Source organism: Podarcis vaucheri (genome assembly GCF_965113315.1).
Source record: "Podarcis vaucheri genome assembly, chromosome: 3".
In the NCBI taxonomy this organism is placed as follows: domain Eukaryota; kingdom Metazoa; phylum Chordata; class Lepidosauria; order Squamata; family Lacertidae; genus Podarcis; species Podarcis vaucheri.
In genome coordinates this window covers 57,565,982-57,710,160 of record NC_138761.1, presented here as the reverse complement: position 1 = coordinate 57,710,160, position 144,179 = coordinate 57,565,982, and the positions used below count along the sequence as shown (strand labels likewise).

The following is a 144,179-nucleotide window of genomic DNA, read 5'->3' as shown; positions in this document are numbered from 1 at the left end:
GCTGTCTGCTGGCTCTCAGCCAGCAGCACATGAGTTCAGTCTTCCTATGAGATGAACTCACACTGTTTCTTTATGTAAGTACCAAGTAAAATGAAATGTAAGTAAACGTTTTTCTACTTTACTCAGAAAGACTCTCGTGTCTTTATTCTTTTAAGAGGGATCAAAGGGGACACCAGGAAATAATCTTAACGAAGAGATTCAAATAAATCTGCAAACTAGCTTCCAGTTATATTGAGGGGAATCTGCTCTTCTACATCACTTACTAGCGTGGGTGAAGGAAGGATAATACTTGTCCAATATATCCTTTCCTACTATCCTTAACATTCCCACACTCTCTTTGCTGCTCAGACCTAGCAAGGAGACCTGTGCCCTGGCTCCCACCTCAAAGCAGATAACAGAGGCATTTGCTTGCAAGTAAACTTTTATTATAGCAGTCTAATTTCTGCAGACTCTGCAGCTAGGAAGGAGCAGAATCTAGTGTAGGTACCCTTCCAAGGCACAGGAATGTAAAGGTAAAGGGACCCCTGACCATTAGGTCCAGTCATGACCAACTCTGGGGTTGCGGCGCTCATCTCGCTTTATTGGCCAAGGGAGCCGGCGTACAGCTTCTGGGTCATGTGGCCAGCATGACTAAACCACTTCTGGTGAACCAGAGCAGCACACGGAAACACCGTTTACCTTCCCGCCGGAGCGGTACCTATTTATCTACTTGCACTTTGACGTGCTTTCGAACTGCTAGGTTAGCAGGAGCAGGGACTGAGCAACAGGAGTTCACCCCGCTGCGGGGATTCAAACTGCTAACCTTCTGATTGGCAAGCCCTAGACTCTGTGGTTTAACCCACAGCACCACCCGCGTCCCTGGGGCACAGGAATAGCAACAATAAATCTAGTCCAAGGTTCAAGAGCCCGAGAATAAGATTTCCAATACTCCATGGAAGCTGTGACATTGCTCTAACAAGATCCTCCACTTTCCTGTCCAGCTTTTCAGCTGAGGCAAAGAAGACTCAGCCACTGGTGGATATTCCCATCCTTGTGAGCTTTCCTGGCCTGGAGGTGGTGCTTCTCTGAGAATGATGATTCTCCTCCATTTTCCTGATGCAGAGCCTCTTCCTGGGGGAGATTGCTGGGTGTGTCTCCTCCTCAGAGCTCTTCTGCTCTGTCACAGCAGGTTGTGCCCCTGAACCTCTCTCATCTTCCACAGGCTAGGAAGAGGCAGCCACTGGGTCTCCTGCCTTGTCAGATCTAGGTACATCTGGGGTCAGGGTTGGGCTTCATCAGATGGACTTTGCTGCATATTCTTTTTCCTCCCCCTGTTCCAAGTCCTCATCCTCAGAAGCCTCCCACTCCTAACTGGAATTTGAGGCTTCATGGGGAACCATGACAGCCAGTCCTGCAATTCTTCTAGGATCCACAGAGCGTCAGATAGCCTGGTCTGGCATCTATGTTCAAAGAGGCTGCTGCCTTGGGTAATGTGGCTACCTCTCGCAATATCCTATTTAGACAAAGCTGGAGGGTGAGCCAAGTTAGTATGAAGCTCTCTTAGTATGAGCTAACTCCCTGAATGTTAGCCATTGAGTCACATTTTCAAGACCTGCCATAGGCCCAATTGCTGACAGCTAGGGCAGAGTCCTTCTGGGATGAAGACTAGTGTCTAGGTGGGATTGCTTTTTAATGAAGGCCAATTGTGGAGGATACTTCTGGCTCCCCTATGCTGCTTCTGGCTTCAGGAATATATTTGGGCTTTATGTGTGTCCTGACCCTTGAATGGTTGCTCTTGTACTGAAAAAGCCAAAGGGGGCAGTGAATGACTCTGCAGAGGCGTCCCTCTGTTCTCTTTAATGTCACCTTAAAGAATATGCCCAGTGCAAAACAGTGTGGAAGGAACAGTCATAAGTTAACAGAGGTCAAGTAATTATGCAAAGTAAGGTTACAACAACTAGAAAAGAAAGGAAAAGAAGACCTGCTCCAGTTCCTTCAGGGGTGCAAGGTTAACTCAAAGCTTGTTTAACTGAGACTTCATGGTTATATTGGTTGGCGAGAAGTGGAAGACTTTGGATAGGGGCTGCCTGCCTGCAGAGTTCCATGATGATCACTCCACCCTGGGAGAAATGGCTGGATTAAGGGGAGGAGGGTTGCTACCACTCTTTTCAGGACTCTGCAACAGTGGCAGCCTTTGCAACAGGGCAGCAGTGCCCTGTGCAATGCTAAAATGTGACACACACCACACCTCTTGTGCTCCACTCTACAGCATTGTGGTGGCACCAACAATACGGTGCTCAAGATGACCATACTGGTTGTGCTATCCTAAAACCACCTCTGCGACACCATTTCCATGATCCTTTCATGAAACAAGGGTCTCTCATCCCTGCACTTCTGTTGAAAAAGCAAGCCCTTTTGAACTGCTTCGTTTGGGGTCATCATGGCTTGGCTGCCTTGGCTACCCCCACTTGGGATGCTGCCTCCTGCCACTTGCTAAGCTTGACTGGGGTGGTAGGGCAGCACTCACTGTTTTCATTGCCATCACTGCCTTCCCAGCTTTTCACCACAGACTGTGGTCTGGTTCTCAAGTAAGTAGGAAGTCGAGCCCCTCACATGTGGGAAGCAAGTGCATGAAATCTCCCCTTGCAGTGAGATGCATGTCTCTTATCTGCACATCTGGCTCCAAGAAGGTAGAATGTCCTCCCTGCAGAAGTGAGGAGCTTCTGCCGGTTGCTCTGAAGATATACCTCATTACCTTTGAAAGCTGAAGAATTGGTTTTGGTGTCCTCCCCTGCAATGTGCTTTCTGCATTACTGATTTGGGTGTCATGGGTTGGGTTGTTTAACTGTTTTAATTTTTGTTTTTATATGCTGTAACCTCTTGGGACTTTTTGGTGAGCAGCAGCAAGTTAAAAACCACAAATAAGAATAGCAACAGCTCACATGTATCTCTACAGGGAGACGCATATTCCAGCTCCCATTGTAGAACAGGATGCATGGTCACGCTTAGAATGCTGGAAACTGCTCATTTCCTGGGGAGTCAAATAGGTTAATAACAGCAAGGAGCTGCTGGAGAAGTACCTTGCAGCCAGGCTTACAGAGCCCCAAACAGCCTTCCAGCCAGATATTTTCTCCTTAAGAAATGTGTTTGAGTGTGCTTCTAGCCACAAAACAGCCCTCAATGCAGCAGTTGCTTGGGTCACCAAATTTCCTGTTTTCTGCTTAAAAGGCCAAACCATTAGGGAGGCCTTATGGTTGTTTGCCTGACATTTGCAGTAATTGACAAGGTCTTTCCACATAAATTTCATAAAAGCCTTACTTAGAAATTATAATGGGCGGTGGCAGGGTGTGCGTGTGTGCAGCCATGAAGCAGCAACAAATCAGGAAGCAATTTGGAAGTGGGGGAAAGACCATTTGGGAACTATTCGCTGTTCAGTAGTGCTGCAGGCTTATATTTTGGATGTTTATCACCACCCCCATAGAAGCGTGAGGAGATTGTAATGGGAAATGGCTTACTCTTCAGGCGTTTCTTTAGGTCAGATGCTCAGGCACAGTGTGGCAAACATAAAGATTCTCATTTTCTCCAAAGCTGCATATAGGTTCACCAGAGCCTTTAGCGAAACAGGAAAGGTTAATCTTATGCAGATGGAGAGAATGGAAGAGGGAAGCCATCAAACCTTTTCAACACAATATAAATGGAAATGTGAATTTACCGTAGTTGCCACACACAGCACTAGGAAACCCACTAAACTTAAAACTGCTGTGTTGGCTTATTGGGATTGAACAGAACTGAGCTGATGGCCATTTCGCAGAACCAACTTTATTGGTCATCGACTCACTTTTTTTAACACACTATTAAGAAAACAAGCCAAAGGGATATCTAATACACCCTGTTTCTGATCAGATGCCTATAGGAAGCCCCAAAGCAGGAGATGACAGCCCTCTCTCAATGTTATTCTCCAGCAACTGGCATTTCAAAGGCATGCTGCCTCTGAACTGAGCAATCCTAAATAAAAGTCATTGGCATACATAATGCTTGTGAATTTGTCTAATCCCCATCTAAGCCGTTTAAGGGAGTGGTCATTATGACACTATGTGCTATTGCCACACTTCTGCCTTTCCTGAATCTTTAGTCTGCCCCACCAAATAGCTTATTGTTTAAAATAGTTTAAAGGGCCTAGGTACAAATCCTTATACAGTGGTACCTCAGGTTAAGTACTTAATTCGTTCCGGAGGTCCGTTCTTAACCCGAAACTGTTCTTAACCTGAAGCACCACTTTAGCTAATGGGGCCTCCCACTGCTGCCGTGCCACCAGAGCACAATTTCTGTTCTCATCCTGAAGCACTATTTTTGGGTTAGCAGAGTCTGTAACCTGAAGCGTATGTAACCCGAGGTACCACGGGATTGCTGTTTTAAATTTTAACATTGAATGAGCAGAAGAAGAGGGCTATGGACCTTGGGCCATTGCACTGAAAGTACAAAAGCAAATGTACATATTGCCCATGTTTACACTCTTCAATAGCTATCCTATGCAACATTTGAAGCCATCCATCTGCAGCAGTGGCAGGCAAACTCAGGTTCAGGGGCCCTATGTGCCCCTCCATGCCTCTCTGTCTAACCCTCCATAGACCACACCTCCTACACCAGGCCACACCTTCCTTGACTGCTTTTGCCTGGCTTATTTGGAAGGAGATATATATGGGTGTGTGCGTGTAAATCTATCACTTTTGCCTGGCACAAAGGTCAGATTCAAATCTACTGCTCTGTCCACTTTTGCACACGGCCCCACCCCCTACTAGTATGTGGCCCCCATAAGGTTCCCCAAGAGAGAATTTGGCCCTCAGGCTCAGAAATATTCACTGCTCTTAATCTGTGGAATATAAAGGAACTCTCTGTCTTCCAGCCCCCAAAGCTTCTAACAATGTGACTCCTCATGGTTCCTTCAGTTCAAAAATGTCATTTTGCAGTAAAATCAAATGTAACAACACCAGCTTCATATTTCGTACTATTTTCCTTGGTAAGCACCCCATATTGAGTAATAGGAATGCAGAGAAATAAAATAAGCCGTACATCTATTCAAGCAATCAATGTGTGTTCAGGGCAACAAATTGGAAAATACGAGCATTCGAATCTGTAAAGAACGGATAAGCCGGGTTTGGCAAACAGCAAAACCAGCTGAATAATGTGAAACTGTTGAACTGAGGGGTGGGAATGAGAGAGGGAAGGCAGAAGAAAACATGCTTTATGGCTGAGTTTATAAAATGTTCATATTTGTGATAAGTGGAATAAAAATGCAATGCATAAGAATTTGGGAATGCAGCAGAGTCTTATTCAGAGCAGATCCATCAACAAATTCAAGTCTGCCATGCAATTTAGTCAGATGCAGCCCGTATACATGTATATGGACACATTTTTCCAACAACAAAAGTGGTGGTGAGGAGAATATGTCTCCAAGGAAGTGAAAGTCTAAAACCTGGTCCTTCTAATTCCACATCTATGCTAAACCATTCAGTGACAGATATTGCCAGTGCTCTGCCAATTAATTTTTAGACCTGGTTTTTGTGAAATCAGTGTATACCCAGAAAACATCAAATCACTGAGACTTTTTCATTTTTGTGACAATGTGGTTATTGAATGACTCTGTCCTTCTATAGATGGATACGCCTTGTTAATAGTGGGAGAGAAACACAAAACAGCAGATTAGAGAGTGGTAATCCCTCAATATATTGCACACAATTTTGAAACACAAAGGGTGCAGAAAGCAAGTTTTTGTTGGGCAATGTAAGGCTGCATTTGGCTGCTGTGGCAGGGCAGCATCCAAGTATCCAAGTGAAACAGTATGCTCTCATTGAGTTATTTTGTTTAGGATATTTATAACCCACCCTACCTTAGATGGTCCCAGCAGGACAGGAATGTATGCATCATTAAACCAACAAGAGCAACAGCTTTCAAATCCAACACACATAAAAAATATTTTTAAAACAGTGGTTAAAACAGTTGACACCAGCACTTGTGGAAGAAGGACTTCTTAAAGCTGTCAAAATTGAGCAGCTCTCAACAATAAACCTTATAGCTGCAGGGCAGCAGAGCAAATTCTCCAGTGCAGAACCCAGACATGAACCAACGTAATATGAAATAACTAGAAAGATGGGAACATCAAAGATTGTTGGGTAGCACTTGGTTTCCCTGCCTTTCACAAATACTCTTAAGACTCCAATTTCCATCCTCAGGTTTTTGAAAGTTTGCATTAATCTACCTTCCGAGATAGGGTTAAGAACTGTCAAGGACTTGGCAAAATTGCAGTGCAATATGACTGCTTCATACAATTGCTGCAGTAGTGCTTTCAGAAAACACTTCATTTATGATGGATTCTCTGCTCAAAATCTCACCTCTGCCAGTAGATAGAAGCTTATCTTTTCTTTTTTAGGTGACATAGGCTTTGATATTTTCTTTGTTTCTAAATTTTAATGTGCTGTTCTTATCAAGCAAGCACATAACCACTGATTTGATTCCGCGTGTTCAGGCACTGCAACATGACACTCCAAGAACAAATATCCTGATCTAATTGTATTTGGCATATTATTTGTGGATGCCAGAACCTCATGGCTCTTCTCCCTGCTGACAGCATAACTACGGAGCTTGATTGTTCATTACCATAAAAAACAGATGGTGTTTTTGCCTCTGCTTGAAGCATCACAAGTAGCTTTCCTTTGTAGATGATTTGGAATTGACCCTCACAGTAAGTTGTTCCTACATGCAACAGAAGCCTCCTCTTTTAGAAGGGAGCACAAATCTCAAGAGAAGTTGCACTAACTAACAACTGAGGCAGCATGCACCTTATACAGTGGTACCTCTAGATGCGAATGGGATCCATTCTGGAGCCCTGTTCGCATCTAGAAGCAAACGTAACCCGTGTCCGCACGTCTGCTCATGCACGGATCACGTTTTGGTGCTTCTGCGCATGAGCGTGACATCATTTTGAGCGTCTGCACATGTGCAAGCGGTGAAACACGGAAGTAACACACTCCATTACTTCCGGGTTGCCGCAGAGTGCAACTCGAATGCGCTCATCCCGAAGCACATTCAGCCCGAGGTATGACTGTACATTTAATGCAGTGTGATACCACTTTAAACAGTACAGTCATACCTTAGATCCCAAACACCTTGCGAGTCAAATGTTTTGGCTCCTGAACACCTCAAACCCGGAAGTGAGCGTTCTGGTTTATGAACGTTCTTTAGAACCCGAACATCCGACACAGCTTCTCCAGCTTCTGATTGGCTGCAGGAGGTTCCTGCAGCCAATCGGAAGCCACACCTTGGTTTCCGAACGTTTTGGAAGTCGAACGAACTTCCAGAACGGATTCCGTTTGACTTCCGAGGTACGACTGTAATGCCTTTCCCGCAAGGAATCTGGAGAACTGCAGTTTGCTAAGGGCGTTATTGTTAGGAGACCCCAGAGTGGTTTGACAGTAAACCTCTCTTCCCAGGGAACTCTGGAAATTGTAGCTCTGTGAGGGGAGTATGGGTCTCCTGAACATCTCCCTGGCAGGTCCTCTCAGAGATCTGGACAGGTCTGGGCTACTTTTAGCTTTGGAAGACCCTGGACGGAATAAAAACTAAAATGACAACACTAAAAACAAAACAAGACACCAAAAATAGAGGGAGACATGATTTGAATGTGTGTGTGTGTGTGCCCTCACTCTAACAAATGCTTTTTTATCCATTTCTAGTTGACAGAGTGTGTCACATTTTGGTCTGCCGAGTGTAAAAACAATTGTGAAGCTTATGAAATGCTGGAAAATTAACAAGTGTCCAGCTCCATCCTCAACATTCCTGGATGCACCAGGTCTATCTGCTCCAACCCTGACCTTCTTGGAAAATCTGAAAAGAGACCGAGGGCTTACCTACACTTCCACTTGTGCTGTGCATTCTAGGCACATGTCTGTATGGAAAATGCAACCTGAAGACAAAAATGTATCCAGGTGTTACTGATCTAACACAGAGCCCTTCCTGCCTCTGTTCCTTCCCCCTCCCTCATTCTTGTTAAGTGTTTTGATGGTGTGAGAACAGTCTTAGATGTATTGAGAATGTCAGGAGGAGGTAAAGCCCCTCCACACAGCTGCCTCATCAGTTGTGGAGGATAATGCTGGGGAGCTTCTTTGATGTTAGACATTGTTTTGAGAAAGTGAGGCATTGGGAGGGGGTGGCTAATGGATGATCTGCACGTAGCCAGTCTTGGAAGCCACACAGGCTATCCATAAAATCAGACGGTTTGGGCAGTTTCTTTGAACCTTGTGCAGGGACTGATCAGCCACAGGGCTGCGCAAACTAAGGCTACCTGCAGGAGTCACTTCACCGCTGCTTGAGGGCTTCCAAGTGGCAGACTGAAGTGCTTGCATGGTATGTATACCTTGCTTGCTGCTGTAGAATGAAACCTTTGATCTTCTCACTCCCTTGTGTATTTTGTATCGCTTCTGAATCTCATTTTAAAAGAACCACCTTGGATTCGGCAAGACAATGTCCAAGCGGTTTTGTCTTTGCCCTGCCACTTTCCCCCTGGAAAACCCGCTGTTAAATGGGAAGAAATAGAAATCCCTGAAAAACCCAATTGCTATTTGCTCTAATTCAGCACCAAACCACAGGTTTCCCTAGGGGAAAGCGGTGAAGCAAACGGAAGCATGACTGCGCCCGTGTAAGTGCATTTGGCTGAATGCACTTAAAAGGTTCCTTGCAATTGAGAATCCCAAATAAGGCAGGTTTGCTGATTGCAGGGATGCCTTCATGTGCTTGCAAGCCCTCTTTAGGCCTTCCAGCTCAATGGGTGAAGGTTTGGGACTAGTTGCCATACCCAGGGGCACCCGGAGTGGTGTAGGGGCAGGGCTAGCTGCCTGTACAGCAAGCGTCCCTAGCCACCTGCCACCCGATCAGCGAGCTTCCCTAGCCGCCTGCCACCCGCATGGCGAGCATCGGGAGGGGTGCCTCTAGCTGCCCGTAGCAGCATGGTCCCTAGTGGCCTGCCACCCACGCAGTGAGTGTCCGGGGCACCGCTCACGCAGCAAGTGTGTGTGTGTGTGGCGTGGCAATGTCACCCGCCCTCATGGCTAACACCCGGTGCGCACCGCACCACCCACACTCGCCTTCCTCCGTTGGTGGCCATACCTGCTGCCTGCCTGCTGCCCTCCGTTTAAGTCTCCATGCATTCTGTAGAACACTTGAATATAGTCAGAGACCAGTCTGGGGTGTGCTATGGGCAGTAAGGGCAGATGAAGCTATATTGATCTTCCCACATCATCCTGCCTCACCACAACAAGAGCTAATTATGCCTAATTTTAAAATAAATAAATGACACCTACATTGTCATCATACATGCTGCAAGGAATCTGTATACAGTGGTACCTCTGGTTACGTTCTTAATTCATTCCGGAAGTCTGTTCTTAACCTGAAACTGTTCTTAACCTGAATCACCACTTTAGCTAATGGGGCCTCCTGCTGCTGCCGCGCTGCCGGAGCACGATTTCTGTTCTCACCCTGAAGCAAAGTTCTTAACCCGAGGTACTATTTCTGGGTTAGCAGAGTCTGTAACTTGAAGCATATGTAACCTGAAGCATATGTAACCCGAGGTACCACTGCATATTGTTGTATGTGAATTATTATGATTCTGTAAACCATTCTCCTCAGCAGAAGGAAATAATATCTAGGTCAGAGATCTCATTATTTCCTTCTGCTGAGATCCTGCGCCTGTTTTGTGTGGCAATTTTATGTTTTATTTTTGTATTTTAACTTGTGGCGCCATTTGCCAAAGGGCAAAATATAAATAATTTAAATAAATAAATAGATGCCTTTTGGGGAGTGTGAAGCAGTGGAAAAGCAAGAGTATGATGGATGAGAACAGGCATAGATTTCTCCCACTTAAAATAATAATAATAACCTGCCCTGACTCTAAGAAAATATTGATTGAAAACAAACTGGGGTTTTTAAAAAAACAGTGTATGGTGGACTGGCATTATATGCAGCAGAGTAATATTTCCAAGATGTCTAGTTTGATTTCCCATTACGTACTTATTAGGCAGGTTGCACTCCTGGGACAAGCAGGTTTATTTACAGGAGCACATTGTAAAGTTTACCAAAATCCCATGGTTCAAGTAAGACTGAACTGCAATGTTTATTTTATTTTATGGAATTAATAAGCAGCAATGGCGCAAGTTCAAGAACTGCAGCTGTTTTGGCTCAGCTTCTTCGTGGCAAGACTCCCAACAGCACCAGGACTAGCTGTTAATAATATGAGAAAGGCCAGAAGCTGGTCTGAGGGAGCACTCAGTAAAGTAGTGTCCTCTATTAATGGTCCTGGTGGGTTTACCTGGCTGCTTCAACAGTGCTGTAACAGTGGTGGGTGTCTGGATCTTGCCACACATTCAATTTCTCACTGCGCCCAAAAGAATTTCACACTGGCATAAAATTTTAGCCTCACACAAGGCACCATATTATGAAAGATTACCAAAGTCTGCCCCTGCCAAGAGCAACACTAGATCCTGTTCTAGATCTAGTTGCTTGGCACTACTTGGCCAGGCTAGGAAATAACAGGGGGCAGGGCTGGTATCAGCAGGGCTGACACTGGCCCTGTATAAGCTAAGAAGAAATCTCCTGTCATTTCCTTCCAACATAACTGGATCTCTGCTGTCATGAGTGCCTCTACAATACAGTGGTGGTAACTTTCCCCCAGTGTCAATTCCTATCATTATCTCCTCAGTGCCTAATACTATATCACACATTAAGTCTCATATGCACTATACATTTATGGTACTATACCACTTGAAACAGGCATGGCTTCCCCCAAAGAATCCTGGGAACTCTAGTTTATTCAGGGTTGTCCCATTCACCTCACAGAGCTACAGTTCCCAGAGTGCTTTAACTATCAATCCCTGCACAGTTCTGTGAGGGGGATAGAAGTCTCCTAGCAACTCTTCGGAATCTTAACAAATTAGTTTCCAAGATTCTTTGGGGAAGCCATAACTGTTTAAGGTGGCATAAACCTGTTTAAACGTATAATCCTGCTTAAACATATAGACCAGATGGGGCCTTAGCTTCACTTGACACCACAGCCTTCAATGCTAAATAAACGGATGATCAACAACAATCTCATTTAAGCTTCTAAAAAAAAAAAAAGGTAAAGGACCCCTGGCAGTTAAGTCCAGTCACAGATGACTCTGGGGTTGCGGCACTCATCTCGCTTTACAGGCTGAGGGAGCCGATGTTTGTCCGCAGACAGTTTTTCTGGGTCATGTGGCCAGCATGACTAAGCCGTTTCTGGCAAAACCAGAGCAGTGCACAGAAACACTGTTTACCTTCCCACCGGAGCGGTACCTATTTATCTACTTGCACTTTTTGACATGCTTTTGAATTGCTAGATTGGCAGGAGCTGGGGCCAAGCAACGGGAGCTCACCCCGTCGCGGGGATTCGAACTGCCGACCTTTTGATCAGCAAGCCCAAGGCTCAGTGGTTTAGACCACAGTGCCACCTGCGTCCATTCATTTAAGCTTCTACAATTATTCAAATATTTCATGAAAAAGCTGGTGCTCAGTGGTTTGGAGGCATGTGCTGCTAGATATCATTTACCCTTCCTACCTTTGATCTTTGTCTTCAGCATAGTGAAGCAATAGGGCTGAGACTAAATAACTTAGGTAGGAATCCATATTTTTTTTAATTACATAGGAAAGCCTCAGAGCATCATATTATGGTCTCAGTAACAAAATGCATTAACACATACTCCTCTCAGCCAATAGTTAATTAATTACTCAGTTTACTGACTGCTCCCAATCAGTACTGGTGCAAATTTACTGTTATATGCTTTGTGTTCTGTTTCCAGATTTGTCTCTCCTTTGTGAAATTGCTTCTTGCTCTTCTAGCTGGGAGCTACGTATGATATAGCTAGTGGGCATCAACAAACTCAAGCTCAAGCGCCTGGCAGCTCCTGGGAGAATGTAGGACCAGAGAAACCCTGTCTCTTGATCCTATTGGCTCCAAATCCTCATTTTTTCCCTACCCTGTGCATGCGTTAGAAACATGCAGACAGGGTCCCATGGAAGATGGGGCTTTGGTTCAAATAAAAATGTCACCTTACATATTAGCCCTGAAGAATTTAGTGCAAATTTTAGACATGAACACTAGGAAAACCATTTGCAGAACCTTAGCACAGCTAAAACCAAACATCAGTATACTTAGGGTGAGCATATAGATCACTTGATTTCTCATCATTTTGGACAGGGCTGGCCCTACTATTGGGCAGAGTGAAGCAACATCACAGGCAACAGATGCTGAGGGGCTGAAAGCAGACAAGACTATGTGAGGCAGGTAGCCTGGGCTGTGCTTTCTAAGCCACTCTGTCTCCCTCAGGTGTGGAGGACTCTGCCCCATCACCAATTCTGAAGTCATTTGTCTATCTGGTCACCTTTTGAACAAGGAATGTGAGAAGCTCAAACTTGTCCTGGTCTTTGACGAAACACAGCTGAGTATGTGAACTACTGAAAAGCATTACATTTTAGTTGCTCTGATGTCTGATCTCCAGTGGCTGATTCACACACATGGAAGGCATCAAGTGAGCAAAATTCAGCTGTGACGCAACCCTCAGCAGTACATCATTAAATTAGAAAAAGCAATCCAGTATGTCTTATGTTAGCATTGCATTGTCTCGTCTTCCCAAATAAGACAAAATGCCTTTGTCTTGAGAACCCATGACTATTAATCATTTTGGATTTGCAGGATCAAATATCTGGATCCAGCTTTATGCGGTTGCTTGCCATCTCCCCCTTTTTAAAACCTTGAGGAACAAAGCAGAGAGATGAAGACATTCAGGTCTGACCTTTAATGCTGTGAGCCTTGGCATATGGTTCATTTAAAGTAAGTGGTGGTATCTTAAAAGTCAGCCCTGGGTAGACCAGGCCATCTGCCAGTGGCTTTTAGGTGAATCAATTATCAAAAAGAGAAAAATGCGCAGCAGAGTGCTTTCCCTCCACTTGTAGTGCTCTGCTTTTATCTTCTATGTTTTCAGCTTATGGTTGAGTGGAAAGGAGGCATTTTCCACACTCAAGCAATGGCCTTGAGATCTAATTAACTTGCTGGCAATAATAACCAGCAGTCTGTTCTCCCCCTCCCCCCCCCACCCCGCTGCTGCCTGACAACATGACTCAGTTGCATCAATTTGCTCCCAACAATTTTCAAGGCCATGAATCTCAGTTGAAATCGACTGCAGCCAGTTTGATCTCTCCGCTGAGTTTGTTATGTTGAACAGATAGTGATTGGAAAAACAAGCATGCCGCCTTCATGGCTCACCTTGTGATGGAACACCTACTTCCACCTTGCCATAACATGGTGTGTGTGTTTCCGGGTTTTTCCCCCAGCTGGAACTCACTGGAACTCAGTTCCAGCACCTCGCAAATGGGCACCACTGCTATTCTAAGAGAACGAGGGAGGTGTTCATGGTGAGTTCTGGCACCTCTTTTTTATCAAAAAATAGCACTGTCGGTGTATCACAGTCATCTCCCATCTTTATAGAATAATGACCAGGGATAATGGGTTGGCATCCATCAACATCTGGAGAGCTACAGGCTCCCCATACCCCATTTTAAGAGCATGAAAGCATATGGCACAAGAGCTTTGGCAGAGGAATGTGAAAACAGCACACAGAAACAGAAAAGGTTATAAAGTGGAATAGCAGGTTGTCATGGACCAGCTTTCTGCCTGTGCAAGATAGCAATTCGCTAGATAAATTATGCCAGCAGGTAAGAGCTCATTACAGGCAGGTAGACTCTGCAGCATGGCATATGGCTTATCAATTTCATAGCACCCATCTCTTTAGCAGAACAAATGCTACTTTCACGGCTTCAGCATAATGGTCCATGAGAATGCACTCCACAAGAAATGAAGACATTTCAGTGAACTGCGGTTTATTGGTTCTCCCTCCCAAATTTAAATGAGGACCATGACATAACATGGGGATCCTTACCCTGGCATTCCTGGAAAGGGGGCAGGAAGGGCACAAGAGAAGTCAACTTAAATTAGGCATCTTGACCCTTGTCATGCACAATGGTTGTTTAGTCGTTTAGTCGTGTCCGACTCTTCGTGACCCCATGGACCAGAGCACGCCAGGCACTTCTGTCCTCCACTGCCTCCCGCAGTTTGATCAAACTCATGCTAGTAGCTTCAAGAACACCATCCAACCATCTCATTCTCTGTCGTCCCCTTCTCCTTGTGCCCTCCATCTTTCCCAACATCAGGGTCTTTTCCAGGGAGTCCTCTCTTCTCATGAGGTGGCCAAAGTATTGGAGCCTCAGCTTCACGATCTGTCCTTCCAGTGAGCACTCAGGGCTGATTTCCTTCAGAATGGAGAGGTTTGATCTTCTTGCAGTCCATGGGACTCTCAAGAGTCTCCTCCAGCACCATAATTCAAAAGCATCAATTCTTCGGCGATCAGCCTTCTTTATGGTCCAGCTCTCACTTCCATACATCACTACTGGGAAAACCATGGCTTTTACTATACGGAAAATATATATATGCACAATAGACTACCCAAATGGATTGCCAGCTGCTGCCACCTCCTGAATTTATTTTATTTTTATGCCATTTTATATCCTGCCTTTCTGGTGCCTATGCTGACAGCAATTAAAGCCAGCCATAAACTATTGTGCAATTACAAAAAGGCAATATAATAAAAAAAGGACAGTGCAGCCTAATAAAACAAAAACATCAGATAAAAAACTATCTAACCCATAAAATACAGTGGTACCTCAGGTTACAAACTTAATTCATTCCAGAGGTCCATTCTTAACCTGAAACCGTTCTGAACCTGAGGTGCGCTTTCGCTAATGGGGCCTTCTGCTGTGCCACCGGTGAGTGATTTTTCGTTCTCATCCTAGGGCAAAGTTCTCAACCTGACGTACTACTTCTGGTTTAGTAGAGTTTGTTAATCCAAAGTGTTTGTAATCTGAAGCGTTTGTAACCTGAGGTAGCACTGTAAATGTCTGGGTACAGAGAACATTTTCACCTCACAGCAAAACACCATAAGAGAGAGGGGCACCTTAGCATCCCATGGTGTAAAGGTAAAGGTAAAGGGACCCCTGACCATTCGGTCCAGTCGCGGACGGCTCTGGGGTTGTGGCACTCATCTCACATTATTGGCCGAGGGAGCCGGCGTACAGCTTTCGGGTCATGTGGCCAACATGACAAAGATGCTTCTGGCGAACCAGAGCAGCGCACGGAAACGCCATTTACCTTCCCGCCAGAGTGGTACCTATTTATCTACTTGCACTTCATGCTTTCAAACTGCTAAGTTGGCAGGAGCAGGGACTGAGCAACGGGAGCTCACCCTGTCACTGGGATTTGAACCACTGACCTTCTGATTGACAAGCCCTGGGCTCTGTGGTTTAGCACCACCCGCATCCCCATCCCATGGTGTAGAGTCCCACAAATTAGGGACAGCGTTCATCAGTCAAACCATAGATGGAACATACAGAAGGGTCCTTCAGATCTTAGGGCATAACTAGCATGGTATCCTGACCCTTGTTTTAATTGTGGAAATTTAAAGTTGAAATACCGTTTTTCCAAAAATCCCTACAAATGGGACAAGAAAGATAGACAAGCAAAGGCAACAGTAGGCTTACTATTGGAAGGTAGATAACTATTCCACATAAGAAACAAAGCCACATATCTGGGAAAGAGGCCTGAGTGGCTTTCTTCATTTCCCCTTTGCCTTCCTTGCTTGCTTCTGTCTGTAACATCTAATGGCTGATCCTCCTGAGTAAAGCAAGCTTGTTAAACCTTACAGTTGTGTGTGCCTTCCTTGGACTAAGATGGAGAACCTGCTTTGCAACACACCTTAGCTTTAAAGTAAATAGGACTATTCTCTTGGGTAATAGGTTCAAAGCAGAGACGTAGGGTGAAATAAATCAGGCTGCTCATACTGTTCTTGGATCACACCTGCTGTACTTTCGCCAAACAATTATTAATAAAACATACAGAACATACCACCAAGATAAACGAGAAAAGTTTGTTCTGACTTCTGAACTTGTTCTTGCTGCTAGATAGATAGGAGAAGTCTTCTGTGTGATCTACTTCTGGCAGCAATCGTTGAGTTTGGAATTGGCCCCTCTCGCTCTGGCCTCCTGGCAGATGAACAGCATGACCCATGCACAGGACTTGGAGAAGTATTTATGGATGGTTACTTGTGAAATTGTTATAGTGTGATCTGCTTCAGGGTGTTGGCAGGGGTGAAAGGAAGGTCAACCCTGATTGCCCACTCAAGTTGGCACAAAGGCAGGCAGGAACATGGGGTGGGGTGAGGGAGCTTGGGGTGAAACAAAAGGTCAAACTTGCACATTTTCTGTCAGTTAACCCGTAACTTCCCAACTTCCCATATCAAGAATCTTGACTATTACCAGATGAAGATTTAGGTCAGTGCTACCAGTTCACCACACTGGGCTATGGTTACCAGATGTCCCTGTTTCCCGGGGACAGTCCCCAGATTTACAAATCTGTCCCCAGACAAAATCTGTCCCCAGATTTCATTTAATGTCCCCGGATTTATATTTTAAGTGTTGTAGATTTATTAGTAGGGAATGAATGTTGTGTGATTGGTTCAATGGCACAAGACACATCATATGGGGACTTCTGGCGAGGCAAAAAGGCGAACGCCATGGCAGCAAGCAGCTCTTGAAGCCAGCCAGAGCCAACTGCACTACCAGGCTGCTGAGATTGCTGCTGCCGCTGCCACTGCCGAGGGGGAACCGGGGATGCCTGGCACATCAACTGGGGGAACTACTGACCCCTCCCCCCAACCCAAAGCAAGCTGGGAGCAAGAGTGCCTGGCCACCCAGCCAACTGCCCAGCGGTGCTCCGGGGCCAGGAAAACCCCAGAGCTGATGCAAAGAGAAAAAAGAGGGGAGCCCCGACCTTGCCGCGCTGCCACCCCATCTGCTGAGGAGGAGAGGGAGGAGAGCACCGGGACGTTAAGGACACATGGCCAAGCCCAGGCCTGACCTGAGCCTACTCCACGGCAGCTAGCACTCCAAGAGAGCAGGCCAGGGCCCAGAGGATGGCCGCACGACAGGGGAGACCACAGAAGAGAAGATATTACTTCTTAATATTTTTTAAAAAATAACCCCGATTCTTTGAAAAAAATATGGTAGCCTTACACTGGGCACCAAGCCTGGGGGCCGCCATATGGTGTCACAACTATGATATAGTGTATGTGCAGAGGAGAAGGCTGAAATCTGAAAGATCCAAGCCCGGCCCTGACAGTTAGGCACAAAAAAATTGACAAGGACCTTCAGACTATATATGCCATTCAATATGAGGCAGGGGGAGAGGGGAGAAGCAGCTCAAATTTGGCTAGGATTATGTAATGACATTGCCAGCTTTGAGTATCAATACATCAAAGCAACCCACTCTTAATTCATGTCTTGGGAAGGGCAACTTAGATTTCTCAGGTGAAGGAACTAGCATGAAAAGAGCAAACATTTGTTTTCTCTCTACACCCACAGCCAATGTTTCTGTTGTTCATGTAGTATTACTAGTTTTCTGCATCGTGCTGTGTTGAAATCTGTCTTCCAATTTCCTGAAAGTTTTCTTAATCTTAAATAGAGGCTTCTCTTTTGTATGTCATTCTCAGTGCAATGAATAATTTCTTTAGAAGTTCTGAAGGTGCAGAGCTTTGAGCTTACCTTGTCATTGCAAGGCAGCTGAGGGTGGTCTATGTGGTTTTTTCTAGCCACTGAACATTTATCTGGCACTCTGCAACCTCTTGGCTGGGCTGGCAGCTGGCCATGCTTCCTGGTGGGAAAGTGCCCCATGGGAAGTCAGGATGGGCTTTAAGTGAAGTGTGGGCACCCAGGAAGGCTGCAGAATACAGGTCAGTGGTGAGATGATTTGTAGAATGAAAGGAAGGGCACCCACAAATACCCCATGGCCACTTCAGAAGTAAGATAAATGCAACCCCATATCTCTTCTTTTTCCTGTCACCTTTAACATTTTTTCACCTGCAATTTCTTTTCTCATTAATTGTTGGAGAATGGTAGAAAAAAATGCAGCAACCATAGCCATAACACAACTAATCTCTGGCTAGTCATTTGTCACAAAGCTAGCATCTGGTCTACCAAACAACAACAGCAACAACCACCCTGACAGCATTAATCATAATTTACCCAGTTCGTCCATCCACCTCCATCTATGTGCTTTGCAAAGAATGTCTTCCTTTCTCACGTTTCATTGGATGACCCATATACTAGCGGCTTGGTTTCCCAAAGCCTTTCTGCCATTGTACACGTCTCTAAGATCTGACCATCTTAACCAATGGCAGTCAAGTACCCCTGGCTTACCCTACTCCTCTGTGACTGGAATGCAGTTCATCTAGTCATTGCCAAACTCTCCTAGTGCATTGCTATGTATCTATTTATAGATTTGTCATGGATACAGACACACACATACATACACAGCTACAACTATACACATCAACATAACAAATGCAGGTTTGCATTAATAACATGGCAGCTGAAGGCAGATTCACACACGACATTTCTGAATCTGAAAACTCTCCCCGCTCCACACACCCACCCTGTCAACATACCTCAGCATGCCACACTGCCACATTACTGTGTGGAGGTGATTTTACAAGAGCCTGGTTGCTTAATAAAAAATGGCAGTGTAGACTCCAATCAGCTTTACCAGGATACAAATATTCCATTTACTGTATTTTTTGCACCATAACACTCACTTTTTTCCTCCTAAAAAGTCAGGGGAAATGTCTGTGCGTGTTATGGAGGGAATGCCTACGGGTAGCATGCCTACGGATTTTCCTCCTCTAAAAACTACGTGCGTGTTTTGGTCTGGTGCGTGTTATAGAGCGAAAAATACGGTATTTACATCTACAGTATACAATTCTCAATTGCCAGTAATAGTTAGTGCTTGAGGATTGCTCCAGATGGACTATTTCTTGGTAATCCATCCTTAGAGTACTCAAAGTGAGGTGAGCATTTTAAATATAATCTGAGCTCCAGATGCATGTTGAGTATCTTCTTCCATAGAAGAGACATCTGAAAGAAATGATGATCCCTTTGTTGTCCTAAGGATTTGCTCACATAACATGATGGATTTTCACATGGAATCAAAAAGGAGGGGAGGATTCAGACGGAGGTATCTTATTTCAAGAATTCCCAAGAAAACAGCACAATCAGCTATGTGCTGACTGACACAATGCAGCTCATTATAATCAGTGTTATATCTAAATCAGTATAACTAATTATGAAAATTATCTCCATGGATTTTCCCCCTGATTAAACCCACACAGTGTTTCTCCTTCTCTGAACATGTTTTGCCACATGCCTTCACTTCAAATCTGCTGTGGTAATGTCACAGTCTGATTTTTTTAAATGCAAAACTGAACTCCCAAACAGGACTTCTGAGCATATGCACAGTGTGATTTTCCACCACCAGCAAGAATAATCACAGTCAGTAGTCATTCATTGTAAGAAGTCAGAAACTATGTGTGATATCCAGTGTTAATCAATCATAGAGTAGACCCACTGAAAGTAGACTTTATTTCAGTGGGTCTCGTTTGGGTATGAATTAGTTGGATATCACTCTACCTTTGACATCAAGATACTCTTGAGCCACTGTGATAACACATCCCAATTATACACATCCTGAAAGGGTGTCTGGGTTTTTGACCGGGGAGGGGGGGGCAGAATGATAGAAGAAAACACCAAAGAGAACATGATCGTTCTAATGCAATCAGGTCTCCTTTCAAGCTGCTGTCTTTGTTTTAATACCATTGAAGCTGTGAAACATGATGTTGTGCATGTTTATTCAAAAGTCTTCACACATTCAATGAGGCCTTTCCCCAAGTTAGGTGATGTCAGGTGTGAAGAATTCTTTCCCTCCCCTGATGGCACCAAGGAGCAGGGAGAAAACAAGAAAGTTCTTACTTATGATTTATTTCAGTATCACGGTGAAAGACAAATAATCCTGTCATTCCTCACTGATGGCGTTGCTCACACTGAGCTCCTCCCCCTTCACTCTTAGCAACAACACCTTCCTCTGCAGCTTCTGTCCATGGTCAACTGCCTCTGTGCCCTTTGTTCTTGCACACATAATGAACACCACATTTTGGGGGAAGGAGGGTCAGTTATGCTATCCAGTGACGTGTCAGCTAGCTGCTCTGCCTCCCCTCCTCCTCCTAACACCTCATAACTCTGCTGTTCACCTGTCTCTGAGCTATTATCTTCCTCAAAGCTCTGCTGTAATTTGAGACTGCCTCCCTTTTCTCTGAGAGTTACCGGAGAAAGGGGGGGTGACCTCCACCATTCCTCCTCCTCTTCAGTCCAGTCCCTGACAGGTGAATAGTTAATAATTTAGATCCTACTTTTCTATTACCTGGATAACTTTAAAAGAGGTTTAGACAAATTCAATAAAAGTACATTAATTCTGAGGCTGAATAAAAATTAAGGGTCAATATCTATCTATCTATCTATCATCTATCTATCTATCATCTATCTATGAGGTTTAGACAAATTCATGGAAGATAAGGCAAGCAATGGGTACTAGTCATGTCAGCTGTACTGGAATCTCTACAAGGCAACATGATTCAAAGTGCATAACCCTGAATCACTTAGTGGCACCTTAGTCATCCAGATATTTTGGAAAATGCTGCAGTCATTTTTGAAAGCAAAAGCAATGTATCTAAGCTTTCCATAACACCAGGGTGGGATAACAGAGAGAAGAGGAGAGCAAATACAGAGTGGGGCAAGGACACAGAGGACTAAGGCTGTTGTCTGCGTTGTAATCAGAGGGACTGGCCAGTGTTCTACAATACCAGTTGCAGGGAACAGCACTGTAAGGTTAAGTTTTATGTCTCTAAGGGGAGGTAAGATGTCAGAATGGGGAAAGGTGAAGAAGCACTCATGCACAACTGACTGATCTCACTTTTAAAGAGCAGGAATGATTACTCAGGAAGTGTAGGAGTCCTTCTCAAATTTATGCCCTCAGAGGGATGGCCTTGCATGCAAATTTCACCCAGTTCTGAAAAAGAAAAAAAAGTTAGAGATGGTTCCCTTCTGCAGGGGAAGAGTGGTGATCACATTTTAGAGTTGTTCAACACAAAAGTCCCTAGAATTATTTACTTGTAATTTGCACAAATCTGGAGGGGCTACCATGCTTGCAAATTTTATCCACTTCTGTCAAATTAAAAAAGTTATAAGCATTTTAAAACTTCCCAATAGTGAATGTGGATGGGGAAAACAAAGTGGATTTGAACAATCAAGTCCAACTGTGTTGTTTTTTGAAGCTCTGAGTTGAAACTGAATATTGTGGTTGGTGCACATTTCTACTAGATAGGCCTTTGGTCTGATCAGGCAAGGATGTTTTAATGTTCTTATATACAGTAATAATTTAAAGCAGATGCGGGGGATGCAGCAAGATAAAATAAGAATTCAAACAATGCAAAAAAAAAAGGAAATACTAAGAAAATAAGAATTTAAAACAGCACTCCCCAGATGAGTAAACATGGAATATCAGCCTTTGTCTTAGAAACTCATTCAGTGCACAGTGCTTATTAAACATACTGGTTTGTATTTCCATTTTTTAAAGCATCCCCCCCCCTTTTTTCCTTACCACTTGTAGGGTACAATAATCACTAAAGAGAGAATGAAGATTCTTCTTCCTGTTCTTGACCATTTTAAACAATGTAGTACCTGAGCACTCAGCACCACCTCTGGACAATAGCAGAAAATGCAAGAGAGAACCAAGCTGAAAACATGCTTTAAATGCAGAGCACATAGGAGAGATTAATCTACCAAACAGATTCATAAGCAACAGAACAAAGGCACCACATCCTTTGTAGAATATGACAGAACTGATAGGTGACAAGGAGAAGAGCAGGCTTCTATCTAATGTGAAAATCTAATCAACAACCCAAAGTGCTTTCTCTCACAGTTAGAATAATTGCATGTTACGCATTGCAAAGTGGGCTTCTTCTTTGTTTCCAACATCAAAAAAATATTAAGAATCAGATCAATGTTTTTGTCCTTTTGCAAGACATTAATTTTGGTCAGGACTTCTTCACACTACCAAGGCTCAGAAGTTGTGCTCTCTGAATGGTTACCCCTGATGACACCTACCTAGAATGGTTCAGAGGTTGCATTCACACACCATTTCTGCAATGTTTCCTAAACTTAATACCTGCATTATATTTGAGCTTTCACACAACATAAAAACCAATTCCAGAAAGCTAGTGGAAATTTAGTACTCATATCTGTGTTAATTGCTTCCAGCGCAAAACATCAATTTGCAGCCCCATTAACCCAGGAAATCACTGGAGTAAAGTGACAAAATGTGGAGTGGTATATACCAGCCTACAGTTCTTTCCTGCCATTTTCATGGGTGAATCATGGAGGAACAGAGAAGCGCACATGTCCGGCAAGGTGGCAACACTGTCCAATGGCATTTGTTGTGTCACACCATGTCTATTGGTGTGAATGCAATGTAGTGCAACATGCTGGTTTATCTGTCAAAAAGCCACAGTTCCATAACACAGTAGTTACTGCAGTGCGAAAGGAACGTTAGAAAATGTGACAGAAACCCTACTATCATAATCAAGATTTTGAAACCTGGAGATAAAACAATTCTGGGGGGAAAACCTACAGTAAAATTGATGCAGTGAGCTCACCTTCAGCCCTCACAAAGTTTACAAAAGAGATACAAAAGTGGTCTCTACTTAATCATAGGCCTGTTTTAAAGGGAAGGTGGAGGCCAAGTGTGAAAATCTGAGTGTTCTATTGTCCGTTATAGAAACAAATACACACGAATGGACGATGGAAGTAATTTGGGAGAAAACAGCCTATTGACTTTAACGACGCCAAAGCTAGTGCCTCCTTTGTGCCTTGTATGCAAAAACTTGCATGCCTCCAGCAAAAGTAATGGAACATTAATTGGCAATGCGTCAGCAAAAAACTAAAACTAAAAATACCGTGTCTTGGACATTATTTGAATCTGGTTACATCCCCTTGGGTAATTTGCAACTGTTTATTGTAAAAATTATAATGTAGTCACTAAGCATGCAGTTGGTATCTCATCTGGCAGATCCCATAAAGCTTCCTTATAAAGATGAACTTGAATTAAAAGCTCATAATGCTTCTACGCATCCAGATAAGTGACAAATAATGTAATCCTGCAGTCTGCTATGCCTGGTTAAGCCTACTGAGTTCATTGGGACTAAGTGAGTAACTGAGTCCAGGGCTGCAGCCAAATCCTTTATCAAAGGGGAAACTGACACAGCTTCTGTAAGCCAGTAAGGCCTTTTAAAGTAGAGTTTGCCAAATGCAATGAGAGGCAGTTCTGCAGTAGGCCACAGCCAGCATTGTCAATGACAGGGAATGATACTCTGTGTGGATGTTGTAGAACACTGACCCTGCTCTAACCCAGAAGAGACAGACTTCTTGAGCCAGTCTCTCCCAACCTGCTGCCCTCCAGATGCTGTTGGACTACAATTCCCATGTTTCCCTGACCATTGGCCAAGATGGAAGGAGGTGATGGGAGAGTCTAAAACATCTAAAGGACACCCAGCTGGTCTAAATGCACAGCTTGGTGTTGACCTCCACATGGAGTTATTTCTGGACCATGCTACTTCAGACTTAAACGGTGGAGAAGCCCCATGCCCTCTACAAACATCCCTGCATGGAGAAAACAAGAATATTAGAAATAGGATTTTTGAAAGCAGCTCTCAACCCTGCTTCCGTTTCATACAAAGGGGGTCCAAGAAGACCTAAAGCACACAGTAGAATTGTTCCTTAAAATGAGTGCACCTTTTTTGTACCAGAATGAAGCCGCTCCAAGTGTTCAGCAACAGAAAGCTAAAATGTCTTCGGTATTGCTAATGTATAACTCTTAAAAGTTATCTCCTTAAAAAGAGAATTTTAATGACCTCATTCGACCTCTTTCATTTCCCAAGCTGTTTAATTAAAGTGACTCGGGTGGTAAGCCCTCCAGGTACAGAAATGAAGATTTTGAAACAATGATTGCTGCAGCCTGTTTTGAACCCCTGCAAAAGAGAAGCCTTCGAATAGAAACAAACAAATAAATCACACAACAGTGTCACCGGGTATCCAGAGGAGGGAGGGCAGGAGAAAACTGCATTTATTCAATAAACATGTCACCCACAGCCTAAAAATAATTGTGTGGACCAGGCTCCAGGAAGCCTGCAGGTTGTGTCGCACTGGAGAGGAGATAAACCCTAAATAGAAAGACAGGGGTGACAGTCTAGGAGAGATTTTCTTTTCTTCAGAAAGGAAAATTAAGGGTGATAAGAAGCTTCCATTTTTTCCCTGCAAAGTGCTGCAAAAATGTGGAGAACTGAATTTAAGGCTGGAAAAATGAGAAACAGGGAGAAACGAAGTTGGCAGATCCTTTGATTCCTAGGTGGGTGAGAATTTACCAGACCAAAGTTCTTTCTTGGAGATCAATGGGTTTCCACAGCTCTGGAAAAAATGAAATGTTTTGTTTGCCCCTTACAGGCTGTCCATAGGAACAAGCATAGCGCATAGTCTTATACTAGTCAGGCAATTGGTCCACTACCTGGAGATGCTGGGCATTGACCCTGGGACCTTCTGCATGCAAAGCAGATGTTGTGTCATGAGTTACTGCCATTCCTCAAAGAGTTGTCCCTTCCTCCAGTAGCAACACCATGTATTAAGCAGCTCTCTTTTTGAGGCTCTGGGGTTCCTCCCTGGGCAAGAAGGTATCAAACTCCCTTCTCTTGCAGTATTCAACTTTTCCACTTTGACACTGAAGGGAGCCCTTTCCTTTCCCCCACCTCAATTTGCTATTCCAGTTTTGGCTCACAACAAAAAGTTGAATTCTAGCTGTCTGGCCACACTGAAAGAGAGACAGCATGTTCCCTCAAGTGCTGCAGATCTGTCCACTGGGTAGAGAGTTAAGTCAAGAAATAGTGGTATAATTTTAGTGAATCTGGTTAAGGTTTAATTTTGTTCCACAGGGGGAGATGTGTTATCCGTTTAGTGATGAATGTTGCTCAATGAAATTACAAAGTGGGGTAGAGGGAGAAAGACTGTGGCAGCTGCAACCATTCCAGAAGGTAGCCATTACTATTGCCAACCTCTATAAAGTGTGAATGCCTATCACCAGAGTTTCAAGGTAGAAGTCCATATTGGTTACCAGCGCAACATAATGAGGATGTGTCAGCTTGCGTTAAAAAGCACAGAAGAACTATTTGCTAGAGGTCTGCAGGGTTCTAAATCTCATAAGGAGCCTTCAGAAGTAGAGGAGTCTCCCTGCTTCAGACTTTTACACTCCAACTCTGGGGGAGAGAATGGCAATAATGGTGCAGTCAGGGGTATGGAGCTTAGCTTGTTAAACCACACTTGGGTATTGCTTCTACATGCAACATCATTTTGCGCTCTCTTGGCTCTCAGCTGGAAGAACATCACCTTCACCAAGCTTTGACAGGATCTCTTCCTTCAAACCTGAGAGAGAACCCCAGCTACCAAGAAATCATCTCCTGTCAATAGCTCCCATTACTGAATCATCAATCAATTACCCTTGGACTCTTAATGAGTCATCAGCCTGAAAGAAGAAACCAATTTAGGCACAATCCACTGTGAAATTTTCCTGCTCTTTGGAGTGAATGGGAATATCTTTTATATATATATGTGGTATATTGTGCCCTTTCACACCAATTAAAAATTGTGTCATTTTTTTGTCACTTTGATCTGGCTTATGTGGGAATATTGTGTTACTAAATGTGGGAACTGTCAAGAGTGAAAGTAATAAAGAAAGTTGGAAATTTTGTTATGTTCTTCTTAGTTTCTATATAGAGATTTCAGTCCACGCTTTACCCAGAAAAATAACACATGCAAGAAAATGTGACATATTATGACTTTCTTCCTCTGTTATGTAAGTCAGGCACAAACAGGACGAGGATCAGGCACTATTATGATTTGGTGGTGGTGCTGACTGAAAGTTTCCATCTGGGTCATGCACTCACATTATACAGGATTTGTGTTCCATATTGAAGAAAGTTGATGCAGGCAGGGGTGGCTAATCTAAAACCCTCCAAATGTTGCTCGACTATAGTTTGCATCATCTCTGATCCTTGGCCATGCTTGGTTGAGGCTCCTTGGAGGTGAAGGGCAGCAACATCTGGAGGACCAGAGGTTAACCACCCCAACATGCAAGTATGTCCTCTCATTCTACATTTCAGGGATAATGCCAAGGTGGCCACCTACACATCACTCAAGAAGAGCAAATGCATCCTCACAAGAGAGGACAAAACAGTGCACAGATCTGCATGCAATTTGCATGTGCTTATTTGCAGCTATAGATGCACATTCAGAAATTATTACAATAATTTAAACAGAAATCAAGACAACTGACCCTCCGGGGAAAGGCCCAAGGGTGCTGCTGGCGTACTTATGGTTCTGTCCAGTTGTTAACAGTTGATGGGTGACTTCAGGGCCCATGATCTCCCTTCTTATAGTTATTTATGTTTAATTTGGAACTGGACTGGACCAGGAGGGGTTGGTAAGGATCGGTGGCACCACACCCCTGACCTCCCAGCAGCGGAGTCACTACCATATACTAGAGGGTGTGAGGCAGCAGGCAGATTCAACAGCATGGGTGCTTTGGCAGAGGCAATCCAATACTCCTGGTGTTGTGCCCACACAGCACCAGCTTCCCTGCTGCCTCGCCTTCTCCCTCCCAGAAAGTTGCAGTGACTCCACTGCAGGAGGTCCTGTTTACAGTTCCTCACTTACTACTCCTGGACTTGACTGGACTGCCCTTCAAATAAAAGAAAATTTAAAACAGAGGACTGACTGCTGTCTGTAAAGGAGTCACGCCTTCCCTCAGGATATAAGAATAAACAAAAGAGAGGCAACATTAATTAAGGATGCTGTCTATTGTGACAAGTGTTTGCAGTGGACATAACAGAGGCAAGAATAAGTCTTATCTGTTGTCCAGCATATGGACACAAAGTTCTTTGTAATATATAACTAAAAGAAGGAGACGTGTTTGTTGCTGTCCGTGTTGGCATTCACAGCGAAATAGCATCTGTAAATGGCTAAGCACTTCTTTTTATTCATCTAGCTCCTCAACCAACTCAGCCTATGGAAACAGATTATTGGTTAGATTACCAGTAGTACTGTCAGGACTGGTGGTAGCATCCTGAGGGAATTAGAACCAAAAAATGGATCTTGGCTTGTGCGTGGAACTGGCTTTATCTATTAGGGAAAGAAAAGCACTAAAACTCATTTAGTAAATATGATTGGCTGTGTTTATCAGTAATTACGGACAGGTTGAAAAGGACTGGGAGTTCAGTGTGTACGCTGGGCCTCACCTTGAGTGCTTTATTTTCTGAGTTTCTTATAAAGGTCTGTGTGCTACTAAAAGATTCTATCTTCAGTCTTAAAGTCACTCAAACGTTTCTTATCCACTGAGAAAAACAACAATGGTTATGTCCTCTATGTGGCCTTGATAGAACATAGAAAGTATTCACATCTTGTTTTGAACTGCCTCTTCTTTCCCCCCTCAGTGTCACTTCCCATTCACTCTGCTGAAACCTCTGCCATTGCTAAAATTTACCACTTACCCCCCTCTCACTTCTCCTCCATCCCTGGTCAACTCAAACGTCTGCTGTTGTTAAAAACTGCCACTGTGGTGCAGCACTACAAATACTCCAGTGGGGACTGTGTAATGATAGCCGTCTTCCGATCTGAAAAGTAAATTAGGCTTTTATCCTATACACTCTTACCTTGAGAGTAATAACCATTCAGTTCAGAGGAGCTGGTGCTTACTTCTGAGTAGACATGTATAGGATTGTGCTGTTATCTAATTCCCAAGCCTTTTAATATTTCTATTCACATAATTTTTGCCCAGAAATTTCAAATCACTACAGAAAAACATTCCCTGCTCTCAGGTTTACAAACTAAAACTACATGACACAAATGGAAAGTGGTTTAGAAGGAATGAGGAAATAAGCAAACTTGAGTTCAGGTTCTTTGTTACAATTTCTAGTTATTATGCACCTACTTTACTAGTGACTTGAGATGGTATCTTGTTAGACGTCTTAGGCTTTTGTTCTGGCTCCCAAATTCTATATTCTGGCCACTAGGCTTCTCCTTGCACCACAGATCTATCTTCAAATATCTGCCCCACACTGCCGAGACTTTATAAAGTCTTTATTGTTGTTTCAGAACGTGCTTTTACTGAATTTAAATTAAACTATGGTATTTTATTTCTCCAATATATATGATACAATTTGGATTTGAACCCCCTGAAACATGTGGTGAGTCATAGAATAGTTTGAGCTGTTACCTTTGGTCAAGTTTTGATTGCTTCAAATAATTTTTATTTATTTATTTAAAACAAACTTTATGAATTAGTATTTATTTGATACACAAATTAAGCTAAGAATTGAATGGTAAAAGCAGTGGTTTAAAATATCTTGTCTGTTTTCCAGGAAATAGTAAAGATTTAAAGACAAGCACTGGATGACTGTTGTCTACACCTCTATAATCCAGTTGTATGTTTGAAAATAAAAAAGATATTTTTAAAAAATGCAAAATGTGTGCAGCACTCTCTGCTTCAAAGGAAGTAACCACAAATGTGCTCTCTATGGAGCACCCTACTGCTCAAGGAAGTGGTGAGGCATTAAATACCGTACAAATATGGTGTAACAGGTCCATTGGATAAAACATATCCAAGTAAATATGGATGCCCTTAAGAACAAGTGAAAGTCATAAAAGCATGGAATATCAATGCTGGTATTGATATAAATGATTGATGCAAAGTGCTGTAAGCAGGCTGCCATGCATCTTCACACCTAAAATTGCCCTATACTTTTGGTTGTCAATATCACTATTATTTCATTATTTGCTCATCTATTGATTACAATCCTCTGTGCAGCTGCACACTTTTGAAACCAAGTGTTTTTGGCTGATGGATACAGTGTACTGAACAAATACAAATACATAGTTACTATGATCTGTCAGAAGGCACGAGTCAATTATTTGCGATAATATTGAAACTGCTTGCTGTTCTCAATTTCTGTGCCAATATTATATCATTGCATACCAAGCTTGCAACAGAGTGCATATTATATCAACGATCACTTGCAAAGGTACACCTTTCCCCTTCTTCTTTTTAGCTACAGGATGCCTAAAGTATACAGTGTCGAGGCATTAGAGGAAAAAAATAGCCACTAGTGGTTTCAGTATCAACAGGATTAGTTCCATAAATCAGTGCAGCAGCTGGGGAAGGAGGGCTATCAGATTGAAAGGGTGTTTTTGTTCTGATCTAGAAAAATAGACTCCCAATATCTAAGCATTCTAAGATTAATTTAATTTTTAATATGCTCTTGAAACCTCTGCTAATGAATCATGATTGCTATGTGAGTGATTCAAATTATTATAAGTGATGATTCACTCCAGGTGTTCAAAAGTGACACAACCCCAGCTCCCAGCTCTCCTCATTATTATGCCATTTGATTTGGAAAGGAGGGTGTTAAGGAGCCTTGTGGCACATCTTTTAACAAACCATAACGTTTCTGAAAAACATGGAGACACCCAAATCACTTGCATCTTCCTTTTCTTTGGCAGCATCAGCTCATCATTCCATGTCAGCTTGGTACCAACAAGCTGTTGCTAGGATGTGGATGTTTCCATGGCAATAAGCAAACCACTTAGCAGAGCTAACAAACAGAACTCTCTTTTGCTCTCAGCTCCCTCCCGCACCTCACCACGCTTGCTCAAGGCATAGTATAGGTGTATTCACTATTATTAAGCCCGAACAAAGCTGAGAACACCGCATGGCTGATTGCATCTTTTCTTGTGTAGAACACATCTGCAAATTCCAGTGAAAGTTTTTGATTAGTGGGGGGGAGGGTTTAATTTACCCCTTTGGAGTAATGTGTGGCTGTCTGATATGGAGCCTGACTTCCAATGGATAACCCAAAGTTATCTCAAGAGTCAGAAGGGACACCCAGTTTCTCTTAAATGAATGTGGATTGCAGGATGACCCAGGTGCTCTCTTGTTCTTTCTAGATGACTTAAGGATGCCTGATAGCTTCCTGTAGCACACTCTGCAAGCATGAAGAGACTGTGTGTGATTGCCACCTGTTGGGTCTGAAACTGTAACTACAGTGTTGTGAGCTGTGATGGGCAAGTAATAGGACTTGATGGAGTGGTTGCCCGTATTGCTCCAAATACCTATCTCCAGCTTCAGAGGTTCTGTGCACACATTCAGATAATAATAATAATAATAATTTATTTATACCCCGCCCTTCCCAGTTCAAAAACCAGGCTCAACAACAAATTTAAAACACTTAATTATAAAAGCAGCATAAAATACAGTATAAAAACATGAATAACAATAAAATTCAAAAATCAATTAGATAATCCCCAGGGCTAGCTGGCTGAATTGGTCCTACTTGGGCCAGCAAGGAGGCCAGGGGAGAATTAGCTGTGGGGTCTCAGAGTGGGTGATCTTTATAAAAGGGGAGGGGGAGGGAAGGGAAGGGAAATAAAAGATCAATCTGAATTCAAATTAAACGCCAGTCGGAATAGCTCTGTCTTACAGGCTCCATGGAAGGAGGTTAAATCCTGAAGGGCCCTAGTGTCATGGGACAGAGCATTCCACCAGGTCGGAGCCATCACTGAAAAGGCCCTGGCCCTGGTGGAGGATAGTCTGACTTCATTAGGGCCCGGGACCTCTAAACTATGGTTATTCATTGACCTTAGGTCCTCTGCGGGGCATACCAGGAGAGGCGGTCCTGTAGCTACAAGGGCCCTAAGCCCTAAAATTCTGCTGTTTTAATGGAAAATACTACCACTTTCAACTTTTCCTACATTCTTCAAGATGTCTATGTTTTAGATGAGTCATCTGATGGCATGTCTTCAGTGTAAACAAGTAGCTTGGGAACCTTTGTTGCCATTCATTGCTACTCTGTTTCCGTAGAAGAGAGGTAGGTGCTATGTAGAACATAGGAAGAGGTGTTATTGTCAGTTTGCATTTCTTAGTATTGATCTGATGTGTAGAGATCTTTCCTGTTCTGCTTAGTTCAAGAGGGTTCTGGATGCTTGTCTGTAAGAAAGAAGGTTACTAATGTTTGGGTTATTCCTTCAGGGAAGCTGAGTACAGCTGGTTTAAACTGGTTCTGTTATCCTTTCTGTCAAGGTCCTTCTGACTATAATAGTCAGGCCAGGAGGAGCCTGGCTTTCACACATGCTCTTTCTATCTCTTTGTTCTGGTGTGGTCTTCTATATGCAGTGTTCAGGTTTAGTCTTACTGTAAGTTCTTGTTAGTTTAAGTTAAGTCTGCTGCAACTGGATTTCTTATGGACTGTGCCAATCCTGAATGTATTGGATTTGTGACCATTATGCTTATTTGCCTTCAGTAGCAGTAAAAAGCAGAGACATCACCTTGCCAACAAAGGTCCGTATAGTTAAAGCTATGGTTTTCCCAGTAGTGATGTATGGAAGTGAGAGCTGAACCATAAAGATGGCTGATCGTCAAAGAATTGATGCTTTTGAATTATGGTGCTGGAGTAGACTCTTGAGAGTCCCATGGACTGCAAGAAGATCAAACCTATCCATTCTGAAGGAAATCAACCCTGAGTGCTCACTGGAAGGACAGATCGCGAAGCTGAGGCTCCAGTACTTTGGCCACCTCATGAGAAGAGAAGACTCCCTGGAAAAAACACTGATGTTGGGGAAGATTGAGGGCACAAGGAGAAGGAGCTGACAGAGGTCAAGATGGTTGGACAGTGTTCTTGAAGCTACCAGCATGAGTTTGACCAAGCTGCGGGAGGCAGTGGAGGACAGGGGTGCCTCTGGTCCATGGGGTCACGAAGAGTTGGACACGACTAAATGACTAAACAAAAACAACAGCAGTAAAGCTCTGCTGGATGAAGTACAATTGCCTGTGGTCTATTTTTTAGGAACTCTGCTGCAATATGTTTAAGTTTTGCTTCACACACGACAATTATGCCAGGTCAGGCCATTTGTCCCTCTAGAGTAGTGTCCACTCTGACTGGCTGCAGATCTCAAGCAGAGCTCTTTCCCATCACTTGCTACCTCATCCATGCATCTCTAGAGACTTAAATCTGGGACCTTCTTGTCATGGACTGGCTAGAAGCAGAGGAGTGGTGAGAGGCACCAACTGGGGAACCCCCAAGGGAACCCCCAGGGGAAGATGGCTCAGAGCCAGGGGATTGGTGGTGGGACAAGGATGCGAGGTCAGGGGAGGGGAGAGGGAGCAGACTGAGAGGAGGAGGTGTCGGAAGCTGAAGCAGGAAGAGTCTGGGGCACAGAACAGTCCAGACTCAGAGGCTGGAGAGGAGAGGCGCCAAGAGACAGCAATGAGGCAGGCTATTTAAGAATGCATGAAGTCTCCCCCTCCTGCTGCAACCAGCTCCCCTCTGCCCCCCCCCCCCGTCTCCTAGAACATGCAGAACATTTCATAAATGAAAAGAGCAGAGGAGAGATTGGTTGCATGCAAAAGCAGTCTAAGACTGCTTGGAAAAAACCCTGAAGAGGAGGGGACATAGGCAGCTGTTGAAAGGGGGGGGGGACCTTCAGTCCTCACAACTGCCTCATTGAGGCAAGACCCACGGGGTAGAGTTGCTGTAATCACTGGGCCTGCATTGTTTTGAATAAAGATTTGATTTCATTGACACTGTGCTTTTTCTTGCTGACCTACACCTGACTCCGGCTCCTGCATGGAAAGCACTTGCTCTCCTGCCAGTGGTGGCTGATGCCCATTGGCACTGGTGGGGCAGAAGGCAGAGAGTCCAACGATAGGCAGATCCAGAGCAAATGACAGATGGAACCAACTAATTCTAGCTTGACCTTCCTCCTGCCTGCTGAGTTTTACCAGGCCAATACTGAGACTAAGGAGGAAGGACAGGCATGGCAACCCTGCCCTAGACTGGTTGTAAGTTTGACAGCGGAGGAAGCTAAGGAGCTGGTTCAGTGCGGACTGGGTTTAGTGGAGCAGTGCCCCAGCGGACCAGCTTCCACTACTGAACTATACTCCTGCCTCATAACTGTGTGTAACTTTTCCCAATAATAAATTGTCCATCTTAAATTGGTTGTTTTCCCTCATGAAAGGCTGAGTCGCAGAATGGAAAGAGCAAAAAGCCAACCAAGTTTCTTTTGTTGCACAAAGTATTTTTAAGAGTTAATGCTCTGAGTCTTCCACCGTAATTTCTGGCAAGTCTCTTAACAGCCAGGCAGAAATTCAACAGGAGCATGGATGGGTGCAGCAATGAAGAAATCTTCACCTGCAAAGTTTCTGCCTGACACACAGACAAAAGGGTGGCAATTATTTGGCCCCATCCAAATATTATAATGTAAATCATAGAATGCTTCCATATGTCGCAAGATGCTGCCTCACTTAGCTAATACAGTGGTACCTCGGGTTAAGTACTTAATTCGTTCCAGAGGTCCGTTCTTAACCTGAAACTGTTCTTAACCTGAAGCACTATTTTTGCTAATGGGGCCTCCTGCTGCTGCCGCACTGCCAGAGCAAGATTTCTGTTCTCATCCTGAAGCAAAGTTCTTAACCTGAAGCACTATTTCTGGGTCAGCAGAGTCTGTAACCTGAAGCGTATGTAACCTGAAGCGTATGTAACCTGAGGTACCACTGTAAACAGAAAATGCTATAGAGAGGGTTGCCAACTGACCAGAAGGAAAGAGGGTGAATTGTTCCTGTTCCTTTCGCAGCAACACAACCTGCCAAAAACAGCAGGTGAAACATTTTGTAGGATGGTTATAAGCCCGCTGTTCTTTGAAGAACAAGATTTGTTAAAGGCAGTGGAGTAGGAGGCAGTTTTTAAAAACCCAACAAATTGGCAATGGGAAATAGCTCATTAAACAAGTTACTACCTATTTAGATCTCTCATTGCTATTTTGGTGGAGGGGTAATTTGTCTCTGGTGCCAATCTTGCCAGTTTTTTCTGAACTAGCAGTAAAAAGAACTTGTACTGTCCTTTGGGCCTACGTGAATCATCTGCGGATGATGAACATCAGCATGATTAAGAGTACCAATTCTCCACAAACCCATTCACATGGAAACTATTTAGCGACAGACAGAGAGCATGGAGTGATCAAGTCCCAATGTGCATGAAATGCTTCAGTGGCTAAAGAAAAACAGGATGAGCAGAAATGCTAATATGTAGGTAGAGGGGAGAGGGAAATGGTTCATTTCACATTTAAAAGTAAACCTACGTAATTCACAGTTTCCAAAACTATACACAAACTGAAAGACAGCAATCCTTCAGAAACTTCACTTCTCCAAATTTTGCAATGCAGTTCCCTAGCCAAATGATGTATAGAAAAATGCATATATTAGTGAGTATAGCATACAAAAATGCATTGTATTAGGTCAAAATGTTTGTTAAAAATGTGTATATTACACAAAATTACATACAAACCTGTATATAATTGTTATTGTTTTTATTTTGATTATGTATTTTGTGGTTTTATATTTTGATTTTATTCTATTCTATGAACGGAGACCTCTGGGTATAGGGTGATCGAGATTTTATACGTGTGTGTGTGTGTGTGTGTGTGTGTTAAAATGCTAATTAGTTTTCAGGAGGACTTTTTTTTAAAACATCATCATCATAAACTGATGTGGGATTCTAGAGGATTGAATGGAGGCTTAAGAAACAGAGAAACAAAAAAATGACATCCAGCCATCCCTAGGAAAAGGGATTATGAATCCTTCATTGAATGGTAAGGAGAGGGTGGCGATTCCCTTTTGGGTCTACCACAATTGTTTCTTCTGAAAGACAAAACCTAGTTTTTTTGTGCCTTGCTTTCCTAAAACAAGACCATAAGAAAAGCCCTGCTAGTTCAGACCAGTGGGCCATCCCGTCTAGCATCCTGTTCTCACAGTGGCCCGCAAGATGCCTGTGGGAAACCTGCAAGCAGCATTTGAGCACAGGAGCCCTCTCCCCTCCTGTGGTTTTCAGCAACTGGAATGATGATGCAAGAAGGGCTGTGGGGTGGGTGTATTTCCCTGGGCTAATGATACACACAACATATTTTTAGGAGCTGTGTCTAAATATTTCCAGCATGCTGTGCACAATATGGTTGTTTGTGCCTTGCTTCAATATGTGATAACATTTGTTTAATGATTTCTCAGGCACCGACCCAAGCTTGACGGTATCTGCTGTTAAGTTCTAATGAAACCGGGGGAGGAAGTCGCTTACTAAAACTGGAGCAATATATTCAGCAGAAGCCCCTCCAACTTCCCCTTGAAACCCAACTGCAACATCTTGCCTTGGGAGGAAATAGCATTCATTGCAAGAGAATTTCGTTCCTTCTTCATATGCATGCTTATTGTTTCATCCTTAGGTTTTCCTCTTCGATATTTTTTCTTCTAGTCTTAGGATCACTTGCACTGCTAAGATTTTAAACTGCAAACCAGTTCTGTGTTAAGAGAAAGCATAATACGTATTGCCAATAATGAGGAAGAAATGCACTGGCTCTCTAAGAATGTAGGATAAGTTTATCATTCCTTTTTATTTAAGGAATGATTGACAGCTGCCCCACAAGTGATTCCAAAGTGGCGTACAATAGAAATATAAAGGAACAATAAATAGAGAGAAATAGGTATCTACATAACAATTTTGCAAAAGATCTGAAAAGCATTTAATTACACAAGTTCTGTATAGCATACAATATAAAATAGGCGAGTCATCTTTCGGGGCTGATGGGGTATGTAGTCCAACATCTTGGGAACCAAGATTGGAGAAGACTTCTATAGGGCAAAGTTTGGACAGTAACTGGCCTGTATTAATGCTGCCTTATTGCTTGCTCAGGCAAACACATTAATGGCCTGAAAGTATAGTGAGAGGCCATTCAGCAAGGTGGCAACCCCAAATATCCCTTCTGCTCCCCCAATGCGATCTCAGCTTTTAAGGTTTTTAGATGTCATGGCTATTTAAAGAGACGGAAGTATGGAATCTCAGAGGCAGCATAAAGAGTATTCTGAACTGCTTGCTATCTACTCAGATAGGTGTAGCTTATCTTAAGGGGCCACTCCAGAGCCCATTGAAGTTAATAAGATTCCCCCCCCCCCAATTGACTTCAGTGAGCTGAAATGTGGAATGCAAAATGAGTGAAGCGAGCAGTAAGCATCAACAAGGGAGAAGCACATTGGAATTCAATCATGGAAGCTGGAAGCTTTCTATTAAGAACTTGCCTTCACGACGAGTCAAACCCATTCTTCATGGTTTCAGCTGTCAGGGGGACAAATGTATTTAAGATGGATATGCAGAACAAAGGCCTGAAATAAGTTCTGAAAGCAATGTTGTCCATTGATGCTTGCTATGCTTGCCCAGAAAACCTCCTTGCCTTCCCTTCTTTGCTTACCAGCTGTAGATCAAAGTTAAGGTTACCAGATTTTTTTCCCTATGAATCCAGGGACACTTTTCAACTTCAATAGGAATGATAGGATTTTGTCAGGGGACTGATTTGTAAATCCAGGGACTGTCCCCGGGAAATGGGGACATCTGGTAACCTTAATCAAAGGGCCTCAGGATGAAGCACTGCTTGTCCCACTGGTCTAGCCCTTCTGGCCTAGCTGGGGGCTTAAGCCAACCTTCCCCAATCTGGTGCTCTTTTAGACTACAATTCTCATCAGCCCCAGCCAGCACAGTTGGTATGAAGGCTGCTTTAGGCTTCTTACAGGATAAGTGTGACATGTCTTTTCTGTGCTTTGTTCCTCCCTAGGACAAAGGGAGAGCACTTATTGATGCAACTGACTTCTCCTCCTTAGAGGTTAGCGTTGAAATTGACCATGAAACCATTTCCCTTTACAATTTCACTGATAAGGGAGAGGACCCATTGCCCCCATAGAGTTGTTTCCAGTCTGCACCTGGCTGGGAGTGATGGGAGTTGTAATCCAAAACAGCTGGAGAGCAGCAGATTAGAGAAGGGTGACTTATGTCATCTTGAATCCCAAGAGCCATCTTGGACCCCAACTTGGGAGAGAGATGGGGTAGGAAAACATTAAATGGATGGATGGATGGATGGATGAATATTCTTCGGATTGGGATGTTAACGTCTCCTTGGATCACAACTTTCACAGCAGATTATTGTCTCGTCCAGGTTTTTCTCCCAATTGTCCATATCCAAAGGCTTCTGCTAACCTAACGAGTATCCCTGTAGGTCAGCTACCCATCTGAATGCATCACGTGTTCTTTCAAAATTGCCTTTTCCCATAGTTAATTTTATACAGCATAGCAGCTTGACAATCACTAGCTCACCAGAGCGAAGTCCCAACTAAAAAAGAATGGCAACTTAAGCTGACAGAATATGCACAGATTTCAGACTTAACATGTAGAATAAGAGAACAAGAAGAACATACATTTAGAGAAGATTGGAAAACGTTTATTGAATATATGGGGCGAATTGTGTACACTTGAAAACGTTGGCAGCATTAAGATGAATTCAACAGTGTAAATAAGTTTTGATGAATGTAATAATGGAATACTGAATGGTTTAGGTTTTGTAAAATCTGCAGGGATTTATGATATGCAAAATGAACCATGGAAAGAGAAGAACGGAAGTCATTGATATTTTAAGGACGTATTAATGAGTACAGTATTCTAGATTGTAAAACAGAAAAATTAATAAAAATTAACAAAAAAAACCCACTCTCACCCAAACTGACTTGAAATGTAGTGGTGGCAATATGACATTGGTGCATTTTAAGCTGTTAATATGTACAAAGCTAAAGAGAGAAAGAGATGCCAATTTTAAAGGGTATTTTAAAAAGGCACATGGATACTATTATGATTTAAAAATAAAACAAAACTGTGAAGTTTCAAGGTTTGCTCTCTTTTGTGTCTCCTCCTGAAAAAGGGGAGGTGGAGTTCCTAAAATGATTTACAGATTCAGCAGCAGGCAGCAGCAATGAAGACAATTCCTGGTTTTACTTTTCTTTTTCTTAAAGCATTTTAATAGGGGGAACTTCAGGCCTTCTCTCCTCATTGCCCCTCCTTCCACACCCTCCTGCATCTGCTCTGGCACTGCAATTAGCACAGTGGGAGCCAAAAGTTCTTGTTCCATTGTTTCGCTTCCCCTTTAGGCTGTGACGAGATTGCAGGAAGCAAGAAAGATTCTGTCCTAGATATATGCGTGTGCAATTTAATAGTGGATATATTCAAGGAAAGGCCTTTATACTTTGCAAAGTATCTCTCTGTGCCTAGCCTTGTGAAATCTCCAGCAAATATTTCAGTTTCCTATTCAGAAGAATAGACAACAGCTTTCTATTGCAGTGGTCCAGATCCAGCTTGGGTACCCACAATTCTCAAATTCCCTGTCTCAGCGATGGAACTGCTGACACTGAACATTCAAATTTTCAAAGAGCCAGGCATATTTCTCCTCCTTCTTGCAGTAGACATACCTCTGGGAGCTAATAGTTAAGACCTGGAGACTAGCTGGAGACTGATATAAAGTGGCTGACGGAACGCAAATTGTTATAAATGTTTTGTGGCATGCACATGAATTTCCTGTTTGCAAAGTGTATGGTTGGAAAGGGCCTAATAGGATAGAATTCCAAAGGATATGATTCCCAGGTAAGTGTTACAGGCTTAAGAATTGGACTGAGCTAGTTTAGAACCTGCATAGGTGACAACTCCTGGGGCCCTGGGTGCCCAAGCACCCACAAAATTCCCCATGAAGGGGCTGGGCATCCACAAATTTTGGTGCCAGGGCCATGCATGCTGCATGGCATCCATGGCCCTGGACACCCATAGTCGCTGGGCCAAGTTGGCACTCCTGAGAATCTGGTTTCCAGTAGACATCCAAATTGTACTTGCAATATTATTGGTCATTTCTGTTTAAATCACTTGCAAATGAGAATGCTAACTTCATCTTCTCCACTCTGCAATTGATTATGAAACTAGTGGACACTTGAGCAATTACTTCTTTAGTAATTAAAGAAATATGTCACATACTCTACATTATGGATTCCTTTAATGCTTTTTTAATACATAGTTTGTAAATGCTGTGCATGTGGTATTAGCTTGAGAAAGGGGATCTAAGAAAAATAGCCCTGCAAAATGTAGAAAATAGACTGTAAGCCTGCTAGCATTTTTATATCATGTCTGTTTAAAAAATCCATCTCATCTAACTATCTGGATTTATGAATAAGATTCCCAGGAATTGTGAACTCATATATACCAAGTGTCATTTCACGACTGAAGAGGTGATAAAGTGCCACAGTAGAGTGAAACTAGGCACATCTCTGGGGAACTTTCATATTTCAAAATCATATGAATAGCATTTTTCTTTTTTATGCAAAGGTTTTTCCAGGAATCCTTATGTACTGTAGAAGCTAGTCATACTACTGGGAACAGTAAGGCACTACTTGACCTATTGATTTCAGTTGCCGTAACCCAGTCCGAAACAGTGTCCAAAACATTTTCCAATGCAATGAAGTTATTCAGAATGGTAATACACAACAAATGTTGTAACTCACAGAGCTGGTGAGTGGGTGTGGGTGGGTGTAACGCTGTGCACACACACACCCCAATCTGATTCAGGGTCTGATATGGTTATTTAAATTGACCCTGACCTGGGATGATCTGGATTGCAATGCCCCCCCATCAGAAATCCAATTGATTTGCATTGGGAATCCAAAATGGCCATAATTTTCTTGTTTTTCCATATAGGTACATAATATTTGAAGGCATGGTAGCCCCCATAAGGGTGGTTCCAGAACACCTCCATTGTTGTACATTTTGGTTCTCGAATGCTGAAAACCTGGAAGTAAATGTTTCCATTTCTGAATGTTTTTCAGAACCCAAATGTGTGACACAGCTTCCACTGAGTGCCTCGGTTTTTGAACATTTCAGGAGCCAAACGGGCTTCTGGTACGGATTTTGAGAACCAATGTAAAATTATACTGTATGAGTGCTGATTGTGCACTGACTGTATATAATATATTGGACAATATAAAATGTACTTACAAGGCTTACACATCCCAAAATACTGAAAACACTGAAAACAGAACACAGCTGTAAATAAAATGCGAAGCTAATCTAAAAACTAGGACCCAAATGGGGGCCAGGGGGTGGGAAGAAGGCCCTGCCTAAGTAATGAAGACTAAAACATAGACAACAAAGTTTTTGGCATGAGATTCTACCAAGAGGTCTCAGTGAGCAAAGTCCATCTCCCATCCCTTTGTCTGTTCTCCCCTTCACCCCATCCTGGCATTCTCCGTATCTGGTGCTGTAATTAATAATTGCAGAACTTGGGAGAGTGTCTGTCTGTATTTAAAGAGACTGATTTTTAGTTCCAGATTAGCACAAATCACTATAAATCCCAATCCCTCCCTGTAGCAATTTATAGCTGCCTCGACCTGATCCAACACCTAACTATTTGCCATGCCAGCTGAGGGAAATTTACATCTCCTCAGACCTCCACTTACTATGATGCTAGTATAGGAATTGTGAAAGTTCTGCAGGGAAACTCCTAGGCAGGAGAACCATCAATTAACATTGGATATTGGAACCTTCCAAGCTCTGAAGTAGCCTCACCCCCAAACCTTGCTGCCCTCCTTGTTAGGGCCTTTGATCCGGCACTCCTTTTCTTCTGTTGGAACAACCAGTGCTTGCCTCTGCTGGTATCTATGTGTAGGACTCTCTCCCCTCCCCACCCCATAAACCACCTGATTTCAAGAAACTGAATTGTGCTTGGTTATTGAAACAATATAAAATACCTACAGTTAGAAAGTGTTGCTGCTGAACAAATCAAGGGCTCTTGGAGAAATCTTCCCTATCCAGTGGCAATTTCCAACTGCCTAAGCCTAAGAGCTGCTTTCCCACATTTTGGACTTCCTTGGCCATCCTGGTCTGGGCTTCTGTATTGGAAGCTGCCAATCAATTGATTTTCACTTCTCCGTATATGCAGTGTCCTCTTGGACTCACTTTAAAAGTCCTCAAAACTTCCATTTCCACATTAAATGAATGCTCCGTTTTCTGATTACCTTGTTGTTGGGATGCTTTGGTTGCTTTCAACATTTGCTCCATCTGGGGTTACACATTTATCACATACAAAAAAAATCCCACCACTGACACCAGTCTGTCAGGAGCTCCTTACTTCCCTGAGCAATGAAATTCAAGGGGCTGGATGCATAAGCACTGGATACTTTTGTTGTTGTTGTTGTTGTATTTGCTTTATTTCCAAATAAACAGGTAGACCATAGTGGGGGCCAATGAATTCCCTCAACAGAAAGCATAGATGTGAATCCTGCATCATATTCTTCAAAGAAAGGCCCTTGGACTCCAAGGTGCTTCCCTTTCAGCTAACTCACAGCTCTGACAATCTCATTCCTCTGTCCTTCAATACAATAAAATTTGCTTTTAACTGTCTCTCAGCCCCTTCTCCAAATGGGTGTCTGATGGATGTCATATGCCAAAGGCTAGGGCTTTTAAGGTACCTTTACTGTTCACTTCAGCACCCTGAGCAAAACCTTCCTGATGAACCCATTTAGAGTAAGCCAAACTTATAACAGCCACAATCATATTGAGGAAAACACATCTGCTTTCTCAAACCAAAATGGTGACTGTGCATTTGATGCTGTGCCCTCCAGGCCTAATTAGACAACTTACCTGCAAAAATGTCGCACTGAAAGAGAACTAGATGCTGACATTTGAAAATGTATGAAAGACAAGAAGAACTAGTGTCTGTTGAACAACTGCCGTAACACTAATTCTGTACAATTTCTGTTTAATATTTTTGATTATGAATTGCATTAACAAATATTGGAAGGCAGTGGTAACTGTTTTCGCAGAATCACAGAAGCATAGAGTTGGAAGGGACCCCAAGGATCATTCGGTCCAACCCTCTGCAGTGCAGGAATCCCCACTAAAGCACCCGTGACAGGTGGCCATCCAACCTCTGCTTAAAAACCTCCAAGGAAGGAGAGTCCACCACCTTCGGAGGGAGTCTGCTTCACTGTCAAACAGCTCTTATTGTCAGAGAGTTCTTCCTGATATTTAGTTGGAATCCCTTTTCCTGTAACTTGAATCCATTGGTCTGGGTCCTAGGCCCCTCCTCCCCCCACACACACACCCTGGCCGTTCTCCTCTGTTGGAGGACAGAACTGTACCTACAACATGCCATGTCCAGGTCCCCCTAAACTGTCCCACTGCCAGTCCAGTTGATCTCTCCGTGTGGCAATGTTGTCTAGTCCTTCACCTCAGGCACGTAAATATATTGAATTGCCTCTGGCTTTTTTCTTATGAAAAAAATGATAGACCAGCTACCAATTGTTGATTTCCTTGATGACCTAGTCATTTATTACTGCCAGATCAGATTTGGGTTTTTTTGTTTTGCTTTGTTTTGCATTTTAAAGCAATGGCACTTGCTCACATTTTCAGTTTTATTCTCAGTGCAACATTTTAACCCACTATCACAGATTGCCCAAAGGTCACAAAATGGGTGTCTGGCTTTGGAATCTGCACATAAAAGGGTTATAAAAATAAACCATGGCATGTTTTGCATACCAAAATACGGCATTTTGTCACCCAAATGACACTACTTTGCAGCGGTGCCTGGTATTTAGGCAGCTATGCAGTCTTTTTATGAAAGCATGAAGTTACAAGGAGTCTGTGTCTGTCTTTCGCTCTGTAGTGAATCAATGCTACTTCACATGCCATTGATTCTGATGCAAGAGGTACGTTATATGCTGAAAATTACAATCCTGAATCCACTTACCTTGGAATAAGCATAACTGAACTCAATGAATTTACTTTTTGAGTAGACATACATGGGATTGCACTATAAATCTCTCCCAATAAAGCCAGTTAGTTGGCCATTATCATGCTGACCTTTGGGCAAAATCATGCCCAGTGTGAGAAAATAGAGGCATAGCATTAAGCACAGAGAATGAAAGAAATCAAATGATAGCAAGATAATCTTGACAGATCAGTACTGGTATTATGCTCTTAGCTAAGGCACATAAATTCAGTTGCCTTCAGAGACGAGCAGCAGATCCAAATGAGCTCAGAATTCCAGCTTAGCAAAACGTGCTTAGACTTCAGTTCCACAAATGCAGCAGGATGCATCTTGTTAGTTATAAAAGGTGAAAGGTAAAGGACCCCTGGATGGTTAAGTCCAGTCAAAGGTGACTATGGGGTTGTGGCGCTCATCTCACTTTCAGGGAGCAGACATTTGTCCACAGACAGCTTTCCAGATCATGTGGCCAGCATGACTAAACAACTTCTGGCACAAAGAGACACTGTGATGGAAACCAGAGTGCACAGAAACACTGTTTACATTCCCACTGCAGTGGTAGCTATTTATCTACTTGCACTGGTGTGCTTTTGAACTGCTAGTTATATTCCAGCATGGCTGTTGTTAGTGGGTGGCTCAGATGACCTGAGCCCAAGGTCTCCTGACCCTACGACTCCCCTTTAAAAAAAGTAGTCCCCCCTCAAAAAAAAAAAAAAACACCTTTGCTTACAGGGCAGTTGGGCACCCAGAGGCTTCTAGCTATCTGCTAATGGTATACAAATTTGTATCATGGACTTCTGCTTAGCAATGCTCCTGTATTCCAGGATGTGCTTTTCCAACTTTTCATTTTTTTCAAATCATAAATTCAATTCTCCACATTTCTGCAATGATTTGCAATTGTTATAAATGCTGATGGAAAATTGTCAGCATTTTAGTGCAGATTTCTCCTCATAAACATATTGCTGTATGCAGTTTTGACTGAGATTCACATTTCACAATCCGTGCTTCATAACATAATACATCTTTGTATGTTATTTTTTGTAATATACACATTTTTATTATAGATGCTAATTTTTGTAACTTGACTGGAGAACTGCATTGCCAAAATTTGGAGAACTGCAAATTCTCCAGTTCACATACCATTTCAAAATTGTGAATGTGTTATGTTCGCATTTCTATGTGAACTGAATTTTTTCCCCATCCCTAATTTCAGGCCACTCAAAGCCTAATGCTTGCTTTAAAAGCCAAAATAAGGCTAGATCCTATAGTATCCACTCATGGAAAAAGCCCTCCTAATGGCAGGAGAGGCTATTGTCACAGATCTAGTGTACCAGAGTCTGTTAGTGAATGCCCTGAGGCGTGGACAGAGGCAGGAGATTTCTGAGGTTGCCAAGGTGATGGGAGGAAGTAGGCAGAACTCCATGTGCTGACTGGAGGAGGCTGCACTGAGAGACTGGGGGCCATGACTGACTGCTGCTTTAGACCCAGGTTTCCTGAAGCTATGCGAGGAGAACGAGAGACTCTTGGATAAGATTACCAGATTTTTTTCAATGAATCCGGGGACACTTTTCAACTTCAGTGGATTTTGTATGGGGACTGATTTGTAAATCCAGGGACTGTCCCCAGGAAATGGGGACATCTGGTAACTTTACTCTTGGAGTATAATGTTCTGCACCCTCTACACTGAAGACTTTAGATGTAGATGTGTGTAAAATACATCACAAGCCTCCACTGTGCCTTAGCTTTCCCAATGGAAACACAACCCTGGGTGAGCGCCTGAAACCCCTTGGAATCTTGCTACCCACTGGCAGAGATTGAAGGTGGTGCACAACCTTCATAACACCATGTTAGCTGACTCGGTCTTCCCCTTTAGATGGGGCATCCTCCACAGCAGCAGGAGGGAGTGGTTGGCAAAAATGGCCTCACCCACTGAGTCCTTCCATTCACATTCATAGGAGGACACCTGCCATCCAACCCATGAAGTCAAAACCTCTTAAGGAGAATCAGAGTCCTCCTGGTTCAGGCATTTACTCAGCTGGCCAAGCCTTTTATGGGATGTAAAAAATGAATGCTAAGCCCTTGCTTCCAACAGCCTCCTGAAGTACTTTGTGATGTGGACTGTCCACATTTGATGGCCCAACTCACACTGTTGGTACCACTCAGAAGTGCAGAGATTGCCCAAACATGGTTCTCAAGGAATCAAGTTTCTATGATATGTTCCTTTGGAGAAAGGGGCATGCAGCCTTTCTTCAACCCCACAGAAGAACAGATGACTAGGAAAGTACCGTATTTTTCGCTCCATAGGACGCACTTTTCCCCTCCTAAAAAGTAAGGGAAAAAGTCTGTGCGTCTTATGGAGTGAATGTGTGTTCCCTGGAGCCAAATCGCTGTTGTCCTGTGCTCCTGGGCTGCTCTTTGGGGGTGGGGGGAGGAGCCACGCGGCTCTGCCAGCAGCCTCCGGTTTCCCCTGAAGCCCCGGCAATGTTTGCAAGCAGCGGGAAGTCTGTGCGCTCCCGGGCTGCTCTTTGGGGGTGGGGGGAGGAGCCACGCGGCTCTGCCAGCAGCCTCTGCTTTCCCCTGAAGCCCGGACAAGGTTTGCAAGCAGAGGGAAGATTGTGTGCTGCTGGGGTGCTTTTTGGGGGGTGGGGGTGGGGAGCTACACTGCTCTGCCTACAGACTTTGCTTTCCCCTGAAGTCCCAACAAGGTTTGCAAGGTTTGCAAGCAGACGGAAGGCTGTGTGCTGCTGGGCTGCTCTTTGGGGGTGGGGGGAGGAGCCACGTGGCTCTGCCAGCAGCCTCTGTTTTCCCCTGAAGTCCCGACAAGGTTTGCAAGGTTTGCAAGCAGAGGGAAGATTGTGTGCTGCTGGGGTGCTTTTTTTTGGGCGGCGGCGGCGGGGGGGGCTACACTGCTCTGCCTACAGACTTTGCTTTCCCCTGAAGTCCCGACAAGGTTTGCAAGCAGACGGAAGGCTGTGTGCTGCTGGGCTGCTCTTTGGGGGTGGGGGGAGGAGCCACACTGCTCTGCCTACAGCCTTTGCTTTCCCCTGAAGTCCCGACAAGGTTTGTAAGCAGAGGGAGGCTGTGTGTTCCTGGGGTGGAGGGTGGGGGTGGGGAGCAGCAAATTGCTGTCTCTCAGTGCCTCCTAATTCAACAGCAAAGGATTGCCTAACTGGATTCTGAGCTCCATTTGAAGTTTAAAAATAGTAAGTTTGGGGATTTCTTCAAGTAGCAGTTTTGCAGAAATAGTCATCAATACATGCAAAGCATCTCCACAAACCAGTAATAGTAATTTCAGCTAAAACTGAGCAGGTATCTGGCTCAGGAACAGTTTAAACTGCACAGCTATAACGAGACATCCTGTGTGTGTATGGACCATGTTCCTAGTAGCTAATCTTTACTGCTGAAAAGAGGCTCTGATATTCCACTCCAACTCTATAATTCATTATACAAATTCTTACAAGTACAGTCCACCTATACTAAACCAAAAACATTGTGTTCTCTTGGTATTGAATGGAAGCTATTTATCTGCCCTCTTTTCCTCCTCTGTTCTTTGCTCAGTCACTCCATTTTGAATCTTCCTTTCAAAACAACCATGCCTGTTTTGAGAAAACTTCAGAGATTTAGGAACTGGAGCACAATCATTTGATCTTTTTGCTGTTCCTCCATACTCCAAGCACTTCTCATTTGCACAGCCCTGGTTTCTCTCCCTGACTATTAATATTCTTGATTAATAACAGTAAAATGCTCAAATTTTAGTTTTTGTGACTGCTGCCAATACTGACTTCCCAGTGATAATGAAAACAGCTACATTATAATGGAATGTGTCCTTTTTCCATTCTCATCATTATATACCGTGGCTCGCTTTAAAGCAGCAAAGTGAACAGGAGCCACACACTTTGCTGTTTTAAATAGTTTAGTACAACATTTGAGTCAGATTTTTTTTCTTGTTTTCCTGCTCTAAAAACTTGGTGCGTCTTTTGGTCAGGAGCGTCCTATGGAGCGAAAAATACGGTATCTAAACCAGGTTTTACGTTTAGAAAGAAAGAAAGAAAGAAAGAAAGAGCAGCCACTGATTTACAACTGATACGCTTCCTAAAAATTAGATGATATTTTGTGTCTGAGATCAGTTTCTATTTTTTCCTTGGGGTGAAGATGCCAAGGTAGCAGTTTGCAGCCCTACATAGTTATCTCATGAAGTGGCAGTTTGTCTGTTGTTGTTGTTGTTCTCTCTCTCTCTCTCTCTCTCCTCCCTCCCAGAATAGCTTCCCAAAATTTTCACCCAAAGAAATCTGTCTTCACACTGAACATTGATATCTGTCTACATAACTTCAGTTTTCTCCCAAAACAAATTAGTCATCGCTTGGGCAGAAATGACATTTCAGGTTTCCCTGAGGGTGGCTGCAAAAGATTTGATTACAGGTAAATCTGTCACCAGCTCTGAGACCTAAAGTGCCTTAGGAAAAGACAAGATTCTGAACAAGGGCCTTCCCTTGCCTGCCTCCTGGTTTCCCTCATAGAAGTGTTGCCTTGTGATCCTAAGCACATTTACATGGAATTCAACTCCTTTCATAGAATCACAGAATTGTAGAGTTGGAAGGGACCACGAGGATCATCTAGTCTAGACAGGATCCCACATCCCTGAGATTAAGAGTCTCCAGAGTGATTCAGTCAGAGCATGAGACTCTTAATCTCAGGTTTGTGTTGAGGGGGGGCGGGGAAATCCTGCGTTGCAGAGAGTTGAACTGGATGGCCCTCATGGTCCCTTCCAACTCTGCGATTCTGTGAAAAAGGCTTCTATGCTCTACCAACTGAGCTATCCCTCCAGTAATGCTTGGGACAATGATGTTAATATTCAGTACTCATGCATTCTTCTGGACTCTGCCTGCTTAACTTTTTTTTAAGTACCCAAACTGGGATGCAGTCCAAAATCTTCTTGAAGTGAGCTATAGTTGCCTGCAAAAGTACAGCAACCTTTCTTTCTTCTACCTGTCTCCAGCACATACAATTTCTGCAGAGGAGCTCTGAAAAGAACACTTTCCTCTTGGGAGTATTCATTGTTGTGAAAGGAAAATCAGCTGAAAGCAAGTATTTCTGTCAAGGGTAAGTCCAATAAGAACTTTGTTCTTGCGCCCAAAAACCTTATGCGGGGGGTATCTGTCTCTGCTATTGGAAAGGCCATACCTTCTCTCAGTTCCCAATCCTTCCTTGTAGATACCATTGCAATCTTTTGCAAAGAGCTGCTGTTTTCTTTTGGCTTTGTTCTTTTGTTCTTGCAGCCTTTGTGATAGCAAATAATTGCATAAGGTCAGGCACAAGCCCTGCCACTCTCTGTGTTTCTTTTGCAGTCCATATGTTTTGCCTTGCAGTCAAGCAGAACAGTGAAATTAGCACGGCGAAAATGAAAATGATGGCCAAAGGTAGCACCTATGCTTTGACTAGAACAATCTGTGCAAGTTAAAATCAACACACCAGTTTTCTTTCTCTGCACAGTTCTTTTGTTGTTGCTGTTAATTTGGGGGAGCACATTCATACAGACCACTGACTCCTCACACCTGAACCATTATCTTTCTTTTTTCTAACACAGATACACACAGGAAGATTTTATTTCACCAGGCATAGCTCCACAAAATGTTTTTGAACTTCACTTTGCAATCCTAAGGACTAGAAACTTTGTGTGTGTTGAATTTTTAAAAAGTGAAATCCTGAGGATGCTGGATTCAATATATCATATGAATTTCTGCACTTGTGAGGTCCATTCGGAGATGTGCAATACAACAAATTCTGACAGAGCTCTTAGATGACCAGAACTTAGTTGCTAAGGTGCAGTAGAAGGGGAAGCACAAGATGGACCGAGCAAACAGGATGAACCAAAGAGACTACTGAAAAAATAGAGCAAGTTGCCACTTCTCCGCCTAGTCTGCCACACACAAAACCCAAACCTACATTTAACAAAGTCAAACCACAGCTGAAGTTAAGAAACTTGTGAATTACCCCATTGGGAGTGTCAGTTTTTAAAATTACTATATTTTATTTGACATTTTTGCATGACTGATCTGCACCTCGTGGAGTTTCATTTCCACAGTTTGCCAGATCAGCCCCAAATGGATAGCTCCATTAAATAATCAAGTCATAGTCCCAGGTCTTGCTGGAACATAATTGTAATTCTATGTTTAGAGAGGAGAAACGCAGGAGCTGCTTCAAAGAACACTTTCTACTACTCAGCATGTGTAATCAAACAAGGTAATATATACAGCTTAAAGCATGCTGTCAACTGTTTTTTGACCTCAGTCATATACACAGAGCATGCAGCCATGAAAATCCAAGGTAACAATAATGTAGTTTCCAAACAATGTGTACTACTGAAAGCATCCCTTCATTTGACCCATGTTTTCTTGATGACAACAGTCATCATTAGGGAACACAAGGAATGTTTACAACAAGTGCCTACAGCTTCTTTACTTATTAATTTGTTTATTAACTAATTGGATAAATTTGCAGGCACAGGAGAGCCCCTTCTGAGGGGATGAAGCTTGTTCAAATATGTGCTCTCAGTGGCTGCTAGCTACAGTCACTATATTATGCCTCTGCTGTCGGAACCAGTATGCCTTTGAGTACCAGATGATGGGAATCGCAAGTGAAGAGAGTGTAGTTGCACTCAGGTCCTGCTGATGGACTTCCCATAAGAGATTGGGCAGCAGCAGCTTTCTCCTCTGGATCCAAGGAGTGCCTCTTTAAGAGGGGCTTCACCACACCTCTTTCAATGTGGTGGGCATAACTCCCTCCCATTCTGAGGTATTGGCCACTCACTGGACTGACCAGCCCACCCTCTCCTACTAGATTTTACAGGCCATGAATTATGATGGGCAAGGGCAAGCATTCTGTCCAGGAACTCAGGCTACAACAAGGAAATGGATCCAACTGACAGTTCTTATTTGTTCTTTTCAAAGAAGTTGGTGCATTGGAGACCTTCACCTGCTTACTTTTCTTAATTGTTGTATTCCAAAAGCTGGAATAATTTGATCCTGCTGTTAGCACTTTACTACTAAAGCTCTGGCAGCTTTTAGCATAAAAAATAATAATCTAATGACAAACATTTTAAACAATAAAAAATGTGGTGAAGCAACAGAAAGGCAACAGCCTCCCAACCATTTCTACTCCAACATTGTGTGCACCTCTCCCCTTCTAAAAAAATATGCTTGATATAATTTACAGAAGGCCATGTGTTCCCCTCTCTCTGGTACTGGAAGCTCACACCTGACCAGATTTTTAATTTTCTTTTTAGTTGCAGTGAGCAGCAGTAGAACTGTGCCCGTTGCAGAAAGACTGTCCTGTAATTACTATGCAAGGGAGACTTCTGGCAAGGGTATAAATGCGGTTGAGTCACGCGATCATTGGTCTTCCGGATAAGAGCCCTCTTCGCTTTCCTTTATTTAAAACAAACAAAGCACCAATCTGCTGGCAACCATTGGCCACTGCAGCCTAATGCCATCTCATTGTTCTAGGGAAGCTGCGTGAACGGAAAGAACAAACTTTCCAAGTTCGTTACATAATCCAAGGTAGTCGCAGCCCGTGACTCGGACCGCAGATCGCTAAACCCCTTCCCCTCAACCTAGAAAGCACCGTGAACTCAGCCCTCCGGCCACTCCCTGTGCTGGAACCCAACTCTCACGAACAATTAACCCTTTTCCTGCGATTATTAAACCACCTTTGTCCTGGCGGCTGCTCTGGTTAGCTAAAGAAGGGAGAGACCGGCGGAGGTGCGGGTGAGGAGAGCGCCACAGCTCGCTCGCGAAGCGGGACCGCCTGATCTCAAGCGCTCCTGCCTCTGCGCAGGTTGGGTTAAAAAGAGTCCCTCCCCGCCTCCTCGTCCCATCAGCTGGAGGCTCCTCCTCCCCATGCTTAGCCATCCCCCTGGCACAGGTGAGCGCGCGTGTGCCAGAGCCAGCTGTGGGAGCGCACATGTGTGCGGTTGCGGGAGCGCGCGCACATCTGGAGGGAGGGAGCGCAAGCTTTTGGATTGCTTCCTTCGTCCCGGGCTCCTTGGGGACTCCTCTGCGCTCTCCGGCCCTTTTGCTCCGTGCGCTCCTGTCGAAGGAAGCGGCGGCAGCTCAGAGCAGAAGGCAGCGCTTCTTTCGTCTCCCGCTTCGCCACTGGCTGAGCTGGGAGGTGTAACCCACTGGTCCGTCTCCCTCCCTCCTTCTCTCTCCTGCGTCTGGGGCAGCTTTCGACGGCGGCAGGGGTCCCGCCCTCCTGCACTGCAAAGGGGAATTTGCCCGGAGGCTGTCCGGTCAGCACCAAGGACAGCGCCCGCAGCCCCTTGGAGCCTCGCTGTGGTCGGGCGGCCGCTGGCCGGGACCATGGGGGGCGAACCCTGGAACCAGAGCGAGCCCAACAGCACCCAGCTATCCTGTGGCGGCCCCAACAGCAGCCTGGAGGCAAACGGAGGCAGCCTGTGCTCTGCCCACGGCGTCAGCCCTTCCATGGTCACGGCCATCGTCATCATGGTTCTCTACTCCGTCGTGTGCGTGGTGGGACTCTTCGGCAACTTCTTGGTCATGTATGTCATCATCCGGTAAGAGGAAGCGGGTCTCGCGGGGAGGCGGTGGCGGGGTGCTTCCTGAGTTCCAGCGAAAGGGCCATTCGTGCAAATAGGCAAGGAGGGGGGGCTGGGGCAACTTTCGGGGCGATGGCTCTCCCCACCACCCCATCATGGAGACTGGAAAGGGAGGTGGTTCCCTGGTCATTTTCAGGGTGGTCCTTCAAGAAGGTGCAGCCAGGAGAAATGCAGTTCTTTTTCTTTGGTCAGGAAAGACCCGGAGAACATAAGTGTGCCCTTGAGAACCCTAAATCTGCCTTCCCCAACCCTGCTGGCTGAGGTTGATGGGAATTGTAGTCTCAGAGGGGGCACCAGGTTGGGGAAGGCAGACCTAAAGGTTTGGCTGGGAGGTGCTCTTTGGAAGACCTTCCAAAACCAGGGATTCTTTTTCATGTGGGACCCATTTTCTGCAGAAACCCCTTTGCACAGTTCACGAAAGAAGATATTTGTTGGACACATTTAAGGTGGACCAAACTGCAGTAAACCAATTGGTGCCCATGGTGCCATGGCACTTCTCATCCTCACCAATCCCTGGCTATGCTTACCACTGCCACCATGTTGATGCCTCTTCCCTCAGGAGTATTCATGGGACTTTGCTGGTCGTGGTGGGGAATCATGTTGAGAAGAGATGCAGTCATTGCCTCTTATTTTGATGCCTCAGGACTGATATGAATGGCAGTTCTGAAGACCCTGTGCTGGCAGCAAGAAGAAGTGTGTAACTGGAAAAAGAAAGTTGTAACAGGGAGCATGTCTGATTGTGCAAGTAAATCGGTTTGGAGTTGGAGTGGTGGTCAGGTGATAAGACTTTATTTTTAAAAAGAGAAGAAATTCTTCTTGAGTGAGAATATGAATTTTTACGGGTGAAAAGTTTAATATATGTATTAGATAGGAAAAAAACTTTAGGTCATAGCTCTTCCTATATCCATGGAGAGAGAAAAGAACAAAACAATAACCCCTTCACAAGTAGCTCAAAAGCAGTGCCTTCTATGGTCAGGTTTGCTGTCTTAGAAATACATGTCTGTACTCTTTTGCCTGCCTCCCAACTGATAAATCACTTATACAGAGATGAATACCAACAATCCTTTCAGAAAAAAATAATAGAATTTAATGGTCATATCCCCCCTACTGACCTTCATACCAAAATGTTCCCACTTTATTTCAGTTGTGAAAAGATCTGAAACCCACCCACCCCCATTTAAAGGTTTGCATTTTCTGGTCAAGTAAGCTCCTCTTCCAAAGAAATGTTGTGCAATATTCTTCCACAGAAATACTTCTGTCAGATGCAAGTTTACTGCAAAGAGATTTGTTGCCCATTGGGGGGGGGGCGACACAACACTCTTCTGTATGTGGAATGGGTTGTCTTGTTGCCTTTGTGAAATTAGATTTCTTTAATGAATGCCAGGTAGGACAGCAATCAAATTTGCTCCTAGCACCCGGCTAACATTTAGGAGAAACGAGATTACAATCAATATCTAAAAGAACACAGCACCATCTATTGAAACGATTGATAACAACAGGTGGAAACGGCTGCTTCTGAGACAACATTGGAAGGGGGGCGGAAACCAGTTTATTTATCTGAAAAATTCCACCTTGGATGGACAAAAGCCTAAAGAAGCAAAATCTTAATTTGCAAGTAATAAAGGTATTCAGACATATTTTAAGATTTAGTAGCACCTGTAACAAAATCTTGCAGTGTACCCCTCTCAAAAGTTCCCTTAACTTACTTCCCTGGGAAACTATATAAGCAATAAGCAGCTGAAGTCAGCCTCCTTTTTCCAGCTGACACTCAAAATTCATTGGCAACTGAATTTAATTTATTTTTGTTGGGGTGTGTGTCCCCCCAACCCTTGGGTCCGTGTGTTGACATTCTATTTCAACAAACCTCAGAGTTTTCCAAAGCTTACTTATACCACCCTCTTTTTCTCTCAATGGCCCAGTTTTGACTACATAACACCAGCATCACCCTTCGGGTTCTAGAGGGGCCTCTACACACTCCCCCACACTCTCCCCCACACTCAGGGAGCCCACCTCCTCACCACCATTATCACAGCTGCTCCTACTGCTGTCCCCATCCTCTTCATCATTGTGGTGACCCGCTTGCTTGCCAGGCAGAGAGCCCATGTGCAAGCAGACAGTGGCATCGACTGCTCCTCCCCACCACCACCATTGGTTGAACCAGAGAGGTGAGTGATCAAACAGGAAGAGGAATAGGTTCAGGGAAGCTCTTGTTAGGGAACTCTTTGCTGGGTCATCCTCAGCAGCTGTCCAGCCATGCTAACACTGGACACCAGCCCTGCATTCACCACCTATGTCTGCTCTTAGCGGGAAGGAGTGGTGCATGTTGTTACTTATACAGCGCTATGAACTCCTTGCAGGCTGACCTGTATTGCCTTTTTTATTATTATTATTTCATCCTTTGGTTAAGAACTGAGCTAACTCAGGTTGCACAAGTAGGGATTGTGACTGAGAAGCAACACCACCTTTGACAATGATTATCTACTGTTTATTTCAGCAACATCTGCTGTTTATTCCATCTGCCTGGGAGTAAACCCTACTTGACTCAGTTGGCTTCCTTCTTCGTAGACACATTTAGAATGTCATTGCTCTTTCGTTTATCTCCTGTTCTTCCTTTATGGGACTCAGGGCAGCATGTATGTGGCTCCCACTGAACCTCCAGGAGTTGAATCCACAGTCCCACACTGCTATAAGACTAATTATTCAAATGCATTTCCTTCCTTCTCTTACCAAAAGTAACAGGCATCCTTTTTGGGCCAAAAGGAAAGAGTAGATGAATTTTGGTGTGAGGAACTTGCATTTCAATCTATACCTGGCTATGAAATTCTCTAAGGCTCAAATTACATGTGATACTCATTCACATGTACCATTCCCCCCCCCCCATTTTTTGGTAAATCTAATTTTTTATTGTTTTTACAGAACATTTAAAAAGTAGCAGGCATAGTGTGACAATGCATAATCCAGACAATGTTCCTTTAAAAAAATATGAAATAAAGCAAAGTATCTGCTGGAAGAGACAATCTTGAGTGGGTGACTGTATAACTCCTACTTTTTAAGCATTTGTTCATTGATTCCCACCCCAGTAGCTTTCGCACCTGTGGGAACAAATATATTGGGACCTGCAGGTCTCCCATTCTGGAGAGAAAATCAACATGAGATTAGGGAAAGTGGCATAAGGAGAGGTAAGAGTGAAGCAGAATGGATTAGCTCCCTTCTGTTGGTGCTCTGATAAAAATACCAGTCTCCCACAACTGCTTTTTACTTTTTTAAAAAAGAAAATGTGGATCAAGTGGAGGAACATGTGTACTTTGAGTATGAATGACCATGGGGAACTCACTTTCTCTTGGTACTGTGAACAGTTCTATAGAATAATAATGGCATACTAGACGTAAAGACTGTCAATCAGAAGAAACACTTCTTACTGCCATTGACTGGATTTGAGTAAGCCTTGTGTCTGCATAAACGTGGATAGAGTTACAGTCCCCAAAGTGTTTTTCACTTCCTGAAATTTTGATTATGAGTCATGTTTTATTCCACTCCCTGCCGCCGCAATGCAAAGAATTAAGTCATTATTGCAACAGGTAGAAATTGGGTATCCCAATTTATGTCTGCAGCTATACAAAGACCACCCTGCCTGAAAATTGCAGAGAGTGAGGACCCTGCATAAAAGGAAGTATATGCAGAATGCTTCCATTCTGGTAGATTATTTTAGATCCATACAGGCAATTATTTTAGGTTAATACAATGACTGAAAGGATTTGTTTAATCCAAGACTGCTCAAAACATCTGAGAGAGAAGAGCATACAAGTCCAGTCAGCCTCCCTAAATCATGGGCTGGAATTTACTCAGGGCATTGTTAAATGGTGGTATTTACTGATGTGCTAATGGCCACATCAAAAAAACGAAGATCATGGCCACTGGGCCCATCACCTCCTGGCAAATAGATGGGGAAGAAATGGAGGCAGTGAGAGATTTTACTTTCTTGGGCTCCATGATCAGTGCAGATGGTGACAGCAGTCACGAAATTAAAAGACGCCTGCTCCTTGGGAGAAAGGCGATGGCAAGCCTAGACAACATCTTAAAAAGCAGAGACATCACCTTGCCAACAAAGGTCCGTATAGTAAAAGCCATGGTTTTCCCAGTAGTGATGTATGGAAGTGAGAGCTGGACCATAAAGAAGGCTGATCGCCGAAGAATTGATGCTTTTGAATTATGGTGCTGGAGGAGACTCTTGAGAGTCCCATGGACTGCAAGAAGATCAAACCTCTCCATTCTGAAGGAAATCAGCCCTGAGTGCTCACTGGAAGGACAGATCGTGAAGCTGAGGCTCCAATACTTTGGCCACCTCATGAGAAGAGAGGACTCCATGGAAAAGACCCTGATGTTGGGAAAGATGGAGGGCACAAGGAGAAGGGGACGACAGAGAATGAGATGGTTGGATGGTGTTCTTGAAGCTACTAGCATGAGTTTGATCAAACTGCGGGAGGCAGTGGAGGACAGAAGTGCCTGGCGTGCTCTGGTCCATGGGGTCACGAAGAGTCGGACACGACTAAACGACTAAACAACAACAATGGCCACCAATTGAGATACTTTAAAGGGGGATTAGACAAATTCATGAAGGACAAGGCTATACAGTCACAATGGCTAAACCACCTCCAGGTTTGTATTCAGCATACCACTCAGTGCTACTTACTGTGAAACAACAGTGGAGAAAGACTATTGATCTCATCTTCTACTCATGAGCTTCATATCTGATGGGCTACTGTGAACAGATACAATAAGCCTTTGGTTGGATCCTGAGAGACACTTCTTTTGTTCTTGATCAGGAGTGGGGAACCTTCTTCAGATAAAGGGCCACATTACCTTCTAGGCAACCTCCTGGGGGCCACTTGCCACTGGGTGGAGCCATGGATGGTAAATGTTTACCTTTGTACAGCAGGCTAATTTCTATACACACTTACACATCCTCTTTCATCCAAGCGCATGAGAGGCATTAGCAGAGTTCATGGCCTTATGGCAGCCAGGCAAAAAGCACTCTTGGAGATTGCAAAACAGGCCTGAGGAGTGGCCTGGACAGATGGGGGTGGCTGGGGACAGGGTGCCCTAGAGAGGGTCCTTACGGCCAGGTAAAGAGGCTTGGAGGGCCATATCCGGCCCCTAGGCAAACCTGAGTGAAGCCTGCTTGCTCCATTTCTGCTCCGCTAGCCATGCCCCCTTGGCTGCCACAGACTGGCCAGTTTGAATAGTGGGCCTGGTGGGAACCCATGAGCCTCTGCGGCGGCCGAGGAGACATGATAACAGCCAGGAAAATGTCACGGTGCAGTGGGGCAAAGTGGAGGTGCTGCGGTGGTCCGGTCAGGCACCTGAAACTCAGTAGGGGCGGTGCTTATCTAACTTACTGTGAGAGGGAGTTCCATAGATCAACACCCACAATGTTGATTTCCCCTTCAATGATCTTGACTTGGGGTATACAGGGTAAAGAGGTCATTAAGGTTTTCTGGGCCTAAGTTATTCAGGGCTTAGTACCTGGCCTGGTTGATCCACACACACCCTTCCAGGAGCGCAGGTGGCTTTCTTTGTATAAGCTTTGCAAAAGTATTTACATACTTTGATTATATGACCTGATAACAGAGTTTGAGGGCCAGCACTTCTTTTACCCTAACAGACGGAGGGATTGTTTGATCTTTCCATTTACCTTCTTGGCATTTAACTACTAGGTGAACTTGGGCCTGTTCCCTAGAGACGTTCTTTGTTTGAGACTGCACAGTTATTGTGATCTGTAAACAAAGACCTGAAAAAGAAACCAGAATGTCAGAGTCGTACGATATCAAGAGGCCTGGAAATAGTTCTGCCAGTAACATTCATCTGGATGCAATATGTTGCTTTTGCAAATCCATTAAAATGATCTCAAGCACAAAGCAAATGATTTGCATGCTCTCCTGTCATGTCTAGTGTTGGTGCCAAAAAATTGTCCTTCGGTTTCCCAGAAGCTTTCTTCCTCTGAAAAGGAGACTTCGGTTTTAATGCCCCATCTTCAAGGCACATTAGAAATGCTTTAGAATTTGGATGGGGTGCATTTTTGAGCTTACTTTAGCATTGTGAGGTGGCCAGGGGTTGCGGGTTTTTTCATTGTAATAAACATTTATCTAGGCTTTGGAGGGAAGCTGTCATTAATGCCAAGTGTACCCCCCTGCCCCATAAGCCTGTTTGCTGTATGGGAGGGTCAAGGAAGAGAGGCCATGAGCTAGATCTAAACAGAAGTAGAATCAAAGTGTTTGAACAGCTGCATTGGGGGCTACGCAGTCTGTTTCCAATGAGTATTTTTAGGATGGAGCTTTCAGTCAAAATGATAGCAGCCTTTTACACATATGAAGTGGACCAGGCAGTGCTGCGTACTGAGAATCACTGGAATGTTGCATTAGTTGCTATGGTTGTAATCAGTCATATTGTCTTCAGTAAAGTTTGCTAAAAGCACCATTTAAAACATGTATAGTTAAAAATAACATCTTTGAGCGATTTTCTTTCAGATGAAATGTTTGGTTTTCTTAGTCTGCTGCTAAGGTAGAAAATGAATTGTCAGTTTATTTAAAATATTTGTATAGCACTTTCACGCAGCTCTAAGAAAATGTAAGAAAGCATTTTTAAAACAATAATTTAACACAAAACACCCAAAGTAAAATACAAATCAAAACTCAATGATTGTGAGCTGAAATCTGGGCAACCTACCAACTGCTGCAGCAGCCCAAAAACCTCCCTGATTTTGCAGTCTCTCCAAGACGGCTGTGAGGGAAGAGTGGATTCTGACTTCATTGGGGAGGTAATTCTAAGCTATTGTGGCAAAGGCTCTAGTCTATGCAGGGATGTTTTAACTCATACAGTGAGGCTCTGTAGGGAAGGCTTGAAATGCAGTCCCTAATCAGTCAGTGCAGGGGCTCATTCAGGAAATTAAAGACTCTGGTTTGTCACTTCCAGCCCAGGCCAAGAAGTGCTTTCAAGGTAGCCAGTTTAGCTTGGTGCAGAATTGGCTAAATATGTTGTCACCACTTAATATTTTCAGGAGGCAAGCAAAAACCACTTGCAATGTGTCTCCAAGGACAATCCCATGTAAAGCACGTTTTGAAGCAGTCAATCTCACGGGTCGCCCACAATTCCATTTGCCATGCCTAGAAAGCATGGGTCTGAGTGGTTTTCCCCTTCCCCCACTCCTTCCCAAGGGAAAGCCCACTCTTCAGCCATAGATCAGAACAAAAGATCAGAACAGAGTGGCTGGGGAAACCCAGCCAGATGGGCGGGGTAGAAATAAATTATTATTATTATTATTATTATTATTATTATTATTATTATTATTATTGCAATCAGCTCTGATTGAGCACTTTTTTAACCTTATCCCATAGCGTCTAGGCCAGTGTTTCCCAAACTTGAGTCTCCAACTGGTTTTGGACTACAACTCCCATCATCCCTAGCTAGCAAGACCATTGGTCAGGGATGTTGGGAACTGTAGTCCAAAAACAGCTGGAGACCCGAGTTTGGGAAGCGCTATTCTAGGCACTAGTTTTGCAAAACTGGGACAGGTGCTCCTTGATGTCTTGTTATAACTGATACCCAAACCAAAAGGCACTCTTTGTCTCATATGATCAGCTGCCCAATGACCAAGGTCAGAGCTACAACAATGAGATGGAAAGAAGTGGAGTAGGGTAGCATTTCGCACACCTTTCATAGGTAAACATGCAGAGATTCCACAGCAGTAGAACCAGGGGTATCTATTATATTGCAACATTTTCAAATGCAAAAAAAAATGTGACAATGTTCAAAATTCAAGAATTTGGGGTTAAATGCCAAATACAGTGGTGCCCCGCAAGACGAATGTCTCGCAAGACGGAAAACCCGCTAGACAAAAGGGTTTTCCGTTTTTGAGCTGCTTCGCAAGACGATTTTCCCTATGGGCTTGCTTTGCAAGACGAAAACGTCTTGCAAGTGTTCCGATTTTTTTTTTCGCTTCCCCCCCTTTTTTCTAAGCCGCTAATAGCCTTTTAGCCACTAATCCGCTAAGCCTTTAAAAGCCGCTAATAGCCTTTTAGCCGCTAATCCGCTAAGCCTTTAATAGCCGCTAAGCCTTTAATAGCCGCTAAACCGCTAAGCCGCTAATAGGGTTGCTTCGCAAGACGAAAAAACCGCTAGACGAAGAGGCTCGCGGAACGGATTAATTTCGTCTTGCGAGGCACCACTGTAATGTCAAGTTCTGGAATCCTTGAGAAATTCCCTTCTAGTGTTAGAAGAGTGGCTGAGGAAACCCAGGCAGATGGGTGGGGTATAATAATAATAATAATAAAAATAATAATAATAATAATAATAATAATTACTACGATTACTACTACTCCCTCCCTCCCTTTTTAAAATGTAATGTTTAAGCCTTTTGAGCTTCACAGTGAGAAACCGAGGGGGCAATTCCATTCTATACTCACACCTGTGGGGCACCCCATTTAATTCCATGGGGTTTCCTTCTAAATAGCATGAAGAGAATTGTGCTGTCAGTCTCAGAAGTTGGAAGGAGTGAAGCAACACTTTTAGTAGCTAAGGATGAGCCTTCAATGCCTGTCTAGATCTTTGCCCCTCAAAATGGGTAGAAGCAGCAAAAAAGATGATACAATATAAGAAAATATAAACTAGCATGCATCATTTATACAGATCTTGTTGTAGATTGATTTTTTAGCATGGAATACAAACACAGACCTTACTGTAGCCAGTTAATCAAGACATCTCCTGCCTCATCCTGACTGTCTACATTGACTAGTGACATCTCTTAAAGCTTTCAGTTGCAGCAGGACTTCTCAATCCATCCTGGCTTCCAAACCCAACTAAGTGTAATTCTGCCCTTAATGGTTAAAAGCCTTAGCGCAGCCACTTGCTGGCGTTGCTTATGTACCTGAATGTTAACATTGCTTAAGAGAAATTTCATTTGGAAAAGATATTAGCAGCCATCTGGGGAAGGCAAATAAAAGAGAATTGGGAGCATCTTATGAGTTTATATTGGAAGGAAAATAATAGATCTTCTGCCAAGTATCTCGAGTTGTACTGCTAGGATTGCAATAAAGAAATACAAATAAAATGCTTGGTATCGCCTCTTTTTTCATTTAGCTTTGGCTCCTGTCATAAATATGTAATAAAAACCATGAAACAAAATTATGAGAAAGTGTCAAAGCGAAAATAACTTTAATCATAGAAAAACTCTGGAAGTGCGTATTACATATTCCATCTTAAATATGGCTCCTTATCTGTCCTATTCTCACTCGGTAACAATAAAGGAGCAATGTAAACACTGCCCTCGCAAACAGGAAATCATCTTTCTTAAATGGAGAAATATGCTATTCTTTATAGGTGTGGAAAAATGAGACAACTTCATCATAAAGATAGGACAAAATGCAACATGGCCTAACCTAAGAATATAAAATGTAATAGGGAGAAAATGAAGAAGGAGGTTAATAAAAATGTAAATGATACTATTTGAGTAGCTGGACAGCACATATTTCTTAACCAGATTTCCCAATAGCTGCATAGATGGTTGCTCAGAGCAGCAATTTATAATGGGTACCAGTACTGCAGCATCAGATAGAAGAGACCTTTCCAGAGAAACATTGGTATGCCTGCTTCTTTTCCTCAGGAATATCATTAGCACAGTTTATGAATTCAGGTTGGTTTATGAATTGTGTGGACATACAGTATAAGTCAAGAGTAACAGGGTCTGGCCTGTTTGGCTTAGCAAATAACTAGTCACTGGGATAGGATTGCAGCCTTTCAATATCAAGCAGGTAGCATAGTCAAGTGGGGCAACCTATAATTTAATTTTAGTGACTTAAAGAAATAAGCTTCAGGATATTCTGCTGCAGCAGGAGCACATATGCAAAAAGGCACCATAAATTTAGGGAGACAGAGAAAGGGGTTTCTTTCAAAAATGAGATTTAGATGGGATTGAGTCAGCATCAGAGCCCTAGCTTGAAAAAGAGCTGTCCTTATGCTCACACAACCCTACTATCTTCACGCTGATCTCAGGTTTGAGAAGGGGAATGTCCTCAGTGAGACACCCCGCCCCTCCATTAAGGCTATTGATAAAGGCTCTGGACAAGGGTTGTGCTAACCATGTTATGAGTTAGTGCATTTTCTTTAATACTCATTTTATTTTTCAGTCTCTTCACATATAAAAAGGCCTGTGTGGATGCTAAAGCTGTGAAAATCCATGTGACTATTGCCAGATGCAGGACAGTAAGCACATAAAGTGAATTTATGCAACCAGCCAGAGTACATCTCCGCTTAAGCCATGCCTTCCTGCTTTTGATCTCTCTTAGATATCTCAAAATGCAGGCATCAAATGCCTTTCTTGCAGACCCCTTTGCCCTTTGAGTTGGGTTCAATGACACTTTGTGGTAGACATTTATTTGTTGCTCTTTGGCAGCATACAGGGCACTTAAACCCAAGTACCTCAGTTGAATTCTGTTCAGTGGAACAGGCAGCCTTGTCCTATGGGACTGCTTTAGCTGTAGTGGCAGAAACAGGAGTTTATGTCATTGATACTTAAGAGCATCCCAACTACAATGAGTGAAGCAGAGCTTTGGAGCTGTGTCCATAGAAGAGATCTAAAATCACTTTGGTTCTCATTGGGTAAGATGCTGTGAAATAGACACCTTGCTCACCACCTCAATTAAGTGGCCCACAAGAAGAACAGGACAGAGCACAACTCCAATACAGGAGGGGCATTCTCACCCTGCCTAGAATAGCTTTCCAATGGCATTATGGAGAGTTCCGCTCTCCTCTCTGTAAGAACATTGTTTTATAAGTATTAATAAATAAGTATTTATATACAGTTATATACATTATTGTATGTATCTGTTTATGTGCTTATTCCTGTAGGAAACCCATAATGAATAGGTACAAAATATGTGCATAAAATTATTTATCTAATTATGTATATAATCTATGAGAAATGTTTATATTTCTACTACTAGAACAGGTGGGGGGAAATAGCAAGCTTCTCATCAAGATCAAGGAGAAAAATGGGAATTAGGGATAAAATATCTACAGATAAGCTTGATACTGAGTCCCCCACCCTCCGAAAATTCTTTCTGTCCCATATTGCTGGACCAAGGCACAAAAATACAATATTCTTAATCCCTAGTCCTCAAATCAGACACTAGTCTAGTTATAACTGTGTTTGATCTTGTTATAGCTTTTCATTCCTCTGCTTTGTTGACTTTCTTAGATATACCAAAATGAAGACTGCTACCAACATCTATATTTTCAACCTTGCCCTGGCAGATGCCTTGGCAACAAGTACGCTGCCATTCCAAAGTGTGAATTACCTCCTGGGAACATGGCCGTTTGGTACCGCCATTTGTAAGATTGTTATCTCCATAGATTACTACAACATGTTCACAAGCATTTTCACTCTCTGCACGATGAGTGTGGATCGCTACATAGCAGTTTGCCACCCAGTCAAGGCTCTGGATTTCCGCACCCCCAGAAATGCCAAAATTGTCAACGTCTGTAACTGGATTGTTTCTTCAGCCATCGGCATCCCAGTTATGGTGATGGCAACCACCAAAGAGAGCAATGGTGAGTAAGGATTTCACACACCATTTCCAGATGCTCAGTTATTTCAGCAGTGGCAGGAAGGCAGGGAATGAAGGAGAGAGAGAAACTCAGGCAGAAATCAAATTTCTAGGTTACCTTCCAGTGAAAGTCAGAAAATTTAGTAGCACGTGTAATTTACAATGAAAAAGGGACTTTTCTATACCTCACACTCAAATGGGGGACTCAAAAGGCATCCACCCCCAAATGGTGATACTTCCACTCTAGTGAAAAATCGGACATTTGGTTCACACATTGAGACACACTGATTATGGAAATGGGAAATGGATCTTAAAGGGAGGACATTTGCAAATTAATATCAAGAAAGAGAGGAATGATACCCTCCTAAACATTAAGGTACTTCCAGTACACCCAGAAGTAGGAAATTTGGTATGCACATACATAAAATATGAGTCACAGTGATTACTGGGAATGCATCAAAATAGGATATTTTAATACCTAATAAGAAATAATGTTTACCTAAAAACAGAGGCCGACACTCTGGCAAAGAACAAGCCAGTCCACAAGTACAATGCAAAATAGAGTTGTTGAAGGTTTGTTGGTTCTTCACACACTTCCATCAAACTGTGATTATGTGGGTAGAAAGAAGAATTTCTAGAAGCTGCAAAGAACATTATGGTTGCATAAAGGGAGCCTCATTTAGAAGTAGTGCATCTACATTTTATTTTTATTTTTTGGCTACATCTATCTCTTTTTATGTAACCCATAGAAACTAAGCAGTTTAGGATACAATCCTGCACCCACTTTCCTGGGAGTAATCCCCTTAAAAGACAGTGGGAATTACATCTACATAAGTAAAAAGAAGGTTTTGCTGTTAATCAATAAACTAATCAGCTAAGAATGGAATTATATCTTGTCTACTATAAAGTGAGCCGGACCATTCCAGTGGGACTTGCTCCCAAGTTAATGTATATAAGTTGCGGTTCATTTAGTGCTGGAGACCCAATTTAAGTGGTGGCACTGTGATTTAAAGGCACACTTTTATATTTAGATTATTTTAGAATTAGATAGCTACTTATAACAGGGAATGAAAAAGCAAGATATTTAACGTGATTTTTTTCTAATAGCAATGAACGACACTTTTTGTTATTAAATAGTAAATTATCTCCGACTTTCTTTTCCTCCTAACTGGAAAGAAGGAAGGAAGGAAGCAAGGAGACAGCTATGAGTTCCACTAAGCTATCTAACAGTCAAAGTGATGCTTTTTGCCCAAAACTATTGCTGGTCAGCTTAAGGAAGCCTAGTTATGTGAATCTTACCTCCTATTTTCTCTTTTTAGAGAAATGCTTTTATATGGAAAATAGGCTAATTTAAGCCAACAAGACTCTATTCAGGGATATTTTCCTTGCACAGAAGCACTTTATCAAGGTCCCTGATTATGCAGAGGGTTCTGCTCATTTTCAAGCAAACATGAATAAAACTTCTGCAGACAACTCCCAGTCAACACGAGAAGTTCAGGGATTGAACAGGCAGACATACATAGGGGCATTTGGAGTGGGACTTGTATGTGTGGCCCTGCCCTTATTGACCTTTTGAACACTGAATCTCTCCCCCCCCTTAAAAATTCTATGTTGTAAACACCACACTAAAAGTCAGTGAGTTTTCTTACAGGCTCACACCACAGTAGAATATAGTTATGGCCTTGGATGGAGAACAGGATTAAATGTAAATAAATAATTCTCTCAAACCTCATTTCTTTCTTTTTCTTTTCCTCCTAGGATCTGTTGATTGCACACTTATATTCTCTCACCCAGCATGGTATTGGGAGAACTTGCTGAAAATCTGTGTTTTCATCTTTGCCTTCATCATGCCTGTCCTAATTATCACGGTATGCTATGGGCTCATGATTTTACGCCTGAAGAGTGTCCGAATGCTCTCTGGCTCCAAGGAGAAGGACAGGAATCTTAGAAGGATCACCAGGATGGTCCTCGTGGTTGTGGCTGTCTTCATCGTCTGCTGGACCCCCATCCATATTTACGTTATCATTAAAGCCTTGATCCATATCCCAGAAACTACTTTCCAGACCGTCTCCTGGCACTTCTGTATTGCTTTAGGGTACACAAACAGCTGCCTTAATCCCGTCCTTTATGCCTTTCTAGATGAGAACTTCAAAAGGTGTTTCAGAGAGTTCTGCATCCCCACAGCTTCAACCATGGAGCAACAAAACTCCACCCACGTCCGACAAAATACTCGCGAGCATGCCTCCACCGCCAACACGGTGGATAGGACTAACCAGCAGGTATGACTAGCAGTGGAGATGCCATCTCTGGATTCGGGAATCCCTCCTGGAGATGACATGAATTCTGAAATTACAGTCTTTACTGATGTGTAGCTTCGGGAAGATGTGCCACTCTTTTTGATTTATCTTCCCTAACTGGGGAGTCATGGAATGATGACTCCAGGCACCATCAGTCCCAATTGGGTTTTGGGAAACTAGAGAGCTCCCAGATGTACCTTGCATGGCCAGGCCCTTGTCTGTGTATCATTGTGATATTTATTCCATAGCTGAGAAAGGAGGAGATGCTTTCATAGTTTTTGAAGCAACAGAATGTTTGCTATTGCTTAACATTCTAGAACTGTATATATTTTAAGAACTGCCTTGTACCCAGTCAGAATCAATGTAACTAAGGTCTATCAGCCCTTCTAGCACCTGACCTTACTGCCAGCCCTCAGGGCCCTTGATAGCCCTCCTTCTTTAGACTTCTGATTGGCAAGCAATAGATTTTCAGTCAATACTTTTAGACATGTCTGCATCACTATGATTCATACTACATGAGCAGACCCTGATGATCCATTTTCCTACCATGGCTTTTGTGAACAAGTAACCCATAGATTTATTTGGTTGTGATCTCACCTTGAAATAGCTATCTATTTTGCAATGGGTCATATGGAAATTCACAATGGGGAGGTGTTTTTGTGAGCAAGCTCGGTTGGGCTGAACTCACAAGCCCCTGATCTTCTGTTGAGTATTCACAATTTATTCAGTAGAGGTATTCCCAGCGCTCATTCCAGGGGCATTTGTGTGTGTGTCTTGGGGAAGGGTGTTCTTGGGAAAGATGCCCTCTGTTGTGCTCCTTGGGCACAATCCATACAAATGTTCAGAGGGAAAGAAAAGGCACTTGAAGGATGCTCTTTCTTCTCTTTGCTCCTGCCACTGCTCATAAGCTTAGAGGGGACAAGTGAAGAGGGAGCAACACCATGGGGAGGGGGCAGCAGGTCCAGGAAAGAGGTCTAGTGTCCAGCATCTGTCGGTGTCCAACAGTACTTGCCCCAATATCCTAGCCCTGTGAACTACCCAAAGTACAGGTTTGTTTCACCTTCGTTTTGTAAAGAGTAACTGCCAGGCTTGATTCCCATCACAGCTATCAACCACTCATGTGATACACAGACCCCCTACTTTCAGAATTGTTCAAACAACCCTTTCTCCAAGTCTGGCCCTTTTGCATATTTCTTCTTTATCATCCATAGTGGCTCTCTTCCTCTTCTTAGTAATTCCTCCCCTTTGTCCTCCACCACAGACCACATTTCTGGGGCTCCATGACAGATTTTCATTGTGCATGCATGGTGGGCATTTGCAATGGCGGTGGAGAAATCATTGCAGAAATAAGGGACAGCTGATCAGACAGTTAACAAGGTTGCTGTTGGTGAAGAGCAGCAGGAGAAGGGAATAGATGCTCCTTTTGCAAGCTGGTTTGGGTCCCCAGATCTAAAGCTGTAAAATCTCTCCAATCAAGGCCTGCTCAGAATTTACCTAAAGGGTAGTTACCAACTCTAAGTAGCAAGCAAAGATATCAAGATCATTTAAAAGTGTTACTTCATTATCTTGAGACGAGCATTGTGGCTGAACTGAAATTCGATGACTCTGAGGATGGGGAAAGGGGTCACACTACTAATATTGGTATGGAGATATGGTAAGCTTACGGAGGCCTCCTAAATGCCTTAATGTTTCAACAGGAACTTTGAGTGCCCTTGTCTAACAGAAGTACTCTAAAATTGGCACATTAAAGGAATTTATGTGCCTGTTTCTTAGAAAAGACCAACTTAGGTGAGAAATCTAGGAATTTTTATGAAGTCCTCCCACTTTGCCTGTGTGGTTTGTTGAACCTTGCTTTGAAATGGCGAACTGTAGGCACTTGGCAATATTGTAAAATTTCATTCTTATCTATAGCATTCATAACCACAGAGTTCAGGTGAGTATGTGTGGTTCTCCCCTCCCCTACTGCAATTTAATCCTCACCACAACAAGTGAGTTTGGTTTGGCTGGATGGCATGATAGGGAACCAGTCCAAGGTGACTCCACGAGTTTCATGGCTGAACAAGGAATTAAACTGAGTCCTCCCACTACTCTAATTCAGCTCTCCAGCTTTCCATTTCTCTTTGCATTCTTCATTTGAAGTCGTTCTGAGATTCAGGTTCAAGGCCCGTGTCCTACTGCATCAGTCCAAAAATGCCACATGTGCATCCTTTCCAATATTTATTTTAGCCAGGAGATTTTGCCCAAGGCATTTTAGTATCTGAGGCAAGTGGTGGGATGGCAACAACCCCCAGTTCCATGTACAGAAACTGACTGGTCTGACAGCCAGTTCTTATTTCAATACTGGCAATGGGATAGTGTTCTTCACTGCACCTGAGGGCAGCAGGCTAGTTTCAAGTGTTTGGGAGAACCACTGCAACTATCATTCTGAAATGTGCAGGCTGCACCCCATCAGAGGAGGTGATAATACCTGCAAATTCTATCCAATTCTGGAACAAAATGAAAAAGATCTTCTTTTTCTTTTTTAATATCAAATTTCAAAGGTACCCTGCATGCAAATCCCCTGCATATATCTGCCTACAATTTGGCAGGTGTGATCCAATGGGGGGACAGGGCTGCTATTCCTGCAAATTTCATCTAGTTCTGTGAAAAGAAAAGAATCACTATTTTCAGATTCCCCATTATAGTGAAAGTGGGGCCAGGGAAGCTTTATTGTTAGCAGATGGAATTTGGTCCCAATTAACGAGTTGAATTGGAAAGATACAGAACAGCTCTGAAACAGACCGTACTGCTTCCCAAAGCTACAGATGCATGCTAAATCTTGTGAATGGCACACACGCCCATAGGACTGCAGCTCTTCAGAATGCTCCAAAATTTAAAAGGAACCCATTGTGTGTAGGGACATTCTGGGATCATTTCCTTTCCGCTTGCTATACCTCTTATTTATATGACTCATTTTCAAAACTGTTCCATGGCCCTCTAGCAGGTGAAGGAGGAAATGAGAACTACCTCGTATTTTTGTTGAATTTGTTCGTTTTCCCAACATTTCAACTTTAAAAATAAAACCTTAAAAGTGATGGGGTTGTTTTTACTTAGTAGTAGCAATGTGAGTCTGCAGTCATAAACAAAAAATGCTTAAATACTACTGAAATCAACTGGATTTTAGTGGCCTGAGGATAGGATTGTTGTTTAAGACATTACTGTAAATAACATTACATTCAAAAATAGGGTCAGGTTTCAAACAATAGTTTTTCATCAATGGCTACAGAAAAGAGAACATCTATTAATGCAGTCTACAAAGGACCCATTGAAGCAAAGGAACAATTGTACTCTGTGTTTGATATGTTATGTAATGTAGTGTGTGTTGTATTTTTATATTCTATATAGTCTGGGTTGTGTAGGTCCAAATCTTCAATTGGTGTAGGTTAATGAAACTTTGTTCAACTCGGAGAAGACATCAAGATGAAGCTCTGCCCAGCATGCCCCAGTCCTCTGGGTAGAATATTTCATTATTAAGAATCTTCTGAAGTTCTCAACTACAAGTTTGGTAACATGAACCCACAAGGCAGACACTGGACAGTTGACCAAGAGCTTGTCATAAAGGGAACTGCCATCTCAGTTTCAAAGTCCAAATGGATCTACAAATGAACTTTCCCCACAAATCACTCTCATGTTGGCATGTTGCTAGAGAAAGCGAAGATAATGTTAGAAACAATGATTGGAGTGTGAAATGTTGGCAACTGGGGAGAGGGGAGGTTTGCACGGGTGAGAAGGAGGAATGGTGGCGGAATTTGATTCAGTTCACACTGAGAAACAAATCCACACTTTCTGAAACAATATGAGAACTGAAACTTTAAAAACCAAAACTCGCAAATTGCTGCAGAAATGTGGGAACTGAATTTAGGATTGGAAACTAAGAACAAAAACTGACAGCTCCTTCCATCCCTAGTGAGAAGTTGTGGGGGATGCACAGTGTGTGTTGGAGTGGGGTGGGAATCCCAACATTTAAAAGGGATCCACACTATGAATTTAAGAAGCAGATCCATTTTGACAACTTCGTAAACATTGTGGTTCTACTAGTGGTTATTAACTTGAAACCTGAAAAGCAAATATGTTTCTTTGTGTGCACCTTCCGATATTTTCTCCTTTAATCTTGCAACTGCCCACCTCCTTTCTGGGATAATAGGTCAGTTCCAACCAGATGGGCTTTTAGAAAGGTTTTGAGGTAAGAGAGAGAAATGGCATCACCCAGCTGATCTGAGAGACAGTTCCAAGCCTACGGGGCAGTAGAGTCTTTTGAGGGAGGTGCAACACGGGATGCTGCCTTAGAATGAGTCAGGCCACTTGTGTCCATCCAACTGAATATTGTCCATGCTGACTGTCACCACTTTCCAAGATATCAGAAAAGGCTCTCCCAGACCTACCTAGAGATGTTAGGGCTTAAACCTGTGACCTTCTGCATGCACATCTGATGCCTCACCACTGAGAAGCAGCCCCACCCCAGTCAGGAGAAGTGTCCATGTCCAGTGCTTCTATTTTCCATCCTGCAGTTCTGTATTTTACACTCATATACTGTTGTGCAATTTTTAGCTCATCCAGTATCAAAAGGAGTCCAGAGAGGCAGGCTGATTACCATTTACACAGGAGTAACTGAGGCTGCAAGATGATGGCTTCTCCATGACTACCAGGGGAGTGAATGGAATTTGAAGCTTGGGTCTCCTACCAAGCCATCTATTGCCTCAGATTGGGTTACTTATTCTAAGAAAATACATTAGTGATGTATCGGATACATTGCATGTATTGCAGAGATGAAGCATCAAGGTTTACACTGGAACCAGCCTGGGTTCCTCAGACTTTGTTGTTCCATGTTGTCATGTGAAAGGGTATTCCTACCACCTCAAAATGGCTCCACTCAGATTTGCCCCCTGAGAAAGGGATGGCTCATGCTGAGCAAATGCACCCAGCATCATTTGCAAGCAGCAGGGTGGAGAAATTAGCTCATTTCTTTTCTCTCTCACTGTATTTCTTTCCTTTCAGTTGGAACTTCTGGAAGCTGAAGCCACACCTCTGCCGTGACAGGGCCCCCTGCCGTGTAGCAACCCCCAAACCAGTGCCACTGGGTGGCTGTGCTATAAGTGTGGTGGGGATATGGAGGAGACTGATGCTCTCTCTTGCCCGCCTCACCCCAAGGCAAGTGCCTGCATATAGTATCCATCAGAATGATTTGCCCCTGTGGCAAAATCCCATTGCACAAATAACTTCAAAAGAGAGTCTGACCAAATGGGAACTTTGCACTCATCTATGGTACTGAGAAATCGAGCCACACAGAACATGATTCTGAGATTAGACAGCCTTACCTGAAACCAGACTCAAACTGCAATGGTTCAAAGCCAGAGTAATCCCATCTGCCCCCTACTCCACTCCCTAAAAGGATCAGAGGTATGGGAAAAGGGAATCCAGTGGAGATTATCACTCAGAAGTACCGTACTTTTCCATGTATAAGACGAGGTTTTTTAAATCTAAAATAATGTTAAAAATTAGGGGGGGCGTCTTATACACGGATATGCGGGATGGGCAATTGGTTGCAGCTGCAAGCAGGAACTTGTCAGCGGCGATTGGGTGGGTGATTAGTGGCTGCTGCAAAGGCTGCTTAGGATTGGCTGTGGCGGCGGCAATTGGGTGGCTGATTGGTGGCTGTGACAAGGGCTGCTGTGGATTGGCCACTGCTGTGGCAACTCTGTGTGCAATTGGTGTCTGCTGGCGGCGAATGGGCTGACGCTTGTTTTCTTCTGTGACGCGTGAGATTTCAGCGTCGGGTGAGTGATTTTCATGGCTCAACAACTTTGGCAATCCTCCCCAAAAAAACTCTGAGCCATCTCACCCCATTTTCTTAAATTGGAGTCCCCAAAAGTAGGGGGCATCTTATACACAGAAAAATAAGGTATATAGCCAATGCATTTGCATAGGACTTGAAATAGTTCATTTTTATCTATATGTGTTTAGTTGTGCAGATTCTCTCCCCCCCCCCATACAATTATTTCCAACATATCATTCTCAGTGAGAAAAAAATGATTTTCAAGCTAGCTGTAGTAACAAGACTGATCAAAGCTACCTCTGAGTGTTAGTGGAGGTTGTAACCCTCATCTGTTGAAGTCCTCCATTTCACTAAGATTTCATCCAAAGAAGATTCTTCATCTATATTCTGTGCTGACTTGGAAAAACAATCTCCTTCTTTACACATTTACAAATATTTGAAGTGCAAAATTATGGAGTGAGGCAGCAGATGGAGTGTGGAAAAGCTTTTGTGTTGTTGCTGAATGTATGTATAAAAACAGAAGACAACTGTAAATATTGTAATATACCATAGTCAATACTTGTATATTCAGTGATAGATTAGGAAATAAATTATATCCATATATTATTACATGTGCATAAAATAATTGTTTGTGTGTGTGAATAACTACACCTGTAAAGTAGTTGAGCATTTCTAATATACTTAAAATTGGTTTACTACTTATGTAGCAGGAAATTATTGATTTTGTTTAAAATTAAAAGATGGGCAGTCATATTATATAAGGTTTTTTGTTCTGTTACCAATGCCATCATCTGCTCCTCTGTTATATGATAGCAGCAAAAATAATTCACAGCTTACAAAAGCATACTCTGTAAAAAGAAAAAAAAACTAATCTCCAGAATAAGTAACAGTAATAATTGTCTAGATAATTTGTAGTTCTATATCTTTTTCTACTTGCTGTTTAATGTGTGCTGTAATTAAATGGTCAAAAATTACCCAGGAAGCAAAAAGCACTTTGATGAATTTGTGTGCATTAAAAAAGAAAAATCATATCCATGGTTTCTTTTTAAAAATTTCTGCCACTGCATTTTCATTGCTGCTCTGCTAAGTTGTGGAAGTGGTATCTGCTTAGTGTGTAAAAAAGGAAGCCTACTCTTCATCTTGACTGAGATGATGAAATTCAGTTACTTTTAAAAGTGAGATCAAGTTACCTTAGCTTTTTGTATCCATGTGTACATGATTATGTAAAAACATGTATGAAAAAGTGCCTTATTTTTCTCTTGCATCTCAATTCTCTTTTGAAATCATGCTTTTTGCTAGCTTCAGCCTTTGGTGAACCAGTTTTTTTGAAATGTATCATGAAGGTTGATGTTATTAACTGTTTCCCGATTTTGACACAAAATAATGCATTGCACCAAATCATTCCCCCAACCACTGGCTCTTACTGATGTTGAATTGAGTTTTACTCAGCGTCCGCTAAGACTGAAACTTAGCTGAACACCATCCCAACCTTTCATTTTTAGAAGTTACCCACCTAACCAACCATCAAAGCTACTAGGCTCAAATCAACCTTCAAAGGAAGAAAGAGAGAAAAGAGTGGTAAAATCTAAGGAAGGGTGGAAGGAGAAAGAAATGGGGGGGGTGTCTTCAACAGGAAGTAGGTCAATAACTTAGAGATTCCCAATTTTATTTAATTTTATTACTCTGGGATAATGCATTATTTAGATATACTGGCCTAAAACCAACCCATCAAGGCAACAGTTAATTCTATAGTGTTTTCTGTCACCTCTGCACATGGCCATAGCCGGGGGGGGGCAGGAGGGGCAGCTACCCCCACTAAATTAATAAAAATCAAGAAAAATACACAGCAAACTGAGGTTCTCCCAACCCCCAACAAAAGCCCTGCCTATGCATACAAGTGTGTTAATATGTACAACACAAGGCTTCATCCTTTACCACTCAGTATTGGTTCATCTAGATTGTAGATCAAGAAGGAAAGGCTCTCAAATCTACAAATCTCTGCATTTTCTCTGTGTGGGGTGTCCTCACTGGGGCGTATTGCTGTCGCAAGCAGCAGCATCAAAGAAAGCTGGGAAAGATTTTGCGAAAACAGCATGCTACCTAGTAATAAAGTAGATTGTTGAGGAGCATGCTAAGTGAGGAACTGTCTGGATGAATCCCAGAAAGCAAAATTAAAATGGAGACCAAGGTCCATGTTTATGAAGGTCCTATTGAGAACATTTATTTAACAGTGGGGGCATGTGGCTGTAATAAGCACACAGGGACACACAAATGCAAAAGTTATGGTTTGGCCATGGTGAATGTCAACTGCATGTTTACAGACACCATTCCTCCTCTTCAAGCATCCCACGTGTTCACTGGGGACAACAAACCATTTGCCCTGCAAAGCGTGATTTGTGCCTAACACCAAAGAGCAATTCATAGGAATGGACCTGTTTTGGGACAGGTGTGCAGGCTCTGGTGCAAGAGTCCATAGGATCCTAGGTATTGGATTGAGTACCAATCCAAGATCAGGAAAGAGCATTCTCAATCAGAAAGAAAATAATTTTGCTCAGGTTAAGATCTGGATTAGCCCCAAGACTGATGGTTAGGCCAGGTCAGAGCAAGCAAAAATAAATAAATTAAAAAATGGCAGTCCTCTTAGCCGAAGAGCTTCAGAAGAACTTTTTCCATTTATGCCAAGAAGAAGTCCAAGGTCACTTGTTCAGCGATGCATTGGACAAAATGTGATTTTCCATAAAATATCAAACAACATGAAAGTTTGTAGCTTAGTGGGAAAGCATTGCATGCAGAAGCTCCCAGATATTTCCAGGTAGACCTGCCTCCTTCCTGAAACCATGGAGAGCTGTTGCCAGGCAGTGTAGGCAATATTGTACTTGATGGACCAATTGCCTGACTAAATATGTTCCTATATTCCTATGTTCCTATATTCCTAACAGCAAAGTATGTGAGCAAAGGGCAGCCATCAGCAACAAGGAGACTGCCTGGGCACCATCTGGTGGAAAGGCAGGATAATAACAAACAAATACTGTACAGCAAACCAGTTGTGTATACAGCTGATGTGAACTAGGCTGCTGCTGATCTCTCTGTAAATTGTTTTACACATCACTCTTGGCCTCCTAATTAGAGCTACTGAAACACTGCAATCCCTCGCAGATAGAATCCAGGCAAGTCAGTCCCTGGATTAAAACTAATTTAAGTATGTTTGTAAAGCGCCCAGTATAGTATGCATCTGCATCCTCAAATCTGGCTTTTGAGAATCAACATGTAAAAGTTTTCCTTGCACAGATGTGAGCTGGTTCACCCTAGTTAAGCCAATTCCTGATATATGGGAAGGAAGAGTCCTAGCATCTACAATGCAAACCAGGCCCAGTTTCTTACAGTTAGGGGATAGGGCTCTACAGGTGGGAAAAGACAAGTTTCAGTACTAATAGTAAAAGGGACAAAGCACTTTCTTTACTCCAGAAAGTCAGGAAACAAACATGCAAACCAGCACCAGTCTTTGGCCTGGAGACTGAACTAGCAAACCATAGATATAACTCTGACCAGGTTGTTTGCAAGTCCAACTGTTTTCTAGGCAGCAGTTGGCCATTGTCTTAAGCAGCTTCCCCATATCTGGTGTCCCCCAGATGTTTTGGAGTAAAACTCCCATCATCACTGACTCATTCTGGCTGAAGCTACTGGAGTTGTCGTCCAACAACATTTGGAGCTCACCATGTTGGGTAAGGCTGATCTTAAGGCTCCTCAATTCTAAAGAAAAGCCCAATGACTCTTGCAAGGATGTTACATTATTATTGGAAGCATCTTACTTGTTATCAGATGAAAAACTGAACACAAGAGTAGCCCCAGCAGCCAACTTGTCTAAACAACACAAGTAACGTTACTGATCTACCCTCAGCGCTCCAATACTCCATGTCCATTATGAACCTCTTGAAGAAAACATAATTAAAGCAGAGCTCAGAGGTTACTGCATTCAAGAGCTCTCACACATCCTCTCGGTTACGTCAAACCATTATTTCTTTTATGCCAGGAGTAGAACGATGTCTCTGAACATCACAACCTCTCTCCATGGGTTAGTCAAGCACAAGAATTTGAAATATCTGTTTGTGTGCAATATCAGAACTGTTTTCAGTACATTATTCAACGTATCTTGCTGAAAGTGATGGTGGGGAGACCTCGTATCAAAGCATAAACAAACACTGCTGAACTGTGCTTTTCTGAGCATGAATATTCATTGTAAATGTGTTACAACAAATTGTGACCTGACTTCTTTGCCCCCGATGCATTAATAAAGAAAAATCTGAATCAAACTTTTTTTCATTTATGTGTGGTGTACATCAGGTGAAGCTGGTGGAAACAAGCAGCAGAAGGGGAGTTCACTAGGGCTTACTCTCAGGTAAGAGGGTATTGGATTATAGCCCTAGTCACCTGAAGCAACCTGACCATGAAGCAGGTTATGTAACCATCTTCAAGAATAAAAAAATTCCTTCCAGTAGCACCTTAAAGACCAACTAAGTTAGTTCTTAGAACTAACTTAGTTGGTCTTTAAGGTGCTACTGGAAGGAATTTTTTTATTTTGACTATGGCAGACCAACACGGCTACCTATCTACATCTTCAAGAAGTAAATTTGGAGTATTATTTCATGTGACACTGAGAGATTGACCTAAAGGGCCAAATCCATTGAAAAATTCTTCTCAGCGAGACTCACTGAAATGAATTGCACAACCATTCGTTGTAGTGGGGCTTCTGACTAGAACTTTCTAGGAGATAAAAGACAGAAGGTCCCATATCATTTTCTGCCTCCCATGTCAAAATATTTTATTGACAATACAACTCACTACAATACTTTTTAGATTCAGCATTGAGGAATATCTAAAGGTACTCATGTACCCATTGGTTTTGAAAACAAAAAAACCCCCTGAAACTACAACGCTTATGAAAACATCTTTGTCACAAATCAGCTTTCATAGTCAGTTACCGTTACAAAAACCACACACACATAATCTCCTATAATTAGGTTAGATTGCTCAATAAATTCTGCATTTTAATTAGCAATCAAGGCTAGTTAGCAATTGCAACAAGAACAGGAATAGGTCTTATTTAACAAAATTAGCTTTCATGCTGAGCTCAGCAATAGAAAAGAAACTCAGTAGGTCTGAAACCTCTTTTTAAAAAAAATAGTGTTGGTCTTATGGGAGTGATGGGGTCAGAGCCTAGGGCTTGCCGATCAGAAGGTCGGCAGTTCTCCTGCCCACCTAGCAGTTCGAAAGCACGTCAAGTGCAAGTAGATAAATAGGTACAGCTCCAGCGGGAAGGTAAACGGCATTTCCATGCGCTGCTCTGGTTCGCCAGAAGCAGCTTAGTCATGCTGGCCACATGACCCGGCTCCATTGGCCTACAGAGCGAGATGAGTGCACAACTCCAGAGTCGGTCACGACTGGACCTAACGGTCAGGGGTCCCTTTACCTTATGGGAGTGAAACTTTTGCCTTATGAGAAGTACCTGGTTGCCTGAGACACTCAGCAGAGGAAAGGAAGAGAATGTCATAGGACAGTGAACAAAAGGGAGAGGCTTTCAGGCAAGGGCAGAGTTTGAACAGAAAGAGAGGTGGGGGAAGAAAGGGGTCACTTCAACTTCCATGAGTATAAAGATTCACTGTATGAATTAATGTCCTCTTCAAATTTAGTCTGCCCTGCTACGCAGCAGAAATTGAGGCAGGAAACCAGGGTTGGCTTAGCACTCTGTGTGAGTGATTGGTCTTCAACTGGTGGGCTGGGATCACTACTGCAAGGGTAAAAGGACATGTGTCCCTCCAGATGTTGCGGGACAGGGATAGCTTAACTACTGTTGTCTGTGCTCTGGTAACCTCAAGGTTAGATTACTGCAACGCATTATACCTAGGGCTGGCTCTGAAGTTGCTTCAGAAACTTCAGCTGGTGCAGAATTCAGTGGCCAGGCTGCTCACTGGAGGAAGGCGGTTTGAGCATATTACGCCGATCCTGGTCCAACTGCACTGGCTACCAATTAGTTTCCAAGCCCAATTCAAAGTGCAGGTTTTGACCTATAAAGCCTTAATCAGCTCCGGACTGCCTCTTTCCATATGAACATACCCAAACCTTGAGATCACCTTCCAAGGCCCTTCTTCATGTGCCTCCTCCTCACAGTGGGGGAGCTTCATGCTCCAGCACCAGGGGGTGGAGAGCAGGCAGGGGCAGGTCTGGTGTGCGTCCTGGGGGTGTGGCATGCTGCCTGCAGGGGCGTGGTGCCCAGCGCAGGCAGGGGGGCAGCCGCGATGGCACCCCACCAGGATCATGCTGCCGGGGCGGTGCACCCCCCTCCCACTCCTCTTCCTTCTTCAGCGCCTCCTCGAGAGGTCCTGAGGGTGGCAACACGAGAATGGGCCTTCTCTGCTGTGGCTCACTGTCTGTGGAATACCCTCCTCAGGGAAGTTTGCCTGGAACCTTCATTATACACCTTTAGGCACCCGGCAAAAACGTTCCTTTTTAACCAGGCCTTCGGTTGATCCAATTGACATCCTATGCCCTTTTAAAATGTGTTTTTTTGGGGGGGGCATTGGGTTGCTATTTTTATTTTTATTAGGTATTTTGTGGTTTTATATCTTGATTTTATTCTGTGAACCGCCCGGGTATAGGGCAGTATATAAACTCAAATAACTACTACTATTACTATTATTACTACTACTACTACTCCCCAAATCCCAGACCATTAACCATGCTGGCCAAAAAAATCTGAAGATTACAGATTCCCCATCCCTGCTGATCTAAGGTGTTGCAGGAGCAACTTCAGTACCACATCCAGATATGTGGCTTAAAAAGAGAGAGATCTTAGTCCTCAAGCGCATGTTTGGGCTAAAGGTAGGTCCCAGAACAGAAAACGTTTTGATTTGTTTTGGCCTGTTCTTGCACCTGCTCCTCAAAGGTGGGGAACCCTTTTCACCCTTGTGGGCAACCTTCCAGGGGCCACCTGCCATCCCACCAGCTCCAGCCAACTCACCCAACTTGTAGTTCGTGGGTGTGAATGGGCAGGCTCCCATCCTAAGCTATCGCTTAGCAGAAGGTGTTTAATCAGTGTGCAGCTTCCCCATGTGGTGAAACACTGAACTGCACTGGACAACTTTCTCTATAAAGCTCCCTCAGCCCTGGACTGACTCCACCCACCCTGGTTGGCAGTGGAACAGACTCCCACATGAGATGGTGGACTCTCCTTCACTGGAGGTTTTAAAGCAGAGGTTGGGTGGTGGCCATCTGTTGTGGATGCTTTGGTTGACATTCCTGAAATACAGGGGGTTGGACCCGGTGACCTTCAGGATCCCACCCAACTATGATTCTTGGTAAGCCCTGTTGAGTTCAATGGGATTTACTCCCACAGGATTAGCCATGTGGAAACCCCTGGGCAGAAAGGAGTAGAAAGGGTTCCCCAATTCAGCTGAGTCTTCCTTGAGCAACGATCTTCTTGAGCTGTGGTATATTCCTGTATCCTTCATTATTGACTTGTCCTCCGATTCAGATTTGCTCTTTAAGCCTGGCTATTGGCTCATCCCACAGCTTCTGGTTCTGGGTTCACCTCAGATTTCTGTGTCCAGCTGACATTGCCAGGGCCATAGCACTTGCATGCAGAAGGCCCCAGGTTCAATCCTCAGCATCTCCATGTAGGGCTAAGAGAGCCCCGTGCCTTAAACCCCCGAGAGGCCCTGCTAGTCAGTGTGTAGACAATACTGAGCTAGATGGACCAAAGGCCTGAGGCAGTTTCCTATGTTCCTGGTGAAATGACCTTCTCCTGAAGAAATTGGGTTCTAAATTGGGGAGGGGCAGGAGGGTGGAGAGAATAGGCACATTCATATCATACATTGAAAGCACTATGAAAGCACTTTAAACAGTCATGGCTCCCCCCCCCCCAAAAAAAAAAATTAATTCTGTTAAAGGGGCTGAGAGTTGTTAGAAGATCCCAGATTCCCCTTCCAGGGCTACAATTCTCAGGGCGCTTTAGCAATCTTTCCTCCCAGGGAACTTTGGGAGTGGAATAGGGTCTCCTAACAACTCCCAGACCCTTAACAAATGGCAGGTCCCAGAATTCTTTGGGAAAAGCCATGACTGTTTAAAGTGATATCCTAGTGCTTTAAATATGTGGTGAGAATAAAGGAGGAAGAGAGAGGTCTCTTCCTCAGGACAATCTGTCAGAGAACCAGCCCATCACTCTCATGGGTGCTTTGCTAGTTTATGAATTAGCGCAAAACAAAAACAAACACCAGCCAGCTAGCCATAGCACTCATCTAGAAAAGAAATCCAACACCTTTACGTGAAATTTATTTTTAACAAGGGTTGTTTGTATGTGAGAAATTATGCCTAGGGCATGGCAAGTCATGGCTGGAACTGAACCATGACTCTAAGGGTTGGGAGTTATTGCTCTGCATTGTGGTGGGTCTCTGCCTCTAAGCACATATCAGCACAGTTCAATAAAGCTTTTAGTCCAAGTGCTTACAAAGAGCTAGGAAACAGCTGCATCTCTTTGCTTCAGTGTGACATGGATAGGCGAAACCCATTACTTATGCAAATATAAGTAAATTATATTCTGCCCTCTGGCCAAGGCATCTTCAGTTGATAAAATAAATGCATCCATAATACAAAACAGGAACAAAAAGGAAAATATACTCTACCAAGTCCTTGTAGTACCATGAAAACCCAGCAGGTTGCGCTTGTGTGCCATTTTCAAAAACCCAGCAGAGAGAAACACACATACACAAACACACATACTGCTTTTTCTAGTGATACAAGCAGTTTTCAGGTACCATATTCTGCTGTCATAGATATTAGAACACTTTGTTTTGCATCTTTAAAAGCCTTTAGAATAAGTCATGTCACAGACAATAAATTAAACCCATTTCTTTACCATGTTCACTCAATTCTTAAGTTTGCAATCACAATGGAAGTCATCTTTTACTAAGGGTGCAATCTCTAGGCTGCAGTCCTATACACACTTACCTGGGAGTAAGCCAGAACTGCTCTGGGAGGAGTGCTTTTCAGGAAGTACTTAATTCAGCTCAGGTAGACTGACATCTCCTTCACTGGAGGTTTTTAAACAGAGGTTGGTGGATCATCTTTAGCTGTGGTTCCTGCATTGCACAAGGTTGGACTAGAGAACCCTCCGGGTCCCTTCCAACAGCACTACTGGCATTAAACAGAGTGGTGAAGTGCTTAGAGGAGGGGTTGTAAAATGTGGTACTCTCCAGAGCTGGTTGAACTACAACCCCATCACACCTGACCACTGACCTGGGTTTGCCCAGACCTGCTGCAATCATAGGAGCCAGTGCCTAGGGGCTGATGGCCCTTCGCCCCCCCCCCCAAAAAAACACATATATTTGAGGGCCCCCAAAAGTTGACTGGCATTGCCATTCAAATAGTGTGCATCTGCACATCTTGTGATCAATTATGTGGAGCAGGGCTTAAATGCCTCCCCCAATACTTCATTCAAGTTGGCACTGCTGGTTGCAATGTATACCAGACTGACACTCATATTTGGATTGTCTTGTCTTTACCAGAAGAAAAAGAAAAGAAAAGAAACAGTTGTTCATTCTCTTTTTATATGAAATCTCAAGGGCAAAAGCAGTTTCAGCCCGCCTTCTCCCACGTGCAGTAGAGTGGGGGACTTTGGGACAATGTCAGGAAGGTGTTATTATTAAAAAGCAGAACTTACCCCAATCCAAAAAACAGCTCAGCCAAGAGGAACAAATTTAATTGGAGATGCATATTCCGTTATGAGTGCTTCACACAAGCCAGGAAATACTCTTCTAACTTAACGTCGCAAGAAAGCCGAAGAATTTCCTTCCTTCCTGCTTGAAAATTCACCTCACATAAATTAAAGAATGCTTTCTATAATTACAATGGGTTTATTTGTTTATTTGTAAACTAAGAGATTCCTCAGGTCGACTGCTTTTCTGGGACTCAGCTGGAACTGAGCCAAAAAACCCAAACCATTTTTAAAAATTATTTTTGTGGGGGAGGGTAATGCTAAAATGTGCTTCCCCTTTTCATTTTTGCCCGTCCTTGTAAAAAGATTCATTTATCCTGAATTCTATGTTGCCCTTTGCTGCCTTCAATGGCATCATCATGTTGCAAGATTTGATTGGCTGTGTTGACCTGTATCATTTTATTCACTGATGTGATATCACCTGTAGCATCGTTGCATGATCCATTTCACTACAAGATCACTGACTATAACCACATTGACAACCCCTCCTCTACAGTGGGCAGGAGATGGATGGACAAAAATTCCTATCATGCAGAAAAAGGTTGCAGGTGAACATATGATGCAGGCTGGTATTCAGGTGGGTTCCCAACATTCAGTCACACTCTGGCATATTATTGAAACTAAACCCAGGGGAGAGATGCTCTGCAAAGGGGAAGAAGCATTGTCTTTAATGGCTGGAGTCAGCACCAGGGACAAAACTGATTCTTTAGCAATACTGTACAGTGAATATGGGTAGTAAGCAACACCATGCATTTGTAGGGTAAGTCAGCCAGATGCATTCTGCTGCAAATTAACAAATATATATATATATATATATATGCTTTCGTAGATTTTCACGGGTACAGGAATGCAGGTTTTGGTGTCTTCGGGTGTCTTCCCGTGTAAGAGTCGGGGTGTCTGTGCGACGTTTCGACGAGGTCTCACTCGTCATCTTCAGGCTGGTGCTTTCGGCTTCTTGTTACTGGAACCTATATATATATATATATCCTGTTGAAGCTCCCTGCAAAGTATACATTTTCATATTGAGAAGAGTTTTCTTTTTCTTTTTCTTTTGTAAGAATCTTTAGCTCTCTGTTCCATAAAACAGAAAAACAACAACCCAGAAACCTAATAGAGTTTGCACAACGCTGCAGAATTTATTTTGGCATGAAAAACAATTCAAATGCAACTTTCCCCAGATGATGTAAGGAAACAGCTTTTTTCCTGGCCATTCATAAATACAGTGATGCTATGATTGCAAAAGGTGTTCACTCAACAGATGACAAAGCTTTTTAACAGGAGACAGGCACCATCCTGTCATCAGCAGAGGTTATAATCTTTATGGAAGTTTAGACAAGCTACAACAAAAGGGTGGTTTGTTTGTTTTTTTGAACCCTGGCAGCATTTCTACAACTTTTTATTTTTTTACTTCTCTTAACAAACTTTAAAATAACCATGAACTTCTTATTTACACTATGTACATACTCTTTAAAACCCCTAATGTCCAGATGTTGTGCTTGCTAAAACGTTTGTGCTATGAAGGTCAGCCATTTTTAAAAAATGGAATTCCAACTCCCGTCCACCAGATAATTGCTCTCCTCAGAAGTTCACAAAGACTAGAACCATTGTGATGTCACCACTTGGGTAGTGGCATTCTGTCTTGAAGGAAGATAAGGTAAATCACTCACTTAAAGGAAGATAGAATGGTGAAGAGCCAGGGCTCAGGGTAGAGCATCTGTTTCGCATGCCGGAGGTCTGAGGTTTAATCCCAGGCGTGCCCTGGAAGGGCTGGGGAAAATCCCTTCCTGCCGGCCAGTGTAGACAACACTGAACTAGATGGACTGCCTTGGCTTAAGGCAGCTTCCTGTGTTCCTAATACTGAGATAAGAAATAATGCTCTGGCTAACGGGTTGAGTTCTCCACTAGAAAAACAAAACCAGAAACTGTAGCAGCTTAAACTATTTGTAAATGAAGACAAACAGTGTGGGGAAAGTGCCACACGGTCCACTTCTCTCAGATAGTGCTTTCGATGAAAGATGGTTGCAGCATCATCTCTGCTTCTGTGCTATTTTCTTCAGGCGTATTCAGAACATCCTGCTGCTGATAGATATCTTGGACCAACATGGTGTTTGAATCCTTCCACTCCCTGTACTTCCTTGCTGTTAGCTCAGGATCCTCCAACAACTGGTTAATTGTGGCCAAGTCATGTTCCTTGCACTAAAAGAAAGAAAGAAAGAAAGAAAGAAAGAAAGAAAGAAAGAAAGAAAGAAAGAAAGAAAGAGAAGTTCGTGAAACTGGAAATGTGAGTTGACCACTAGAGGTCTCTCATATCTGGATTGTTGTCCAATCCTAATGTTCTCCTCTCCAAGCTATTGGCTCTGCAGACCAAAGAAGATAACATCTTCCTTCATTTTTTTTTTTTTAAGAATACCCACATTGTAAACACAATCATGATTTCAGGGATTTTCTGAGGCTGCTAAAAATTACACACAATGAGTTAAATGCCTCAACAACAGCTGAAGCACAACAACTCCATAAACACTTACCTTTAACGTACTATTCAGTGCTCGTATTTTGTGGAGTTTCTCATTAACAGTTGGGTTTTTGCACCTCTTGATAAAGGATTTTCTCAGCTCCTTTTTTGTAGAAGGTCGCCTGTCCCCAATGGGAGACAAACTCGCTTGCTCTAAGGACTTGTAAAGTTTCTCCATTTCATCTACGGAACATTTTGCATCTGTAGGGAAGACAGAAAACAGGCTGTGTCTAGCAACAAGTCCTAGGGCTACTGAGTTGTACTAAGTGTGCTCCTTTTTCGTCTACTAGCTCTCAAATGACCGTACAAAGGATTTTATTTATTTACTTTTTTGGAGAGGCTTTGTTTTAATCTCTTCCAAGTTTTCTTAAAGTTATTTTCCCCACATTTAAAACAGCAAAGATTTAGCTCTATGGTATATCTGCAAATATTTGTATTTGGCTACTTCCTAATGTGTGCATTTAGTGATTTTGCAACGCTGCACAAAGATAACACCCTGTCAATTGTACTCAGACAAGAGCTAAATATAGACCATACTGAAGAAAAGAGCTGGTTGTGTCTGTCGCAAGACCATGACAGGAAAGAGCAATACTGGGGCCAATTTGCTGCAACAGCATTTCCTGTGCATATCACTGCCTCATTAAACATTCCCTAATTATGGCAAAAAAATAAAATCTTTCCTACTCATTGTAAAAAGCAGTTACATATAATTAACGGAAAGTCGCATCAGAATTTATAAATGTACACCTGCATAAAGTGTTTCTGTGACAGCTTTATGAAAACTCACATACACTGACCACAGATCAAGAATTAGCTGTGAATGTGTGTGTTTCATTTAGTCTATACTCAGTAAAATAAAATTTTAAAAAAATTCATCGATGGGTTATATTGTTGTTGTTCTTATATTTATTTATACCCCACTTCTTTCTCTGACAGGGACTCAAGGTGGCTTACAGATAAAATAAGAATAGCTAAAAACATAGAAAAAATATTTTAAATAATTAAACATTAACAGTGTGTGTGAGAGAGTGTAACATACAGAAAATCACAACAAAAACAGTCTATAGAGCCCTACTCATAACAACTCTGATGATGTCAAATTAGGGTGTCCATTGTGGTGCTGGATATCAGAACAAAACCTATGTTCATCAGGCACTTGAGCCTTTATCACCGTTGAACATTTGCTTGAGAACATCAGTTAAAGTTTAGAGGAAGGAAGTGGTCACCCCTAGAACCAGCACAATGCCACTTAGCAGTTATCAAAGTGCACCAAAGATCTTGCTCTCTTGTGTAACCAGCCACCCTGCCTCCCCTCAAGGCAAGGAACTCTGCCCCCCCCACCCCCCCGGAATGAAGCAACAAGCTCTGTCTCATATGATAGAAACATTTTTTTTTTTTTTTTTTTTTTTTTAATTTTAAAAATTTTAGCTTTATTATATTCCAACGGTTAAAAGAAGCATATATACATCTTCCATAAAAAACAAAAACAAGAAGTAAAGTAAGCATATACATACCAAATTGAGTTCCTTACAGCTTAAATACGCAAACCTTATACAAATCCATTACACTGTTTAACTTCCCACCACCACGTTGAGAGCCATAACTCAACAATATATTCAGCAGTGTCTTCATCCAATCGTTATTGCTACCTCGCGGTTTTTATATCATACCGACTGAGACTTTAACATTTCCTAAAATCGATTCCATGTATGAGAGAAATTTATTCCAATCGCTTATAAATTTATTATTTCTTTGTTGCCTGATCTTCTGAGTCATCATTGCTATGTCTATGTATTCGATTAATTTATTCTGCCAGTCACTAATCGTTGGAATGTTAGGTGTTTTCCAACTCTGAGCTAACAGTATCCTTGCGGATACTGTTGCGTATTGGAAGAGGATTTGGTCGTCTTTTTTAATTTCTTCTCCCACCATTCCTAAAAGGAATGCCTCGGCCTTTTTAGGGAATGTGTATTTTAGGACCTTTTTTAACTCATCGTAAACCAGCCCCCAAAACCTTTTTACTTCTTCACAGGACCACCACATATGAAAGAAGTCTCCCTCTTTCTTCCTGCACTTCCAACACGTCTTTTCCCCGGTTTTATACAATTTGGCTAATTTTACTGGGGTGATGTACCACCTGTACATCATCTTCGCTATGTTTTCTCGGATTCTGACGCAAGCTGAAAATTTCATGTCTTTAGTCCAGAGTTTTGTCCATCTTTCATATTCTATGGGGTGTCCTAAGTCTATGGCCCATTTAATCATAACGTCTTTGATTTCCTCGTCCATTGTATCCCACTCTAATAGCTGGTCGTACATTTTAGAGAGGAGTTTAGACTTTCCTTCTATTATTTCTAATTGGAATTTAGATTTGTTCTTGCTCATTCCAGCTTTTTTATGTTCCCTCCAAACAGCATTGATTTGGTGGTATTGTATCCATCCCGTTAATTTGTCTTTTAATTCTTCATAGGGTCTAATTTCCCATCCTTTATCCGATCTTCTTAGGAGGTCAGCATATGTCCACCTTTTACCTTCCATATTTAGTTTCTTAGTTACTAAAATATCAACGGGTGACAGCCACCATGGGGTATCTTTTTCTACTAATCTTTTACACCTGTTCCACACCTCCAACAACGCTCCTCTTATAATATGATTAGAAAATCCTTTGTGTGTTTTCCCCTTATCCTGCCACAGATACGCATGCCACCCATGTCTAACATCAAAACCCTCCAAATCCAATAGGTCGGTGTTGTCCAAAACTATCCATTCCTTGGTCCAGCAGAGGCACGAAGCCTCATAATATAGTTGTAGGTTAGGGACCGCGAACCCTCCTCTGTCCCTCTTGTCGGTGAGCAACTTATACTTAATTCTGGCTCGTTTACCCTGCCAGATAAATCTGGAAAGGGTCCTCTGCCAATCTTTGAACATGGTTGTGCCCCTGACTACTGGGATATTTTGGAATAGGAATATCATTTTTGGGAGGATACTCATTTTAATGGCAGCCATTCTCCCCTCCCAAGAAAGTTTTAATCTACTCCAGCTTTCCAGGTCTCTTTTGCACTCTCTCCAAGTTCTATTGTAATTATCTTCCACCAGATTTATATTTTTTGGGGTGATCCAGATACCCAGATATTTAACCTTTTTTGATACCATTATCCCGGATTCCAACTCGATTTTATTTTTTACTTGTTCGTCTACATTTTTTACCAACATCTTCGTTTTAGTTCTGTTCAGTCTAAAACCAGAAAGTCTGCCAAACGCTTCCATCAGCTCAATCACTGTATTAATCCCTTTTGCGGGGTCTTCTAATGAAACTACTAAGTCATCGGCATAAGCCTTAACTTTGTACTCTTTGGTGCCTATTCTAATCCCTCTTATTTCCGATGTATCTCTTATCTTGTTTAGTATAACTTCCAAGACCAAAATAAATAGCAGGGGTGATAAAGGACACCCCTGTCTTGTGCCTTTGGTAATCTTGAATGAGTTAGTCAGGTTACTATTGATAATTAGTTTCGCTCTCTGGTCTGAGTAGATCGATTTTATACCTCTTAGGAATGGCCCTCTTATTCCTACTTTCTCCATACACTTTATGATGAAGTGCCAGGATACATTATCGAAGGCCTTCTCGGCGTCTATAAAGACTAAGGCTGCGGGGATATCGATTCTGATGTCCAAGTATTCAATTATATTAATTATATGCCTTACATTATCTTTAATCTGCCTACCGGGCAGAAATCCGGTTTGATCCCTGTGGATCGCTCTATTCAAGTATTTTTTTAATCTGCTCGCCATTATTCCTGCAAAGATCTTATAGTCGACATTGAGCAGTGATATTGGTCTATAATTCTTTATATCGAGCGTATCCAAGTCTGATTTCGGAATTACCGTAATATACGCCTCTCTCCATGAATCAGGTATTTCTCCCCCCTGTAGAATATTGTTCATTACATTACACAGGACCGGGGCCAGATGTTCCTCTAGAATTTTGTAATATTTTTGAGATAGGCCATCCGGGCCTGGGGCCTTCCCCGGTTTCATTTTCTTAATTATAGTCCTGACCTCTTCCATTGTTATTGGTTCGTTTAAAAGTGCCTTTTCTTCTTCTAATAGTTGTTCACCTCTGCTACTTTCCAAATACTTTCCTATCTCATTTAGATCTTCATCTTTCTTCTTCTTATACAGGGTTTCGTAATACTGAAGGAACTTTTCTTTTATCTCATTAGGATCATCTATTGTTTGAGTTTCCAACTTAATTTTATTGATCACTCTTTGTTTTTTCCTTTTCCTCAATTGCCACGCTAGTAATTTACCTGTTTTATTGGCCGATTCGAAATATTTCTGTTTCATCATTTTTATTCCCCATTCTATCTCTTGATTTATCAGTGTTGAGTATTGGGTTTGTAATAATTTGCCGAGTTGTTTAGTCTTCTCATCTCCAGGATTTTTTGTTAATTTTCTCTCTACTTCTTTTAGTTGTTTAACTATTTCGTCTTTTTTGGCCTCTCTCAAATTTTTTCTATGTTTATTCTGTTGGATCAAGAAGCCTCTGAGTACTGCTTTACTTGCATCCCAGACCACATCAATTTTTGTTCCTTTGTTCAGATTTTGATCAAAATATTCTTTCACGGTGTTCTTAGCCTTATCAATAACGTCCTCCTGTTCCAATAAAAAATCGTTCATTCTCCATCTATAAGGTCCTAATAGCTTACATTTAATTTCCAGAAATATAGGATTGTGATCCGAGAGTGTTCTGGGGTCTATTTCGCATTTCACCGATCTTGTAGAGAGCTCTCTAGAGACCCAGATCTGGTCTATTCTACCCCAGCTTTGGTGTACTCCTGAAAAGTGTGTAAACTGTTTTTCTGTGGGGTTTTTGAGCCTCCAGATGTCAATTAGATCTAGGTTTTCTTGGAGGTCATCAAAGGTTTTGGGGAGTTTCCCCTGGTTCCTTTTTCTCTTTTTTTCACTTCTATCTATCTCAGGTTCCGGGACTCCATTCATATCACCAAGTAAAATTAGCTTATGGTTTTCCAATTCTAGTAGTATTTGTTCCAATTTTCTAAAGAATTCAGTTTGATTTGTGTTAGGAGCGTAGACTGATACTACATTGATTCTTTCCCCTTGGTAAGTAATTTGGACTCCCAGAATCCTCCCTTCTTCGTCTTTACAGATTAATTTGGGTTCCAGTTTCTCTTTCACGTAAATTACCAAGCCTCTCTTTTTATTCACCTCAGAGTTTATAAATTCCACTCCTAATTTTTTATTAACCAATATGTGCTTGTGTTTTTTGGCTATGTGCGTCTCCTGGCAGCAAACCACATCGCATTTTTTATTTCTCAAAACTTTCTCTATTTTATTTCTCTTTAATTTTTCATTTAAACCGTTAACATTCCATGTTAGAAAAGTTAAAGACATTGCTAAAATTAAGTATCGAGTCTATTACGATCTTTCAGTTCCTAACTTCCTCCTCTTCTTCTGAATTCTCCTCTTCCACCTCACCTTCCTCCTCTTCCCTCCCCTCATCTACCTCTCCCTCCCCCCTTCTCAACCTTGTCCTTTCCTCCTCTTCGGCTTTCCCGTCTCCTATTTCCTTTCTGTCTACTGCTCTGTCCTCCTTTTTGCCCAGCTCCCTTTCGTATCTCCTCAGAAACTTTTCTGTCTCTAAAGGATTAGTCAGTTTAAATCTTTTGTCCTTAAAAAAAAAAGCGATTCCTTCGGGGAATTCCCATCTGAATGGAATATTATTCCTTCTGAGAACACCTGTTATGTATCTATATCCCTCCCTTTTACGTAACAATCTAACTGGGATCTCTTTGAGTACAATTATTGGTCTGCCACCTATTATTAATTTTTTGCGGTAACTCGTTTTAAGTATCAAATTCCTCATTCCTATTGAGTTAAACACTACTAAGCAGTCCCCAAGGGGTTTCTTAGTCCTGTTCTGGTACGTTCTTATTTTAATTCTGAATGCATTATCTATCGTATATGCAACCTCCTCCTCCTTCACCTCTAGCCACTTCGCTAATTCCTTTGTTATTTTCTCTCTAACATTCTCATTCATCTCCTCCTCTATACCTCTGAATTTTAGGTGCATTTGTCTTTGTCGCATTTCTGTCATTGCAATGCTATCCCATATCTGTTCCTGTGTTTTGTTCAGTTCTCGCATCTCCTCTTTCACTTTTTCTGTCTCCCTTTTTTGTTCTCTCACCTCTTTTTGAATTTTTTTGTTAGTTTCCTCGAAAGTCTTGGTTTTAACCGCTAACTCTTGAACCTTGTTTGAGAGCTCCCCTATTGCTCCCTCTATTCTCCTATCTATCCTCTCCTGTAGTTCCTCTAGTTTGTTTTCTATGTGATTTTCATTTTGCTTAAGTTCCTCCTTAATTTTTAGCCACAAGAAGTCCAAATCTTTGATTTCTTCCTGTCTGGATATTTTCCTTTCACCTGGGGTGCCCCCTCCCCTTTTTCCATTCTTCCCCTGCATTTTAGTTTTAGCTGTCTGTCGTGATCTTTTAGGTCTAGTTCTCTCCCCTTGGGGGCGCACAGTCTGCTTATTTCCACTCTATGGGCCCGTTCAGAATTTCTGGGCAGTCTCACGGATTACGCCAAAACAAAAAACACAAAAAAAAAACAAAACAAAAAAAGAAGGACGTGGTCTTGGGGTGCCACTCTCCCTCAGTCCTCCTCCCCTTCTTGCCTGTTTAAGACGTCAGATATAACCACGTTTGTAAATAAACCACAGATATTCTTGATTGAAGTAACCCCAAGGGGAGGTCGCAGTAGGTGTACTGTTCCAAGATCTTATCTAAATAAGGGAAGCAATTCAGGTCCACAGTTTGGGGTGATTGTCCTAATTGGTAATTCCGGCTGCGTTGCAAATCTTTCTCCAGTTACGCTTGAGCTTTCCAGTCTCTCCAATATCTCTCAGTCCAACAGGGGAGTCTCTATCGTGATTCGCAATCCTATCCTCTTCTCTCTCTCTGTAGTTGGTAACTTAATGAAGGCAACTTAATAAGAGTCCGATAACAAGATAGCAAAGCATATAACAAGTTAATAGATAACAACGACCAAATGTCCAAATATCGTAAATTAGCTAATATAGTTATTGGGCTATTCCAACAGTCAATAAGTTCCTACTAGTAAAGAAGGGGGGAGGGAGGGCGGGGTACTTGGCAATATAAAAGAATACAGGCTGGGTAGGAGAGGCAGGGCGGAGGGTGAAACACTGTTTATAGAATAAAAACAATAAAGAGAAAGCATAAATCAGGTGATATGGGGGAAGCAGGGAGAGAGGGGGGTGTTCAATACAAAATACACAGCGCACAGTTCTCAACATAAAACCGCCTAGTTCTCATAAAAATATACTTCACCACACGGAGAACTAAGAGCTACTGAGTCCTTAATATATCTAACCTCCGAGATAGGTATCCACAAAGACGGCTGTAATGTTTCTTATCTGGTCCTCCTCTATATTCCCCTCTTCTCTTTATCTCCCCAAATTATTTCTTCAGCAGCGTTATTGCTGCCTATGTTTTATAAAGTACTGCTGGAGGTCCACACAAAAAAATGGTTAACTGTCTCAGTAAAAAGCCAAATAATTGTCTCGAAAATAAACCAGACTGGCAGCCAAATTAGTGTCCTCCCCAGAGTCAAAGTGGGGGGAGTATCCAGCTCAGGCAACTCTAACAAACAATTCTCAATCGTTCTAACCCGTTCTGTATATAGTAATAGTTTTTAATCCCATCTATATATAAAAGGATCACTTCTTTTGTCCAAAAATATCTCTCCTCGTTTTGTGTGCATACAGTTCGGCTATTATGAATTAACTTCCTTCCCAACTGCCGACGATTTCAAAGTCTGCGCCATTTTAGCCCTCCTTCGGGTGGAGACCATACAAAAAAAAAGAGCTGTTGCAACCCGGACTCACCCATCTGAGCTTCTTTATCTTTTTATCATTGTTTAAGAGCCTCCACGATGGGGATTCCGTTTTAAGCTATTAGAGGTTCGTCGCCTTCTCGGTGAGAGCTGGGGGCATCGTAGCTCGGAGACGGAATTCTCCCTGTTTGCGCTCGCGGCCCCTCCCCCTGTGCTTGCCGTGCAGAGAAACGCACAGAGGTGGCGCGCCGCTCCCACGCTGCCGGGAACCTTCCCCCAGGGGTATCCCCCCTGGGCTTCCGCTTTTTCTGGGGGGCGCAGTGCCCTTGCGACACCCCCTAATCGCCGAGCTACACGAGGAGCTTTCGCGTGGCTCTCCGCGCTCCCTCTCCGTCCGCGACCGGAACCGGAAGTGTGACCAGGGTTCTCATGAAGATTTCATGCTACTTCAGGCCCTCCCCCCAGTGCATCCCTTCCCCAGATTTATGAAAGTTGTAGGGGCATTCAAGGAGAGCCTGCAGGAAGCACAGGGTTCTTGTGGCAAATGGGAGTTGTAGGCTGTACAGTGATACCTTGGTTTAAGAACAGTCCAGTTTAAGAACAATTTGGTTTACAAACTCCGCAAAACTGGAAATATTGTCTTGGTTTGGGAACTTTACTCGGTCTAAGAACGGAATCCGAACGGTGGAAGGGCACCGGCGGTGGGAGGCCTCATTAGAGAAAGTGTGCCTCGGTTTAAGAACGGTTTCGGTTTAAGAACGGACTTCCGGAACGGATTAAGTTCATAAACCGAGGTACCACTGTATATGCACCAGACGTTTAAAGCTCATTCCCCACTCAACAAATTCTAGGAACTATGGCTTACTCCTCAAAGAGCTTGAGTTTCCAGGACTCAGACTACAGTTACTAGGATTCTTTGTAGAAGGAGGTGCTGTAAAAGTATGGCATTTGCACAGCCTACGTCTAAACCATTGGGAGAGTACCAGTTGGAGGGGCTATTATACTATTATAAATAATGCCTCATTATGTTGCAGTGATGTTTCATTTTCTAAAGCGTCCCCCTTTTTTGTTCTCTATTATAACCAGCCTTGTTGCATCAACAACTGCCAAAGGAAATAAAAATGGCAGTGGTTGGACACTGCTCCCCCCCCCAAAAAAAGGCCTGTAAATTAGAAGAGAAGCCTATGGACAGAGGGGCACGTACTCAAAATGCTTGTTTATAGCCTCACAGTCTCACACACAAACAAGAAGCCACAGAGATTTCTGTTTATTTTTCCTCCTCTACTTAAAAAAAAAAATTAAAGCCAGGAAGTAGTCTTGGCAGGCTGCATGCAAGTCAGGATGAACAGAAACATAATGTTTAACCCTTTTTTTATTTGTGGGGCAGGGTGGGGGGCAGGATCAGTTTCCCTGTGCTGCTGCTTCCATAGAGGAAAAGATAATGGGGCCCCACAATTTTCACACACACCTCCTTGGGTAAAAGACGGAGTTTGTGAAGTGAGATTTAAGTTGAACATTGGTCGTTCAATTTGATACGGACAAAAAAATCATTCATTTCAATCCCTAGACTGGTTTCAACAAATAACATTGCTTCCTTCACCCATACTATCACTAAATGAAAGAAGAGGGGGCATCAATCACTACAACTTAAAAGTAGATATGGCACCAAATGCTGGGGACTGAACCTGGGACTCTCTGCAGGTAAAGCAAACAGGCTTTATGGGTCAGGCAGGAAGAGCAATATTGTAGGGCCAACAGATCATCTACTGCTTGACTCACCTTTAGGCAGAGTTTTCGATGCTGCTATTCTAGGCACAGGTAGGCTAGCCTTAGCACTGCGTAATGTTGATGTAGCCTCATTCAAAGAGACCTGAAAGCTGCAGTCGGGTTTGACAGTCCCACTTTCCAGTGTTTTGTTACAGCCTGTTACCAAGTGATCAGTATCCTGAGAGTCACCAGAGGCAGCTGGAGATTGATTGTCCATTTCTTCCCCAGGGGAAGAGTTGTTCACGATGTCGAGCCACGACTGTCTATCTGGATATAATACTTTGGACAACGAGGAAGATGAGGATCCTTCAGACTTCATCAGGCTTTCCGGTGAGGACAAAGAACATGATACTTCACTTGATGCGTGCGATGTCAAGGGAGGCTCTTCCTGGTCCTGTTTCTGAGAATAAACAAGAAGGTGGGGGTGGAATAAAGTCAAGTCAGAAGCTGGTCGTGTGTGGCAATATAAAGGAACAAAGATCAGCGAATTTGAAATCATACTCTTCACCTGGGACACTGCCTTTGAACTTGGGGCTACCATATAGTATACAAGTGAGTGGTATGGCTCCTTTGCTTAATTTTGCCTCAGCTTCAGCCAAATATTGTTTCCTCCAAACAGTACTGGTTTTAAACAGAAGGCATCAGGTAGACATGGAGATAACCTCATAAATGTGTGAAAGACTGTCTTTTTCCCTACAGACTTTCTCAGGGGTTTAGATCAGCAGAGGGGACCTTGTTGGTAGTTCTACTGCCCTCAGAAGGTCAGGGGTAGTGGCCTGAGAGAGGGCATTCTTATGGCAGCTCCTATGCCACAGAATCCCCTCCCCACAGAGGTGCAATGAGCACCTCCCTTCTATAGTTTTTGCCATATGCTGAAAACTCACCCCTTTATCCTGGCTTTTGACTCTTGATACACACACACACACACACACACACACACACACACACTTGCCCAGTCCTTCTCCTTTACCTCAGAGAACAATCAAGGAAGATCAAGAAGAAATGCCACCTGAATAATCCCTGTCACCATAGGAGCATTTCTTTGATATTAATTTTATTGTGAGAATTTTTTGTAAGCTGCTTTGAGAAACACTTGGAGTTATAAAGCAGGATCTAACCAACACACATACTATTATTTTGATCCTATGGCTAATTAAACAATTTACAGGCTTTTAACCTGGAGGAGGGAGGTGTTGTTTTTGCCTGTTACAACGTTACATATTTTTGTGTTTTCGTATTGTAAACCACCTTGTGATCCTTGGATGGAGGGTGATTTAGAAATTAACTAACTAACTAATTAATTAAATGCTTTAACTGATTTTAATATTGTATTTTTATGTTGTTTTAGGCCACGCCTGGGACCATACAGTGAAGGTTGAGTAAGAAATCAAAGAAGGAGTACACCTCATATAAATTCTGCCAGAAAGAAAGAAAGAAGTTGGGATGAGCTTGAGGCAATGAGAAAGGCCTCCGCTGCTGCCAAGTTAATAAATATTATCCAGACAGATTCCAGGAACTATCTCCCCGTGACAGCTACAGTTGAAGTCTCCCTGCTCTGGCTTCGCCATATTGGCCCAGCAGTCTGCTTTCCAGGCTTGAATATTCTGGACTTCATAAATCTTTAGAACAATTTAGATAGTCCAGAGTTCTCATACAAGTAGGACTAAAAGGTAAATGGGGAGTTCATTTATTCCAGGCTGAATACAAAGTAGAAGGATGCATGAAACACACCAAGGAGAGACATGCTCCTTCCTAGGCAATGATATTAATACCTGGGATGCTTAAGAATGTATATCTGCAGTTTTAACTTGGGGGGAAATGCCACATGAAATGTTGCTGTGGTGAAGTGGAACAGATCTTGATACACTATATGCCAATAAGACTTAACAGACTCAGAAGAGTCAGCAATGAAATGTTGATCATCTGCTTTGGCCATAAATCTCCCTCCTATTTATATATGTAGAAATAAAGTGTTTTGTTGAAGCAGATCACAAAATGGAATGCAAGGCAGGAGGAGTCTGTAGCCAAGCATACCAACTCAATTTAAGAGCATTAAATAGAGGGGTCAGCAGGGGGCTGGTCCACTGTCCCTCAGACCTTGGGGGGTGCAGACAATATTAAGGGGGGGAGAGAAATGAACAAATTCCTGTGCTCAACAAATAACCCAGAGATTCGTTTTAAATAAAAGGACACATTCTACTCATGCAAAGACACACTGATTCCTGGACCATCCGCAGGCCAGATTGAGAAGGCGATTGGGCCGCATCCGGCCCCCAGGCCTTAGGTTGCCTACCCCTGCCATAGGATGTTAATAGTCTCATGGAGCTTCAGATAACTGTTGAAGATGGTGCATATTACTTGTGAAGCTGCAAGAATAAACCACCCTTTTCCCATTCATAAGCATTTGTTTTTTAAACCCTCTGAACTTTTGACTGAGCAGTTTTCTATATCACAAACTGACTTTATTCAACAGTAAAATAAAAAGTGGAAATTATTATCCCCGTGATTTTCTTACTTAAAATGATCTACACTTAACTTTTCAACTGCTTCATGACTCCCATCTATCAATAAACACCCAAGGAAGAATATTATAAAATGCAGGTGTTAGTGTTAGTAAATGGAAAAAGTATTCATTGGAAGATTAATGAGCCCTGAGGGGTCTATTTCAGACTAATGAGATATGCTGCACCTTGGCAGCCCACCTGGAAATCTTTGTAGTCTATTGTCTCGAAATGACTGTTCCATTCAAGTAGATATGGGGGAGTTTGCAAATAAACATTTTCTTGCCTGTTTAAGGAAACTTGTAAAAACCCCACCCCCACCTCAAAATACTAATTTGCATTTGTTTCCATCTGGTTGGTGGCTAAACACAGAGAAGCACATCTACTCTTGGAATTAATTACCCAGTAAATGATCACATAATCACTGAGTAATACGAACTATCCCTGCTTTAGATACTTACATTCTGCCTGTACAGGGATCCCCACATTTGAAAAGCACACGCAGTGAAAGCAAAACACAAAATTATGAATCTGCATGATGCGTTCTAAAAATGGAGGCAACAGCAAAGTTTTGGTCCTACTCATTCCAGGACATCCTCAAGACATCCTGGCATCTGAAGCGAACCTCAAAATGGTACCCTGTGAGTACCATGATGCCTTGATTACTGGGAAGTTATGAGTTGGGTTTTATTGTTTTGTTTTCAATAGTGTGAACTGCTTTGGTGTTTTCTCTGTAGAGGAAAAGTGATATAGAAACATTTTAAATAAATAAATGTCGTGAGGACAATGTACTCCCTCCAGCAACAGAGGCAAAATGTCATTGGATACCAGTTGCTGGGAATCACAAGCAGGGACGGTGCTGTTATTCTCATGTCCTTCCTACTTGTCGATTTCCCGTAGACGCCTGGTAGTCCACTGTGAAAACAGGATGTTGGACTGGATAGGGCTTTGGTTTGATAAAGCAGGGCTCATCTTATGCTCTTATGATTAGCGATTAGAGGCCTCAGGCCCAAACTGCACCCCCCCCCACGTGTATCAGCTGAGCTGTAGCCCAGGGCACCAACACAGAGAAAGAATGGTGACTGCATCAAGGGAACTTGCTGTCCTCTGGCCTACAACTCACTATCTCTTTTTTTCAGTAGCTTTCTCAAAAAGGAGTACGATAAAAAGTCTCAATAATATTTAGGGGGGGCAATCAAAAAGGAGGAAAAAGTTTGTCAGGTCTTACATCCTAGTCCTTCCTACAAGTTCTCTCTCATATGATGGGTGTGGGGGTGGGAAACTGATGGGAAGGAATGATCTTGCAGACATGTTGGAAGCAGGCAGACTGACTGCTGTTAGCGGCCTTGAAGTCAGAATGAAATTAACAAGCACTTCACTATGTCAAAAGATGTGGAAGAGGTTAATGCCTGTTAAATAGCACTACGGGAGAGGGAAATAATTTCTGTCCTTGGAATGAGACAGTGGTTGAGGTTCAATAATATGAGGCTGCTTTATTCACTGCTGTTATGGGGGAAAAATCAACCGTTAAGTTTTAATATTACATTTTATTATGGCTTTATATTGCTGTTTATAAGCCATGTGGTGAAATATGAAACTGAGAACAAACAGCAGCCTGCTTTGGCTTATGCTAGCATACCTGAGCTGCAAGCAACTCACTAGATTATGGAGTCACTTCTGTGAACAGGAAACTTTCTCTATGTAGAAAGGTAACTCTGGATACAACCCTGTATCTTTAATTTGTTATTACTGTAAATTTATCCACTGCCAGCTTATTCTTGAATTTAATGAGGATGGAGGCGCCAGTGATTTCCTTATCTTCCTTAAACACAAGGGGGCTGAATTAGGAGAGGGTGTTGGCAGCAGAATGACCCAATATCCGAACACTATAAAACCAAATTTAGCACCAGCAAAGTCTGGCATTACTGACAATTGCACAAGCCAAGCACCTGCCATCCCGAACTCTACCTGGATGCGAAGTTATTTAAGGACAGAAATCCATTATTTAGAGGAAACTGCTATCAACTGGGCTCAGTGAATAGGGGGGTGGAATAGGTTATAGAAGAAGATTGGTTCAAAATTGTTGCAGCATTGTGAGAATAAAGAATGTGCTAGTGTTGGAAGTGCTAGAGCCATCCTGGGATGCATTTGATTCAACAAAAGCAAAGTGGGGTTTTGTACACCTGCCTCAAATTTATTTATTTTTAAAAACAAACTTCTGGCAGAATTGTAGCAATCCTAAGCCATGTGCTACATGCTGTGAAAGGCTTGTTCTTTTCTCTAAACCACAAGGAAATAAGGCTGCCTGGGAAGGCTTTAGTAACTATTTGGCTGTGATAACTGTTATTTGCTTTCAGCATATAACAGTGTATTTAGCCAAGAGACGTCCGCACTGTGGTGTGACGGCGAGAATGTCGGACTAAAACTTGTCCATACTTCCGCTTGCCCCATGCCTTGAAATAATGGGTCTGAGAGGTTTTCTGGCTTTATTGTGCTTTCTATACACAGTTTGCCCCGCTGCTTCCCCTGGGAAAACCTACTCTTTAGCCTCCCTGCAAGGAAGAAAGGGTGAGTGAAGATCTACATCAGGAGGGAAGAAAGAATGACATTGGGATCCGCAGCCCCTGCGGATTTTGCCGCCTGAGGCGGTCACCTCACCTGGCCTCATGGGTGGGCCGGCCCTGCAAGAGAGCCACATGTAGGATACTAGTGGGTGACAGTCAGTGGAATGCCCCAAAACAGGTGGAAAAGTCAAAATTAGAAACAGAACTGTTAGAACCCAAAACTAAGAATCTGTCAAGAATGTATAACTTGCTGTTGAAATGGAATACACAGGATGAAATGGTGAAATCTGCTATGATTAAATGGGCACAAGATGTTGGACATAATATTATGTTTGCTGACTGGGAACAGTTATGGACCACAGGTATAAAGTTTACGGCATGTAATGCCTTAAGAGAGAATATTATGAAAATGATATACAGGTGGTACATGACCCCAGTCAAGCTTGCAAAAATCTATCATTTGCCCGATAATAAATGTTGGAAATGTAAAGAAACTGAAGGTACATTCTTTCACCTTTGGTGGACGTGCCCAAGGATTAAGGCTTTCTGGGAAATGATATATAATGAACTGAAAAAGGTATTTAAATATACCTTCTTGAAGAAACCAGAGGCTTTTCTCCTGGGCATTGTCGGCCAATTGATGCCAAAGAAGGACAGAACTTTTTTTATGTATGCTACAACAGCAGCAAGAATACTCATTGCAAAGTATTGGAAGACACAAGATTTACCCACTCTGGAAGAATGGCAGATGAAGGTGATTGATTACATGGAATTGGCAGAAATGACTGGCAGAATTCGAGACCAGGGAGAAGAGTCGGTGAAAGAAGACTGGAAGAAATTTAAAGACTATTTACAGAAATATTGTAAAATTAATGAATGCTAGAAGGATGTTGGATAGAAACTAAGTGGTTTCCAGCTGTAATGCTTTAAGAGATAGGAAAAAAAGGTTAACAAAAGGGTAAAAGCTTAATGGTAAGGATTTGCTGAACCAACAAACTGAAGTGGAATACAAAAAAGGGAGGTATGAGGAGGTCCGGGGAAATAAGTGTAAGGAAGATATGTTATGGAAAATCAATGTGTTTTTTAACTGTTTTTATTTTGTATGTTTCTTTTTATTTTTCATTTTTACTGTTATACTTTAAAACTTTAATAAATATCTTTTAAAAAACAACAACAACAGGGCATTCTGAGGGCAGGGAGGGACTGAGCTGGGTGTGGATTTGTTGGTTCCCAAGCTGACCCCAATGCCATCAGGTGACGGCATCAGGCCCATTGTGGGCCTGACTTCCATTTTGGCCACCATGCACAGTGGATGCAGTACTAGTGGCCCTTCTGGTGGCCAGGGTTAGAATGGAAGTCTAAGGCTCCCTGAGTGACCCTCAGCTATTTTACAGGACTGTTGTGAGGGGGGAAATGGGGGGTGGGGGCAGAACCCGTATAGCACCTTGAGCTCTTTGGGGAAAACATGGGACAACAATTTAATTAATAAATGGCGAAGGAGTGTTTTGCATTTATTGTCTCGTATGACTGATCTCACAACAGGCCCCCTGCAAGAATACCGAGTGGAGAAGAAATGTACAGGGCTTTACTGCAGATTACTTATCAGAGTGGCATCTTGCGAACTGGATAGGGCGACACTTGCACAAGCCATTTAGCAAACAGAAGCTAGCTAATTACTATAACACATACCAAATGAGGCGGCGGCAGCTGATCGGAATACGGAGGGGGTGGCGTTTCCACGTTTATTTCTAGATCTTCATGCTCGCTCTCGCTATAGCACTCTGAAGCAAGAACACAACAGTTGAAGTGCATTAGACGTGCCAATTATAGCACTGGAAACAAAAGTAAACTTATTTCAGGTAACCTGAACTGAAAGCAAAACATACCGGCTCTGACTCAGTCAGGGTCATCTGTATGCAAAACAAAGGGTATTTTCTGACATTTCTAATTAGCAGAATCTCTCTTTCTCTTTTCATCTTTCCACAGCGTTGCATGAAAAGAAGAAAGAGGAGGCGGAGGAGGAAGAAGACAAAGGCTTTAAAAAAAGCTCCAGATTTACAAAGTTTCTCGCAGTCAGAGATAAGGGACAAGCAGAGGGTGAGCTACTGTTTAGAAAGGCAGCAAAAAGCTGCAGTACCCAAAAAACCCCTCTAACCACTGATGAAACAGGCCTCTCAGAACAAGGTTGCTCTGCAGGAAATAAACTATAACTTTATATCTAATTCTATGAAAAATGAATTGATGCTCACACATTCTGAATGGACAGTCATGGCAAAAAAGTGGTATCATAGTGCTTTAAATGTATGGTAGGAATGTCGCTATATATAAATACATAAACTTCTGCTTCAGATCAGACTTAAGAGGGAAGTGAAACTCTTAGTTGCTACTGGTGGGAGGTTGGGACATTCCTTGTCTTGTTTCATGCACTGAAATAGGATGTCTGGCCCTTGCAGGGAGACCCAGCTTCAGTGCTGTGGAGCTCTAGGAAATTTTGCCTCTGCCAAGGAGAGCTGGCCGTGCTCCATTTGAAAACCTGGAGAGCCTCTGTCAGTCACTGTAGACAATACTAAGCTTAATGACCCAATGGCACGACTCAGGATAAGGCCTCTGTTCCTAAGATGTTCCCCTCTCTTTTCTGCATCTATGTGCCTAGACAGAATAAGAGCTTTAGACTAGAACAGCCTTGGCCTTTTGTCCTCCTTCCCAGTACAAATTGCATCTTTTGGATATCGTTGCAAAGCTCATAACTACTAATCTAATCTAATCATATATTTTTTAAAAAGTTGGCATCTAGCTCTAGCTGAACATTCATCTCTGAGTATTTTGAATATATTGAATGTCATATGTGTTATCTCTGGAAAACTCCTCAGGTACAAAGGTGTAGAACAATCCCATTCGAAATATTCCATTTGAGCATACCTTCTTCACTCTTTTTATTGGCTTGTTTGTCAAGGACAGCTGTACCTAATTTCTTCAGCCATCTGAAAAAATAAAAGCAAGCACAGACATTTGTATGGAATAGAAATAGCCAAGCTGAGAGAAAACAGGTTTGGTAGTTACCAAGTCACTTCTCATCTTCAACTGAGGGTGAAATCCAATGTGTGCCTTTGCAATCATGAAAGGGTTCTGGGAGATGAGAGGAAGCAATTTTTGGCCACTCCTCCTTCCCCCAAAGTCCCTGAAAATAGGCTCCAGAGAATTTGGTAGCCTTCCAGAACAGGGAAGGAGGCAAGGATTGCCTTGCTTCCTCTTCCATTAGCAGCTCAAAAACTCTTCAGTCAGTATAAGGGACACCAACTAGATTCCACCCTGAGACTTTTGATAACAGTACAATAAACCATGGGTGGCTAACCTGTAGTTCTCCAAATGATATTGGACTACAACTGTCATCACCCTTGGCCATTGGCCATGCTGTCTGGGGCTGATGTGAATTAAGAGTTCAATAACACCTGGAAGGCACTACACTGGCTGCCTCTGCAATAAACTAAACCCAAGCAAACCCATGAATCAAGTACAGCACCTATTACAATTATTGAGTGAGAATGATTGAAGATATCTCCTCCTGTTTCCTGCTGAGTATCACAACACAAGCCATCAAGCATCAGCCATTATGGTACATCACATTCAACCTGCTCTCTGCCACTCATGTGCATGCTGCATGCTGGCCCACCTTGCTTTCAGCTGATGGCACACTGTAAGGTGAACAGTCACAGAAATCCTTCCATCAGCTGCATACTTTATGGTTGGGCAATCTTTTATGAACACTCAAGAGACAGAGGCTACCATCTCCCATAACAACTAAGGAAACAACAAAGAGATGGTTCTTTTTTGTCATAAGAAAAAAGGAAGCAAAACTTTTGATTTTACTTACATGTTCATTTCCTCCGCATTTTCTGCTGCAAAATAAAATGTCTTGATCTGTGGATGGATGATCTTCATAGCGCTTCCAAAACAAAAACAAAAACATATATTCATATATATGGGAAACACTAGATTTAAAAAGTGAGTACGTGGGTCAGTTTACCAAAGACTTTATGATCCCAAAATATTTTTTAAAACCCACTTAGCCTGAAGTAGGAGTAGGTTCCACTGATCAAGCACACTTAGAACTGTGCGAACCTCAAACTACAGAGCGAGTGTTCACATAGAAACAATAGAATGGGTACATTCATCTCTCTTTGACAGGCCTCACAAGGAGATGAATGCTTATATATTTACCACAGATATGCATGTTCTTTCTCAAGTGCTTTAAAAAGGACTGTGTCATGGGGGGTGTTTGGAACTTTGCATATATGTGTTTCTTTTTCAAACAAGACAGGGCATAATTAAAAGAGGTGAGCTGTGATTAGATTTATTTGATTGATTGATTGATTGATTGATTGATTGATTGGATTTCTTATCCACCCTTCACCCTAAGGTTCCAGGGTGGAGTACAACAATGGAATACATAGTTATTATTTTAATTTTAAACAGGTAAAAAAAGGGTAAAATTATAAAAACTGGTGAAACCATTTGGATGAGAACAGACCAATACAGGTTCATATATACTTTAATGGTCAAAGGCCAGTGTAAAGAGGGGCATCGTCAGCATATGGCAAAAGCTTTACAATGCAGATGCTAGACGAGGCTCTATGAGGAGAGAGCTCCATAGTTTAGGGGCTAGATTCAGGTAGGTAGACGTGTTGGTCTGACGCAGTCAAAATAAATAATAATAAATTGTCCTGTAGTGCCTTAGAGACCAACTAAGTATGTTCTGGGTATAAGCTTTCATGTGCATGCACACTGCTTCAGATTTTCGTGCATGCACATGAAAACTTATACCCAGAACATACTTAGTTGGTCTCTAAGGCGCTACTGGACAATTTATTTTACTTATTCAGTCTAGGGGCTGCCATTGGGAAAGCCTTGTCCTGAGCCAACACTCCTTGCACTTTTGAGGATGATGCAACTCCCGAGACAGTCCTCTCTGCTGACCTTAATGCATTATTAGAGGGTCGGTGGGGATGGAGACAATCTTTCACATATGTAGAATGAATGGTCTCAGCTCTGCAGTAGAGGTTGCAATAAGCCTTAAAGTACAAGAGTATCTACATAACTACTTCAAAACAATGAGTTTATATTTAACTAAGGAAAGCCGGCTGCCCTTCACATAAGATTTCAGACCAATGAGACAGTAGGGAAGTCATTTTTAAGGCTGCGCTATCTCGGTACTAAGTGCTACCCTCCCTTGGAAGGAAAACCAAGCAAGATCCTAATTACATTTTCACAGACAGGATTAACCTAAGCAGCGGAAACCCTTCCTCAACAGGTATTTCCTCCTCCTTCCTCCCATGTGCTCCCTAAAATTGTTTTTGGGGGATAAGGAGACAACCTCCCGTCCCGAGCCATGCACAAGGGGAGGAGGAAGGGATCATTCCATCTAGCAAATGGCAATGCTTGCAGATGGAACAACTGGAAGAACATGATATTGAATTCCAGCCCAAGGATTTCCAGTAACATATTAAGCTCCCATAATTTCTACTTGCATTCATCTCAATGGAGTCTATTGGTTTGAAATATTGGCAATGCTGTAAGGACAACAATGATTGGAGGCCTGTTGAGTTTATGTCCTAATGGACAGTTCTATTTACATAAATATCTATGATAAGCAGAACTAGCTGAGCCCTAGGTATGATCCAGCAGGGATCTTCTTGTATTCACATTTCAGCTTGTAAAATTTCCCTTTCTCAAGGCTCCAAGTCGAATGAAAGACTTACTACTTTTTCTTGCATTCTGTCGCTTGATTCACTGTGAATTCTGGAAGGCTGAGGAACCCTTCAGCTTTCTCTGCCTGTGACAAAATAAGCCAGCAATATTAAAGCATGCTACATAATTTATTGAAATTAGACATTGGAAATTAACTGGATTTCAGAAAGCTTTTCAGATTACAGAAATAATTTCTAATAACTTGAGATCTAAATTGTAAAGCACAGTAGATAAGAAGAGCAAATTCTACCTTTCTTGAGCATATATGTGGAGAAACAGGTGGCAGTAGTGCATGGTGGAACAAAAATTCAGGGCTTTTGCTGCAGTCCCATGCTCAGATGTTTACCAACTAAGTCATCCATTTGCATTGGACTGCAGTAAACTTTATCTCATTAGCAACCACACTCTGGATTCTGAACAGCTGCAAAAAACCTCAATGGACTCATCTCGGGTAGGGTGGTTTCTTCATACTCTTTCCTCCATCCAAACAAGCAAAAGGCATTATGAGATTTCAAGAGAACATTCCAGCCAGGTGTGCTCAGAAGTATAAATTTCAAAGTGGGAAACTTCATTTAATTAGGTCTCTCCAGGCTGCATCCAATGTGATATTGCATTAGTGGAAAGTGCTTTTGATCATGCAACTCCAGGCATCCAACATTTCACTGATTTTCCCCCTTCCCCATGAAAAGATGCTCCTGAGGTCTGGTGGGTCTTCCAGAACATGATGAGATGTGGCATGGAGGACTGCAGTGGGTGGGAAAATGTGGTGCTCTGACTTGTGCAGGCAGAAGCGCCTCCTACCAAGGCAAATCGGTTATTTCAGGAGTGGGGAGCCTTTTACAGCCTAATGGGCACATTTCATCATGTGCACCTTCCAGGAGCAGGTACTAGCTGAAAGCAAAGGGAAGGTGGGGCAACAGGTTAGTGGTTTTAAGCAAACAAACCAGGTAAGCAAGAAGCAGGATCTCCGTTCAAGGACACATGCCAATCAGGCAAAGGCACTGTGCACAGATAAGGGACAGTGAGGCTTCTGAAGGGGCATATTCTGAAGAGAGTCCCAAAAGCTAAGGAGACAACTCTGTAGTGCTGCATCTGGCCCCCAGGTCTGTAGTTCCCCAGCCTTGCATTAGCACCCCTCCTTCATGTTTTATTTAAACAGATTTGGGTTTAAAAAATAAATAAACCAGTCCCCCCTTGTTTTCTCCCTGCCTGTCCCACACCCATCGTTTTTGATCAACATGCCAATGGAGAAGTAGCCCCCATGTGTTTGGGTAATTGTTTGAGGGGTCCAAATATAGGCGGAATTCATTTCAAATGCTAACATCCTTATATTCTCTCAAAGCTCACTGGTGGACTACGAGACACACTGCACCAGCCTGTTGTTGCTATGTTACGGTTCCTTGCATCAGGGCAGCTCAAGTTTTTTTGGCTGAAACAGAATTTGCACTTCATAAATATATAACCCATCGCAAAGAAGTACGAGTGTTTCAGGCAAGCAAGATGACCACCATTTATTTGAGCAGAGTTTCTACCCACGCACAGATGCGTGAATGCCTTGCCTCCAAAAACTAAAATGTCTGCTTAGAATCTGAGCTGCACCATCTGTAGGTGAAGGGGAAAGGGATTTTCCCCAGGACCCTCACAAAACGGTAACCTCGACTTCCCTAAAAAGACAGAAAACAGCAGATGTTGAGTGATGCTAAGGAACCTCTGTCTGCCGAGGAAGCTTTTGAACTTTTAAACCAAGGATGAAAACAGTCATTTAAAGAGGGCTAAAGGCAAGTGGCCTGCTGGAGTGAGAGTTTACTGAAAAGCAAGGCTTTAAAAGTGATAACCTTCCACTGCCCACTCCCAGCTTCTGATACTTGGCTGTACACCATAACTCAGCAGTGTGGAACCAGGTGCCTTCCAGATGTTGTTAGACTCCAGTTCCATCAGTCCCAGCCAGCATGGGCAATAGGCAGGGATGATGGGAGTTGCAGTTAAAAAAAATCTGGAAAGCCACATGTTCTGTATCCATGCTATTTATGAACACAGAGGTCGTTACATTTGGCTAATATGAAAGGACTATTAATGTCCATGTTATACCCTCTCATTTCCTTAGTCCACTAGTGAAAAAGGTTTGGGAGGTTTGCCAGCCATTAACCGCCCTGAAAAACTTGTTTGATCAGAAAGTGATGGTGGCTCAAAAGAAATAAGCACACACACACACCATGAACAACAATGGCTCCCAACCCCTTTCAGCTCCCTGCAGGACCAAACTCCAGCCTGCAGGGCTCCACACAAAAGAAACTTTCTTTGTCAGCAAAATGATAGTCCCAACATCTATTCTGGAAGGGAAACCCAAATCAGAGCTTCAAAGTGGGGTGTGGGAAATCTCTTCCTTGATGCAAGGATGCTCTGGGCTGAGTCAAATTCTGGGGACCTCAGGCAGTGTGCAGCAAAACATTTGCCTAGTCACACTTTGTAAATGTATGCCTCTTGTACACAAGGGATATTCATGGGCTCAGAATGTTTTTTATGTTCCAAGTCTTTGCTTTGTACCAGCTTTAGAGGGCTTGAGGTCAGCCAGCTGAAGGAAGAAATTCACTCTTTTCCACAGTGTAATTATAAGGTGGGAGACAAGGGGATTCTCTGTGCGTGGCTTATTCCTTAAGTGTCACATGTCTCGGTTTACAGGGTTTTCTTTTACTCAAATACACACTTTTTACTTGTCATTTTATAAGCAGCATATCTTGTGGACAGGTGATATGTGGGGAGGTGTTCATCCCCCGGTGTTAATGCAGCAGCAGGCCCTCGGTAATGGTACCCACTCATTGGAATGCCTTCCCTTGGGAAATCCAGGAGGCAGAGACAGCAGCCTCTTAAAAACTTATATGCTTTCCTGGACAAAATAGAGATTGAAAAATTAACAGTCAATTCTGTATTTTGTACACTGCACAGTTTTGTTCTGTTTTTAGCCTTTTTAAAGGAAATGCTATTGTTTGTATGGTTTTTACATAAATCACTTAGAGATTTTTAATATGTTAAACTTATATCACATGTTATGATATTATACATTTTTATAAATAAGTAAATAGCATGGCTCCATTTGTTGATCTGAGCAAATCTGGAGCCCAGAGATGTGGCTGCCAGGATCCTCTTCAGTGCAAAACCTAAGCAGTTCCCTTGGAAGAAAGTTCCACTGTGTACAAAGGGACTTACTCCTAGAAAGGTTTGAACCCTTAGACCCCAACCTACTGTACTTCTTGCTGAACCTCTGTGGGAGGTCAAGGGCAATCTGCTCTCCAGCTCCAAACATTTGAAGATGGGAGAGGAGACTGGAGCTCTAGGAGTGCGCATCTGAGGCACTCATGGTGCCTTGCACATCTATTGTCAATACAGTAAGTCCCAACTGTTTCCTCCAGAACTGGAGGGAACAACAGGGTCGTTTGGAGGGTGGGCAGCCATTGTACGAGTACCTCAGCTGCCCACTGCCAAAAACATCAGTCCAAACTTTCCTTTCTAATTTGGAACTGGAGGGGCTCTATCTTGCCAGTGATCTTCCTTGTCATAGTGCTGACCCTGTTGGATACTCTTAGATGCAGAAGCTGCCAAGAGCAATGTTGGGGTCATGAGCTCATTCAAACTGTGCACTGTGTCCTTAAGGGAGGGTGTGACGTGACCCCCAACCATTACAAGCAACTCACATTCTCCAATGCCAACTGGACCTTCCATTGATTTCTTCAGTCTTATCTAGATTGAACTTGAGTTTGTGATTTGATTTGATTTGATTTGATTTGATTTGATTAGTTAATTTATTTAAACCACTTCTGTCCTGCCTATCAGTAGGACTTCCAGGACAGTTTATAACAAAAACTTAAACAACTGAAAACAGCAATTAAAAACAACTAAGACCACAGTAAAATGAAAGACCATCAGCCACCAGGAGGTTAAATCACATTTTGTTGTATCCTACCAAAAAACAGGCAGTTCCTTTTGGTAGGGCAGCATTGCCCTAGGACCATCTTTTGGTACCTTATTATGAGACAGGAGTAGAGCCATTCCCAACTCCTAATTGGAAGTCCAAAAAGATACTTTTTTTTTTTTATAAGAAGCTGCTGGTAGGTCCAGAGGAATCAAAATGACCACATTCCCCCTCTGTCCCATCCAAGTCCACTAAACCTATTACAGTCCCTAAAGGAGATTAAAATCCACAGACTGAAACTGATCTCCATACCCAGTTTCATCCAAGAGCAACTGGAGCTCTTCCACTATACTACAAGTTCAGCCACACTTCCCACCCAAAATGGAGGCCAGTCTAATAAAAACTTCTTATAGCTTCTTTTGAGGGACAGGAATAATGCCCTCTTTCAATAAAATAGCACATCATGGAATAATCTGACCCGTCTCCCTTAGCTACATGTTATTAAGTACAAATAGTAAGGATCAAACACACATATGTAGTAGGTAGAGAGCTCCTACGACTCCACATACTAACAACAACTGAAGCTTATCCAAGAAACCTTGAAGAACGGAAGCCAAGGACACTCCTGATATGGATTTAATAACCAATTAAGTGTTCAAGTCAGAGCGATTTTATCTACAAAGTGCTTTGCAAACAGGTCACAATGGTTGTGACCTGGTGGTCCGTCCTGCTGACCTAGGGCCCTTTGGGCTGCAATACTACACCCGTGAAGCTAGAAGTAAACTAAGTAGGACTTAGTGAGTGAGCATGCATAGGATGGTGCCATATGCCAATCAGTAATGTTCTGCCAAGCGGTACAGCTCAGATGCAGTAGGAACAGAGCATCAAGGCTGAAATTGTAAGCATGTCCACTCCAAAGCAAATCCACAAGAAATCAACAGAGCCTACTCACAGGTAAGTGGAGTTCTTCCACACTGCCAATCAACATGTGGAACCTTGTTGTTCATTTGAACCCATTCTGCATTACCCATGTGTGCTCCAACTGGGTTGTCCTTGTTGCTTTGTCACCCACAACTCTCTCTCCCACTCCCCACACTGCATCCCCCAGAACACCAGAGAGAAGCTTGGGCTCTAACCTTTGACAGAGGCCATCTTGGAGCAATCTTGACAACTGCCTAAATTCTCCACCTGTTCCAGAAGTCCAGAATAGCTAGCAACATTAGCTAGAAATTGCAAGGGCAGTTACACAATGGCTCCTACAAAGCTGCACTAGAATCCTTCTTGCTCAAACGTCCCTCCTGTTGAATCGGAAACATGGAGGAAGCTTGGAGTATGGGGAAGTTAACTGGCATCTAGGTAAAAAGCAAAGGAAAGTGTCCACTTACGGTATCTTCCTATGGGCCCCAAACTTCTCTCAAGCAACCTGTTTATCCAAAAACACTCTGTCCAGCTAACATGTTTCAAAACAGAAGGGCTTTGTTCCAAACAATGAAGTGAAAATTAAAATAACTTATTCCCTTCCTGTGATTGTCTAAACACACTAAACTGATAGATTCTTCAATTACACATGATAAAATGGCTTAGGAACACTGAATCTTCCCTTAATATACCTGGAGAAACTAAGAGGTTAGCATGCTTACCACTTGATTGCTGTACCAGTATAATGACGAACACTTCAGGACACACCAGAACTTTTTCCATTTGTTGCCAATAAAACCCCCTTTCTCTTTCTTCTTGTATAGCCATCCCTGGCAATCAGCTAGCCCCAAGTCCTTGCATGATATCCTTCGACGGCTCATTGTACAAATTCCTGTGCGAAAAAACAAAGTGCCACCTTTAAACTGGCATGCAGGGGATGCCAGCATTTTCTTTTGAAATACAACCCAGAATTATTTCTGTATGGACAGTTAGCAAAGATAAATTAGTCAAAATGAAGCTTTAGGAATCCATAATGATAGAGAACATTGTGCCAGTGAAACAGAATGCAGATTTAAATCTATTACTGGATGTTTTCCATGTGTGCATGTGTGATCATAAATATATACAACTGTTAAAATAAATACCCTTCCAAACTGATATGTTAGAAAATTATATTTTCATGACAGTCAGTACAGACTAGCAATGAATTAAGCAGAACAGTTTCTCTCTCACACACACACACAGAGCTTTGACATACCGAAGCAGCTTAGTCCAAATGAAGAGTGTGTCATTATCTTCCCCACTGAATCAATGTAAAAACTAAGCAGAATAACAGCGTGCTCAACACCAAACAAACAATACAACAAAAACCGTCCTCCTCGCGTGAGCAAAATTTTAACACTAAACAAAAGCAGGAACAAAAGGAAGACCTCGTTACCTTGATTTTTCTTCCTTGTCTTCTGACGCAAAGGAACCTGCAAGAAATGCAGGAAGGAAAGAAAAGAGGAAATTTCAGATGGTGTTGCAATATTTTTCAGAAAGGGAGGGGGACTCTGGAGGAGGAGGAGGAGGAAGAAGAGGAGGAGGTAGCAGACAGTCCCAGCACAGAATGGAATCTTTCAAACAAACACACACACACAGAGCTAATGGAGAAGCAAGTAGCTGAAGCATAAAATACTGTAATTAAAATTGATTAATTGTGAAGCTCCATGAGAGCAAGTACAGCACTTTTGTGCCTCTGCAACTAAAGCTTCCTGTTTCACACCCGCAGACAGCTATGCTGTGTAGGGGTAGCTCAAACCAGAAACAAAAATCTTCAGCCGAAGCTTCAGTGCCCTGTATCAGCTGCTATACAAGCTCTCCAGCACTCAAAGGGCATACTGAACATCGGTACAACAATCGCTACCCTCACCGCACACTGCGGTCGCCACAATAGAACAAGTTTGCAGAGGATCAAAGGAGGGTACGCTAGTTCAGTTCACAACTTAGTCAATTTAATCCTGCTGAATTCAAGGAGATTTAAGGCTCGAGTCACATATACACACATACCAGCCAGTGACTTAGTGCCTGATGACTCACAGCTGAACGTTAAGAATTGCCTCTCATGGAAACAGCAGCTATGAAAGGAGAACTTGACCAGCGACAGCTGTTTCACACAGGAAACCTGGCATCTGATGTGTGACACATGTTCACCTGTATCCCTGCCTTCATATTTCAAAAGGCCATGTCTGCAAAGCTTTGGGTCCCCTATCCAGCTGTTGTGAAAAGAAGGGGCAAAATAAAACATCCAAGGCAAAAATGAGGAAGGTATTGGTCAGGCAAAATAGGGACTGAAGCCTGTTAATTTCTTCTGCCCCTCAGAACCAGTAGTTCTCTGCTGCTCTTCAGGTTCCACTGTAGTGATGCCTCACCTCACAATAAACATGTTCATCCTAATGTCCAGTTCACATAAGTAACTTTGGCACATGTTGTCTTGTGACTAGCTCAGGACCTATCCAAACTGCACCCAGCCCCATCCTGAGGATTGTTCAGGGGTAGGATACAGAGGTTCCAGTAAGGTCTGGCATAGCTACTTATTTTAAAAGGTCGGACCAGCTGACCTGGTTATCATCATCTCAGGGTCTTGGTACTCAACCTCTTACTTATGTTAGGTTAACAGAAAACAATAGAAATGGAACCTTCTGCACGTAATGTAGTTACCCTGTCACTGAACTACTGCCCTTCCCAAGCGAATCAACCAATGAACTAACAACCAAGTTAAAAATCCAACAAGAGGAAACATAACAAAAAACAAGAAAATTTACACTCATAGAAGAGCCCTATAAGTTATCTGAACTTGTACCAAACAGCCAGAATGAAAGAGATTGAATGAACTTTCCCAGAAGGGAATTCAAGAATTTTGGTGCCACTACGGAAAAGACCCTGCCTAAAGCAGACCCCCTCCTCACACACCTGTATTTCAGATATCGATAGGAGCAGACTCAAGGTCTCTAATCAAGATGGAAAAATATGGGTAGTTAGAACCAGCTCTATAATCAACTTAAATCAGAATCCTTCGGGCTTGACCAAGTTGTGGACCTAGCCGTACAATCTTATTCATCACTATTGAGTTCAGTGAATAAGTGAGTTTAGGACTGCAGGTTTGTGTGACAAGGGGAAATGTGATGTCACAAAATCTATGCTGAAATAACAATGCTACATCATTATCATGCTGGTGGTGAGTAAACATCCTACAGTTTCATCATAGGTTTAACTCATCCACAGGGCTTAATTTTGCAACATCATGGCAGGAAATGGTTCTTTTTTCCAATTTCAAAACAAACTAGTGGCCGCCCTGTACAAATGCACTAGTGGTTAGCACTGGGATAAGCTAGCATAGCACATTTTTTTTTTCTATTTCCAATGTTCTGGCTGTGCATGCAGTCCAAATGGCTTCACCCATGCACAAGGCTTGGAAGGAATCCCAGGGTTGAAACCTCCCACGAACAGCTTAGTGAAGACTGAGCACACTCAGTAAAGGAATGATTAGTGCTTGTTATGTGACAAAAAAAGAGAATAGTGAATAGTGTAACTCCACATTGCAACATTGTGCTGCATGTTCCATTTGTTTCATTAAATAAACTTTGGGAAAAGAGGGGAGACATACACACAAACAAACAAACAAACAAACACTCATTCAATTCCATTACAGAATTGAGAAAGTACAAACCAGGAATTAAGCTCCAAACATGTATTGTCCCTACTGGAACATTTGATTTAAATGTTGTTTAAGTTGCAGCATGACATTTATTCAGAACCATAACGGAATAAATATCCAGTCCCCTTAAAAGTATGACCAACATTGTGTTGTGCCTGTAAATTTCAGATCTCCAATCCTCACCTATGTGAAGAAGTCTCAATAAGTTCTTCACCAACAAAAATTGACCCAAGAAACTGTTGCAGAGAAATCAGCAAGCTACTTTTTGTTACAAGATTACAAATAAAGAACTGATCTATATAGTAGATAGAAGTGAAGTATCACATGTTTTGATTTTTACACAGGTTCCTTGTACACAGAAAAGTAGCATCTTGAGGAGAAAGATTCCAGCCCAGGATTCTTCCTGAGGTGCTGGATTTCTGAGATGCAGGCAGGGCTTTTACAAGAGGAAACACGAGGCATCACATATGAAACATTCCTTCTTCTGGATATATGTTTTATGTACCTGACACAACACCTTGTTGTGGGGGCAGATTTCATATTGTTAGGATGTTCATGTGTCTTACTTTACAGAGGACAGTCTTCTATCTGAAGAACTGTCCTTGGAGAATCCTCTATTTGAAGGTCCAAGTAGAGTTTGAGATAGAGAACCTTACACTATGAGGGCAAGAGCCTTAAAATTGCCCATTAATAGCAGGCTGCTCATGAGAACAAGTCATTTGGTCAGTCTTTCATGTGATGATGAGATGCATTATATTTCTATTTCAATTAGTTATAAATCTGCACATATACATAAAACTTTGGGTGTGCAACTTTTATGCAAATCTGTGCTGCCCTTTCCCCTCTTTCTGACGAGACATATTTTTTTGAATGTGTTCCAGGTGAATCAACGGGCCATAAGGCCTTATACCCCTCGACGTATTCTGCAAGTAATTGTTTTCCCAAAATGGATAGTATCACTTGTTCTCCATTAACAGTGACATTGTATACTTACAGGGGCTTTTCCATCAGCGGCCATACACAAAACCGAAATTGATGGGGAAGCTGGAAAAGAAAATGATACATAATAATTACATTTTAAATAACATTAACTGTAGAAAAAAATATCTCTCACCAAACAATCCTACAACACTGACTATGTAGTGGAGATAAATCACTACTTGATGCAGAGGAGAAGAGAGGGAAACACACAGCACAGTAACTTGCATGCAAATGGCAGACATTTCTCCAGCACACTGGGAAGCACCACCAAGGCCCCAGATTGGTGGACTGTGTTGGCAATTATACCAACAGGCTGCCCACAAGCAGAGGGAACCAATGAACTCACAACAATCAAGATACACCTCAGCATACATCCCTGCATCACAACACCCTTACAACAGTGTCTGCAATCTGTCAGCCCCAGTGGCACAGCCAGCAATGACTCCACTGCTATAGGTATCTCTGTAGCCAGGGGGTTTGAAGGCCCCTACACTCCTCAAAACCACTATTTTGGTGACAAGAATGGAGAGCCCATTTGGGAGTGAGGTTTTCTGAAAAGCTCTACATCAAGCTAATCTGCACTGGTTTTTTCTAATTCCTGTCTCATTTGTGAGGCTCAGTGAGAAGCAAGATCCCTGTGCACTTCTGCTAAAAATACAAATAATTCTCACATATTACATGCATCATTGTAGACATTAAATCACACTATTATACACATAGCATTATATATCTATTCTGTGCATAAACAAGTTTCCTAAAGTAACCAGCCATACAAACAGAGCCATACAAAAATACATATAACTACAGTATATAAAAATATGGAGACAAGTAGACAGCTCGGAACAGTAACTTAAAGAGAAAAACAAGAAGCTAAAAACTGGGAATGGCAGGTGGGAACACAACAACCGCTGTTTCACTCCAGGGTTCTTTCACCAGTTCATGCCATAAAAAAACACTCTCCTTAGCTTTACAGCTTTAAAATGCTCACAAACTGTTTTGAGTTGACACGCAGTTAGACAGCTCATGTCCAAAAATGTTCAGAAGCGGGGGATTAAAATTAAGCTCTCCGATCCATATTTAGGTAATTATAGAAACGATTTGATTTTTTTCAGAATTTCTGATCCTCCACAAGATATTCTCCGAACATATCTTGGGAACTCTGAAAATAAATTCTACCCTTGAGATGATTTGGAAAAACTCCTGGCCCACTTTATGGTAGTGACTAATCAGGCTGAAGACATGAGATGCAAAATGTAGCAATTTTCTAGAGCAGCTATCTATCTTGCCTACGTGTGTGTGTGTGTGTGTGTGTGTGTGTGTGTGTGTGTGTGTTTTATAGCTGATCAGCATCGAAGTTTCAGTTAATGGATTCACTTGCCTAAAATTATGGAAAATTCTGTTCTTCCTATGGGATGTCCTGCTGACAGCCAATGTAGAATACTAGTGAAAGCTGCAATCCTAGATCACTTCATCGGATGCAAACAGCACTATTCAATTTGTCGGGCCTGTCTTTTAAATAAATGTAAATAGGGTCAGGCCGAAAGGATGTCAGGAAATCCACAGCTGAAATCTGCCAAGTCAGGAAATCCACAGCTGAAATCTCACCTTAGCCATGAATTCACTATGCAGTTTTAGGTAAGACACATGCCTTCAGCCTCAGCCCCTTCACTATGTATGACACATGCCCCCAGCCTCAGCCCCTTATGTGCAAAATAATCTTTCTTTATTTCAGTTATGTAATTTTCTTTTCCTCCAAGGAAGTCAAGACAGTGAACTTCATTCGTTCCCTTTTAAAAATCCAGACAACTAACCTGTGCGGTAAGTTAGGCTATGTGTGGGTCACCCAGTGAACTTCATGGCTAAGTGGGGGTTTGAAACCAGGTCTCATATGCTAACATTCTTGTCTACCTTACAGAATTCTTGAAAGGAATACTAAAAAATGTATGCCACACAGTCTGAACTTCCCTAAGGCAAGTAAAGGGCAGAACGTAGATAGAATTTACCTTTTTATCATTGCGGGCTTTGAGTAGGCTGAATGAGGCAACCAAAACAAAGACAGAGTAGAAGGGAAATGGAAGTGGATTTAGGTGTGGAAGGCTGGTGCATTCACTTCTAGTCCTAAAAGCAATTTTCTGGTTCAGTCACAGAGACACCCCAGGCCAGATTCAACAAAACTGTTGCCCCAGCAGGAGCCAGCATAAATCCCACAACTGCAATGGGACTTTCCCCATTTTCTTCTCCTATAATGATCTCTGGCAGGCAATCAGGCCCCGATAAGGAGTAATGACTCCCGGTAAGTTTAAGTACGTTTATTTACAAAAAGACACACCCAGAACCCGGCTTCTTGCCTGCTCGCATTTATGTTTGTTGGTCAGTCTGTAGTTTCACTCCTCCCACAGCAGGAAAGACGCCAGACTCCCACCTTTCCCCTCTTGCCTTTCCGTTGCCTTCTGATTTTATCCAGAAGCCTGGATCAGGGACTGAGAGGTTGATCTTCCCCCTCCTCCTTGCTCCCACTCAACCCAGACTCGGACCTCTGCTTATCTGCTGATTGCCTAGCAACGCTCTGGCTGCCTCCCAACTCTTCCTCTCCTTGGGAGCTAATAGAGTCTTCTCCAGAAATGGGGGTCGAACTGCCCTTTCTTGATTCTGACAGCTAGTTCTCATCTGCAGAGTCAGACCCTCATTCATTTAGTTCAATCTCTGAGTCTAACTCATCTCCTGCGCTCTGGGGGGCCACGTTCCTGACACCTCCCCCCCAAATCTGCTTAGAAGGATCAAGAGCAGGGCTTTTTTTCAGCCAGAACTCACTAGAACTCAGTTCCAGCATCTCTCAGGTGGGTGCCATTGCCATTATAAGAGAACAAGGGAGGTGTTTATGGTGAGTTCTGGCACCTCTTTTTCTGGAAAAATGGCACTGATCAAGGGAATCCCTCAACCAGTGAGTGAGGGGAGGGGCAAATGGTCCACCTGGCAAGCAGAAATGTTTGCACTGATGAAACCATCTCCATTGTGCCAATTCCACCCCCATTCCTTAATTCTAATTAGTACATGTCCATGCCTCTGAGTCAATGTTTGAGCATCTGGCTCTGGTTGGTATACCTCTTGGGGTTTAAATAAAAGACAAGCCTAAAGTCTACCCACACCTCCTCTAAAACACTGTACATTTTCCAAGTATTGTTAAGTAATTAACACATATTCATTCTGTTCTGGATGAGTAATGAAAAAGCATTAGGCTTCACTAGCCATTCAGTTCAGAGTCCCTCTTTTTTGTTCTTCCCAAAAAGCCAAAATAGTTCAAGCTGTTATAAAAGAAACAACAGTTTCTCTGCTTTGCTAACATGCATTCATGCAATTTGCCCTATCTTGTCTCGAGAAACAGCAATGGAGTGATCTGATGGGCTAGATGATCCTCGTAGTCCCTTCCAACTCTAAAATTCTATGATTCCTTTAGGAGTTTGTTCTTCAAAGCAGTTTCCCCAAATTAGAAGTTGCTGTCCGGAGCACATTTACCAGATACATGTCCCACTTAACTTCCCAGTAAAAGTAAGTGTGTGTGTGTGTGTGTGTGTGTGTGTGTGTGTGTGTGAGAGAGAGAGAGAGAGAGAGAGAGAGAGAGAGAGAGAGAGAGAGAGAGAGAGAATAAAGATCATCCATTGATGTACTATAGTTTTGGGTTGTTCCTATTATTCATAAAACATTTGTTTTTGTTCTTATTTGTCATTGGGATTTGTATTCTGACATGGAGGCTGCTTCTCTAAGTTTCCTTTTTTTCTTAAAGGTGAAATGATCTTGCAAAGACACAGTGATATCCAACTATGCTATACTCAGAGCAGACCCATTTAATCTATTGACTGAAATTAGGGAAGTTTGTTGCTTTCAGTGGGTGGACTGCTGGATATCACCCAACATGTTTAGTATTGATCTCCTGCTGATCTTTAATAAATGATGTGAGGACTTAAGAGCAGCCTTGTTTCAATATTTAAATCTCCCAGTAGGGAGATCAATTGGGTATTCAATTAACTTTTTATTATGGGACAGGTCCCCCTCCCACTTTGGAAAAAATGGCCTGTTTTGCCTTTAGAGCAGCAATCTTAAGGACAAAAAAGTGTGGGGATGATAAACTACATTCTTCAAGGGAGCAAACTCTTATCTGACAGTATGTCTCGTTTTAATATTTTTTTAACTGTGTAATATATTTTATTTTGTTTTGTGTAGTTTATCTTTTGTAATGGCTTTGGCAAGAAGAAGAAGAAGAAGAAGAAGAAGAAGAAGAAGAAGAAGAAGAAGAAGAAGAAGAAGAGGCTTTTAATTTTTTTAGAAACTGTTGTAATAATTGAATTTATCCCTTCCATTGATCTGTTAGAGCTTGCCACCTCTCAGGATGGTGTTGTCTCTCTTAAGAAAGTGCCCCCTCTAGCTATAACTAAGGCATTTTCCACCATGAATATGGCTATATTAGCATAGAACTTATTTCTGGCCAGTTTGAACACTTTGAGCAAGGCTGGATTTCAGAAGCTCGAAGTTAACATATAGGGAATGATAAACAGTGAGTTAGAGGCAGACTTAGACATGATTACAGGAGACCCTCTGGGACTTCAAGTTAGTCATGACTAAGAAGTTCTATTGGTTTCAATGGGTATTCTCTGTGACTTAAGACTGGCTCCAACCCATGTACTTTGAATACACCCATCACATTTTCATGCATGCCAACTAGAAGTCTGGAAATAGTTGCATTGAAGGGTGGAGTTAACGTATGTTGAGTACATTTTTAAAATAATTTGTTCTTGAGGGGTTTCTTTCTATGCACAAACACCTCAATAATAAAAAAGGACTGTGGCACACCAAACAGAAGTGCCTATAAGTCTGTTAGAATTTGTGAACTGAGATGTGCTATTCTTAATATGCATTTTGCTTTTAATAAGCTAAAGAACAACAAACACTCTAAAACAATAGACCAAAATGCTCACATTGTTGCCTTCAGCTATTGGAAACTAAAAATAAGGCAGATGTTTCTAAAAGTAGCTGCAGGGGAGGAAATGAAAATGAGGAGGGATCCTATAAAAGAAAAGAAAAACCAATGCTGTTCAGAAATTATATTCCAAATGTAAACAAGCAGATAGGAAACACCTTTTTTCATCATGCAAATTATAAAGGAACATCAAACATTAAGCAGAAAACAATGAAACAGTATAACAAAAACAAAAATAGCATAACTAAATGGGCTACAACATATGAAGAAAAAAATGAGAGTCTGGGGAACTATGGTGAACAAACAAAAAAAAACCCTTACTATTGGTAAAATAGTTGGTTATCAAATTTTAAAGGATGCAGCTGGATATACAGGTTCTTGAGAGAGGTAAGTCAATGCTATGCTAAGAAGATTGGGCATTGAATATAGCCACACACATTATGTAAAGAATGTATGGTGTGATGGGGGGGGAGCAGAACCTCAGATTTGTATTGATTGGGGGGGGCATCTGCCCCCAGACTACACCGATGTTCAAAGAGGACACATTGTGCTCCTTCTGGGGTAGTTTGTCCACCTTTGGTCCCCACCCTGCACTTGGCTCTCACCTGTTGTTCCTAGAAGCTGTCACATGTGAGAGCAGCCACACCCCAGGAAATGACTTTGACTGGCAGGCTAAACCAGGTGAGGGTGGCCAATGGGGCTCAAAATCTTCATCAGTCAGGGGCTTCCCCTGCATGCAAAGATAGGCTCCGGCATATTAAGCAGACGAGACCAAGAATGGGTCCAATGGTCAAGAAGAGAGTTTCTGTAAGTGCTGTAGAGGGAAGTGAGGGGCAGATGGGGCACGTCAACCTAGAAGAAAGAAAACACTGGACCTAAACCTCCGCTGCCCTGCAGGATATCTTCAGGAGAAGAAAAGACATGGGAGTAAACCCTTCAAAAATCCAGCGTGGTGTCCTTAAGATGGTTGGATGGCTCCTTGTACAACTCCTTCCAGCAACTTCTGCAGCCAGGCTGGTGCCAAATGCTCTGCTTTCCTTTCAACCACTTCAGCGAGGCTGAGGGAGGTCTTGTCGTCTGCGCAACACAGTGTCAGTTTGCATTTCTTAGTTCAGTGGTACCTTGGGTTAAGAACTTAATTCGTTCTGGAGGTCTGTTCTTAACCTGAAACTGTTATTATCCTGAAGCACCACTTTAGCTAAAGGGGCCTTCCGCTGCCGCCGCGCTGCCGGAGCATGATTTCTGTTCTCATCCTGAAGCAAAGTTCTTAACCCGAGGTAATATTTCTGAAGCGTATGTAACCTCAGGTACCACTGTACAGAAAGTATAGATCTGATGTGTAGAGATCTTTCCCATTCTAATTAATTCAAGAGGGTTCTGGAAGCTTCTGGAAGCTTCTCTCTGTGAAAGAAAGCTGAGTACAGCTAGTTTGAACTGGTTCTGTTATCTCTTTCTGTCAAGATCATGCTGACTATAAATTAGCAGGGCCAGAAGGAGCCTAGGATTCACACATTGTCTCTCTATCTCTTTTCCTTCTGGTGTGGTGTTCTGTACATAGATAGTGTTAAGGTTTAGACTTCTTATAAGCTATTGTAAGTTTAAGTTAAGTCTGCGGCAACTGGATTTCTTATGGACAGTGCCAATCCTGAACGTATTGGATTTGTGGCCATTATGTTCATTTGCCTTCAGTAGCAGTAAAGCTCTGCTTGATGAAATACAATTGCCTCTGGTCTATTTTGGGGGAATCCTGCAATGTGTTTTAAGTTTTTGCTCTGCTAACTATGCATTGGAGTCTACTCTGCATCATTTTGAGTAGAATTTCAATGACACCCAAGACCTCTATACACACTGCCCAGGCTTGAGCCCCAGGGAGGTCACGTCAGTGCTACTAATGCACTCCATTGTCTTTTGAGTCGGATGTCAACAAGAAGAAGATTCTATAAATCGTTGATGTAACTGCTAATTTTGCATAACTTTACAGCTGTTATTGATGGGGCGGTGATATGAGTTGCCTCTCTACACAGCCAGATTTAAGGTAAGTCACAGCAACATCCAAATATCTGACACCAGAAATGCTCCTCACTTTTCCTCACCCCCTACCACTTGCTCCCATGGAAAATTCAGAAGCTGCTGCCAAACTTTCAGCTCTACAGGGTTTTTCAGATAACACTTGGATGAAGAATTAATGTGCATGGAGCAGCACTTGGGTGGGGAGGAGTGGGATCATGGTAAGAGCCTCTCTCCCTGCAATCAGGAACCCAATTAAAGCAGGGTTTCCAATCAAGCAAAGAGAATCTGGCATGCGCAGATTCTCTGACCTTCCAAATGAATGTGCGTAGGTCAGTGCAGGCAGAACCTGCAATTCTGCTCCCTCATCACTCTGGCAGATTCTTTATAAACCTGAGAGTCATGCAGAAAGGGCTAATGACTGCAGCTCTAAGGACTGAAAGCTGGGGCTGTCACAGAACACATCGTCACAGTCTAGCTATATATAGAGCTGCATTTCTGGAAATGTACAGCTTGAAATAAATAAATGACAGTATGAATTGCAGTTAAATTGTCACAGCCTTCTCTGAATTGCATGGACAGCTGCAGAGACCCTTATGGTAGGAATGACTTGTCAGCAAGGTTTGAAGATTAATGAATGGTGTGTGGGTGTGGGTGGGTGTGGGTGTGTACATAGTCAGAAAAGCAGCTCTCCCACCCCCAAATACATATTTTTAGGATTTTATTGAAAATGCCAGGCTGTGAAATCCAAGTGCAACCTTTAAACACACACTTAGAAAGAGAGACTTTCTTAGAGACCCTGAAAAACCTAAGTATGCCTAGTCTTTGCTTCTAAATTATTTTCAACATGTGTGCTGATCCTACAATTCACTCAGATCAAGTATTTTTTTATCTACATTTCTTTGTTTCCTTGCAGTCCTGTGTGCTCTATCAAGGCGCATTTATCAAGATACAATTCTCATGTTGCTTTCTAATATGGGAAAAATCACTGAGAAATTAGTTTCGTGCATAATTCTGTTGTGGTGGATGTTTCAGTTGAGCACGCCCTCATGTGGCAAGAGCCTGCATTTCCCCACTTCATAATGAACTATTGCTTTTAGAGGGGTGAGAGAGCCCTGGGGCATGTCAGAAGAAGATTCTCTCATTGATTGCAGTGCAATACATTACACAATGCATTAAATACACGAAACAGTATGCTATGGCATGAACCATCCCAGCTCCCACCATACGAGGGCACATCAAATTGGAATATATACCACAGAGACCTGGTGCAAAGTTAACTTTCAATTTAGCTTAACCAATAAAAAATAAAAATCTAACATAAAAAATTGGGCCTATATTTTCTGGAACTCATTGGGATTCAGAAATGCATGTCCATGTGACAATGTAGGCAAAATACAACATTTTTGCCTTTCACACTGATCATCTTCAGTATTAAAGTAACACCAGTAACACGTTTGGGAGGTTTCTTCAACAATGGCTGTGCCCCAGATGGCAGCTTGTGAGAGACTGCGCTGTGAAAATGTCCACATTCTACACATGCAGTTGTGAAAACTGCTATATCTTGGTCTTCTACACCTTTTTCTAGCACGTCAAGCTGCAAAAGCCAGCATTGTCAGTATAGGTGCACAATCAGTGCTTCTTTTCTAAAAAAAATGTTTAGAGGTACTCTCATTTTGACTCAAGTTTAAATCAGGGGGAAATACAGTAAATGAACAAAAGTACAAAGATTCACAAAATGTTTAGGGGTATGCGTACCCCTGTGTACCCCTAGAAAAAAAAAGCACTGGGTGCAATAGATGTTCCTTAGTCATTACACACACACACACACACACACACACACACACACACACATATATACATATATATATATGCAGGTTTTGGTGTCTTCGGGTGTATTCCCGTGTAAGAGTTGGGGTGTCTGGGCGACGTTTCGACGAGGTCTCACTCGTCATCTTCAGGCTGGTGCTTTCGGCTTCTTGTTACTGGAACAGAGCAGGATCTTAGTGTTTGAGTTCCTATAAATACTGTTGAGGGGGTGTGGTGTATAGCCTCCAACGTTCTGGGCAGAGAGGAAGTTCCTAGATTAGTGTGCCTTTTCTTCTTTTGTTCCTTAATTACTTGAGGGATATCTTGAGTGATTTCATGAGTGATATTCTGAATACCACTTAGGTGGGTCATTAAGTGTGGATTAGTTGCTAAAGCTTTCGTGTCTTGACCTCTTGAGCTTGTGAAGAGTTTTTCGAAGATGGCTGTGCTGCATTTAGTTGTGCTCTGGCTTGGCTTCGTGTATAGGGGCGAGCTGTGGTTTTGTGCCCTGTGCCAGCCAGATCTGTGTAGGGATTGCAGGGGGGTGCAGCATCCGGAGGTGCCACTATAGTTTGGCTACTGGATGGAGTTTGTAATTTATCTGTGGAGAGGGTCTGGGTTTGGGTCTGGTGTGGTTGATTGGTGACGGCGTTCTGTGTGCCTCTGGTTCTGGTGTCGGTTTTTGTGGGGAGGGCTAATTTCCAGATGTCTGGCAGGCGGGACGTGTCGTCACGCTTGTTCATGTTGTGAGGGTGTTTCTCTATCTCGATGGCTTCCATGATTATTCTCTTGTGGTGATGTTCCATGTTAAAGAGCAATTTGGAATCTGCAAAATTAATTTCGTGTCCTGTTTCTTTCATGTGTTGGAAAAGAGAGGAAGTTTTTTCTTCTTTTTTGACGGCATTCTTGTGTTCTGCGATACGTGCATTTATTCGTCTGTTTGTTTGTCCAATGTACGTGGCTGGGCAGACTTTGCAGGGTATTTCATAGACCCCTTGGTTTTCCAACTGGATTTTGTCTTTGGGGTTTCTGAGGATATTGGCTATTTTTTGGTTGGTGCAGAAGGCTGTTTTGATATTGTGTTTATGGAGGATTTTGCTAATTTTATCTGTAGTGCCCTTGATATAAGGAAGGAGGGCCATGCCATTGTTTTCTTCTGTGTCTTGGTTTTTTGGGGGTGTTTCAATCACTCAAGATATCCCTCAAGATATCTTCACTCAAGATATCCCTCAAGTAATTAAGGAACAAAAGAAGAAAAGGCACACTAATCTAGGAACTTCCTCTCTGCCCAGAACGTTGGAGGCTATACACCACACCCCCTCAACAGTATTTATAGGAACTCAAACACTAAGATCCTGCTCTGTTCCAGTAACAAGAAGCCGAAAGCACCAGCCTGAAGATGACGAGTGAGACCTCGTCGAAACGTCGCCCAGACACCCCAACTCTTACACGGGAATACACCCGAAGACACCAAAACCTGCATTCCTGTACCCGTGAAAATCTACGAAAGCATATATATATATATATATATATATATATATATATATAAAATAAATATAAAATATTCCTATATTCTTGGCAAGTTCATCACTGTGAAAGTGTTGCAGTATGGCCCTTAATAAAGAATCTAAAGTCAGATTTTGAACTGACTCCTATGACTACTTTTTCTATGGAAAGTAAACAGTTTCACAGAATAAATTCAAAATACACTTTACTCTCAAAGCAAGTGCTGGTCAACCTGTTTGTGGTTTCAATACCTACTGAAGACATTACTGAGACCGGTCTTTCCGCAGGGACCATCCTAAGCTGTGTCTATTGCCAATTTTATGAAGCAGCAGAACGGTATTGGATATTGTTTTTAGAAGTCGGTGCCCTTGTTTTGTATGCTGTGATTTGGTATAATATTATCTTGTGTGTCGTTAAAAAAAATTGAATAGGAAATCATGAATAAATTCTTCAAATAAATAACAGAATTTGCTATTGGGAGTGAAACTGACAAAGGGATTCATCAAACTTAGCCTGAAGACCTGTGCATTTCCTAATATTTACACACAAAAAACCCACTAGTGTTATGGTGGCAACATGACATTAGCATGGGAGAGGGGACAAATGTAATTTAACAGTGACATCCCAGGTACTATTCAATAGGTTCTAGAAATGTTATGCATCCACATTCTAGATGGCACTCCGAAACACAAGGTAAGCTTGGGTAAAAATGGCATGCTGTGATCTGAGTGTTAGGGAAATACAATGTTTTTGGGACAGAAAGGCCTCCTTGAATAGATGGCTCTCACGAACAAAATAAGAGGTTCTAGTTGCACCACAAAGTGATTATCTGGCAAGATCCCCCTGGAATAAGGAGAGAGAGAGCTCTGCACAGAAACTACCCCCAAGTCACCAAGGAACAAAACAGAAGTGATAACATTGTACAGGAAGTAGCCAAAGAAGTCCTGCTACTTTAAGAAACGTCCACAAGAAGCTTCCTGTTCATTGCACAAGCGCAGTATCACAATGAAAAGCCATTACGTGCTGCCCTGTGCACAAGGCAATATGGCATTTGCTTAAACCATCACAAGTGAATCCATTTCACCACCCCCTGCATGATCATCTATTGCAAGCAGACAAATATTTAGCCTACATTATTCGCTCACGGCAAACATCTGCTCTGAAAATCATCCTGGAATTTGTTTAGCATGCATTTAAATGAAGCCATGGGGGCCCAGGCACCCACAAATTTTCAATGAAGGGGCAGGGGGAGCCCCAAGTTCGAATTGGTGGTGCACGTATGTCGCACAGTGTGCTTGTGTCACACGCGCATGCTGCGAGGCATCTGCACAACACATAGCACAGGCATGCCACTGTGATGTTGCGCAGTCCCGGGCCCCCTCTGTCATGGGGGCAAGACAGTGTGCCTGCCAGCCTGGGGGTATCTCACTACTTTGAAGCAGTTGTTTCCAGGGGAGGGGATGAAAGAGCACAAAAGTGTTATAGAACAGACATTAAACTTAACATGACAATTGTCCTGGCTTGGTGATCTTGGTCTGCAGTTTTGTGCTCCCTTTGTCTCCAGACTCCTCTGTGCCTTATAGCCAGTAGAAAATATTAGCAGCATGCAGCTGACTTACTGAATGAGGAGCCTTCTGGCACTAATGCCCATTTACTCTGGGTGATTGGCCTATGCACAGTGCCCAGTTTATGAATGCCCTTTTTAAAACCTCTGTAGAGGTGACAAGCAGGTGTTCCTGCTGCTGCTGGATTGTTCTTTTTATTGGGCCAATTGCTGATTAATAGTTCGGGATGGTTAGTTAATGTTTCCTCAGTGGGAGTTAATGGTTGGGATTTGGTCACCTGGACTCTCCTAAGCATTTTGAATGGTCAAGATAAGTGCCCTGGAGCCAGGAGAAAGTGACAGGTCTCCAGATAATGGCAGAATGGCATCAGGAAAAGCAGAATGCGGCTGTTTGTTGTTGGGGGTTTTTTTAAGTAAGAGACTACAGAATTGAAAGTTCCAAGTTAGATGAAAGGAACTGACAATGCAGCCTGGTGTTTTCCGAAGATCTGCTATAAGAATAAGTAAAGGGTAAAGGGACCCCTGACCATTAGGTCCAGTTGTGACCGACTCTGGGGTTGCGGCGCCCATCTCGCTTTATTGGCCAAGGGAGCTGGCGTACAGCTTCCGGGTCATATAGCCAGCATGACTAAGCCGCTTCTGGCAAACCAGAGCAGCACATGGAAACGCTGTTTATCTTCCTATTAATCTACTTGCACTTTGAAGTGCTTTCGAACAGCTAGGTTGGCAGGAGCAGGGACCGAGCAATGGGAGCTCACCCCGTCATGGGGATTTGAACCGCCGACCTTCTGATCAGCAAGTCCTAGGCTCTGTGGTTTAACTCACAGTGCCACCCGCATCCCAAGAATACTTGTTTGCTTTTTAGGTGGTCTCATCTAGTTTACAAATAACACTAAACCATGTTTTGCTTTGGCAAAGCTTAGTTTGTCAGAATGTCAGAAGCCAGACCAGCAGAATAACTATGGGGGGGGCGGTTTCTGCAGTGGTGGAGGAACCCTCTCCAGCACCCGAGTGGCGCAGCCTGTACGGACTGCGCATGTGCAGCATCCCGCACGTGCGCACTCCATACAGAATGCCACACATGCGCAGTCCGTAGGGGCTGCCGCTTACATGGCGTCCAGTAGGGCCGCCGAGCACGAGCGGCATCCCATATGGACTGCGCATGTGCGGCGACTGTATGGGATGCTGCACATGCGCAGTCTGTACGGGATGCCACTTGCACGGCAACCGTACAGGCCGCTACGTGAGCAGCATCCTGTAAGGACGGCGTGCGAGAGTGGCAGCCCATATGGATGCCATGCGAGCGGCACCCATACGGACTGTGCATGCCCTCAGCCGCTCTACAAATGGGGGGAGACAGGGCCATCTTGTCACCCCTCCCACAGTGGCACCCGGGGCAGCCCGCCCCCTCTGCCCGCCCCTCCTACGCCCCTGGGTTTCTGGCAAAAAACACTAAGTGAAACCATGATCTGTTGTTTGCTTATGAACTGTGGCTTGCTTTAACTATGGTTTGGCATTATGTCTAAACTCATTAGCCTTGCTCAACTATGGTTCTTTTGGAGACTTTGCCCCAGAGACCTGCCAAGGCACAAGGAAAGAGGAGATGAAAACCTAAACAAGCTTTGGTGGGGGTTGTTTGTTTGTCTGTAAGACAAGCCATGGCTTGTTGAATCAATTGTGGTTAAATTAAACCATGGCTTAGTGTTATGGGCAAACACAGCCCTTGTCTGTATATTTGCAAATAAAACAAATATTACAAAGGTACTATAGATTCCCTGTCTTTCATCCAAAGAAAATAAAATTCAGTGCCCCTGGGATTTCTCATTCCTCAACTGCAACAGTGGCAAAGTTAAGTGGTCAGCCATTTGGAAACGTAATAAACCCACTTCTGCAAACATAGGATCTAGTTATCATTCAGCACTACTTCTAAAAGCAGACACTCAGAGACACTCGTGCATTGAATGAACACACAAAAAAATTTTTTGCAACATGTGTTAACTTGCTCACCAGTGCTAGGGTTCCTGTTTTATCAACACAGCTGGGTTTATCCCACAAACAGTCGTTGTTACATGCGTAATTATCATAATCTGTTCTTTTCTGCATTTCCTTTCCTTCTGACTGTGTTGTTCACAATCCCCTGCCCCAAACCATGTATATATAGCCTGCAAGTCAGGATAACACTGGATGAATCTGATGAGGTGGACTGCAGCCTACAAAAGCTTGTGCCAAATTTGCTACCCTTTAGGTGCCATAAGGCCTTTCATTGCTTTTATTTTATTTTATTGCTGCAAGAGGCTAATACAGCTATTTCTCTGGTGGGGAAATGGATTAAGCTCTGCAAGGAGAGGCTGTGTACACATTGACAACTTAAAACACAGCTGGGTCATTCTTTTTCTCAAAAGCTAACTTGGGGAGAAATGCAGTATCAAAATGGAGCATTTGCTAAGAAGTGACATACAGTGGTACCTCAGATTACATACACTTCAGGTTACATACACTTCAGGTTACAGACTCCGCTAACCCAGAAATATTACATCGGGTTAAGTACTTTGCTTCAGGATGAGAGCAAAAATCGTGCTCCGGCAGCACAGCAGCAGGAGGAGGCCCCATTAGCTAAAGTGGTGCTTCAGGTTAAAAACAGTTTCAGGTTAAATACGGACCTCCAGAACGAATTAAGTACTTAACCTGAGGTACCACTGTATTAGATACAGGATATATAGGGATTATGCCTAACATGTGTACACTGTTTCCCAGTTTATAGATAACTGAACGCAACAGGAACAATTTAACCAAACACCAGCACTTTCTACCTTAATTTCAATATATGTGCTGTGATCCAGAATTAGTCTTATTAGTTATTACATTTATACCCCACTTTTCCTCCAAGGAGCTCAAGATTGGGCACATAGTTCTCCCCGTCCCCATTTCATCTTCACAACATCCCTGAGAGGAGGGTTAGGCAGGGAGTGAGTGACTGGCCCAATGAGCTTCACAGCTAAGTGCGGGTTTTAACCCTGCTGTCCAGATCCTAGTCAAACCTTCTAACCACTCCACACTTGCCTAGGAATAAGTCACACTGAAAACAATGGGACTTAATTCTGATCATATATGATTGCACTGTAAATCTCACCTCTTTTTTTGTAAAACCTTGTTGATTTAAACTGCTTAATTTTGTCTCCTTCAATTAGTCGCATGCATTGTCTAACCAAAGGAAAAGAGGAAGTAGTACTGATCTTTGAAAAATAAAAGCAACATTATTGTGAATGCATCGTAACTCTTAGCCTACTATATAACACAGGAGGTAAATACCAGAATAGCATTTCATTGAAAATTTAGAGGAGCAAGTTGCACATACCCGGGAGTCAGGAATTCAAGAGACCCCCCTCCAGCGCTGTCCCTTTCTCTACCTTCTCAGAAAAGACAGGAAACTCTTCTTACTCAAATTGGTTGCAATGAAAGATTACCCAAGAGGAAACTGGTGGAAAAGTCATGAGCAGGCAAACCAAAGAGAATAAGCTGGCTGGCATAACAATTTCCAGTTGAGACCAAACTGTTTTTGGAGTTGAAGAGAGGGGGCATAATAATTTTGCTCAGACAAGATTAAGCAGAAGCAGTCAGGTTCCCTAATTCTTAACCTACGTAGCCAAGAAACATATTGAGCATGTGAATTGTGTGGTCATGTTCACTGTACAGGCTAACATAACTGTGGACGCACAGGAAATGCAGTTGTATTTAATGATGCAACCCAGAGCTATCTCTTTTAACTCCTCCTTTATCCCCTGTGTCAGTGTACTTCAACCTGACCATTGGCGGAACTGGCTGGGGATGATGGGAGTTGTAGTCCAGCAACATCTGGGGGGGTTCAAGGTTGAAGAACACTGCTAGTCTGCACCACTAAAATTAGGGCTGCTTTTTCAAGTTCATGTGAATTTGGATTGGGACCTCTGCCCCACTTGCCATCAATTGGCAAGAACTTCTGTCTTGTCCAACATCTTACATTGCATCTCTTGCACTCTTCTCCTTCTCCACACCGTCCAGCTATTTCATGTACTTACAAGCTTCCTGTCACCTGTCATTATCATCCACATATGACATCCAACTATCATGATAGTGTCACAACCGGAAAGCAAACTAAGCTAGTGTGTGGTTCGCACAGCACTTTGCAGGGCACCCTGCCACCCTGTAAGCAAACCTTTTTTGTTAAAGAAACAGGAAATTGAGGGAATGTCACAAAAGACACAGAGCCCCTGAGCCACACTCCTGATTTAAACAGAGCCAGTCTCTCTCACACAAAAGTCAGTGGAGAACTGACTGGTTGCTTTTCTTAAGTCACTGACTCCACTGCAATACATTTAGAAGAGAAACTACTAAAGCAGCCAAGGTCAGCCTCCTCGATTTCCCACTGCTTTTCAATGATAATTATTTCCATAGAGACAAGTTTTATGTTTCTTCTTTTTTAAAAAAAACACAACAACAACCAGCAACACTTAACTCCTCTGCTTTATTCCACTCTTTCGTCATCCGCTAAAAACATTCTTGTTGAGACAAGCCTACTCAGATGCTTAGAAAGTTGAGGTAATTTTAATCTGTTTTAGTATTTTGAGTTCCGTATGTTTGTGATTTCCCCCCTTGGTTTTCTTGTTTTTGTAATGTTATCTTTATATGATCAGATGGTGTATAAATTTTATGAAAATAAATAAAAAAAGCGTTTGAGTGCAGCAATCTAAGTGGTTACCATGAGGAAAGATTGCATCATTTGGTACTTTTTGATTTATTAAAAAAGGGGGGGAGTAAGAGGCGACATGATAGAAGTTCATAAAATTATGCATGAAGTGGCGAGAGAGAAGTTTTTTCCCCTCTCTCATAACACTGGTGCCAAAATGTCTTGGGCCAGCCCTGAGGGCAACACATATAGGTAGCCCTCAGTAAGTCAGGTTTGTGATCCCAATTATCCTGAAAGTGCAATAAGAAAAGGATGTTGATGTTGAGATTTCATTCCTCCATTGCTGGATGTGTGATTGTTTTCACCACGTGTCTGTGTTGACGTTCCATACTATTGGAGTCATGAGAACGGAAGTTCAGTTACACTGTTCTGTTATGTTGTACTATTGCTTTTAGTCTGTTCTCTCTCAGAGAAGAAGAAAGAGAGAGGGGCCATGTTTCCTTTGTTCTGTAACACTTGTATATAATAAAGTAGCTTAGATTCCACACCTCAAATACCTAGCTTCTGTTTGGACTCTGCTACAGTATTGTATGCATACAGTGGTATCTCGGGTTACATACGCTTCAGGTTACAGACGCTTCCGGTTACAGACTCTGCTAACCCAGAAATAGTACCTCAGGTTAAGAACTTTGCTTCAGGATGAGAACAGAAATCTTGCTCCGGCGGTGCAGCGGAACAGGAGGCCCCATTAGCTAAAGTGGTGCTTCAGGTTAAGAACAGATTCAGGTTAAGAACGGACCTCTGGAACGAATTAAGTACTTAACCCGAGGTACCACTGCATTGTGTGCATATATCTTCGGATGTGTGTTGCAGAAGCGCATCGGGAAAGAAGAGCGTTGAATCATCCCAAGGGTCGCTTTGGGGGAGAACGCAGCTGCCTGGCATTCTCTAGTTGGTGCAAGATGCCCAGCAGGGTTTAGCGTACCAGCAGTTGCGAGGGGGCACCAGAGTACAAACAGGGCATTTGTTCAGCTGTTTCCTAAGGTCAAATGGCACAACTCTATCTTATCCATGAGAAGGGAGAAAGAGCTTCACTTCTATGCACCAATACTTCGTCACTGGCAATTGCTTATAGCCCTAAGCAACTACAATATAAGTCTACCCAATTCAACTCTAGTGCGATACCCACGCAAAGTGAACTTGGCGGATGACTCACCAAGGCCCATTGCTCTCAGTAGATCCTCTGTGTGTAATGATTCAGACAGAGCTAGCAGCTCACCCACACCCCTGGCCCGGGTCCCCTGTCAAACCCCTCAACACCAGTCACCCCCACCTACAGCTGTGCTGCAAATAGAAGCCATCCACCTACCAGCCTAAAAACTTGTTTCCTCTATGTAAGGCAGGATTAGCACTCCTCCTCAACCCTCGGGCAGTTTATCTTCAGATTCGTTTTTCCCCAGCATGAGATAAAGTCTGAAACAGATGTGACATGGGCTCCTGAATTTTTTTACTTAATTTAAAGCATCCACAGATATGGGAGGGTTTTGTTCTAAATTCATTGGAGGAAGAGCCCTGGTGTGTTGTTTAACCCAATCTCCTGTGCCATTTTCCTGATCTAAATTACTTCCCAAGCTACTATTAGCCCTCCGGGGGGGGGGCAGGAGTACCTGTATCATAGAGGCAGGCAGCCATCAAGGTTATGGGAAATAATCTAATGAGTTTGGCAGGGACACGGGTGGGCCTGTGGTCTAAACCGCTGAGCCTCTTGGGCTTGCCTGTCGGAAGGTCAACGGTTTGAATCCCCGCAATGGGTGAGCTCCCAGCTCCTGCCAACCTAGCAATTTGAAAGCATGCCAGTGCAACTAGATAAAAAGATACCACTGTGGTGGGAAGGTAAACGGTTTACCTTACTAGGACCACCGAAGGAACGCGGATGGGACTCTTGGGCTTGCCAATTGCTTCCATTGCTTTCTCCCAGTTCCTGCCAACCTAGCAGGAAAGTTCAAAAGCATGCCCAAAGGTGCAAGTTGTTAATAGGTACCACTCCAGCGGGAAGGTAAACGGCGTTTCCGTGCGCTGCTCTGGTTTCGGTGTTCCGTTGCACCAGAAGCGGCTTAGTCATGCTGGCCACATGACCTGGAAAAACTGTCTGCAGACGAATGCTGGCTCCCTCAGCCTGTAAAGCAAGATGAGCTCCGCAGCCCCAGAGTTGTCTGCAACTGGACTTAACTGTCAGGGGTCCTTTACGTTTACCTTTAGAACCACCGAAGAAGGTCAAGTGGAAAAACTCAAGACAAGGGGAAGGCAGCCTAAGGCCCGGGGGACAGATGCAGCCCAATCGCCTTCTCAATCCAGCCTGCGGACAGTCAGGGAATCAGTGTATTTTTACATGAGTAGAATGTGTGCTTTTATTTAAAATGCATCTCTGGGTTATTTGTGGGGCATAGGAATTTGTTCATATTTTTTCCCCAAAATATAGTCCGGCCCACCACATGGTCTGAGAGACAGTGGACCAGCCACAGCTGAAAAAGTTTGCTGACCCCTGCTCAAGACAGACATTTAGAATTGAGGGCCAGGAATCCTATCAACCCATGAATTTGTTTTCAGTATAAGTAAAGAGTTTACTGCCATTTCAAAAAAGTTTCCTACTTTTCTCCCAACTCCTAGAATCATAGAATTGGAATAGACCACAAGGGCCATCGAGTCCAACCCCCTGCCAAGCAGGAAACACCATCAGAGCACTCCTGACATATGGTTGTCAAGCCTCTGCTTAAAGACCTCCAAAGTAGGAGACTCCACCACACTCCTTGGCAGCAAATTCCACTGTCGAACAGCTCTTACTGTCAGGAAGTTCTTCCTAATGTTTAGGTGGAATCTTCTTTCTTGTAGTTTGGATCCATTGCTCCGTGTCCGCTTCTCTGGAGCAGCAGAAAACAACCTTTCTCCCTCCTCTATATGACATCCTTTTATATATTTGAACATGGCTACCATATCACCCCTTATCATCCTCCTTTAGAGTAGCCAATTTAAAAAGAACTTACAGATCAACCAAACAGATTTTTATCTACCTTCTTCCCACCCGCCACTGCATAATGCAGGCATAAACTTTTTTCCTCAGATCAGCTATTTTATTGTCAGTTTTTCTTATCCAACTAACTCTAGCTGTACACATATGATGTGTTCGTTTTCCAAAAAAACTTTGCCAGCAAGCAACATGGCAACATGCTTCAAAGAATCTTCTTCATAACTCTTAACCACACCTTAATCAATGTTAGCACACCTTATCTGAAATTCTTTGAGCACTCTAAAGCAATGGGTCCCAAACTCCCCCCACCTCCCACCCCTTGTAAATTGCTGAGGCTCTTGGCAGACCACTTACATTATTTTTCTACCTGTTGTAACAATTGTTCTAGGCTGTGTGAGGAGTTAAATGGTTTTTAATCATATTTTTACAGACACACAACAAACCACCTAAATTAAGCGCATGGACCACAGTTTGGGAACCCATGCTTAAAAGCAAAGAATGCAAGGTTTGCCTAATTAGAAATATTCATTCCAATTCAAGGGCTTGCAATATTGCAGCTATCTCTGTAGTGATATATAAAATTATATAAGTCAGAAATAAAAGGCCAACTCTGTCCTTTATTTTGTAATTTTTAGTCTGGAAGATCTTGCACAACACTAATGCTCATTGAATGATTAAGCAAGCAATTTTTAAAAAGTCATTCATTAGATTTTATTATAGACAGACAGACAGATTAGTTTTCAATAACTGCCCTGGTGCATCTGTTCAGGAGCTACTCTTAGTGCTATTTTCTCTTGCTAGTTTCCACATGGTGGCAGTATCTATTTCTTTACTTTTGCTATTTCATTAGATTTCATGGTTGGTTAGGATAATTAAATAGATGTACCACTGGAGTTCAAAAAGCAGGAACATATCTACAGTGTAATGCCAAACATTTGAATCACTCGTTTCCTGAAATGTTTGTTTAACATCATAGCATTAGTATATGTAGTTGAAATTTTTTTACACAGAGAAAACAGTGAACACAGTCCTACTGATTTGAAGGGGAAATATTTAGACCTCAATTCTATATGTACCATTGTGCTCAATGGGGCTTACTGCTGAGTAAGTCTATCTGCTCAGAATTAAACCTCATTAGGTTCGATGGAACTTATTCCCAGGCAAGGGTGTAAAGGATTGCAATTTAGGGCATTTGTGTTTCTACCCCTATATCTCAAGGGAAGGGTTTGCAAGAGGCCTACAATTTTGTTGTCAAAGACTTCTCTATGATAAGAGTTTTATAGTGATTACTAATGGTTGGAAGGAAAATGTAGGTGGTTTATAGACCTTAAAAGCCCCCCAGCAAGCCACAAATTCATCATTCCTTTTGACTGAATGTGGAGGTGGACTTAAATGAAAGTATTTTCCATTTTCATAAAGAAATACAAGTCATAGTACTTGTATTATAAAGACCCAACATCAAAGCTCCGATTACACACAATACATGTACGCTATAGTACAAACTTTATTCATTTTCAATCCATGGGCTGTTTAACCATTAACTACCATCTAGGCTGCAAAGTCCTTAACCACAAAGGCACATGTCTTTTTATATATATACCTAATAACATTATGACTGGAGGAGAGCATGGTTTGCAATTAGGGTGTGGTTTGTTTTTGTTTTTAATTATATGGGAGCCCCAGGATCCGTTCACCCGCGCCCACAAAGAGTGAGGTTGTGGGAGCCTGTTATTCTCAGGCAAAGCTAAAGGCATGAAGTTATTTTTCTTTTTCTTTTAAGCATTATCACACCAGCAGCAGCAGTAACACACCACCTTCCCCTCTCTGCTGTGCTCCTTGCTTTGGAGGAGCAGTCTGATACACAGAAAGCAAGCAAGTCAAGTCATATGTTCAGGGTAACTCCTGCTCTACAATCCCAGGTGTATGCATACCACTGCAAGTGTCCTGGAAAAACTGGGGCATCCCGTTTTTTTATCATAGGAGAACAGTGACCATTAGGGCTGCCGTGATCTTGTGCAATTTTGTGGCATGATTTCCCATTTTTGGGGGCCTGTGATATCGTGTGGTGCCTCAAAACTCTCAACTTGGGATGCCATCCCCCCAAAAAGCACTTTGAGGGGTTTGAAGTGCAAAAATGCATGAGATCACAGCAACCATTCTCTTGCAATAACAAAAAAGATGGAATCCTGAATTTTGGCTTTAAAGTGTTGGAGGGTACATGTATAGAGATAAGTACATATGGCAATACATGTGTGAAGTAAATGTGTTTTGAAGGTGCTCAAAGAATCTCTGAAGGCTCTTGCCCTTACTTTGTTCCTGGAAAGCTGCTTCTGACCCATAATAGTTCAGTTGGTAGAGTGTGAGATGCTTAATCTCAGGGTCGTGGGTTCAAACCCCAGGTGGGACATAAATTCCTGCATTGCAGGAGCTTAATAATGATAATAACAATAATTTATTATTTATACTCCGCCCATCTGGCTGGGTTTCCCCAGCCACTCTGGGCGGCTTCCAACAAAATATTAAAAATACAATAAAACATCAGACATGAAAAACCTCCCTAAACAGGGCTGCCTTCAGATGTCTTCTAAAAGTCAGATAGTTGTTTATTTCCTTGACATCTGATGGGAGGGCATTCCACAGGGCAGGTGCCACAACCGAGATGGTGCTCTGCCTGGTTCCCTGTAACTTTGCTTCTCACAGTTACTAGCTTGGACTAGATGATCCTCATGCTCCCTTCCAACTTGCAGTTCTATGATTCCGTGATTCCGTGATTCTGTGATTCTAGGGGTGACCTGGCAAGCCCAGACTCAAAACAATTTCCTGCTTAGACCAAGGTAACTGCTATCTACATTAGGTATGGGGAACATGACCCTCCAGATGTCACTTACCGTAACTACAGCTCCCATCATCCCTGCCCATTGGCCACGTCTGCTAGGGCTGGTAGAAGTTGTAGTTTAGCAATATCTGAAGGGCCAATGGTTCCCACTCCTAAACTACAAGAATAAACTCAGAGTTGTTTTGCTTTACAGTGAGTCTATTTAGCTGAGGTAATCATGTTATCAGTGTAATGTCCATGAGGCAAACATCAAAGTACTGCAAGGTTTTTCAAGATCCCACTAGTTTTAACTGGCTCTTAAATGCTACACAGTTTAATTTAAGTTTCACATTTAATAGCCCTGCCCTACACAGTGCAAAGAAAATAGGTTATTAAATCTCTGGACAATAATCACACATATACTGCTAATAACACTTAGCAAGTTACATGTTAATAGTAAAACATATGCTGTGTTTAAAAATAATTTTTAAAATCAGCATCTATACCACAGACATGTCATTCCCAAAGTACTGCGGAAGGAATTATTCCATAAGAATGCTAGGGGTTGCTAACATAAAACCAGAAGTTAGAACCTTTTATTTGCCGTGAGGGCATAACAACTAACAGATATGGCACAATTCTAAGCAAGTTTAATCAGAAGTCAGTGCCACTCTGTTCAATAGGATTTACTTTCAGATATGTGTGTGTAGGATTTCAGCCTAAGAGCATTAATTCCTTAAAATCGTCATGGTTCCAGCACAGGTAACTATTTCAATGCCAGGTTCATTATTGCCATCTCTGATGACAGAACAATAAAGTTATTTTTATGCTTATTTATAGAGCCAGCAAGGAAAGCATACCACTGATTCTGTTTCTTTGGCCTCGTGGCATTTGTTTGCCACTCAGTTCTATGCAATATGCATGCAAATGATACTCAGTTTTAAGTGTTGTTTAAGTCACAGGTTGTTGAAGTTCTGGATCAATGTCTGGAGGTGGTAATGCATAAGATGTGAGCTGAATTCAGGCAAGGTCAGTCAAACTACTGATCCAGCAATACAATTCAGGTTGGATGTTGGATGGGGTAGCACCTCCCTTTAAAATGCAGATTTTTAGTCCTGGGGTGCTTCTGGACCCAATACTACCGGGATGATAGTGAAAGACAGATGAGCCGTTGCCCATCTTAGGCTGGTGCCTTCAGTTTGTCATTCCTAGACACTAGAGATCAGGTCACTGTAACACATGCCTAACATACATCATGTCTGGACTACTGCAGTGTGATCTATGTGGGACTGCCTTTCAAAAGTATCCAGAAACTTCACTTGGTAAGATTGTTAACTAGAGCTGCTAACTGGGAATATTTAACTCCTGTATTGAAAATTGCCTGGCTGCAGCATCTAAACCAGCTGAGGTTTCAGGACTTTGAATTGAGTCAAGAAACAAATTGTATGTCAATCTGGAAGAATCTGATTTGTTTAGGAGCCCAAATCAAAGTGCTGGTGCTAACCTTTCAAGCCTTTTAGTCTGGAGCCAGGATATCTGAAGGGCCTTATTCCGTACAAACATGCCTGCTTGCCTCTCATTTGTCCCATTGACCCTGATGGTATCCTTTCTTAGGATCAGAGGACATTTTTGGAACTCACAAGGGCACATATTTTGAAGCCTATATTTCCACGCTTTACTTTGCAGCATACTTTGTGGTTTTAAATTTCTGCCGGGTTTCTCTCGCCAAAGAGTCCTTGCTCCAAATCTGTATCTTGGAATCCAGGGAATTCTCTTTTTATACCTATATGTTTTCCTTACCACCAGCAGTTATTGCAAGGAATGAGGGAGAAAGTCTATTCAGCTGGCATTTAAAGGTGAATTTATCTAACCGATAGTTTCTGAACCAATGCCCAAACCGCCATTCATTGAAATTCAAACTTATCCAAATTCTGCATGCAGTTATCCAGCCTGCAAACATGAGAAATTGAGAGGAGCTGAAATTGGCAGATTCTCCCTAGCTATCATCTCACTCTGCCTGAGGTTTGAATTCCTTTGTGTGAGAGAACAGTGGAAACTTACAGTTTCTTTGTAATCTTTGCCTTACTTACAAATATACATGCAGAGAGTGGCTGGGGAAACCCAGTCAGATGGGCGGGCTATAAATAATAAAATTATTATTATTATTCTATTGCAGGCAGAGGTTCCATACAGAGCAAGTTGGGCAGTCTGCCAAAAGCTGCCCTCCAACCCAAGTTTCCATTTAACGCCACCTAGAAGCTCTCAGTTTTCTCTCCTCTTGGTCTGCAAGGCACCCTGCATTCAACCACCAAAAGCTGCCTCCTTGCTTGCTTGCGACTCAAAGCAAGGCATAGAAATGATCTGCATGAGAGGAAGTCTGAGAACTAAACATACAGATGGAATGTGAAATGTATTTTAGCAAATCACATCTCTTCCTCACTGAAATGTACAGTTCTAAGTTGTGAAAATGTCACATTTTGGTCCAAAAATGAGTTGCAAAACTTATCAGATGCCAAAAAACCAGCACGTTGAATCTGAGGCTTCCTTTGAGATGGAGGCTCCAGGCCAAATGGCCCTCCTGATAGGCCTTGGTCATTAAGGAACATTCGTATGCTTTTCTCAAAATAGCAGACTCCCAATCACAATCCTTTTCGTTAAAGCCATAGAGACTGACTCATTTGCAGTGAGCCAGAAAGGGCAAGCTCATAACAAATACCTTCAATTTTACCTAAAGCAAAGCTTTAGAACTGGAGAAACAACCAACAATTTCCTGGTGTATGGTGTATACACACTGGGCTGTTCCACTTCTAGATGTTTGTAGGGAATGCTATTTTTAGATGCTCCACCATACAGACACCCAACAAGTGAAAAGAACCTAGCACATCAGAGAGGAAGTTTTAAACTCAAACAGCTCCCTGCTGGTTTCAATGTGAGACAGTTTTCTTATGTAAAGAAGCCTTTACAAATATGACACACACATCCAACCTGCAATGAAAAGTAGCATGGGGCATTCTGTTATCTACTGCATGTCCATCTAATTGTTGCAGAAGTACAGTGGTGCCCCGCAAGACAAATGCCTCGCAAGATGGAAAACTCGCTAGACGAAAGAGTTTTCTGTTTTGGAGGTGCTTCGCAAAACGAATTTCCTATGGGCTTGCTTCGCAAGACGACAATGTCTTGCGAGTTCCTGCTGGTTTTTTTTCCTCCCCCCTTTTTCTAAGCCGCTAAGCCGCTTATCAGCTGATCCGATCAGCAGATAAACTGCTAAAAGCCGCTAATAGCGCTAATCCGCTAATCCGTCAATGGGCTTGCTTCGCAAGACAAAAAACCGCTAGACGAAGAGAATCACAGAATGGATTCTTTTCGTCTTGCGAGGCACCACTGTATAGGTAAAGGTACCCCTGACCATTAGGTCCAGTCGCAGACGACTCTGGGGTTGCGGCGCTCATCTCGCTTTACTGGCTGAGGGAACTGGCGTTTGTCCACAGACAGCTTCTGGATTATGTGGCCAGCATGGCTAAGCCGCTTCTGGTGAACCAGAGCAGCGCACGGAAACGCCGTTTACCTTCCCGCTGGAGTGGTACCTATTTATCTACTTTGACGTGCTTTCGAGCTGCTAGGTGGGCAGGAGCAGGGACCAAACAACAGGAGCTCACCCCGTCGTGGGGATTCAAACCGCCTACCTTCTGATCAGCAAACCCTAGGCTCAGTGGTTTAGACCACAGTGCCACCCACGTCCTAATTGTTGCAGAATTTGGTGCTAAAAACCAAATGGCATTAATCACCATAGTAAAGATTAATGCTTTGACCCAACTTTGATTCACACGGTACTTTCTCCATACATCCAAACAAACTGAAACATCGTCAAGACAATGGTGTTGTGGACAAATATAAAATGTACAAACTGGGCGATAACAGATATCACAGAAGCAATTACTATTGTTGCAACTGCCGGTCAATAAGCCACCACAACTCCCTTCCAACTCTAAAATTCTTTGATTCTGTGAATAATTGAGTCAAAATAAGCATGTAGATTATTGCTGCTGCAGACATCCACATTAAGACAATAAAGAGATTATGTTTGTCCATATTCTCAAGGATGGCTAGGACTGATCACGTGGAAAATGAGTATTTTTTTGCGAACTAGTCCTAAGCTTATATAGAATTTAGACTAAAGCTGGGAAGATTGTTTATTCCCAGGCTGTTCTTCCATGTTTTAATAAGCTTAAATCCTCTGATCTGAGCCAAGGAAATTGTTTTTACATCATTTTTCTCTCTGATCTGCCCTCCCTACTTGTGTTCTTTTTCTTTCAGACTTTCCAGTTGGTTTTATTTATGTAGAAATACAAGCATGGTAAATTTCAGAGCTATAATTTGTGGCTTCCTGTCTCCAGGATCATTCTGAAGCAGTTCTCATGCGGCCAACTCTTCCAGCTAAATATTTACACATACATACACTGCACATAACTTTACTTATGGGCAAGCTCTCCACATAGTTTCACATAATTTTTCAGGCTCTACATGTGGTTCTTATCATGACAACATATTGAAAATATGTGCCTACGAAACACATTTTAAATATATTTATACAAGCCATTATGTGCTTATCTTTAAGGCATTTACTATATATAGAAAAAAGGGAAGATTGGATTTCCTGTTCTCATTGCCTGCCCTTAAATATATTAATCATACCCAGGCCCTTGTTTTGGAGTCAAGGCTACAAAGTGTCTTTAAAAATCCCTGCTATGCTTGAAATCCCTAGCTCAATATTGCAATAGGAGCATATGGTGCAAGGCTGGACCTATGCAAGATAACACAATGGGGCCTCAAACAGTCCTTTATATATATTAGAACCACCACAGGACATATTTTCCTATTAGGGTGTTATCTACATTTTGAAAAAATCAATGCAGTAGTCAATGTAAGATGTTTCTCCCAAGCAGCTGTGCCTTTAACATCTGCAGAGCAAATGACAAAACCACTACTACATTCTGTGTTAGCTTTACATCACCCTTGTGACATCAAAAAATGGCAGGTCTGGACTGAAGCTACATTCTCTTGAATAATCTTTCTGAAGTGACTGAAACTATATTCAAGAGGCGTTTTGAGTTTTGGGGTGCATACCCCACAGTTTCCCATAAATGCAATTGGTGCTGCATAGAATCAATAGGACAAGGCTTTCTACTGACTTAAAAAAACTTATTTACCAGTAATTTGGTAGAATTGCCCAATGGTGAATTTTTGAAATGCAGGAGGTCATTGCCACACCCCCAAGATAATCTACAGTCATGTGCCCAAGGAGAACCTAAAACTTCAGGCAGCTATGTTGATCTTATATAGTACTGAGACTGGAGAAAGCTGAATGGAGTTTGTAGATTCTCCCCACAACCCTGACCCTCTGGCTGTGAAAAAAGACTGCTAAAGAGGTCGAACTTGGTGGATAAGCGTATGTGTTCACTGAAAATGTGTCCACTGGCCCCCAAAGGTTTATGATCGCTGCCTTACGTCCATCACAATTGGACTACTGCAATTATTGTGTTCAATACTAGCTACTTCAGAATAAATTTTGGAAGCTGCAGTCATTCCAGAATGCAGCTTCAAGGACAGTAAGAGCTGTTCGACAGTGGAATTTGCTGCCAAGGAGTGTGGTGGAGTCTCCTTTGGAGGTCTTTAAGCAGAGGCTTGACAACCATATGTCAGGAGTGCTCTGATGGTGTTTCCTGCTTGGCAGGGGGTTGGACTCGATGGCCCTTGTGGTCTCTTCCAACTCTATGATTCTATGATTCTACATTAGGAGGTGCATCTCCATGAGGCCACAATATGCTTAGCCTGCAATTAATGCACCAACTACCAATTTGCCCCTGGGCGCAGTTCAAAATGTTGCTGATTACTTTTAAAGGTCTAAATGGTTGGAGCCGGATACCAGAGGAATCACCTCCTCCCATGCTATCCTGTTTACTCTGTTCACTCTAGGTTCACTCTGTTGGAGTGTTGATGCTGTGAACCTTCCATCTTATGCTCAGCATGTATACAGTGGCATAGTGTGTGTTGCCAGAGGCCGGGGCCACACGGAGGGAGGGATGGGAGGGAGGGAAAAGGACAGAACATGCATGCACGTTCAACTGCTTAACAGCAACGGAGTCACCCAGGAGATTGTAGCTGCAGAGATAAGAAAAGAAAAGACACTTCTGGAGAGGTCACTTCCTGGTTCACATGGAGAAGCCGTTTTCAATGGAGCCCAGCAATGGAAGTGTGCAGCTGTATTGAGACAGCATGAGGTTTTGAAAGTTTGCACCCCCAACAACTTTCGGCCGGGGAAAACTGCCCCTGTGCCCCCCCCACACACACTATGCCACTGCATGTATATACAGTGGTACCTCGGGTTACAAACACCTTGCGTTACAAACAGTTTGGGTTACAGACTCCGCTAACCCGGAAATAGTACCTCGGGTTAAGAACTTTACCACAGGATGAGAACAGAAATCGTGTGCTGGCAGCAGTGGGAGGTCCCATTAGCTAAAGTGGTACCTCAGGTTTAGAATGGTTTCAGGTTAAGAACGGACCTCCGGAACGAATTAAGTTTGTAACCAGAGGTACCACTGTATAGGTAAATAAAACCTTATAATCACAGAAATGCCATCAGTTCCTAGTGATCTTAATTCCAAGAAAACCCAACCAGCCTCTCACCACCTCTCTGATGGTGTAATAGAGGGGGAAGCATTCTTCAGGGCATAAAGAATGATGTTGTCTGCCAGAGCATTGGGGAATTGGCTGACCTCCCTTGCTCTGGCAAGTGAATGAGGGGATAATGAAACATTTCAAGTTTGTTTGTGACAGATTAGCATAGAGGAAATCAGAGAATGTGGAGAGTTATCAAACAGAGGCTCATTATGGCTTTGATTTTCTCTTATTTGGTTCCTGCTTCATGCTAATAGATTAAATGTTAACACATTTCTGCAAGTTTGTATGCATTTTTAAATTAAAAGAAAGTGAATGCATTTCAGTTGGCTGAAAATCTTTTGTTCAACCACAGAGTTATGCTGTCTAAAGTAAGCACAGCTGAGTTCAGTGGAGCTTACTCCCAGGAAACTGCATAGAATTGCAGTTCTTCTTATCCTAATAACCTGCGTGCATGAATGTGTGTGAATATCTATAAATATATTGTTATGCACACCCAAATAAGACCCACAGGATCAAAAGGGAGTTGCTTCTAAGTAGGTCAGCAAAGGGCTACAGCTGTGGAGAGCAATCCTGTGCACATTTACTCAGAAGTAAATTACACAGGAGTTCAATTGGATTTACTCCCGTGTAAATAGGTATAGGAAATTGCAGATTTGCTCACACAATCCTGTGAATTACATCCTTAGTTTGCGTTCTGAAACTCTCTTTTAAGCCTTCTCTTCTGGATGAATGGGAGAAAAGCTAATGCTAAAAGCCATGTGTTAGAAAACAAATAACCCGGAAAAATAAGTCCTATTTTATTCAAGCTACTTGTTTTAAGCATTTTTCCCCACATGAACTTTACCAAAACACACATACAAATACTGCTTTGTGCTTCCCTGAATGCAGTCCACAGTGACTGGCCCAAATAAATATCAACACTATGTCTATTTGAGGAAACAGAGAAAGAGCCTGTTGAATATACAGACAGTAGCTGATTCTGGTCATAGTAGAGATCTGCAGTCCTCATTGCGCCAAAGGCCTATTAATCTCACTCCACTATCTTATCAAGGCAGAGCAGATCTCTAGTTACTGGTCTGCTTCACAACTGTGCACAGACTGCAACTTTGCATACATGGAAGTCAATGGAATTTTAAGAGACCTAACAATAGGCAAGATTGCACCCTTTACAGTGGTACCTCGGGTTAAGAACTTAATTCGTTCTGGAGGACCGTTCTTAACCTGAAACTGTTCTTAACCTGAGGTACCACTTTAGCTAATGGGGCCTCCTGCTGCCACCGCACGATTTCTGTTCTCATCCTGAAGCAAAGTTCTTAACCCGGGGTAATATTTCTGGGTTAGCGGAGTCTGTAACCTGAAGCATCTGCAACCTGAAGCGTCTGTAATCCAAGGTACCACTGTATTTTCAATAAGAAAGCATGAAAATGTTACATTTGTCCAAGGTTCATTAATTTTGCAGCTAGGTAACACTGTAACGGAATAGTTTACGCAGGGGAAAGTACCATTACTTCAACCACAACAAAGCCCAGATCTTACCTACGCTTTGTGTGCCTTTCTCTGTGGCTGACTTTTTAAGCTTCAGAAAATTATTGAGGCAAAATGTTTGCTTCTCTTTAAGGTGCAGTCCTGAGACATCTTGAATTTTTTTGGTAGCTGGGGAAATCTCTATAATCCCACGGCACTTAGTAAAACTCTTTTAAACACTCTTCAAATTTGGGAAAGTTCCTCTCTTGCTTCTCTAATTTCCAGTTTTGTTATTGTTGTAAAGCCTCCATTGTTACGCACATGTGCTATGTAT

General features: G+C 42.7%; 2 protein-coding genes and 1 long non-coding RNA gene across 13 annotated transcripts; 1 reads left to right on the top strand and 2 right to left on the bottom strand.

Annotated features, from left to right (window-relative positions):
• Positions 1 to 23,997: 23,997 nt before the first annotated feature.
• LOC309528143 lies at positions 23,998 to 29,648 on the bottom strand. The gene is made up of 4 exons (XR_014217566.1): positions 29,599 to 29,648; positions 27,169 to 27,255; positions 24,453 to 24,495; positions 23,998 to 24,059 (listed from the first exon to the last, which is right to left on the bottom strand). It is a non-coding gene; the product is annotated as an uncharacterized lncRNA (long non-coding RNA).
• Positions 29,649 to 50,550: 20,902 nt separating this feature from the next.
• Positions 50,551 to 70,850, top strand: OPRM1 (opioid receptor mu 1). Of its 3 annotated transcripts, XM_082218479.1 has the most exons (5): positions 50,557 to 51,361; positions 62,652 to 63,004; positions 64,759 to 64,868; positions 65,140 to 65,279; positions 70,332 to 70,850. In XM_082218479.1, the coding sequence occupies exons 1-5, from the start codon at positions 50,685 to 50,687 to the stop codon at positions 70,603 to 70,605; spliced, it is 1,554 nt and encodes a 517-aa protein (XP_082074605.1). In that variant the 5' UTR covers positions 50,557 to 50,684; the 3' UTR covers positions 70,606 to 70,850. The 3 variants fall into 3 exon arrangements, with proteins under 3 accessions (XP_082074606.1, XP_082074604.1, XP_082074605.1); XM_082218480.1 differs by lacking the exon at positions 64,759 to 64,868 and having other exon boundaries at positions 50,551 to 51,361; positions 70,332 to 70,519; XM_082218478.1 differs by having other exon boundaries at positions 50,554 to 51,361; positions 64,759 to 65,279; positions 70,332 to 70,519.
• An 11,136-nt stretch (positions 70,851 to 81,986) lies between these two features.
• Positions 81,987 to 143,937, bottom strand: IPCEF1 (interaction protein for cytohesin exchange factors 1). 9 transcript variants are annotated; one of them, XM_082215285.1, is made up of 11 exons: positions 143,918 to 143,937; positions 113,353 to 113,402; positions 110,100 to 110,136; positions 109,384 to 109,553; positions 103,848 to 103,921; positions 101,963 to 102,034; positions 101,011 to 101,072; positions 99,781 to 99,872; positions 93,039 to 93,426; positions 83,401 to 83,588; positions 81,987 to 83,071 (listed from the first exon to the last, which is right to left on the bottom strand). In XM_082215285.1, the coding sequence occupies exons 2-11, from the start codon at positions 113,374 to 113,376 to the stop codon at positions 82,868 to 82,870; spliced, it is 1,311 nt and encodes a 436-aa protein (XP_082071411.1). In that variant the 5' UTR covers positions 113,377 to 113,402; positions 143,918 to 143,937; the 3' UTR covers positions 81,987 to 82,867. The 9 variants fall into 9 exon arrangements, with proteins under 9 accessions (XP_082071411.1, XP_082071408.1, XP_082071409.1 ...); XM_082215282.1 differs by lacking the exon at positions 143,918 to 143,937 and adding an exon at positions 135,774 to 135,819; XM_082215283.1 differs by lacking the exon at positions 143,918 to 143,937 and adding an exon at positions 128,553 to 128,637.
• Positions 143,938 to 144,179: the final 242 nt, after the last annotated feature.

Excerpts from the sequence above, each read along its gene's own strand:
- OPRM1 (XM_082218478.1), top strand. The coding sequence starts at position 50,685 with ATGCTTAGCCATCCCCCTGGCACAGGTGAGCGCGCGTGTGCCAGAGCC. Across the intron at positions 51,362-62,651 it reads GTCATGTATGTCATCATCCG|ATATACCAAAATGAAGACTG; the intron begins GTAAGAGGAAGC and ends TGACTTTCTTAG. Across the intron at positions 63,005-64,758 it reads AACCACCAAAGAGAGCAATG|GATCTGTTGATTGCACACTT; the intron begins GTGAGTAAGGAT and ends TTTTCCTCCTAG.
- IPCEF1 (XM_082215281.1), bottom strand. The coding sequence starts at position 128,391 with ATGCGACTAATTGAAGGAGACAAAATTAAGCAGTTTAAATCAACAAGG. Across the intron at positions 103,922-109,383 it reads ACTGGTACAGCAATCAAGTG|GCAGAGAAAGCTGAAGGGTT; the intron begins GTAAGCATGCTA and ends ATTTTGTCACAG. Across the intron at positions 93,427-99,780 it reads AGCTGCCGCCGCCTCATTTG|AAACAGGACCAGGAAGAGCC; the intron begins GTATGTGTTATA and ends GTTTATTCTCAG.